The sequence below is a fragment of the Borostomias antarcticus genome (genome assembly GCF_949987555.1).
Source record: "Borostomias antarcticus genome assembly, chromosome: 15".
Taxonomy (NCBI): Eukaryota; Metazoa; Chordata; class Actinopteri; order Stomiiformes; family Stomiidae; genus Borostomias; species Borostomias antarcticus.
This window is the reverse complement of record NC_140248.1, coordinates 12,071,643-12,215,821: the sequence shown is the minus strand read 5'-3', so window position 1 is coordinate 12,215,821 and position 144,179 is coordinate 12,071,643. Positions and strand designations below refer to the sequence as shown.

Here is a 144,179-nt window from a genome sequence, read left to right as displayed (position 1 = left end):
GCCAGGGCGTGGAGTCGACGTGAGAGGCCTGATGGTCGACTGCGGGGCAACCTCGCATATCATTACAGACCATGCAAGATTCAAGAGGTTTGATGATGAGTTCCAGGCCGAGACCCACTGCGTGGAGCTGGCAGACGGCACGAGGTCCAAGGGAGTGGCAGAGCGTCGAGGCGATGCTGAGGTCTGCCTAATCGACAGCAGAGGCAGACATCTCACCACAACACTGAGGCAGGCGCTCTACATTCCATCCTACCCACAGGACATTTTTTCTGTGAAAGCCGCCACTTCCAGCGGAGCCACCGTCGTCTTCAAGAGAGGGAAAGACATTCTGATCCACAGAGACGGTACAGAATTCCACATTCACGTACATGACAGGCTATATTATTTACACACTGTACACGATGATGGATGTGATGACCAATGCAGGGGATGTTATGACATGCAAACATGGCACGAGATACTGGGGCATTGCAATTTTGATGATATTCAGAGGTTACCTGATATTGTTGATGGCATGAAAATTAAAGGTCCAACAAACAAACCTCCACATTGTGAGGTGTGCATCCAGGGGAAGTTTTCCCAAACTAGAAACAGAGATCCTGATGTGAGAGCTAAAGCACCTCTAGAGCTAGTACACACAGATTTGGCTGGACCAATCCACCCAGAGTCCAGAGATGGTTACAGATATGAACTCTCATTTACTGATGACTTTTCCAGTGCCGTGTTTGTGTATTTCTTAAAGAACAAAAGTGACACTGTTCTAGCTACAGAGAAGTTTCTGGCCGATACAGCCCCACACGGCAAGGTTAAATGTTTCAGATCTGATAATGGTACTGAATACACAGGGAAACATTTCCAGGCTTTACTCATTAAAAATGGGATTAGACATGAAACCTCTGCACCATACTCCCCTCACCAGAATGGCACTGCTGAGCGCAACTGGCGTACACTTTTTGATATGGCAAGGTGCATGTTGATTGAAAGTGGGCTGCCAAAACAATTGTGGACTTATGCAGTCCAAACTGCTACTGTAGTGAGGAACAGGTGTTTCAATAAGCGAACAGAGCAGACAGCGATCCAAATGCTGACAGGAAGACGGCCCAACTTGTCCCGAATGCAAAGTTGGGGATCGGAGTGTTTTGTTTATAAACAGGACAAGAGAAAACTTGACCCAAGGTGTGAAAGGGGTATCTTTATTGGGTACGACAAAAACAGCCCTGCATACATTGTCTACTTTCCTGACAGTAAGAAAGTGCAGAAGCACAGATTGGTCAAGTTTGTGGCTAAAACAAGTGTAGAGCAGGAGACACAGACTACTGTTCCACCTGGAGATGATGACTTTATACAGTACAGGTCCAGAAGTCCAGACCACCATGTTCCAGTAGTAGCTAAGCCTGAAGTGAGCCCCCACCAACCAAAGACCGTTAAGGTCGAGCCTGAGAGTGAGCCTAGATATCCTTCTAGAGAGAGGAGGAGGCCAGACAGATACACAGATTGTCGTGTGTCTAGATATGTGTCTGATGAGGAGACTGACCAGGTCCAGAGTAACATAGATTACTGCTATCGTGTGATGTGTAACATACCTGTTTCGTTTACAGAAGCTGTAGCCTCAGATAAATCAAAAGAGTGGATCACTGCAATGGATGAGGAAATGCACTCACTTAGAGAGAACAACACATTCACCCTAACCAACTTGCCCGAGGGTAAGAAAGCAGTGGGGGGTAGATGGGTGTTTGCTATTAAGAAAAATGTTGATGGATCTGAGAAATACAAGGCCCGATATGTAGCAAAGGGATATAGTCAAAAGAGGGGTGTAGATTATGAGGAGACATTTTCTCCCACAGCTAACTTGACAAGTATCAGTGTTGATGCAAAAAGCAGCACAGGACAATTTGATTTTGCACCAAATGGATGTAAAAACAGCCTACTTGAATGCACCTATAGACTGTGAGATTTACATGGAACAGCCAGAAGGGTACGAGATGAAATCCAACACAAATGGAAAGCTGGTCTGTAAGCTAGAAAGGTCATTATATGGGCTAAAACAATCGGGCAGGAATTGGAACAAGGTGTTACATGAGTGTCTGACCAAAAGTCTGTTTGTACAAAACCAGGCTGACTATTGTGTTTATACAAAGGAGATGGATCGGGAGAAGGTGATCATTGTCATTTGGGTTGAGGCATTGCAGCAAGTGATGAAAATGTTTTGAAGGTTGTGAAGGACATGCTTACAGCAAGGTTCAAAATGAAGGATTTAGGCAAGCTGAGACATTTTCTTGGCATTGATTTCAACCAGAGTGATAATTGTGTAACAATGTCACAAACAAAGTATGTTGAGAAAATACTGGAAAGATTTGACATGCAGAATTGTAAGCCTAGGTCAACGCCGTGTGAACAAAAGCTGAACTACACTGCTGATCCAGAATTGATGCATGATGTCACTAGGTACAGAGAGGCAGTGGGCAGCCTCATCTATTTGACTATCTGTACAAGACCTGATTTGAGTTTTGTTGTGAGCAAACTGTCGCAGTACTTTACTGAACCTACTGAACAGCAATGGAGTACAGTTAAACATGTACTGAGGTATCTCAAAGGCACAAGTAACGAGGAGTTGTGTTACAGGAAAAGTGATGAGAACCTGGGTCTACAAGCATACAGTGATGCGGATTGGGCTGCGGATGTTGATACCAGACGAAATACGACTGGTTATTGTGTAAGTCTAGCCAAGAATGGAACTTTGGTTTCATGGAAGACCAAAAAGCAGCCCACCGTAGCACTGTCGACTTGTGAAGCGGAGTACATAGCTCTAACTGTGACAATTCAGGAATGTTTGTACCTCATACAACTGTTAGAAGGTATTGACAAACAACAGTATAGTGTACCTAAGGTATATGAGGATAACCAAGGGGCAGTTGCTTTAGCCAAAAATCCTGTATCCAGACAAAGATGCAAACATGTGGACATCAAGTACCATTTCATACGGTCCATTGTAAATGATGGGAGAGTACTTTTAGAGTATTGTCCAACAGAAGAAATGGTAGCGGATGTGATGACTAAACCTGCAACAAGATTTAAGTTAATTAAGTTTGCAAAATTTATGTTTGGACATTAACTGAAGGTGTAAAGTGCATTTTTTTTTATTTTCTTTAAATAATGTGAGAGCAAGTGGGGGTGTTGAGATGTGCCCTCAAATTATTAATGTTTATTCGTTTTGGTTGTGTTATTTATGATGGGCAAACTTAATGTTCTGTTAATTGATTGCTTTAGTTTTTCCTAATGATGCACTGATTGATGCACTGATTGACTAACGACAGCCACTGTGTGTTTCTGGGCGTGGTCTCCCTCACCACAATAAAAGGTCTCCCTCACCACAGTTGACTGAACCTGGTCAGCTGTGAGTGAGGTGAGCAGTGACAAGTCTCCCTAGAGTCCTACTCTATTTTCGTATTTAGTTCCTCCGTCAGTTCGGTGCTTGTTTTATTGTTGGGTTCAGATGCAGTGCTGTAGCCTATACTGCTAACAGGGTCCATTGAGTGTGTTTGCGGAGACAGGCTATATCTCGAGAGTGCACAGTTTGATGAAACTTTGATATCGGCCGTTGTATATGATCGTAAATAACCTTTTAACATGGCTTATAATGCTAAAATCTAAACCTGTCCTTTAACACCCCACAGCCGGGATAAGAACATTTCACAAAAACAATTTAGGGAGGATTTCAGCACAGTCCTAAAGAGTGGAGATTTTTTTTTTTTTTTTTTTAAATCTCAGATTTATTCTTTAGAATCTAAAGATGAATCAGAACAGGGGATTATTGGAGGTACGGTGTGCGCTGGTTGGGATGGGCATAGAAACGGTAATGCCTTGTGAATTTTAAGGGCTTAGTCTAGCCTGTGCATAATGTAAGCAAACACTTTCAGTGAAAGCCATAAACAAAAAACATTTTTTCAGGACACAGTAAGCTGAGGATTACATGGAGGTTAACCACAAGCACCATCTAATCATTCAACAAAGCATTACAAATATCGTAGCCTTGCTTGGAAAAGCTTCAAAAGATCGGGCATAGCGAGACCTATCTCCACACTTTGTTCATGCTGTGCCAGTGCTTGGATGCGGGAGGGAAACGGTTTATTTCTTTAAACCAATCAGAACCGTCTTCGGTGGAGTGGTTGCTAAGTTGTTATTGTTGTTTCACGAAGTCTTGATTGAATCTGATTGGGCCAGGGGCGGACTGAGGAAATAATTCAGGTCGGGCAACATAGCCCCAGTCGGCCCACTGGCTTTCCGATTTGTTGAGCGGTGGGGAGGGGGGGGGCACTTGAGGACCGAACGTCCCGATGGCCAGTCCGCCATTGGATTTGGCAGACAATTTATTTCGCCACCACCAATTGTGCAATAATAAACGAATAACAAGGCGTATCCCCAAAACCTACATCCGTTGAGTAAGATATGTAGACATACAGTAGGTTTACAGCTGCACTGGTTTTGCTTTGATTGCTTTATTGCTTGCCCATGTTCATTATGTTCGTACAAGAAGGCAAGTCATTAAATTCTCATGAATGTACAGTAGTGTGTGTAAAACACTTTCCCATGTGCCACCAACCTCTCAACCTGGCGTTGCCTGTGTACCCATGTGCCACCAAAGGTGATGTAACTGTGTGACATATTGTGAGCTGCGCGTTATTGGTCACAACTAACTATGCTCTACAAATTATATATCCCATTCGACTTCCAGCTGAGATCAGGGGATGAAGCAGAAACAGTAGTGGAACACCCTGCAGTACTAGTGTGTTATTTCAGTTTTGATCTTCTTGAGAGGAAGTTCCCCTTGGGGTATTTCTTAATATTTTATTACTGCACAATGTATCTCTTGACGCTGAGATATTCTGTCAATTAAACATTAATCACTGCATAATCAAAGGGTTTTAATTTATATAGTAGGGTATACATCCCGCACTGTCCTTTAAAGAATAAAGGTGAGACTTGTGTGAATCTAACACAGGATTGGTCTACTGAATATAGAACTGTGTGTAGCGTTTCTCTTTGGAAGTCTGACCTTGTTTCATTTATTTATGGACACTTTATTTACTACAAGCCCACCACTGATCAAGACATTAGAGAGCAATACAAAGGTTTGTAGTACATAAAACATTCAGGACAGCTTCAAGGCTGCTCCCACAAATACTCCCATTGTGACAAAATTAAGATATGGAAAGCTGATACAACTTGCGACACTAAGTATGTCTGGAATGCTGACTGTCAACTCACGTTCGACAATGTTAGAGCGCTTTTGTGTGCTGCCCCAGTGCTTGCTGCCCCGAATGTGGACAAGCCGTTCAAGTTACAGACTGATGCCAGTCAGGTGGGCGCAGGGGCTGTGCTCCTGCAGTCCGACGAGTTCGGGATTGAGAGGCCTATTAGTTTTTTCTCAAGGAATTTTAATTCGTATCAACTGAATTACTCAGTCATTGAGAAAGAGGCCCTCGCGTTGGTTTGAGCTTTCCAACATTTCAATGTTTATTTGGTTTCTGGTCTGGCCCCCGTTGTGTTTTTTATGGACCATAACCCCCTAACCTTCCTCAACTCGCTACACTGCCCGAACCAGAGGCTGGTTCGCTGGTCCCTGCTCTTGCAGTCCTATGCCCTGGACATACGTCACATCAAAGGGCGGGACAACGTGGTGGCAGACACGTTGTCCCGGGCCCCTTGTTAGGTTTGTTTTTGTTGGGAGTTATTTTTGATCGGGCCACATGGGGGCAGCCTCGTGGTTCGGGGCATGTTTTTTGTTGTGCCCTGATCCTGCCTGCTGGCTTCCTCCCTCTCTTAAAATTGCTTCGTAGGTACCCGTTGCTGAGGTTGGGTTGGGGGCAGGTGGGTGGGTGTGGGTTCTTTGTTTTTTCTTGTTATTGACTTGCTTGTGATTCTTTTTTTTTAGGTTGGTGCTTTGCCTTTGTCCAGTGTCCCTTTGGGGATGCTGTCTTGTTGGGGAAGGCGTGTGATAGCCTAGGCTGTCCTGGACAGTCTGCACCTCCCCTCATCAGGGCAAGTGCGGCAAGCTGTGGGCGGATACGCCCGGGCCTTACAAAGGCTCACCGGCCCTACATTCATTCTCCCCCTCTCCTTTCAGAGAAGCACCACATAAGCTTTTTGGTTCAGTTCTGTCCTGGGTTTACACCATACAACACCCCTGCATTCATACATTTCGCTAGATCCATACACACCTACACCACTGATACTCTACCATCCACATCCCATGCATTATTATTATTCTTATTATTATCCTTATATTCTAAATAAATTATCATTATTTAGAGCTTACGTTCTGGTGTATGGTTTAGTTGAACCTCAGATCGAAGAAGAACAATGCGGATTTCGTCCTGGTCGTGAAACCACCGACCAGCTCTTCACTCTCGCAAGGATCTTAGAGGGGGCTTGGGAGTTTGCCCAACCTGTCTACATGTATTTTGTTGACTTGGAGAAGGCTTACGACCGGGTCCCTCGAGAGGTCTTGTGGAGGGTTATGCGGGAGTGTGGGGTGAGGGGATCCCTACTTAGGGCCATCCAATCCCTGTACACCCAGAGCGAGAGCTGTGTCCGTGTCCTCGGCAGTAAGTCGTCTTCCTTTCCGGTGGGGGTTGGCCTCTGCCAGGGCTGCGCTTTGTCACCAATCCTGTTTGTGATTTTAATGGACAGGATATCGAGGCGTAGTCGTGCGGAGGTGGGTTTGCAGTGCGGTGAGCTGGGGATCGCGTCGCTGCTATTTGCGGATGATGTGGTCCCGATGGTATCATCTGCCTGCGATCTCCAGCACTCTCTGGATAGGTTTGCAACTGAGTGTGAAGCGGCTGGGATGAGAGTCAGCACTTCTAAGTCTGAGGCCATAGTTCTCAGCAGGAAACCGGTGGTCTGTCCGCTCCAAGTAGGAAATGAGTCCTTACCCCAAGTTAAGGAGTTCAAGTATCTGGGGGTCTTGTTCACGAGTGAGGGAACCATGGAGAAGAAGTTTGGCTGGAGAATCGGAGCAGCTTGTGCGGTTCTGCAGTCGCTTTACCGCACTGTTGTGACGAAAAGAGAGCTGAGCCAAAAGACAAAGCTCTCGATCTGCCGGTCCATCTTCGTCCCCTCCCTCACCTATGGTCATGAAGGATGGGTCATGACTGAAAGAACGAGATCACGGATACAAGCGGCCGAAATGAGTTTTCTCCGGAGGGTGGCTGGGGTCTCCCTGAGAGATCGGGTGAGAAGTTCAGTCATCCGGGAGAGACTCGGAGTAGAGCCGCTGCTCCTTTGCGTCGAAAGGAACCAGTTGAGGTGGTTCGGGCATCTAGTGAGGATGCCTCCTGGGCTCCTCCCTAGGAGTTGTTCCAGGCGTGTCCGGCTGGGAGGAGGCCGCGTGGTAGACCCAGGACCAGTTGGTGGGATTACATTTCCGCACTGGTCTGGGAGCGCATAAAGATTCCCCGTGCAGAGCTGGTTGATGCTGCCAGGGAAAGGGATGTATGGGGCCCCCTGCTGGAACTGCTGCCTCCGCGACCCGACCCCGGATAAGCGGATGAAGATGGATGGATGGATGGGTTCTGGTGTGTGCCTCCATTTTTGCCGTGGCCAAGAGCCGGCCGTGACAGTGATGCATGCTAGCAAAATAAAATAAAAAGAAAACACACTAGCACTCAAGAGTCAACATGAGATTTGATGTGGTAAAACAAGCCATTGTGAGCAAAGTAGGTTAGCTTCCTATATTCAGGAGAATCTCCGAACTGCAATCATTGCTAAGAGCATTATTGATAAGCCATTAATAAAAATGAAATTAAAGTCCTAATGTGCTGTGGCTTTTAAGTGTGTGGTGGCTTTTTTTCAGTAACACTTTACAATGAGGTACACAAAAAATGAGTAGTTACTGAGCAACTAATGAAGAACCAATGATTAATTAGTGAGTAGTTAGCGATTAACTATGAATCCATGACTGTATAGTAGATAATGATGGGTTACTAGAGAATAGCCTGGGGGGCTACTATAGTAGATACTGATAAACCAAGGATTAGTTAATGTGTAGTTACTGATTAAAGGAGTAGTAAAGGGAAGACTCATGTTTAGCCCTGTTTTAAGGTTACTTATGATCATATACAATGGTTCAGATCAAAAAGTTGACAAAACTAGCACTTTTGAGAAAGTCTGATAATTGCTCTACCACTGTTTTGGTCATACAATCGATGTGGGTGGGCACCGTGAAAAATCATTCAAAAAACATGTTAAACTCTCAATTTCAAACACAAGAAACTCACCGAGGTGTTAGTTGTAATTCGCCATGAAGTAAGATTCTAGTTCATCTGGAAAGGCTTTTTTAAATATTTAGCATAGAACTATTTAGTCGCAGCACATACGTGTGTAAACCTCCGCAAACTAGGTAGCCTAGCAACATAAACAATAACAATAGCTACCGTAAGTAGTTCCACTTCCTGAATCCCCTCTGCGGATTGATCTACACATCTACAACGGTCGCGTCAACACAAGTCAATGGATTTCATAAAATGATCAATAAAACCCTACAGGATTCATACTTTTTGAATGATTTTTCAAGGTGCCCACCCACATCCATAGGTTTTAGTTCTAATAACGCCCCCTAGCTGTTATAAAATCACTATAACACACGGCCTCTCGTGGTTTATTGCTTAAGTCAGACATCATACAGTGTAATTACTAGGTATTCCGGTAACACTTTATAATAAGTTCACACTATAAAGCATTTATTACTCATAATTTATAAAGCGTTATTCATTCATTATTACACACTAGCAAGCACTTTATTAACATGTTTAAGGTTTTATTCTTCATTAATAAGCTAATATAAAATGTGTTTATTCACAGTTTTTTCATACTTCATAAACTTTGTATTTACCATTTGTAAATTACGTATTATATCAATTAAAAACAAGTTTTTCATGAGTTGTTAATGATTCATCAGGCTGTTTATAATGTGGAAGTTAATGATTGACAAACTATAAGTACTTTATGCATGCATTTATCCATGTAATGAATTAGACATACACTAATTGTTAGTAAGTTGGTTAATAGATGCTTTATAAACACTTCATAGTACTGTAATTAATGATGAATTCAAGTAGTTATAAAGCATTTACTAGGCCATTTTATTATGTATTATGTGGGAGTTGATCTGAAGTGTTAACTATCATATTAGATCAGATGGTAGCCAAGAAACACTTAATCTTCTCCACTGACTCCTACCAGCGTGACTCCATCAAGGAGCAGGAAAGGCTGAGGCGCGGCTTCTCTGAGAAGTTCATAGTACAGGACACTCCAGGACCAGCACCAAACTATTTCTGGGCAATGAAGAGAACAAGCGGCAGCTCTGCCAGTTGATGCTTAAGGTGTGGGGGAGTATGGAGGCAGCATCCCGGCTGATGAAGAGCAAAACAGCTACTCTCATCATAAAGGGAAGAGCTCATCAGCTGATATCATCAGGAGGAGAAGTAAGTTGATAGAAGTTGGTTCATACCTAGGAAACTTCATTGAGGTCTTGTGCCAAGCCATCATGCATTTTGTGCTATTTCAGATTGAGGTCACCGAGATCCATGCCCTCCTGTCAGACCAGGAGGAGACGGATAGCCGGGTTGTACCTGCATCATGCCGTTAAGCTGGACTTCAAGTCTGCTGTAGTGAGGACCCCGGACACTGACATCTTTTTCATCCTCTTACACCATGCTGACACCATCAACCTCACCATCTACGTTGACATTGGCACGGGCAAGCACCGTCAGCTGATCAATGTTACAGAACTGGCCATCTCTCTTGAGCAACCGTACTGTAGCACCCTGCTCAGCTATTATGTTTTCACTGGAGAGGACTGCACCAGTGCCTTCAAGGGCAAAGGCAAGGTTGCACCGCTCAAGAAGCTTCAGAAGAACCCCACATTTCAAAGGGCTTTCAGGTTGGTGGATTGATCTATTTAAAAAATAGATAATTTCTCATGTTAGGTATTGAATACAATGCAAGATTTGGAAAAAGCAAACCTATCCCAACAATCTTTTTACAGTCAGCTGGGCGATGAGTGGAGGGTTAGCCAGAGGTTCAGGAGCAGCTGGAGGCTTCACATGTGTGATGTATGGTCAGACACATCTTACATCTGTCAACCTGGCCAGGAGCAAAATGATCAGGAAGATGGTGGGAGAAGAAGAGACCCTTAGCTGCAAGCGTCCGTCCAGCTGCACTGTGGGTCGAGTCCAACGGCACGCTCCTGGCTCTACCAGCACAAGCAGTGGCTTTCGGGTTTGTAGCGTCCAAAAGCAATGACAGTTCAAGGTGTCGGCCAAAAGACTGCATGGGGAACAGGTGATTGGTCTCGGGCCGCCAATGTTCTTCTCATTATATATGAAGGTAAATACAAATTTTTGTAGGCCTTAGTGTAGGCCTCCAACTTTTTTTTCTTACTTTTTTCTGCATGCGCCTAGGAAGCTCCCTAGTATACAAACATTGGTTTCATGAATTTTAATACTGGTATGTTACATTAAGATATCAAAATGATATGCACTGGGTTACTGATTAAAATGTCTGATTTAAGTAACGTGCCAATGGTCTAAATCCAAAATTCAAGCCTGCTTCTGATATTGCGCAGCCAGTTGGATTGTATGAAGTCAGTAAAGAAAGTCAATTTGCGCCACTGTTTTCTAATGGTTTAGACAGGTGTTTGCACTGCAGTAGACCACCCCTGTGCAATTAAAAAAATACTGGTTGAAATCGATCGCAATTGCATTGCCAGCCTTGAAGCTCAATGAGATAACTTTTTTATACTGTAGTTCAATATTCACCTTTACATGCTATTAGTTTATGAATTGGGCTTAGCAATTGCTAATTGGCCTTATTTCATGTCTCGTGACAACAGTCCAAAAAAATTTGTTAACAAATAGTTTTCGTCATAGTTCTTGTCAACAAAATTAACACTGTTCTCTAGTAACCCATCATTATGCACTATATAATCATGGATTGATATTTAATCAGTAACTACTCATTAACTAATCATTGTTTCATCAGTAACTACTATACAGTAGTAGTCCCCAGTCTTTTCTCTAGTTCCTCAGTAGCTACTATAGTAGTCCCCATCATTAACTACTCATTAATCAGTAACTACTCATTAACTAATCATTGGTTCCTCATTAGGTACTCAGTGACTACTCATTTTTGAGTACCTTATTGTAAAGTGTTAGCAAGCCATTGATCTTTAGACACATACTGTAGAATGGTTTTGAGTCAAAAACAATTCCTCAAAATATGTCTAGTCTAAGCATGTCAAAACAAATGTCCTGAAAAATAATGCTTTACTCTGTGTCTGGGGAAATCTGTTTACTGTAAGACTGTCGTAACATTGTGCTTGATGTGTCTAGTCTGAAACCTCAACATGAACTCTGTCCCGGTGATGCATGAATGTTAATTTCGTTCCTGTATCCCTTTCATCCATAATTAAAATAACAAGCAACTAATTACTACACAACATGCATGTATAATTAATATGCACCCAACATTTTAAGCAGACATCCCCTGGGCCACATAGACTTTTGTACATCAATGCAAAACATGGGTGGAGGTTGTGTGTCAACCTTGTTAGCCTTGATATGCATATGCTAGGCGTGATTAGGACAGGGAATATGATGACATTTCTGGAGTTTCCTTAGGCTAAAAAAATCAGTAAAACAAATTCCATGATGAACAAATTGATTGTCTTTCCCATGGCTGTACAGTGGTGAACCTGAATTACGTAATGGGCATTATGGGAATTACTGAAATAAAGCCACATTATTTACTGAAAGATGGGACACTACAGATAGACCCTATCACATTGTTCTGGAACATCATTGCAACGGTGACCGGAGTACAATGATGTGTTTTTCTGTTCCAGTCCCTGTCTGGGACTGTATGGAGACACATGACTCTGAAGAGATTTGGATTATTTCTCTCTTTCTCTCTCTCTCTCTCTTTCTTTCTTTCAACATTACAGTGCGGAAACAGGTTACACTACTGCATTCTATACAGTACATAACCGGGTTCAGATCCTTCAGGGTTTAAAATACTCATATATATATATATATGCAGCACAATACCAGGAATGCACCACTTACAGGCATACAGTGTACTTCTCTACATACCATGATATTCACCAGGGTATCATTGAATACAACTCAACACATAGCCCTAACTTTGCTTGTCATTCTTCAGTAATGGATTGCCACATTTTTTAAATGTTTTATTTCGCACTTCCACACATACACTCAAACATAGGGTCCTGCGACAAGGGGATACCTCTGGTGTAAAACTGTCAGGTGAGGCAATTCATCAGCTAATATTACCTCGGTGAGAGAGGTGGATCCCCTTACTCCAACCTAGCTAGCAGAGAGAGAGAGAGAGAGAGAGAGATCAGGGAGGTCTCTTAACCGATCTCTGGTCAGTAACTATCAATCTTAGTGAGATCCCAAAGCTCTCTGATCGACAGAGGACTTCTGAGGAATAATGGAGGCCTCCTGCCATTTGACATGGAGGCTGCAGAATAAGGCAGCTATTTAGATTGACGGCTCCTCCTATGTATATTGGAATAAAGTAGATATGCTATGGAAGAAGAAAAGTAACATAGGCCTACTGCATACGACACTGTATAAATGCCTCTTTAGCCATGCTAATTAATGCCAGGTGACAAACTGTTGGTTAAGATGTGTTGGAGCTCCAGTGGCTGACGCTAAAACGAGATAACCAACGCATGACATCCTCTTACTGTGATGCACTGGCGCATGACTGTGGAACAGGTTATTAAAGTGACTCAGCACTAGATGTCGACTTGGTCTCACAGTCGCTGCATAATTTGTCCAATCTGTTGATGGTGGGTGTCTAATATATCTTAGTCTGGGGATATTGGACAGGTGTCTAACCTTAGACGGGGTCCTCTGCAGTCTCTTAGTTTCTGTCTTCCCCATTTTGTGTTCAGGTTTTTCACTTGAATTCTCTGAATGAGACTAATGATGAATAATGCTCTATGAGATGCTCTATGAGTGCTCTATATCTACCTGGTTTCATCCCAGAAATTTCAGAACAAAATAATTGTATCTATGACAGACCCAACACAGAGGAATTTGTTGTGAATATATGCCTTTCCTAAGCATATTTTCATTTTTTGTTTCTCGATTCAGTTTACACCTCATGCAGCATCTGACTTCTGTTTTAAAACTAAAGCTGCCAGTCAGCGATTCTCCTCAGGGAGGCTCTAACTTCAAAGCCGCACCACTAACTGAGCGTTGGAACCTCATTATGCACACGCTGAATGGTCAGAATGGAGAGGAAATGGAATAAGACCTTGTTTCCCACAGATCACATCCTCTCTTCAGTGGCCTGTCCAAGCCCATTACACCAAAGTGACATATGAAAATGAGGTCATGTATTCTCTGTATGGACATTTCTCAACTCTGGGAGTTTCTTCGGTTTGAGAGAGAGGGCAGACCAGGGAGTTGGCCAAGTCCCAGCGAGGGTCATTAAAGAAAAGAAAAGCAGACCAACTGGGCCTTTCAGCTCTTTGCGCCACTGAATGTTCTCAATAAATACTCTAGAGAACTGAGAGAGCCTTGTTCTTTCAAAAGGTGATCACTCTAAAACATAGTCCCCTGTTCATTTGCCCAATGTGCACTAAAATCCTTTGTTGTTGTTATCAACGTCACTTTGCGTAGCTCGCGCTAGCGTAGCTTGCTGCTAAACATACAACATCAACGAAAGAGAGATGACACCTTTGACTTCGGTCCTTCAGGCACTTTTCTTTTAGACAGGAGTACTGATCGTGACAGGAGGATTGATCGTGACTGGTGTCTGATGGTGTGTGGCTGTACTACAGTTGTAATGAGGAGGAAGACATAGTCTACTGTATTCCATAATGTCTGTCTGGTTCTATTATTGCACCTTCATTAAGTATAAAACTGGAATTACACCAATTAATGAAATTCAGATGGGAATACTTTCCCTTTGAAGTATATATTGTTTGTATTCAACTTTGATTAAATTGAATTGTGAAACTTTGGGTGTACCAGCAAATTTTTTTTCTGAGGAGAGAGGACAAGGTCTATGGCTCTATTAACCTCCAAGCAAGGATGGAAGGAACACATTTAAATGTAAAATAGATTATGTCCCAACAAGACATGACCAGAGTGTTAAAGGAGGCTCTGGTGCTGTTGATATATTATACTTTCAAAGCTGTCTACTCCTGGGAACACATCTATGGCTTAAGTCCCTGTAGTGTGACAGCATGAAGAACATGATTCTCTTCAAGAAAATGGAAGCAATTTGTCGAAGACATTATGGTACATCACACAGAATTCAGTTCTTGTGACCACCAGAAAAAAAGTTCTGACCACTTTGCTGTGATTAACTGTAGCTACACTATTACAGAAGCAGATAGTGGAGTGTACTGCATTTGCCCTGGGAGGCTGCTGCAATCTTGTAACTTTAACTGCCACTGATAGCTCCAACAGCATCTGATTCCCCTTCGGCAGGCTGGTTAAATTACTTTAATTAATCAGTAATGTACTTGATGCACTTGTAATGGGTGTTGAACGACGGCTAGGTCAAGCGATAAGTGGTCCAGTGAGACTGGGAGTTGCAAATAAACTGGAGGTAATGTGGGCAGTGTGGAATGTCTGCTGAATCAGGCGTAAACAAGCTGTGATAACTATGAAGCTAACCACTGCCAGTGTGAGTATCCTGTCCCAGAGGACTCCACAGCTGCTCTTAGGAGGCAGAGGAGTACCGCCTCAGCAAGAAGGTCCTGGTTTTGATTCCTGTGTGAGGCGCTGTTGGCACTGGGGGCATGTTCTCCCCAGGCTCTAGTCAGTGCTCAGGTGAGCTATCTTCCGAGCCTTTCTGTGTGGAGTTTGCATGTTCTCCCCATGCTCACATGGGTTTCCTCCACCAATAACCCCAATATAAAGACATGCAGAAGAACAGATCACTCTCTTGTCCTGTACCTGACCAGCACTTATACTTGAGCACTTGGACCTCACTGATGAGTGCTCACCGCTCCTGGCTGACCCTGGCTTAGTCGGCAACCGCTAATGCATGCATGCATGTGTGTGTGTATTCTCATGTCTGTCGGTGTGTCAATTGCTGTGTGATAATCTTTCTTCTTTCTTAACCCAAGGTGAGCTCAGGACCACATGCTGAACGAGAGAGTGATTGAGCACCCTGGTGTTAGTAGCCTGTGTTGGTTACACTGCCTAGCCAAGCCTGTCCTTCCTTCCAGCCTCACACACACGCGCACACACACACACACACACACACACACACACACACACACACACACAGGCACTAAATTATGCGCATACATACTATGCATGCATACAGATGCATAAACACATACTGTACAGATGCACATACAACACCATTGGTCTCATTTTGCCTCGGTATAAGACAATTGGAAAGTAGAAACACTGCCAAAGACTTGACAGGTCCCATTGGGAGCAGTCATTGTGAGCCTGCAGAGATTACCTGGAATTACATGTCTTTCTCAGTGACAGAGATGACTCCTCCCGTCATCAAACCTGTAGCGTGCGCACACACGCAAACACATACACACACACAAACAGACAACACACAAACAAACATACAGCACACACACACACACACACACACACACACACACACACACACACACACACAAGGCCTTCCCCTGGGAAACTACCCAATGATTTCTCTTCAACTCCTCAGACTGGGGGAGCAGCAGGGAGTCAATCCTCTCCAAAGACTGCCATGTCAACCTGGATGCTTTGTGTGGATTAATTAATAGGGGGTCTTTAGCATCCAGGGCACGCAGCAACCTCCTTTACTCCCTTCACCAGAGTTTTCCGGTAATTGGTGGCTGTAGCGTGAGAGTTCACCTCCGCTGACCTTGTCCCAGGAAGTCGTTGTTTTAGATGTCGTTTTTCCCAGGCCTTTGCACTTATGCAAGAGAGCTGTTTTTCTTCATCCGTCTTTGTCTTATTTTAATACATTTCTCAATGCCATTGGTGTCACAACAAAGGCTTCCCTGAACCAGACAACTTAAGATGTCGTCTACCGCTGTCTGATTCTGAGGCAGAGCGAAACGGTACACAGACTTATTCATTGACTCGCTGTGTATTTCTGCTGACAGGGTTTCAGAAACCTTGTCTTGGTAAAGATATTTATTTATATATTTACATGATGTGTTGTTAAGTAGGCATGGTTTGATGAATTCAGTCACAATGATGAAGAATAGAGTTGGAATACATTTGGATCACACCTTTGTAAAAAAAATTTTTTTAAAGAGTCTTGATTAGGCCTGTATATGGAATTAATTAACTTTTGAATAATGCATAATTTATGTTCAATTCATTTTTGAAGGAGTTGCAATTTAAGTCATGTAAAAGTAAAAAGTAACATAAAAAGCTCAGATTTTGGAATATGAAAGTGACTTGGATATCTGAATTTCAACCTCACTAGACCAGAGATTTAGAGCATATAATATGCAAGCAAGTTGACATTACAGTCTCTATGAAATTGGGTCAAATCAAATCAAACTTTATTCATATAGCTCATTTCATACACAGAGGCAACACAATGCGCTTTACAGAGAGCAATGGGAGGGTGGGCATAGGTCCCACCCCTACATATTCCAGAGGAAAGCAAAAAAAAAAACAGTTTCACCCGGGGGCCAGAAAAGTGAGCTGTAAGAATTCTTCCCTGACCTCTCTCAACGAGACGATCAAGTACATTCCTGGAAAATGTTTGTCTATTGGCTAAGAATATATACAGAGCAGTAAACATGGGCTAGATACTTCATAAGAGAAACATGACTAACATGAGTCATATTTATTTTTAGTTTTATAAGAGAATGCATTTACTTTGTAGGACTTCCGCTGTTGTCTTCTTCTTCCTTTAAATCCTAAAGCAATGTAAGGCCGAAGACATATGTACCACCAAACCCTATGTACCACCAAACCCTTTCAAACCCTTGAGCGGCCAGCTGGGGTCCCCAGTTCGATCCCAGTTCCCGGCAGTGTCCCCGAAGTTGTCCTTGAGCAAGACAGTGAACCCCAAAATTGCTCACGTGCGGTATGGTGGTGCAGTACCTAGTACTGTTGCATGAGTTGGCATGTTATCCCCTTTTTCAGAAGGGTTTCCTCCCAAAGAACACAATTCGAAAAACATGCAAAAGAACAGATGCTCTTTAGTCCAGTCCCTGACCAAGACCTGGACTGAGCACTTGGACTTGGTCCCCAGGTGCCATGATCGATGGCTGCCCACTGCTCCTGGCAGCCCCTGGAGGAGGACGGCTTGAATGGGAGAATGGCAGGGAAGGCTTTCCACTGGTGACACCCGAAAAATGGCATGTGTGTGTGCTGTGTCGCTGCTCACTGTGTGCAATGTACACTATGTGTCACATGTGGCCAAATAAAGACCCCAGCTCAGGTCCTGTATTTTTTAAATTTATTATTTCATCTAGAAGGGGCATTACATGTTAATGAGCTTTTTTTTTCTTTTTTTTTTACTGTGATCAGATTGGAGCTGTAAGAGCAGATTACTGCAACAGTGATGTACGGTAGAGTATTCATCACTTCTACCCCTGCCTGTGCCAAATGAAGCTCCACCTAATTGCTGATGTTGAAAGCCAATTATGTTATCACAAAGGGGGAGCTAGTTAGGATAATTATACATTATCCATTCACTTACTTACATTTATGTATACTTTAATTGTAAATATTGATTTTAACTGCAATTATGGACACTGTACACAATATGTTAATTGAACTTATATTTTATTGCACTCATAGACAAATCCATGTCCAGATTCTGTGCTGGCCCACATGAGTACCTGTGACTGTGATGTCTGTGTCTCTTAAGTATTCATTGATATAATGTTAACTCCCCCTCCACAGAGGATTATAGAGTGTTCTTTATATGGTATCCGGCATCCAATCCAATATCTTACCATGAAATAGCCCCTTATTCCTCCTTCTGCTATGTCACTTCAGAGAATACCATGCCGCCAGTTAATACAATTGATTATTCAAGCCCTCTAAAATGGGCTGGCCTAAAGGCCAATGCATGTTCAATATTGTCTCCTTTGTTGTCATTGCTTGTGGTCCCATGGTAGTAGTCAAGGACAGCTCGAGTTCTCCTCTCGCTCTTTTTAATTTATCCAGTCTTTAAACAAATCGATGAGCATTTGTGTTGTATGAAAACCCACTCAATTTTCACCATCCATTTCAATGGCATGTCCTTAGGGAAAAGACTGCAACCACTTCACTGCTAACAGAACATATTCATATTATTACTCCATATGTTGTCTAAGCTAGATCTAACAAACCGAGATCTGACTTTTTTTTACCCTCAACATTACCAATTATTTTTTCACCCACCCATAAAAGTCTGTTTTTACTATTGAAACACATGTACATAACCTTACAGTGGGGTTTATACACCACTCAGGTACATTGCATTCTCAACACTAATGACCTGGACTGGAAATAACCCTTTTTCTCTATTTTAGGGCACTTGATTGGCAATATCACCCTAGTTTTCAGCTGCAGATTTCAGGTCTCCAGCTAAGAGTTCCTCAGGATCCAACACAGCGTAACTCCATTAGCTAATTGCACACACACTGCAGCAGCAGAAGAGGACATACGTAGAAGCCAATCCTGGACTGGTGGAATAGGCGGTATGTTCTTCATGGTTGGTACGCTTTGCATGACTATCTGGGAAGGGAACTCTATGTTGGAAACTGTTTGGAAAAGGGCAGGCACTTTCAAAACTACTTGGCAGGTGATTGGATGAACCATCTGAAAAGGTCTTATCAGCACTCACTTAAACCACTCATCTCTGTCATAAACCCGCCCAGTGTAGCTGTTAGTATTTCAAATTCCTCAGCACCAAAGCTGATTGGTGAGATCGTTTTCTGATCGGGCTCAACATTTTCTCTATTGAGAGTATCCAGACTGATTTGCGAGTAACGATGTGAACTCGGAATATCAGGATGGTCTCGAGAGGCTATTACATAGGATTAGCAGCACTAAAACACAAGAAATGAAAGTGGATCTTCCGCCATATGGCCAAGTCTGTTTTGTTATACTGGATATCTGCATCCACTGTCTCTAGAAATAGACTGCAGTGTGCGTAGAGACTTAATTCAATTATGTTTTCTTCATTGAAAAATAAAAACTGCCACTGAAAATATCAATGAAAAGTGATTGGGAGAGACAGAGACATTGCTCTTAATGCAAATAATGGATCTAAAGGACATGGATTGCTTCCCTTGATTAGCTGTCAAAATCCCCTTACATTCAAATATCACTTGGTCATTAAGAATATTGCATTTATATCTTTTTATTTCAATAGAAAATAGAATATAATATAAAGTTCCTGAGAATAATTTGCTGTGAAGCAACCTGAAAACTGAGGCTTGTCTTTTGTGTTTTGCCAATGATACATGTAAATTGCTTGTGATATTGAGATGCCATAGCTGACTGCATGTTTGGCTGCGCCATTGATGTCCTGTTTGCTAACATGCCTGCCCTTTGGACCAGGATGGTCCGTCTTTAGGCAGAGGAAACTTTTCACCGGGTCAGCATGTGGAAGCAGCCGGCAGCGTGGATCGTTAATGAGGCCGATCTTTGATCTCCGGGCCGGGATTGAACTCCCCCTCTGTTCCTGACCAGCTCATATCCCCTCCTACCCACCTGTAGGGTGGCATCACTCCCGCTGAAAGCAGCCTTTGCTCCGCTCTCACCTGGCTGCTGGCCAAGACAGGTGCTGCCGTCTGCTAGTTCTCTAGTTTGGTCCTACGGCTGCTCTCCACTGATGTATCTCTCCTCCGCCCCTCACAGACCTCCTTTTCCACAATACCACTGCAAGATTTACAGTAGACCGTTGCGTTCCCTTTACAGTTCAACCAGGAACTTCAATTCAGATGTTAACAGTGATTTTGACCGCGCCCTGTCTGCCGGAGGGATGATCATCTGTAAAGACCTTTGAGGTATCATCAGTTCTGCCTTCTGTTTGCAGTTAGAGGGACTTAACCAATCAGAATATCCTGATAGTATCTGAGTGACACTGAGGTGGTGTACTATCATTCTGAAGTGGAATTGATCTTTGGCAATGGGAGGTTTCCTTTAAATTCTAATCTGAATTTTGAGGTAACACAGTAGGCCTAGATTAGTGTCTGCGTGACACTCTGAGTCTGAGGTGGGCTGCTATCATTCTGAAGTGGAATAGGTATTTGGCAAAGGGAGATTTCCTTTTAGTAGCAATAACAATACAATTTAAAGTAATACAGTTTATAATATGACATTTTCGAGGGGCTTTATTTTGAAATGGCACATCAGAATGTCACGATAGTATCTGAGTGACACTCCAAGGTGGTGTAGGCCTACTTCATTCTGAAGTGGAATTGGTCTTCGGAACTGAGAGGTTTCCTAATCAGAATCTTTGAGCTAACACACCAGACATTTGAGAAGGCTTTAATTTTGAAATGTCACATCATCTTTTCACTTTCTGAATCAAACCATAGTAGTCTTAGTTGACTCGACTATGAATATGAAAGTAACGGTGGCAACCCAGATTATTCATTTCTTCCAAGGGAAAAACCTCTTTACTGTAATAATGCAAGTGTATGCGCAAAAGGGTATGGAAGGCCCCCTGACTGTGATTTCCGAAGTGGAGGCTGGCTTAACCGCAGTGGGAAACTCCAGAGGGATTGGCAACAGTGATCCGAGCAAGACAGGCCGAGGAAACATGCTGAGAGGCAGACAAATCACCAGGCAGTCTTAAGAGGGGCATATGAACTGCATGAGGGGGCACAATTATTATTCAGTATTTTTGATATGTATTCGTCCACTGACACATTCTAACTATACAAGGTTGCATACATACCAAATCTCTCAGATACTGTAGATTTAATATCTCCAATGTATTACGCCTGAAAGTATTCAAATGCAGAAAGTTATGATTATAACGTGGAGAGCGACTACAAAACCGGCACATTCAAAATTACATTCAATGATTAGACCATTGGCACCAATCAGGCACAATTGCAAGGTTTTGTAAACAATCGGCTCTAGAAAATAAATAGATGGGATAGCCAAACTAACTGTGGGAGGGGGGGTTGTTTACATAATATGTAATAATAATATGTTTGGTACAAGGACATATTTTGGATTTGAGCTTTGGTAAGGACATTTAATGAAGATTTTTTTTAATGCACTTTCAATACTTAATCAATACGAGACGCGATTTGTTAGACAAATAACAGAACTGTAGGAGGGTTTAGGCTTTGTCGCCACGCAACCTAATTCAACCAGAAACAGCCAGCCTCTCACGCATTAAAAGAAACTGCAAGCCAATAATATTAGCGATATTGGGCTAAGGAGGCGGGACCTGTAGAGAAGGAGATCAGTTTGTGTTTTTAATTATTGCTAGGGACAATTCAGTAGTCTCTGGATATTGGTCGGGACTTGTACTGGGCATCCCCGTTTAAGTCTACGCCAGTGGTTTGGTACGTAAATCGAATCAATGTGTTTTCTGCGTACTGGCCAAGTCACTGTTTACACTGTGCTCGCATCTGCCCCTTGGTTTCATGTGTTTTACATTAACCTGTATGTCAAGGATTACAAAATAGCAGTGGTGCTCTTAGCTGCACCTACACAATAAAGCTGATTATTGTTAGAAATCCCCAGGATTCTGGAAGCTTAACCTTGTATCAGGATCCTTCAGGTTATCCAGCTATATTGTACATCAGTGTGAAATCCATCCAAATAGACATGCTCGAGTGTTCTGGCTGAGCCATTTCAAATGAATCCCTCAACCTCTTTTGTTGCACTGGCATAGAACAAGGCTTTTTTCTGGGGGATTTGTTATTCAGCACAAAACGCAAAGTGGCCAGGCTGTTCAGCAGCAAGACATTTCAACAATAATCTATCAACAAGCATGAGATGAGCCAATGAGATGTTTTGTTTCTCTCCGAATCATAATTAATACTGTAGCTGCAGCTGTCCTCATGGATCATCTGAAGCAACTGCTGACCTTGGCTAATTATCATTCTTCCTGTAGCCCAACTGCCTCTGGGTATACGACACAGGCAGAATTATGAATCACTCTGCCGCTACCTGCAGCATACTAGCGCCTGGCTGCAGCTCTGACAGTCTAGGAAAGGTAATGCTATTCAGATAGTCCGCCACCAGCAGGGTTAGCGGACAGTCCCTAATGGTGGCTAGCCATGGCTGCAGGGCTGCCATACTTTTACATCTCATACACTGCTCTCCTTCACATCTCAAACCTGAACAGCAGCCAAGGCATGAGACAATACTATGGCATCAGCTCTAATTAAAAGAAAAAGGAAAGGGCTATACTGTGGAAAGTTGATTTGCACAAAGACAGAACATACAGTATACAGTACGGTAAAGAGAAGCATAAGTGAGAATGAAATTAATGACTGACAAACAGTAAAAGAGGCAGCGATCTGGATTTACCAGTGAGATTTACATCTTTCAGTTCCACCAGGCGAAGTAGCAAACCTTTTACAAGGACATTGGACCTATTTCCTGAGCATTTTCTTAAAAGTCTTCTTAAAAGCCTTCTTACGAACTTCGTAAGACCAACCCTAAGAAAGATCCCAGCTGGATTCATGAACGCGTGGAAATGTGTTAACCGCCAGTAAGTGTTCAGCCCAAATGCTACATTCACCCCTCCTGAATTTCACCTAAATCCTAATCCATAGTCCAAGTCCAATCCATAATCCATAATGGAAGGTTAAAACAAAAAACACGGGGACAACTGACAGTCTTAACTGGCACAGGTTCACTCCTGAATTGCACCAAAACAACATCTAAAGATTCCCTTCAATAGCAAATTTCTATGAGGACACTATCCACTTTTGACCCTCTGGACCAATCAACACAAGGATTTAATCTTAATCTCAGAGTTCAGTTATGGTAAATGGACTGATCTTATATAGCGCTTTTATGCAAAGCGCTTTACAATGGCCTCTCATTTACCCATTCACACACATTCACACACCAATGGCGGCAGCTGCCATGCAAAGTGCTAGCCTGCTCATTGGGAGCAATTTGGGGTTCAGTGTCTTGCCCAAGGACACTTTGACATGTGGACAGGAGGAGGCGGAATTCGAACCGCCGATCCTATGATCATTGGATGACTTGCTCTACCACTGAGCCATTACACTCGGTCCCCTGGTACTTAACACCGTGTCTCAACTAAACACAAATACAGAATGTGTATAATGAAATGACTTTAAAGCCTTCTATGCTACATATTGAGCCTTGTGTGACGAACCCCGTGCAATGGGTATCTGCTATGAGCCTGTTGACTGACCTGACTACCCTCCCTGCTCTTGCTACTACTCTGTCACGAACTGTAGCTTGATCAGAGTCACGATTGGGTAAGTCTGAACATGAGTAGTCATGTCGGTGACCAGAGGACTGAGGTAAGTCAGAGTCGGCAGCAGGAACAGTCTTTATCTCTTCAGAGTTGGTGACAGGAACAATCTCTGTCCCTTCAGAGTCAGTGACAGGGACAGTGTGTTAGACTGTGGAGAACAGTCTGGGGAGAACTCGCCGGAGTAGGGACCGTATCAGTCTGTGAGTCAGGTAAGTCAGGAGCAACATGTACATTGTCCATCCTCTTTCTTCACAGTGGGTATTAGTTTCATCTGTGAACTACCCATGGGGGTGATAGGTAGTGGTACGAGACTTGGCAACACCAGACAACAGCAGCAACTTGGACACCAGTTCACTCTCAAAGCTGACACACCAGTCTGAGTGGATATGCTCAGGAAACCTGAAGACACAGTCCCGCAGCTTCCTGGCAATCTTTTTGGCGGTCTGGTTCTTGTAGGGGAAGGTGTAGGCCATCTTTGTGAAGTGATTGGTTGCTACTAGTACATCAACAGAGCTCTTGTTCTTGTCCTCCGCTGACCAGAAGTTGATGCAGACAAGCTCCATAGGAGCTAAGGTCTTAATGTTCTCCAAAGGAGCCTGTGCTTCAGGCTCTGGAGTCTTGCCAAGTACACATCTCTCACCAGACATACTCCATACTCCAAACATACATCTCTTTCCATGTTAGGCCAAAATAAACATCTTGCTAGATGGAGAGTTCTTGTTTGACCTTGATGTCCTGCTAAATCATTAACTCCTTCCAATGCCATGTCTCTCAAACTCCCTAGCAACACTAACTGAAGCCTCTTTGCTCTGATTATGGGATATCTTGTCCCCCTGCACATGAGTCCATCCTGGGCCTTGAGCTTTTCCCAGTGCTTCAGAATGGTCCGCGACCTGGGATCCATACCACCTCTCTCTCGTCTACAAGGACGTCTTTTGCAGATGATGAAGGGCAGGACACTGGATATGGCAGGGTCTCAGAGTTGATTATCCTCCAGCTCAGGCAGGGTAAGTGAAGGCAAGGTATCTTGGCCAGTAAGTTCCAACTGCTGGACATGGTGAACAAGATGAATAGCTCTATTCTGCGCTATATTCTCCCAGTCACTGTGATGTAGCAATGCCGCTTTGACTTCAGACAAGCTTGGGCTTGGTCAGTACAGTATATGTGTGAGTGGATTGTTGTCTGTCCACACTGTGAAGTCATGCCCTTTCAGCCAATGATTGAACTTCTCTGTGAAGCTCCACTTCAGGGCCATGAACTTGAGGCAATGGGCAGGATATCTCTGTTGGTACTTGCTGAGGGTTTTATTAACAAAGGCGATAGGTTGTGCCATATCCTCTCCAGCAGGCTGTTGGGATAAAGCTGCTCCCAGTCCATCCAAGGACGCATCCACAGACAAGATAAAGGGCCTTGAAAAGTCAGAATTAGCCAACACAGCACAGTTTAGGGTCTTTTTCGCATGCTAGGATCCAATCCATGGTGGTCAACTTCCTGAATGTGCCAGACCTCCTCCCAGCCTGACCAGTCTAGCCTTTCCTCTTCTGTCCTTCTGTCAGGGGGCAAATAGCGGCTTGCTGATAGCTGAGCATCAGGGAATGAAGCTCTGATAAAAGAAAACCATGCCCAAGAAGGACATAAGCTTCTTCACAGAGGGAGTGCAACCATCCTCCTCCATAGGGGCTTCTTTTGACATGTTGGAAATCACATCCACCTTGGATATGAGCCACGAATCAGTTGATCATGCATGTTGGGGAAATGTAATATGTTGAAAACACAACAGGGATATTTGATGATTCCAGACTCTTAAAATAATCTTGGCTCCCTGTTTTATGATCGCTCTAAGGTTTCTCTCCGTAACCAAGGATCCAAGCTTGTGCCCCGTAACCAAGGATCCAAGCTTGTGCCTGATTGATGAAAATCAATCTGTATCCCTTGAATTGCTGCTAGCTAAGATCTCTGTAGTCGACATAGGGTCTTAGGAATTTCCACAAACTCTTCAAACAATCCACCTCTGGGGAGAGCAGAGGTTTTGAATGAGACATTTGCAACTTTTAAACCCTGAACCATTTCAGTTGCTGTACACCGAGCAGCTCTGAAATCGGACTTTAACCTCTGTGAACATCAACGTTCATGCAACAGTCTACCATCTACCATTGTTTCAATGGGAGTGCAAGCATGCTACACCCTCATTGAACCGAGCGACCACCTGCCTCTTCCATTCTTCCAGCCGGCAACACCTCCTGACACCTCGCTTTCAAACACACTACCCGTAAGGTTGACATCCAGCATTCTCTCTTGATGTGGTGTGATGCCAAGTGTTGTTTAATCTTAGAGGATTTAGGATGGGCTGTGATAATCTATGACATAATTTGTTTCATTTCTGCCGTGTTTTCATATTGCCACATTTGTTTTTCCATCCATTATTAAATTGTGTTTTCATATTATTTTGATAATTGATTAATATAACTTACTATAATAATAAATATTAACCTTTGGTCACGTCCTAGCATCGTCACATGATATTTAGGTCACTTGCTTGAGTCAAGACCTCCTCCTTCAGACTGAGATTGATAAATTAGACTATTGATAAAGGTTATCTGTTTCCCTGTACAGAACAGTGGTGCTCCATACGAGTTGATTTAATGTATTAAATCCATATTCCTTCATATTTGTGATAACCACGGTATAATTATAAAGTATACCAAGTCATAGTCATATGTCCATAGGTCTAACCCTTAGACTGCTAAACTGGTGAGTCTGTCTCTTAAGTCATTCTCCGTGGCAGCTGGCTCGAAAACCTGTTCCGGCTTCCTGTTCTCCATCCTACAGGAGCCCTGCTGGATGTTGAGGTCATCCACTGCAATACAGGGTGATTCATCGGCAACCTTGGAATTTCGCTTCAGGGTGATTGGTTTCAATGAGAGATTAGTCATCTTCTTGGGCACCCACCGATCTCCCCACATTATTGTGATGCCACAACCCACAAGGATGTCTCTCGGTCTGGTTTTGGAGTCGCAAGGCTCCACGATAACTGTGCTGCCTGGGGACACTGGTACGTTGCAGGGCAGCCTACCCGACACTAGGTGCTCATGCTGAGGGAGTAGTGTGACAGCACAGGGCAGTTTCACAGTCCCGATCTTTTCAGGAACCTCTTCTCTTCTTCATCTGGTGGTGCATGACATCATATCCAGGAAATTCTCATGGTCAAGAAGCGAGTGCTTGCTCCCGCGGATATGAGCAGTATTCATCTTTGCCTTTCATGACGCTCATTAGGTGTTTGAGTACATTGTAGCCGATGATGAGCTCATCACACTGACCTACTAGAACAGGGACACAACATTCCACTCTGTAGATGGTCAGTGTCAAGTCATAGATAGATTTGAGTTGGGTCTTCTTTCCTCCACAGCCAACTAGCACAATGTGTTCTGCTGGTTGAGGTTCTCCCAAAAGAGCTCTGGCCTCTCTTAGTTTACACATTATGCCTCCTCATTCAAAGTGCAAGTCATAGATCCTGAATCAATCATGCCCTTCAGTTCAACTGTGTGTAGAACAACTCACTGAAAGCTGGCTCCTCTTCTTTGCTGGCTCATCTTCTGCAGAGGATTGTTGAGAAGCTCTGTCGGGTTCCAGTTCTTGCAGCATCTCCTCAAGGCTGGTCCACAACTCATCTCTCTCTCTCCTTTTGGTAGGCACTTCAAGTCCTTGAACCATGGGTCAAGTGCTGCAGCCAGCTTGAGCTATCTACTTTTGGTGTCAGCTCACTTTGGCTAGGTCCTTCTTGAAGGCAGTCTTGAACCTCACCATGTAGGCCGGGTCCTCATTATATGTCTCCATGATACAGTTCAGATGACAGAGTGCAGGCAGCACCACAGAGCATGATACATAGGCCTAGGAGCTAGGTCACATACCGTACCTGCAGTGGAAGATAAAACTTAACTTCAAATTAACTGCAAAAGTAAAATGCAACCTATTTCCATTTTAATTACAGAAGTGTGACAATAAACGATGGTTACGTATTGTAACCCTAGTTCTATGAGTGGAGCGGAGCCCCACAGGGCTAGCTCCTATTGGCTAGCGAAACCCAGCTAGCTACATTGACTGAAGAAAAAAACATACACGCACCTGTGTCCAACCAGGTCCGGTGCACCACTGTATAAGCGGGCTACGCCCGCACATCTGCTCCTAACCGAAATTTTCAGCGAGCAGACTGCGGGGCAGCAAGTCTGTTCCCTGTGGGGCTCCGCTCCACTCATAGAACTAGGGTTACAATACGTAACCATCGTTCTATTTCGTGGAGCTCCGCCCCACAGGGCTAGCTCCTATTGGCATAAGCGGAGCTACACGACCGCACCATACACTCTTGCTGGCCCCAGTAAGGGAACCAGTCAGGACACAAGCCAGGGCTCCAAGGCGAGACCATACTAACAGTTGATCCGACCCAAGCACTGGCCCCACCCCGCCACACTCAGTCTATCACAGCCGAGGGCAAGGAGAGGTACGTGGGGCGAGAGCTGGACCAAAGCGGTTACTCCGTAACAAGCCCGTCCCAGCCTCACACATAAACAGGAACGGAACGTCACTAGACGGGCCCGCTCCTACCTTAGCTGAACCGGTGAGACCTGAGTGAGTCACGTCTGCTTTCCTAGCAGGAAAAGACCCCGCGGCTCAAACCGGTTCTCCAGTAGCGGCGAGACCTGCCATGGTCAATTCTGACTCTTTCACAGAAGACCCGGCGACTCGAGCCGAACACCTACATGAAAAATCCTGTCTAACGCTGGCTCGCACCGGCGGCTGTGTTTAGCACAGATGACGCCACAGAGACAGAGGACATGGATAAAAGGTAATAACGGACAAAAGGAGACGGGGACGACCAAGTCGCCGCCGCACAGATGTCCTCCACTGACACACCATTGAACAGGGCAACTGACGTGGCCACACCCCTTGTGGAGTGTGCCCGAACAGCACCAGGCAGAGGACGACCCGCAGTCACGTAAGACTGGGCGATGCCCTCACAGATCCAATGGGAGAGACGCTGTTTCGACAACGGAGAACCCACCTTCCCTGGGCCGTGGCAAACCAACAACTGGGGGGTGGTGCGGACCGCAGCCGTGCGCTGGACGTAACACATCAACGCACGCACAGGACACAACAAATGCAGGCGGGCCTCTTCCTCGCTCGCATGAGGTGGAGGATAGAAGGCTCCCAGCTCCAAATCCCGTGCCCTATAGGCGCCCCGGACCACCTTCGGAACGAAAGACGGATCCGTGCGCAACACAGCTTTGCTCCCATCACCCGTGATGAGAAAAACTGTCAACGCCCTCAGATCACTGACCCGCTTGCCCGACGTCAGAGCAAGGAGCAGCGCGGTCTTAATCGACAGCCACTTGAGAGATATCCGCTCCATTGGTTCGAACGGCGCTTTACATAGCGCATCCAGAACCAAGAGCAAATCCCAAGGCGGCGCCGCAGCCTTACGCACAGGGCGAAGACGGCGCGTGCCGGCCAGGAAGCGTTTAACCAGGGGATGCCCGAAAACCGTAGTTTTGGCGAACCCCTCATGGCATGCGGAAATAGCACACGCATACACCTTGATAGTGGATGCTGCCAAACCGCCACCATGACCCATCAGGTGCTGAAGGAATTCCAAAATCGCCTCGACCGAGCATGACTCGGGAGCGAAGTCCCTTTCCTCACACCAACGCGCAAAAGCAGCCCATTTGCCAGAGTAAACCAAGGCAGTGGAAGCCGCGCGCGCGCTCTGAATTGTACAGATCACGGCCGGAGAGAGTCCCCTATCAGACAATCTCCGCCGTTCAAGAGCCAGGCCACCAGCGGCCGTCCCAAGACTGGAGGTGCGCAAATTGAGCCCTCCGCCTGGGACAGAGCGTTCGGCCAATGAGGGATGTGCCACGGTTCTACAGTAGTCATGGCCATCACTTCTGCATACCATCTCGCCCAGTGGCGGTCCGGCGCTATCAGTATCACTGATGCACCCTCCGACCGCACCCTGGCCAACAATGGTAAAATCAGCCCCATCGGCGGGAAAGCATACAGCAGCGCCCCCGGCCAGGGGGCATGCGCGAACGCATCCACGCCCAGCGGAGGCTGGTCCTGCTGTCTCAGAGAGAACCAGAGGGGACACTTCGCGTTCCCTCTCGAAGCAAAGAGATCCACCCCTGCTCTGCCGAACCGGGTCCAGAGCTGAGCCACTACCTGAGGATGTAGGCTCCACTCGTCCGGGTGAGGCCCGCCCCGAGACATCAGGTCCGCCCCGACGTTCAGACGGCCGGCAATGTGCCGCGCTGTCAGTGACCGGAGATTGACATGAGCCCATCGCCACAGCGTTACCGCCAGACGGTGAAGCGCTGGCGAGCGGACTCCCCCTTGTCGGTTGACGTAAGCTACTGTGGTCTGGTTGTCTGACCGCACCAGCACATCGCGCCCCTGTACCAGGTGTACAAAGTGGCGCAATGTCAGTAGCACCGTCTCCAACTCCAGGAGGTTGATGTGGCGCCGTTCTCCGACGGCCCACAAACCACCTACGGCCTGGGACAGACATGTACCACCCCAGCCGCTTAGAGACGCGTCTGTGAAGACAGCGACGTGAGCCGACACCCTGCCTATTGGAACACCGTGCGCTATTACGCGCCGGTCCCTCCAATAGTCGAGGTCTGCTGACAACGACCCCGGCATCCGTACAAGGCGCCGTCTGTGCCTCACAGGGTCCAGACGAAGCCGCGCGAACCATCTCTGCACGCACCTCATGTGAAGAAGGCCCAGTGACACTACCACATGGGCGGCTGCCATGAGACCCAGAAGGCGCATGACCGACAGAACCGCGATCTTTCGAGAAGGACGGCAAACACTGAGACTCTTCTCCAGTGTTTCCCTCCTTGAATCGGATAGCCGTGCTCTCATGGCGCTCGTGTCCAGATTGATACCTAGGTAAACAATCTGACGGGCCGGCCACAGAGCACTCTTCTCCCAGTTGATTGCAAACCCCAGGTCGGTGAGATGCCGCACCACCGTGGCGGTATGCATCAGAGCCAACAAAGGCGACGGAGCCAGTACCAGCAGGTCGTCCAGGTACGCCAGGATCCTGATGCCCTGCCGGCGCAGTGGCCTCAACGCCGCCTCCACACAATTGGAGAAGGTTCTGGGGGCGAGCGCATATCCAAACGGGAGTCTGGTATATTCGTACGCCACACCCAGGTAGGCGAAACGCAAAAACTTCCGATGCCGATGAGCTATCGGTATGTGGAAGTAAGCGTCCTTGAGGTCTATGCTGGTGCAAAAATCGCCGGGAAGGAATGCCTCCAGCATTTGTCGCACCGTAAGCATATGGAACTTCAGATTCGCCACCGTTTTGTTGAAAAGGCGGAGGTCCAAAATTGGCCTCACGCCCCCCGTCTTCTTTGGCACGAGGAAGTAGCGGGAATAAAATCCCTCGTCCCTCTGGCCTGACGGGACCACAGTTACCGCTCCCTTCGCCATCAGTTCTGCAATCTCTGCTGACAGAGCGGCAGCCTGAGCGGGACGCGGTATCACTGTCTCCACTACGCCCATGAAGGGCGGTGGGGGGCAACAAAACTGAATGAGATACCCTTCCCGTAGAACACGCTGCAACCAGCTGTCCAGGAGACATCTCTCCTGCCAGACTGTGAAGCGGTTGGAAAGAGGTTGTGCCGGAGATCGCGGGAACAGATCGAGGAACCTGCCATAGTTCAATTTGGCCCTGACCGCCACCGGACAGCTGAGAAACTCTGCTGTCCTGGCCCAAGGCGGGCCACCCTCGAAAGGGAGATGAAAAATCCCCATTGGGAGTTCCATGTCCCTGAACAGCGCGAGAATGAATGGCATTCCTGTCAAGAAGCACTTCATTCACAAAAAGAGGAAGTGAGCCGACACCGTCCGCATTGCTAACAAGCCGCCGTCGCTCATCCCATTGAGAGAAAACGGCGGAGTGTTGCAATGCGGGAAGCCCCGCCTTCTCATTTGCATGATCTGGCAAGGTGCCGTCTTTCGCAGACCGACTAGACGGGACATGAGAGGCGGGCAGTGTTAAATAGCCAGCCGAGGCAGTAAACACGGAAGTATTCTCACTGACCGGTGAGCGTGAAAACTCTCTACCTGTCGAACACACAGGGAGAGGCTCGAACGCTCGGCCCGAATGAACGAACGCCGTCTGGGGGTCTAGCGCATCTTTTTCGCCGCTAAACCCCGCCAGCGGTCGGTCCCGAGAAAACTTCGAACAGGGCAGTACAGCCATAGCACTTGGCCTGGGCGCACACATCCCCTCTGTTAAAAACCCAACCGGTCTGTTTAGAACAGGGGCGGCGAGACCTGCCGTGGTCAAATCTGACTTTCTCACAGAGGACCCGGCGGCTCTAGCCGAATATATTACATTCGCTGAACCGGCGAGAGCTGCGCGCGTCACGTCTGCTCTCTTTGCAGGAAAAGACTCCGCGGCTCGAGTCGGTGTACCAGCTGCGGCGAGACCTGCCATGGTCAATTCCGACTTTTTCACGGAAGACCCGGTGGCTCTAGCCGAATACATCACATCAGCTGAGCCGGCGAGCCCCGCGTGAGTCACGTCTGCTTTAGCAGGAAAAGACTCCGCGGCTCGAGCCGGTCTCCCAGCTGCGGCGAGACCTGCCGTGGTCAATTCTGACTCTTTCACAGAAGACCCAGCGGCTCTAGCCGAGAACATTACAGTAGTTGAAAAGGGAGGAGATGCGGACTGCACATTACAACCAGCTTGATAACGTTGCATCGTGTTTGTTTTATTGAACAGGGAAACTTGCTCACCGCCGCTCTTAACAGAGCGTGGTGTGGACACAACACAGTCACGCAACTCCACGCACCGTCAATAGGTGCGCCTCTTCCTACCCCAAGCCGGAGGCGGAGCGGTGGGCGCGCTTGAAGACGCCGGACCGGTCCCGGCACCCTGGGCGGGGTAGGCAGGGGGAGGTCGCGGGGGAGGAGCCGCGTGCGCAGTCCAGGAGCCCGGGCGAGCCGGTCCATGGGCCGCAGCGGGGCGGGACCCCGTGGCAGGTTGTTTAGTCTTGTGTGTCCGCCGGCGCTTGCTCCCAGTCGCGGCAGCATCAGCCGGAGCACGCGGACGTGCCGGCACACTGCGCTCCCCCGGAGCCGCGAGATGGCGAGCGAGGAGGAGCCGGTCCTGCTCCTGGCTGCGACACTGCTCCAGGATGTTAGACACAGCTGCCCCAAACAACCCCTCCCTACTGACCGGTGAGTTGAGGAGGACACTCTTGCTTTCCTCGCGCAGACGGGTCAGGGAGAGCCATAGGTGGCGCTGCTGCACCACCGACGTGGCCATCACTCCACCCAGACAGGAGGCGGAGATTCTCACAAGCTGAGCCACAGCTCCGGCGGCTTCGGCCATCTCCGCTCTCCTGTCTTCATCCATAGAGGGGGGGGTTTGCTCCGTAGCTAGCTGGCCGATGTAAATGGCCAGCATAGCAATGGAGGAGGAGGCAGCCACGGCCTGCGCGGCCAGAGAAAAACCTTTGTCGGCCAAGGACAGGGTTGTCTTGTCTTTGACGTCCGGCATGAGAGGCTTCCTGGCCGAGCCCCAGGCGGAGGAACCAGGCACCAGGACCGCTGCAATGTCGGGTTCCAGAGGAGGAGAGCCGATAGCTGCTACGTCAGTCCAGCCGGTTACCCTCGTAGCTCTGCTGAACTGGCGAAGCGGACCTCTGATGGCCAACGGCCGCTCCCATTCAGCCTCGACGAACGCCTCCAGGTCAGGCATAGCCGGCAGGAGACGAGGAGCAGGCTGAGAGGGACGCCCGTAGCAGACGGAGCTCCACAGTGGGAGCCCCGTAGTCGCAGCAGCCTCCGGGACGGAGATACCGAGGTGATGCGCGGCTCTCTCCAGCAGCCGGGGCAGGTCGCGATCGAAGGAACCCCGCCCCGGGAAGGAGGCGCCACTAGCCGTAGTGGCTTCCGACGCAGAGAGAACCTCGTCTTCCCCGGAGAGCTCATCCTCATCATCCGTAGGCGCGAGGGAGGTAATCGGGGCCGCCGGTTGTTGCGGGGGCGCGCCGATGTCCTCGCCGACCAGCTGGACCAGACCTCCAGTCTCCAGCGGCGGCGGAGCGAAGAAATGCGCCCGGAGCATCCTCTCCATGGGGTCCAGGAGGGCGCAGATCTCGCAGGCGGGGGACGGAGCCAGACCCGCTCTGGCGTGCTGCGGCCCCAGACAGCGGAAGCAGAGGTGGTGTCCCACGTCGCTGTAGCGGGAGCCGCAGACACAGAAACGATCCGGCGGATCCATCGGCACCGGCAGGGGGTCATCTAGGGACGCCGCCAGGTCCGCTTGGGTCCGCTGAGTAGACATCTTCTGATCTTCTCCAGTAGCAATGCGAGCTGAAAATTTCGAAGGAGCAGATGTGCGGGCGTAGCCCGCTTATACAGTGGTGCACCGGACCTGGTTGGACACAGGTGCGTGTATGTTTTTTTCTTCAGTCAATGTAGCTAGCTGGGTTTCGCTAGCCAATAGGAGCTAGCCCTGTGGGGCGGAGCTCCACGAAATAGAACTGATGGAGGAGTGTGTGTGTGTGTGTCTATGTGTGTGTGTGTGTGTGTGTGTGTGTGTGTGTGTGTGTGTGTGCGTGCGTGTGTGCAGGGCTTATCTACAGGGTTCAAGAATGATCTCCAGCCTCTGCAGTTTTTCACACTCCGCTTGGGTCAGCGAGCAACGAGTTCTACCTCGTTGAAACATCCTGCATCAGTGGCTCTCTCTGTTGTCCCAGTGCCTTTTGCGGCTCGTGTAGTTCCTCAGTACTGGCAGGGCCATGCTGGTATCTTGTGGCATTTGGCCAGTGCATTTTCAAATCCACTGTTTGCGAGGCAAACAATGATGGTTCACTGTAACGTGATGCAATGCAAGGCATGTGCTCAAATTACATCTTTCTCGCTGCAGCAACCATGTTTCTAGCGCTGTCGGTTCCAATGGTAGTCACACTCTCTTGAATTTCCCACTCCCCTGCCACTGTGAGAAACTGTTCAGCACAGTCACTGTGAGAAACTGCTCAGCACAGGTCAGCATAATGCCTGGTGACTGTCTTCAGTCAACGCGAACGACATAAGTTTCCAGTCAATGTCGTATGCCCAGTTTTCTGTCTTACGACCACTTAGTAAATGAGTTTCTGATGTGAGTGTGGGTTGGCGAAGCCCACTAGTACTGGGGCTTCCGCCGACAGCTGTGGACCCCTAACATGTTTAGCATTAAGATGATATGTTAGGCCAGAACAGCTTCGATGGAATGCAAATTCTTTCTTGCAGGTATTGCACATGACTACACTCTTATAAACTGTCCCATTCGGGAGTTTTTGGAACGTGAACTTTCCATTTAGAGGGCCAAGCAAAATCTGAATATCCGCCTCCAAGGGTTCCATCTTATTAGAAGGAAATGGCACTTGGATGATGCCTTTGCGTGACATACACTACGACGTAGCCTACGGGGTCATTGAGGTCCAAATTAAGTTTGTCGCTTCAACAATGTTAAAACAAGCAATGACGCAGAAACTGTGTCACCTACAGCTGGACAAAATTGATGAATGCAATTAATGTGTTTATTTTTTTATTAACATGTTACTGTTTGCATAATTACTTAATCTAATTAACGCATTAAATTGACAGCCCTATATATAAGGGCAGTCAATTTGTTGGCTGAGATATTGGGTGAGGCTGATTTGTAGTCCACATCTGAGCTGAGGGGCAAGTTACAGTATGCTTGTTTCTTTTGAGATGTGTGTGACTAAAATAGACTATAACAGCTGGCTCTCTTGAGAGTTTCACTGCGCTCCCTTGTTATTTCTTAAAACAATATTTAGTTGTATCTTTTGGTCATTGCTTTGATTAATTTTTACTTGTTTCTGCATTCTTTGTGGGTAGTTACAGTACATACAGTATATATGTTTTAAACTACTGCAAAACAATTATTCCCTCTTGTAATTGATCTGGACACATACAGGAACAACCAGTGATTGACGTATGGATTCATCGAGGAACAGGCAGTGATGGAAGTATGGATTCATCCAGGACCAACCAGTAATGGAAGTATGGATTCATTACATTACATTACATTACAGTCATTTAGCAGACGCTTTTATCCAAAGCGACTAACAATAATTGCATTTAACGTAGGAAGAGCCAATGTACTACTACTTGCCAGAACTCACAAGTGCATCTTCTTTCTAAAACAAGTGACTAAGAGCATAATCTAGTGCTGAAGGCAAAGTGCAAGAATCGCAATCTAAAGTACAGTGCAATATAATATAATACAATAAGTGCTTAGGTGGGAGGATTGTTGTAGTACTTCTTGAAGAGATGAGTTTTGAGCCTGCGACGAAAGATGGGCAGCGACTCTGCTGTCCTGACATCAGTGGGCAGTTCATTCCACCACTGCGGGGCCAGGACAGAGAAGAGCCGTGACCGTGTCGATCGACCGCAGGAGCCTCGGAGTGACGGGGCAACCAGTCACCCTGAGGTAGCAGAGCATAGCGGTCGGGAGGGGGTGTAGGGTTTGACCATGGCCTGGAGGTAGGAGGGGGCTGTTCCTTTCATTGCCTTGTAGGTTAGCGCCAGAGTTTTAAACTGGATGCGAGCCGCTACAGGGAGCCAGTGTAGGGAACGGAGGAGGGAAGTTGTGTGGGAGAATTTGGGGTGGTTGAACACCAGGCGAGCAGCAGCTTTCTGGACAAGTTCCAGAGGTTTAATGGCTGACGCCGGTGCCCCAGCGAGGAGGGAGTTGCAGTAGTCCAGGCGGGAGATGACCAGGGCCTGGATGAGTACCTGCGCCGTTTCATTAGTGAGGAAAGGGCGAATCCTCCTGATGTAGAGCATTAATCTGCAGGAACGTGTGACGGATGTGACATGTGAGGAAAATGACAGTTGGTCATTCAGGGTCACACCCAGATTCCTCGCAGTCCGAGTCGGGGTCACCACTGTGTCTTCAATGGTGATGGCCAGGTCCCGGTGCAGGGATTCATCCAGGAACAGCCAGTGATGATAGCATAGATTCATCCAGGAACAGCCAGTGATGGAAGTATGGATTCACACAGGACCAGCCCGTGATGGAAGTATAATTTAGATTCATACAGGACCAGCCAGTAATGGAAGTATAATTTAGATTAGAAAAGTATGGATTCCCTCTGTTCCCTCATACCCACTCTGCTGAGTGAGTTGCCCCATGTCTGTCTGCTGAGTCATTCCCAGGAGAACAGCTGGATATGCTGTGGACTATCTCTTATAGCGAATATTCATGAAGTGAATGAGACACTGTACCTTGGCCAAACAGGTAGTCTGAATAATGATGCGAGTAATATATAAAATAACAAACACAATCTGATCTTATAGTATTTTAGGAAGATGCAGTGGAATGTACAGTATACTGTATAATGTAAGGTATATTATTGGTGTCACATATACTCACACATGCACCCCCCCACGCCCCCCCACACTCCCCTTACACACACACACACACACACACACACACACACACACACACACACACACACACACACACATGTACATATACTTTCATATCTTTGTAGAGGCCACTTAAAAACCACAGCCCTAAACCCTAAACATAACCTTTGACTCGCAACCCTAACCATATTTGTAACAAGCCCCAAAACCCTAACCTTTGACCCTAAAATTAACCCTAAACTTGTGGGGACCATCCCCGTGTCCCCCCACACACACAGACGCACACACACATACACACACACACCCGCCTCCCTCAGAGAATATCTGGACACTCCAGAAATAACTCAGCTGTCAGCTGAGTGACTCGGGGGGCCTGGGGGAGTGGACGGGCAGTGGAGGAGACATGCAGGCACCATGGTCCATGGTCCTTACCCTCCGGGGAGAGTTCCAGCCCACCACAACCAGACAGCTGACGCTTGATTGACACGGCCTCCGGAGCCATCAGCATCATGCGGTGTGTGATAGTATCCAGGGCAGCGGCCGCAGCATGGGCACCTTGACTACCAAAGGTCTGAATGAAGAATTTGATACTAGACCTAAAACAAGTCTCTAAAACAAGACTGTCTTTCTGTTTTCAGCTTTTACATACGGTACCAGGCCCCCCATGTCAAATGATGAATTTATCTTTATGAATAGACAGAGGCGCCTCTAATAGATGTATAGTATAATGGCTTTCTAGCCTGAGCCCTTAATTGCTATGCAAGCTATTAGAGGTGCAAAAGCTGTATATATGTAACCTTTTTTTTTTACCTTGTTTATTTATGTATATTCATTCCTCAGCCATATCAATATGTATATATATTAGATGTATTTTGGCTTCTAATTGATTGTTATGTGCAACAGGTGTGTTCAATTTTTGTGCATGAGTATTTACGATGACGACTGTATCCTACAGAAGTCTGAGAAAGAGCCTTTGGGCTCAAAACACAGGAGCTATCTGGTGTGCCGAACTCTATTTTCTCCTTATCTACAAGATTTTGTGATCAAGTATCCAGCCTAATAGGTACGGTGGATTGTTTGTGTCTTTTTTATCTTTTCCTACTAGCATACAAACTTTGAGATAAGACAACCCAGTAATTTTTTTGTGGGCAGCCTCATTCTAAAAAAATTCAACAAGCTGTTCAGATTGCTCATATCACGAGCCCCCATCTTGGAAAAAAGTCTTCTTTTTTTGTAAACTAGCCAATAAGCAGCTCATTTGCATTAAAGGTACAGACACATGAAATGGCGTGTCCAGAACAGGACTGAAACAGAGGGGTATAGAGGTATTCTAGAATGCTTAATCTGAATTATATGTTGGCAAACATATTCAAAGGCCGTGTCCGAATGTCCATACTACATACTATAAAGTACATACTGCAACTCGCATACTACATACTATTTAGTACATACTACTCCACGAAACATGTTTAATATGCAAGATAAATGTAGCATACTACTCGAGTCATCCAGTGAAAGTGATGGGCTCCAGCTCGCATAAAGTTCATGTTAAACTTACAGCAATATTGAGCTAGCCAGGCATTGGAGTTGGTCATCCAACAGGCTCGATCCTCACCTTTCTGTATAATCCAAACTGTGGAATGGCTGTGATAATAATCCACACATTTTTCTTCCTTTGCCTCGTTTAGCACCAGCTGCAACACTCCAAATTCAAGCACTCAGTAGCTTGTGCTTCTTTTTATAATTGGGGTTGGTGAGAAGCTTGTGCAGTGGAGGGGTTATTTTGAGGGAGTTAGCCGTTGGATTGTTTTGCTTAAATTATGCTAGCCAGCTAGTTCCCAAGCTTGTTGAATAATGCTTTTTGATTCAGACATAACATAGGCTGCCTGGTACAGTCCACTGACCAGTTGCTGGTTAGCTATGAGAGGCAGGATCCCAGCCGACCGTTGCATCCCCCCAACCCGCAATGCAGGGTTATCAACTGGGCTGGGACTCCGCCTCTCATTGCTAACCAGCAACTGTGCCAACTGAGCTAATGGTAGTTAGCTAGCTCAATCGTAAATTACTCAAACTGAATAAATATGACACAGATAAGCTTACAGATGCTAATAGTTACTACTTAATCTTGATATAACTAGGACTAAATCTGCAAAAAATAAATAAAAAAAATGAACAAATTCTACTGACAGATTTAGCTACAATGTCCACAAACATTTAAGCTAGGTTGGTGAATTACTGTCGCCTCAACCTCCACCAATTTTGACAAACCGGAAACTGTACAGTGGCGTGCCGCGACATTTCACTCAAACTGCCATCTTGTTTCCAGAATAGCATTCTGTTGATGCCTACTACATTTTAGGGGTACATTTCTGGAATATGTAGTACCTACTATATAGTATGTACTACACACATAGCGTGGACATTCGGACACGGCCAAATACATCTTGTGGGCACCCCAGAGACCTATATTAGCTTATACTATTAATAGGGGACCTTTAAGTTTTGCTATAATGCGCTTCCCTCTGCTTTGAGGGTTAAGGAAGCCAGGCCAAATACCACTCTTTTGTGTTGGTATTCTGTGGCAGAACTGGGGTCTGAACGTCTCATCTGTCGGCCATGTGAGTCCCCCATCCCAGGTTTGGACCTAGCCACCCTGTCACTCACACTGACAGATTGGGGTGGTCTGTTGCGCAGGGTGGGGCGTGGTGTGTGTGCGTGTGTCTGTGTGTGTGTGTAGGGGTGAAATTGGTAGGAAATAATAGGAACTGAAATAAATATGATCTCCCTCTGGGCTCTGTCGCCTGTACTTAAGATGGCCGTGCCAGAAAACTGTCCTGTCATCAATGTCCTTGGGTGGATTGTACCCCTACAAGTTTACCCGTGTCTAAAAACAAAAGCAAAAACAAAACATGCAAACAACAGTAAATGCTTTTTGAGTAATATTGCTGGTTTTCCTATGTTGAATATTGTATATGTCATACCCTTCTTGCCTTACTGTATATTGGGGGGGGGGGGGGGTATTGCCTAATTTCAACATACTGTATTTGCCCTGTTTTTTGTACTGTTTCGCATTGTCATGTTTTTGCACTGTCCTCCTGTCATGTCCTGTCCTGTCCTGCATCCTGTCCTATTTCGTCTGCACAGCGTATGGGTTATTCAAATTCCTAGTATGTGTGGACCATATACAATATACAATGTATACAGAGGATTCACAGGTAGGTTTGAGGCTGCCTTTCTGTGTCTCAAGGTCCTGGCTAGTGATTGTAGGCTAGGTCGAAAAGGTACTTCTTGAGATCTCGCTTGAAGACCTCTGTTGTTTCGGCCCTTCTTAGGCACTCCGGTAGGGTGTTCCAGAGGTTGGTGGCATAGAAACTATAAGCTGCCTCTCCGTGTTTCTTGGTCCTGGCTTTTGGAACTGTTAAAAGTTCAGTACCTGAGGATCTGAGTGGTCTGTTGGGCATGTACCTAACAAGCATGTCTGAAATGTATTCTGGTGAGTGACTGTGGAGAGATTTATAGACTAGTAATAGTATTTTAAAGTCTATTCTAGAGTTGACAGGTAACCAGTGTAGTGATTTTAAGGCTGGTGTGATGTAACCCTAAAACAGGGCTAAACATGCATTTTCCCTTTAATATTCCTTTAACGGACCACCTACAGAGAACAAGTAGCAAACATTTCTGCAACCAGCTTGACTTTTGCCTTTTGTTGATGTGCTCCATAGGGTTCCATAAAGGCCACAGTATTTTTTCCACCTTATAAAAAAGCTACAGGATCCCCACTGCACACCAGAACTCTCTGACGTCATCAGGTGTTTGTAACCACCAGGCATCGACCTTCCTCTTCCCTGTTTATGGAGGTCACTTGACCTTACCTCTGCCGTATCTCGCTTCACTGCCGATTAGATTTTCATCCTCACTGCGTAGCCCATGAGCCCGGTGCGGCGTGCATCTGTGGAAGCGTTCTGTCACTCTCGGCCTCACGCACCATCAATCCTGCCAAAGCTCGTTGCCATAGTTCATAGAAGTCAAACTGAAACGGTCAGTAAGCGCTGACTTGCCATAGCAAACTTTGATTATCTGTAATAGTCACCCTACACTGAGCGTAAAATGATGTGTTGGCCCGGGCCCTGGTTCTGAGAATGTTTCATTAGTCATAAATAACAATAACACACTAGAGAAGGTGCTCACACAGACAGGACAATAATCTGTCTACCCCCTCCCTTCTGACTCTGAGGGTATACAGGCTGTATCATTGCTCACAAAGTTAGTACTGTACAAGACCGAGTGTGTGAACATGATGTCACAAGCTCTGCTCAAACCATGTGATCTAAAACTTTTAGAATTTCACAAATTTAGTCACGGTTCAGGAACACACCAGAATATATCTGAGAGATTAAAGATGAAATCATTTTGCATGACTGGGGCCAGCAGTATACAGTACTAATCAATTAGCAGATCAGATGAATCAGAGCCATTTCATGTCAGGTGCAAGCACAAGATTGGATTATCTATCCTGAGGAAGTTACAGTAGTTGGCTCCAGCAAGGTTTCAAAGTAAAACCAAATCCAATACAGTATCATTAAGCATTCAGTATGAGAACAGGCAATGTTTTAGGTTCAGGTGTCCCATAAGAAACAAATTAATGTGCCATGTGGTTTTCACACAATCACTGATTCAGATGGCGCCTGCTCAACACCTGAAGACGCTGAGGTCATTCTGTCAACTGGAATGATGTTTTTTTTTTTGTCACATTCAATTCTAGCAGTGTTTTGGAAGATACTGATTAATAACACATAAAACAAATATCGAATAAATACTCTCTCATTGCTACTGTATACTGTTCTCCTATTGCTGTACACTCAACCAAGCCACCATGACAATGTTTTCCCAGTTTGACCTTGACTTATATAATGATTAAAATATGCATGTTTGGCATTCAAACTGCAAACCAATGAGGGTTGGAGGGTGGAAAGTCTGCCTCCCTGCTTCTCTCCCCTGCCTCTCCTTAACAGGCTGCACCTGGTGCTTGGTAGGCATCGCTTCCTGTCGGTTCTGTCTAAGGACACATTCCTTATCAACAATTCCAATGGACCAAATTATGAATTTTCCTCCTCCTCAAACAGCAGTATGAACGTTTGAAAGGCATGCATGTCAACAGATGTAGATTATCTTGACAACCAGCTCAATTGAGTATGAGAAATGATACATTTTTCACAGCGCTGTGTAATGGGGTAAATTTATTTTGTGTGGCTCAAGGTGACAAAGTATGGATCGGGCACAGTGATTCAGCAGAAGGAAGGGTGCTAGACTGTTTTAACAATCACCCTAAGCATACTGATTCAAAATTCGGGACTCTGGCTGATGTAATCGATATGGATTACTTGTCCTCTGTAACAAATCGTATATTGACGTTAACAGAGAAATTAGCTGACTCACGGAAGCATTGGTTCAGGGCAGTTCTAGAGTGAAAGGCCCTCAAAATACCTATAGCAGGCTTAAAATATGCTAACAAGAACCGACAGAGAAGCCAAATATATTTACACTTACACTCTTACAAGGTCAGATAAAAAAAAAGTCATCATTACTGTATGTGCCAGGCAGCACATAGTCTTGAGGTTCATTGAACTTTTGTAGCCCACAAAGTGCTCTACTGCACAAGGTTGGAAATGGTATCTTGACAGAAGAAGAAGGCCTATAGACTCTCAAGCTGGGCCATTGGAGCATTCTGCTGTGAAGATTTGGGTCAGACTATAAATACATGAATGTTAAAAACACCACAGATGTTGACTGCTCTGACACTGTATGCAATACCCCAGGTGCTTACTGTAAGTCACCCTTCCCCTCAGTGCACCCAGTGTTATAAGTTAATGGTCCACTCACAAGGTGTTCAATGGCGATTAAAAGTATTACTTTACATTTTGATCATATTTGTTTTCAACCATGAATTGTATAATTTAGTGGCACTGTCTACCTTGAAATAACACATTTTGATCCTTTATACACTTTCATACTGTGGCAGTAGACCTTTAAGTGTGACCATAATGTGTTAATGATACATCCTCATGCCCATGGCCTCGCAGCATATGGACGGCTTGGGGATCTGGGGCATTAGCCCTGTCTCCAACATCAACACACTAGGTTCTCTTCAACCTGACAATCACCAGAGTTTCAATTAGTATGTGAAAAATGAAAGGCTCCTAGAGCACTACAATGACTCTCTTCGAACTTCCAAATGTTTTTGCTCACAGAAATGCTAAAGTAGATGGAATATAGGAAGGTGGGGGGAGATTTGTGGTCTGTGATGTAATGGCAGAATAGATCCCATGAGGTCGCCTAGTTTCTCAGTGGAGCAGAACGGTTCTAATTTTAACGTTGTTGCCAGAAGATAATTCATCCATGCAGTACTCCTTCGAGCCTGGCATCCTTAAGTGGTGATGCATCACAGAAAGTCAAAGGCATGAGTATGCACATTTATCATCATTTTGAATCTCAAGATAATACCGTAGGAATGTGCTGTACAATTCAGCTTTTTGTCAGATGGATCTTTAATCAGCCAACAGAAATGAACGTGCAATGCTATAACAGGCTGGCTATGATGGGGCTATGTTGATTGGGCAGGCACAGAGGCTGGTAACAGCCAGGATGAGTACACAGACACTGTGACGTCATGCGTCAGCTACTGTGAGGACGTATATGTTCCAACCCACACCAAGGTCAGCTACAACAATGACGAGCCCTGGTTCACAGCCAAACTCAGGAGGTTAAAGGAGTAGTAAAGGGAAAATGCTTGTTTAGCCCTGTTTTAAGGTTACTTATGATCATATACAATGGTTCAGATCAAAACGTTGACAAAACTAGCACTTTTGAGAAAGTCTGATAATTGCTCTACCACCGTTTTGGTCATACAATAGATGTGGGTGGGCACCTTGAAAAATCTTTCAAAAACATGTTAAACTCTCGATTTCAAAGACAAGAAGCTCACCGAGGGGGTAATCGGTGTCCGTTGGTGTTCTGCCATCAAATTCGCCGCAAAGTATGAATCCTGTAGGGTTTTATTGATCATTTTATGAAATCCATTGACTTGTATTGAAGCGACCGTTGTAGATGGACAGCAATCCGCAGAGGGGATTCAGGAAGCGGAACTACTTACGGTAGCTATTGTTATTGTTTATGTTGCTAGGCTACCTAGTTTGCGGACGTTTACACACGTATGTGCTGCGACTAAATAGTTCTATGCTAAATATTTTTAAAAAGCCTTTCCAGATGAACTAGAATCTTACTTCATGGTGAATTATATGTCAGAACGCCAACTAACACCTCGGTGACTTTCTTGTCTTTGAAATTGAGAGTTTAACATGTTTTTTGAATGATTGTTCACGGTTCCCACCCACATCCATTGTATAACCAAAACGGTGGTAGAGCTATTATCAGACTTTATCAAAAGTGCTAGTTTTGTCAACGTTTTGGTCTGAACCATTGTATATGATCATAAGTAACCTTAAAACAGGGCTAAACATGCATTTTCCCTTTACTACTCCTTTAAGACTGGAAAAGGAGGAAGCAAGGAAGAGTGGAGACAAGGAACGGGTTAAGCAATAAAGTGAAGGAGGCTAAATTACGCTTCTCTGAGAAACTACAACATCAGTTCTCTGAGGGGAACATGTCTTCTGTCTGGAAAGGCCAAAGACAGATCACCAACTACAAACCGAAATCCCCCCAGTCCACTGACGACCCATGCCTGGCCAATGACCTGGACGAGTTCTACTGCAGATTTGACAAATAAAGCCCCCCCTCCACCATCATCCCTGTCCCCAAGAAGGCAAAGATCACTGGCCTAAATGGCTACAGGCCCATCGCTCGGACCGCTGTAGTAATGAAGGTCTTTGAGCGCTCCCGGGACCTCAAATGGGAACTTAACACCAGTTCCCTTGCGAAGAAAGCGCAGCAGAGGATGTACTTCCTGAGGCAGCTGATGAAATTCGGTCTACCAAAGGAAATGATGGTACTCTTCTACATCTCCATCATTGAGTCCACCCTCACCTCCTCCATCACCATCTGGTACTCCGCTGCCACAGCCAAGGACAGGGCAAAACTGCAGTGCGTCATCCGATCCGCTGTGAAGGTGATTAGATGCAACCTGCCCTCCCTCCTGGTCCTGCAAAACTCCAGGACCCTGAAGCTGCTTTGATAGTCAACGCAGGTTGTGAAACTGCTTTGATAGTCAATGATATTGTCCACACGAGCCCGTGTACTTTTGCAACCGAAGTTTTTCGATCTCCGGTTTCACAAAAATCTTCGTCCCCATGAGTGGCGTGATAAAAAAATTATATCTTCCACACGAAACAGCAAAATCCGCTACCAAGTGATGTAATATACATGCCAAAGCAGTAGGTGGCGATGTAACTGCAAACGGAAAGGCCATTTTAACCAATCAGAAGCCAGAGTCATTACTGGAACAGGAACGCAGAAAGGTGGAAAATACGAAAACAATTGCGACTCGCAGGGACACCAGCCTATTTAAGATCCACAAACCAAACCATTGTTATATGCACACTGAAGAAGGCCGGATGGCCGAAAACGTTTTGTGCCAATACAAATACACAAGACATTCCTTTGAGTGCGGTCCCCGTCTATCTTTATTCTGATTCAGAATATTTTGTTTAGACAGATACAAACATACGACGTGAAGAAGACGGTAGCTATCGATGGCAAAGGCAGTTAGTTAACGTTACGATGATTCCTGTAGCTGTTTTGCTGCTAATGTGAGTTTGAGTTTTCCTCCGTTTATGCCTGAGAAACAGAAGTCGAACCAACGCAGCATCAAAATAGCTACAGGAATCATCATTGTAATGTTGGCTAACTGCTTAAACCACCGACAGCTACCGTTAATGTTATGGAAGCTGCTGTTGTGAGCCAACTAGCTATCACGGTCTTATTGTGCAAATTTACAGCTTGCTATTAGCAGACAGCACCTTACAAAACCACACTTGCACATCATTAGAATTTCAGCAATTTATTTGGGATTCAACATTCAAAACTGAATACTACCTGACTACATTTCAACCTGCTGCCAGTGCCATCAGTGCTCGGTTTGTTTACATTACGCGCGCTGCTTGTGTCCATGAATATCCGACGGAATGACATTCCATGTAGTGTCCAAAAACCGTTTAATCATTCCCTATGTATTTCAGTATATGGGGAACACTACATAGGGAATAGGGAGTGAGTGAACGATTTCGAACCGTTTCTAACACAGCTACTGTTTACTTCCGTGTTTACCTGTGTTTACCGTCGCTCTGACGTCAAACAATGGAGATGAGCAATAAAAGACTGCGGTTATCATATCCACACGCAACCGCTGAAACCGTTATTGTCCAAAAACTTCACCCTGGACTCCGGTTTCAAACAAACACGGTTTCAGGGGCCCGAAAGCGCGGTTGCATGTGGACGAACAGTCCACAGACAAATAGTCAAACAATAGTAACAGACAAATACACGGTTGCAAAAGTACACAGGCTCGTGTGGACAGGGCCTTAGTTTCTGCCTGAGATGGACTTATTGCCCTGGTGACTGCCCTGAGGGAGTGGCCTACCCAATTCGGGATTTATAACCAGCACAGGCCCAAGTTATCTCCAGATTGCTTTTAACTTCTGGAAGTGACTTGGATCTACAGACTGAACTAGAATTTACTAAGTATCATGTTCTTACTCTAATAGGTAGTGCTAAGTCATCAGTGTCATTGTGAAGCTGCTTTGATAGTCAATTCTATTGGGAGAGTTAGTTTCTGCCTGAGATAGACTAATTGCCCTGGTGACTGCCCTGAGGGAGTGGCCTACTCTCCTGGCAGACGATTAGCAATCAGCGGCAACAGGCCTTAAACACTGCTGCCTTAGATGGTGACAGCCGGAAGGCGACTGCTCCCTCTGGCGTGCGACCGAAGGCTAGGGCCACCAAAGGCACCGAGTGACTTATTCAAGAGCGACTTTGTCAAGTTAGGCTGTGTCAGGAAAGTAGTATGCCTACATTTACTTCTGTACCTGTTTTGTTATCACTGTGTGCTTGCATCCTATTCCTGTTGTGTTGCCTCTCCGGGGGTCACGCAGACATCACCCACAGATTCCGTAACCCCTCTAACCTCATCTATCCTATTGTCTCAACTCATGGCGAGAAAGTGTTGACAGGGGGACTTTGGAATTGCCAGTCAGCAGTTTCCAAAGCTGAGTTTCTCAGGCTATGCATCCTTGCTCTCCCTCAACTTTCTTGCTCTCACCGAGACATGGATCACACCAGAGAACACTGCCACACCTGCAGCCCTGTCAGAGATGTACTCTTTCTCCCACACCCCCAGAGCTGTAAGGCAAGGTGGTGGTACTGGCCTGCTCATTTCCCCAAAATGGAAATACTCTCTCTTCTCTATTCCACAGTTTTCCCCACCCTCTTTTGAATTCCATGCTGTCTCTGTCACATATCAAATCAAGCTCACCATTTCTGTTGTGTATTGCCCACCAAGCCCTCTTGGTGACTTCCTGGAGGAGCTTGATACACTAGTTTCAGGTCTGCACTCATCCTTCTCGGCGACTTCAACATCCAGAGTGAGAAATTGGAACATCTCTCTTTCCTCTCCTCCTTCGATCTTCACCTCTCTTCTTCTCCTCCTACTCACAAAGCCAGCAACCAGCTGGATTTAATCTTCACTAGACACTGTTCCACCCTCTCTGTCACTCCCCTCCATCTCTCTGACCACTTTCATGTCCTCCTCCCTCTCCCTCCCCTCTTCCCCTGAAATTCCTCCTCCTACCCACATGGTTACTACCCGTAGTCACCTCCTCTACCCTACTGACCTTTCCTCTGCCCTCGAATCCTTCTCTCTCCTACCCTCTGACACTGCCACTGATATTCTCCGCTCTACTCTTTCCTCTTCTCTGGACCTCTGGATCTCTGTCCACTCACCTCCAGGCCAGCACGCCAAACTGCCTGCCCCATGGCTGTCGGACTCGGTGCGTACTGATAGACGGAGCCTGAGAATAGCTGAGTATAAATGAAGGAAAGGCAGACTCCCAGAGGACCTTCTTAATTTCCAATCTCTTTCCACATTCTCCTCCTCCCTGTCCGCTAAAGCTTCTTTCTTCCGCTCTAAAATCCTAACCTCTGCTTCCAGTCCTAAAAAACTCTTTGAAACCTTCTCTTCACTACTCCAGCCTCCTACTCCCAACTCCTTCCTTCTTGCCAACTTCTTTGACAAGAAAGTTAACAATATCAGATCCTCTTTCCCCCTTCCCCAGTCAATGCTCCATGCACCAACCTCACCTCCCCACCCACACCCTCTCTTCCCTTCAATACTTTCCACCACTGGGATTTTGGGGGACTTTTTGATATGTTATAAAGAACATATTTATGAGACAAAAACAGTTGAAACCATTTCTGTTGCAATTTGTTCAAGGTTATGTCATAAAAAGCCTGGACTATAGATCCTGTTCCATCCACTCTCCTTCAGTCTGTTGCACCCAAACCCCTTCCCTTCCTAACCCACCTCATCAACGCATCTCTTGTATCAGGATGCCTTCCCTCCGCTTTCAAGACTGCCAGAGTCACCCCCCTCCTGAAGAACCCATGTCTCGACCCCTCTGATGCCTCTGCTTTTTTCCCTTTACCCTACATGGGCTCTGTCATTCGCTCACATGGCTTTTCCTTTCACTGTTATGCCGATGACACCCAACTGGTCCTGTCATTTCCCCCTTCTGATACACAAGTGGAGACATGCATAGCTGGGAGCTTGGCTGACATCTCGGAGTGGATGATCACCTCAAGCTCAATCTGGACAAGACTGATCTGCTGTTCCTCCCGGGGAAGGGCTGCCCACACCAGGACCTGGCCATCACCATTAAAGACACAGTGGTGACGCCGATTCAGACTGCGAGGAATCTGGGTGTGACCCTGGACGACCAACTGTTGTTCTCCGCACATATCTTGTAAATGAGACCCTGGGTCTCAACAATATGTTTTTACCTGTATAAATAAAAAAATATCACATCCGTCACATGCTCCTGCAGATTCATGCTCTACAACATCAGGAGAATAGGCCCTTTACTCACTGATGAAACGGCGCAAGTGCTCATCCAGGCCCTGGTCATCTCTCACCTGGACTACTGCAACTCCCTCCTTGCTGGGGCCCTGGCGTCAGCCATTAAACCCCTGGAACTTATCCAGAAAGCTGTTTAAAAAAGTAATGGAGCTGGGAACCTGTTCTTCGGTCCACCCATTATTGGGACATGTGAGCCTTGTCTGGTGACGGCACAGTCTCCCTGCATCACTGACAACTCAGGTAAAATCCACCCGGAAATATGTTATTGTCGGGTGAAAATCACCTACACACATGCCTGTTGAAAGATACAGGGATTGGAGCAGGGAAACACATATCTTCAATGACACCAGAGAGCAGCCTGAAGGTACCCAAGGACCCGCCCACCTCAGTCATCAGCAACACAATTAAAATTAAAATCATATGGGTGAAAATCTCCCGAGGATTATACTCTTACAGTCACTTGTTTAGAAAGGAGTTGCATGTGCGTTCTGGTGAATAGTAGTAACCTAACTTCCTCTGTTAAATGCAATTATTGTAAGTCGCTTTGGATAAAATTGTCAGCTCAATTACTAATGCAATGTGAACACCCAAAGACAACATGCCATGCTGTTGCTAACTTGCCAAATAATGAAAGTGCTGGGTATGATGGTACCTTCGTTATGTAATAATCAGGGGGATTCATCTGCCCCTCAGCAGCTGTGACTCCACCCAGGGGAAGGTGAGATACCAGGGCAGTGGTTCATATTAAGCAGCCCTCTTTCCTGGAACACATCAAACGCTGTCCTGTCCTCATCACTGACCAATTAACTCCATCCGCATGCTCTCACATGTCCCCACATTATGCTGTCATCTGTTGTTTGTTTATGTTCTTCATGTTCTTTGAAGCAACATTGAAGCAATAACTCATGAGAGGGTGTGGTATATGGCCAATATACCATGGTTTGTGCTGCAGTTATAGACCAGCACAACCCGTGGTATATTGGCCATATACCACAACCCTCGAGTGAGTTATTGCTTTTATACAACGGTTTTATACAACATCATTGGGAAACATTTACCGATAAATACAGACTACTTAATATCGATTTTACTGAACTCCGCCAAGAAAGGTAGTTCATAAAACTATCACGTTGTAATGGAGTTTCAAAGCGACGAACAATGAGTCCTAGCAACCAAACTAATAAACCTGACCAACCTAGATAGCCTGCAGTAGGCTAGATAGCAAAGTGTAGCCTGCAGTACCTTTGCTGTGCTACTGCGATTTGCAAAAGTGGTGATGATAAATCAGAGTGGTAGGCTACAGGGCGGATAGAACAACTCAAAATTCACATTGAATTTTTCTTGAGGAGAAACCGTAATGTAACCAACAGACCTTTACGCAATGGAACTAATGTTTTTACAGGCAGTAATAATTGTCGCAGTAATATTTCACATAGAACAATCAAGAGGCTTTGCCCGTGGTATATCGTGGCATATACAATGGCTCTTAACCAATCAGATTGCGAGGTTGTTTCGAAATGCAGAGGGGAAAATACCTATGGTGTTTACAGGACGACTTCAGGGCTTGGTAAGCATAAACCATGTAATTCCTGAACTTGAAATCCACGTATATCATACTTTTTAGAGTTTTCTGAGTGTGCCCATAGCTAGCAACGAGCCAGGGTGTGCGTGCCTGCGTGCGTGCGCGTAACCTGTACTAGTCAGATACATGCCAGGGAAGCCAGGAATCGGGCTTAACATGCAATTCAGTGTCCTTATCAGATTGCGAGATTGGAACTACCAATTGTATAAGACCTTGTAACCCTGGCTACAAAAGTAGAGAAACAACACACATTGATAAATGCAATAATTTTATTGTAAAATTCCACAGCTGTGTGCAATTCCCTTATGAAAAGGATTTTTTTTTCATTACATATAATATATTATGCAGACCCTATCAGTGTCCCTTTTGTACAATACTCAAGAAATATACATATATGTCAAACAACTAACATTTCAATGGAGTTAAGATTTGATGTAATTTCTCTATTCGACCCCAGTTACCCAATACTGCAATGGTGTGGTTTTATTTATTTTTTAATCTCCAGTCTGACAAAATATACAAGAAAAAATATTTACATGTGCTCTTCACATTGTAGTACTTATATATGCAGTTTCTCAAAATAAAATTATTTCATCTACAGTAACATACATTGAGTGGACAGGCTGTAAGCATGGGCCAGAGGAAATTGAGATGAATCAGACCAAATTACTGACAGTACATGTTTTATGGAGCAAATTATAAAAGTAAATAATAGTAAAATCATGCTTGACTAATGCATTTCCTGATCAGAGATGGTGGTTACCATCAACGCCCTCTCCAAGTACCATCACTCTCCATAACCTCCACCCTCTTGCAGTATCCCTTATAATGCATTTGTGTGTGTGTGTGTGTGTGTGTGTGTAAACAAGAACTAAGAAATGTGCAATGCTTGCATCATGGACACAGCAGGGTAAAATAGGAGTTCATAATGGTGATCTGATTTTGGAATCACTGACTTATGGTATATACGCTTGGATGATGGGTTATTGTTGGGGCATTATAACCCATTATGCAAACCATATGACTTAAAGCTCAAAAGCTGTTGTATTTTAGAGTGTATTCACCTCTGCATATTCTGCTCCACAAAATGCAAAAAAGACCCTGCACGCCTACTATTCTCTAGTGGTCAACGTGGAGTACCTGTGCCATATTTGTTCATTCCAGCATACTTTGAGATAATATCTGCATGATGAGTGTTTAAATAGTCAGTGATATCTCTCATCAGATAGATATTGTGTATATTATGAACAACAAAATACAACCCCCTCCCAAAAAAGTACATCAAATAAATAAAGATAATGTAATTTAATACTTACGGTTCTCTATAAGGATGAGCAGTATGAAACGTGTGTTAAGTTTGGCACTTAAAATTGTTTTCCACATTCTCCTACACTACAATACAGTAATGATGACCAATTCTAGAAGTAAACACACACACACACACACACACACACACACACACACTTAAGACAAGACCAGGTGCTGAGTGAGCGCTTCGCAACACAAGTCATAAATAGAGAAACACAACAGAATACAACAGAGAGAGATAGAGAGAGAGTGAGAGAGAGAGAGAGAGAGAGAGAGAGCTTCAGCAAAGGTACTGTAGCTCACAGAGCTAGGAGACCTGAACATGACTCACTGACCGCGGCTGGCACATTGTAGGCTGATAGCCTCAATCCTTAAACCTTTACATTACATGTGAACACATTGAGGATGGTGTAATCATTCAGATAAGCGGGCCTGTTACAGTAAGTGCCTCAGGTACAATAACATCACAGTAGGATCTCTGAAAGTAGCGTGTCATGAAAGGCTGTGCAGGTACTTCTGCTACCTACTTCTTTAGCCATTCATTGAATAGACTAGTTGAACAGGCCATAAGATACCACTGGATGTAGACCACCACATAGTAAACACAAGATCAACAAGATAAACTCTAGAAAGTAAGATAAACTCTAGAGCACTACATACTGTAGAACAAAAGTGTGTCTATTATTTTGTTCACAAAAGACATTCTCAATCTATTTTTCATTGGGTCTTTCTAAACAGGGAAATGCCGCATTCTTGAAAAATAGCCCACAAATACCACATAATATGGCAAATACAATAATAATATTTCACAATATAAAATTATCAAATTTTATTATTTGATTGATATACTTCCCCTTTAAAATGTCATGGGCTTTATACAGTTCATCTTGCTTCCATTCCTGATATATGTTCATAACATAGTGACATATATCATTTGTGGGTCATTGTTGCTGAAGTACTGAGCTCCACCATTTACTATGCCCTAAATTAAGCATTTGTGATATTTTGGTCATGGTTAAGATACATCTGCAAATATATTTCCTGCCATGGTGTATTGTCTTGAGTGGTATATTCACATTCACAAGGTTTCAAGCTATGTCTGTTATTCTTAACTGATACACTATTTATGATGTATTTATGTAGGCTATTTATTCATGAAAAATAATAATAAACAAAAACATAAAAGCAAACAATATTCCTGAACTTTTCCCTGGACTGCTCAATTATTTTTGTTGTTACATTTCTTAATTCCCACAGTGTTTCTCTATGAAAGTAAGGCTTCTGCATCTGGTCCGGTCAAAAGTGGATGCCTCCCTCACTATAGAGCTCTCAATTCATAAACATTCCTGTGGTAAATGTGTTTTTGCCAGTGATTTTAACACATGAAGATGGAAGTGTGTTGATCAGTCTCTGAGACTATTGGGGTATTGGAGACTTATGATGATGCACTGTAAGTACCTGTATGACCAAGATAGGCTTTGAACCTGGGTTACATTTCACACGCACATGGTCACAGGACCACATACAGCATGAGACATTGATATAGTAACTTCGGTATAACTTTTTCCACTGTGGATACTCAAAGGGCCAGACAAGGAACCAATGATGTCTTGTTACTCTATTTGACAAACACTCTCTTTTTTAGACAAAGGGAGAGCCAAATGTGTATAAAAAACATTTTTGTTGATGTCTTTGCTTTCATCACTAGAACCCAGAGAAACCATTGTGTTTTGTGGAGATGCCAAAAAATCAAAAAAGAATTACAGGTTAACTGTGCAGTCTATAAATTCATAATACGTCTGGTATTATTCTCTCACATATGTCTGAAAGTAGAGATGGTGCTCCACTTTATAAGACAAAAGCTGAGTACATGTATATCATCTCATTTTTAGTTTCCTAAAAAAGGTACGATTAAATCTGGAGTACTGTAATAACCAACAGTGCTATTTTTGTATCCATAGCCAACAATAGAAGACCTTAAAATGTCTGTTGATTTTTGGCCTGAAAGGTGCATGCAATAAATGTAAACCACTACATGATAATAATAAAATATATACAGTGTCTGTACAGTTGACCATTTACCACAAACCATACTTTCTACCTTTCTGACCACACGTGAAAAATCAATGTTTAACTGTTCTAACCAGCTACCTGAAGTAAACCTAGCAAAGTAAATGTCAAAATTATATTTACTGTTCAAAATGTATCTGTTAAAGTGCATTCGACTTTTATCATTTTATATGCTAGTTTTAATGTTATGGGTTAAAATAATAATAACAATAATAATAATAATAATAATAATAATAATAACAATGGTAGTAGAGACCATAAATACTATTGTAAAATATGTGAAAAAAGCAGAGGTCAAATACAAATGTCTCAAATCCTCCTCATGCAAACAACACAGGCATGGTGCTGTTTCCGAAAAAGAAAACCTGCCTACAAATCTTTTCAGACTGTTGACTTCTCTTAAAAATAAATGATGTGGAATAATGCCTAAATGGAATAAAATAAATTAAAAAAAAGCAATAAAGAGGCTAGATGTGGATAAGTTACTGTTTTGGTGAATTGAAGACATCATGAATATTATAAGGAATCTGGGAAATGTAGTCATGCAGACCAATTGAGCTCAGGTTCTTGCTTACCCCAAGCACAATCATGTTTACGTTATCAAACACGTTTTGCTACAACATTTGCTTATCCACAGGAACAGATGAATAAGAGAAAGTAGAAAAAAATGAAATCAAAAATAACTGGAAAATACTATTTCAGTGGGTCCCCCCTTTCTTATGAATTGCCTTGCTGTTGAAAAGTGTATTTATATTCTAAGGCTGGATCTAGAGATAGAGATAGGAGACCCAGTAGACCAGGTTAAAGAGACCGAACGCGGTGGGGAAGAAAATGCGTGCGTATGAGTCTATCTTGGCCACACGGATGTGCAACCGGCCATGCCGCCAGGCCCCGGAACGGCAGTCTTCAAAACAGCAGAAGAAGCTGGTACAGTCCTTGCCGTCCAGGCACTCGTAGCCGTACTCCTCGTCGCCCTCCTGCATGTGCGTGGCGTTGTTCATCTGGATGGCGGTGGCTGAGCGCGGGCGGATGTCCACCGTTGGCGTCTGATTTGGACAGAGAGATAAAGGTGAGTCATCACAGCTGAACACTGGGGGAGCTGGCTGAGCCTCTCCTTCTGGATCTTCTGCTTTGTAGTGTTAGTCGGCAGAGTGTAATTTGCACCTGAACTTGGCAATGGAATATTATCAAAGAAATGCCAGGGAAATGCAAATACTGTACTGTAGACCCATACTGTTATGTAGCACATGTGATTTTACTTTTGGGGGCTTATGACAATAGCCTGCCGTGCTCATGGTGCAAATTACACCTGTGGGTAAAGATAAAGGTGGATGCAGATTCTGAGCAGAGTTATTTTTCGCTGCGTTACTGTAATAGTGCTTTAGATGCACTATTCAGGTAGATGATGCTAGTGCTGGGCAACCTATTTTCAACACGGCTGCTTTGCATCAAGGGACAATATCATTATACTGACAGTCATTAGTCCCATAACTGAGCATAATCTCTTTTAAGAGTGACTCACATGAATAAGAGAATGTTCGCTCAGTGATTGGATACCATTATAGTGTTTGCAGGATGAAATTGGGACATTTTAAATGGCTTATGACACATCTGTAAGCTGCCGGATAAGAGGCATTTCTTGGCCCGTATATGTGCTCACTGCTCCTTGCTCCTACTCCTCCTGCCACTAAATGGGTTAAAATAAACTTCCCTTTCAAGCTAGCACACCACTGGAGGGCACAGTCTTTCATTTATGAAACCTCCTGTGAAGCACAATGACATAAGCAAGTCTTTTGCTATGCCAGTCAAAGGAGGATTAGTATTCAAATAAAGCTTTTTCATTGGCTTTTATCTCAAAATGCCATGCCACCTATGTACAAATTGGAATTATGTCGCTTTAAAAGATTCCTTGGCTAACTTTGAAAGTTGCATTTACGTTACACAGCAGATTTCAACTGCAACATTTAAAAACACATTGGCCCTCATTTATCAATCAATTAAACATAGGAACCTGCGCAGATCCAATCGCAGAAATTCAGGAAACTTTCATACCTCGCTAATCACAGCGTACGAATGATCGGGCGTTGATAAATATAGTGGCTGAACAGAATCGTCATTTAAATATCACTGCCCTACATATTCTGGCCTTACCCCTGCTGTTTACGACATGGGTATGCGTAATACGGCCAAGAAGAGATATTTATCTGACCACTCGTCCAATAGCCACTTGTCACTCTCCATGAAAAGATCTCTGCAGTTCGGAAAACCCTCTCTACAATTTCAAAGAGGCTATATGCGATGCGTGAAAGCTGGGCGGCATCCCTGTTTAATTTTTAAAAACATTGCACATGTATCGCTGTCAATTTGAGGATTTATTGTGACAATAAATAACCAACAATCTCAAATTGGAGCTAAAATCTGTGTGAATTTCATCCCAGAGCCTAAGCCTCTTTCAACTAGCATATAGGACAGGACAGGACAGGCGCGGAGACGTCTTCTTCAGATCCTGATCTGAAATTGCCCAGATTTGATAAAAGCTTGTTTAAACAAGTGACTGAATAAGCATCTAAACTATCAAAGTTACAAATCCATTAGCCTACCTATTGTTTTTAATTTGTTAATTTTTATTGTTTGTAATTCTGTCACCAGTAGCCATCTCAAAAAGAAAGCAAAATTAATCTTACACTAAAAAACGGTTTACCCCATTAATTGCAAACAATTACAAAATACCTATTTATGTTAGGGATATATGACACATAGTCAAGGCCAAAATAGAATATTTTGCTAGAGGTTACATATGTTTAAGTGATGAGTATGTGGCTGCGCTTAGATGCCAATCAGTCAGTCGCATGACAATTCTCAGACTTACATACAGTACATGAAGTGAGACTTGACGTGAGATTTGATTGTTGCCACTTTGATTGATAAATGCTGAGCTTTGCATGGAGGTGACCATATGCCCAGTTGTTTGTTGTACATTTGTTTCTTAAATGAGGGCAATTGTGCTTACAGTATATAGTGTTATTCTGCAGTACCTTGTCTTACCCACAAACTAAACACTGTCATAAGAGAAAAGAAAAGATTAAGTCATCTTAGTGTTTATCCTAATAAAAAGACAAACATAATCTGTCATGGTCAAATGGGGTACCTGCTCTGAGAATGCATTTTAGTTGTAAACAGTGATTTAACACTAATTAATTCCCTGAAGCTCAAATTTGCCCAGCACTAGTACACAAGGGTGCTTGTCATCCCTTTCAAAACGACACATGTAAAAGAGGGATTGGTCGGTTCCCACATTATTGTTTGATTTGATTGACAGCAGCCAGTGGATTAGCAAAGCAGGTCATGTGACTCAGTTCTCAAAGAGGGTTGGTTGCACTGTAAGCGCGTGGAAGCTCAAGCAGGAGCACACACACAGACTGTGCGGCGCGGCAGGGCTGTGGACAGCAGAACAACAGCGGCATGGCAGCTTAAACGGGGTGAAAGTAGACAACCTCTTAAGAACAACAAATGGACGGAAACGCAAACAATCTTACTGGATCCTGATGACTTCATCAAATCAACACTAAGCCCTATTTACATTTAAGCAGACAGAGAAGGGGTTTGATGATTTACGGTACCCTAGCACTTGGGGGTTGGCCTGTTAAAGCTCAGTTGAAATTACCTCATTATGAAATTTGGTAACTGAATGTGCTCTGTCCTCTTAACTGAAGTAGTAAATATAGTTCCTTACCACACCAATGCATTGTGGGTGTTGAAAGATTATTCCAGCTAAGTCTGCCCCGCGGAGCCATTCAGATGAAGACTAATTGGACTTAAACAGCGTAGAAAAGGGGTTGTCTATTTCAGTCTGTTAAGGCTCAGCGATAGGAAGTGTCAGGTTTAAAAGTCCCACAAACACAGAGGTTAAAGGTGAAGGTCGAGGTTAGGCGGGGGGTAGGGGGGGAGCTGCCACTGTTAATGGACTGCAATAGCAGAGAGTGAGACAAGCGAGGCCAGAATGAAACCACTGTGGGCTCGTCTGTCTCTTAGCTCTGGACATGTGTAGGGTGTTTATTAGTGTATGTTTAACTGCCTACACACTAGTTTTCTGACAGTGAGTGTTGAGATTCTGAGGTAAGAGCACATTTAGAGAAAAAAAGGGAATCCATAGCAGACAGGGAGCAGTGAGGTGTGCTAGACCACAGAGGCGAAATGCAACAGACACATGCAGTTAATAGCTGAGACTCGGACACAGGCAGTATACCTTTGAGGAAAAGAGCCGGAGGAGCTTTTGTCCAAACAGGAAACATAGAATAGGTGGAATTGAAAGAGAGTAAACAAACAGAACAGAACAAATGTAAAAGAAAAATAACACACACAAAGAGAATGTCAAAACAACAACAGTATTGCTGAGTGAAAGTGGGGAGAGAGCTCCAACTTCCCACACACACACGCACACACACACACACGCACACGCATACACACACACACACACACACACACGCACACACACACACAGGAGGAATATGCATGGTCACATTCAACAGGAGATTTATTTCAAATATGATCTAACTTTTAAGATGTACTATGTATGCACAGGATCTATGATACAAACGTCCATAAATGCCTGAATGGTGATTGTGATCCGAGTGTTTAATTTTTTGTTTGTTTTTATTCCAATGCTAAACAATTTGAATTACATAAATTAGTACAGATCATACTTTCAGTAGGTCACAAATGGCAAACAAAAGTGCTTAGGTTTCAAAGACATAGATACTATAGACACCCACATGCTATTAAAGACCAGATGTAGCGAGACATATAATCTCTAGCATTGGAATAGTCCTTTCCAAAGGTGTGTGCATGTACAATATTCACTACAGTATGAATTTGTGAAAGTATGTTTCATGAACCTTGTTTTTCAAGCAATTAGTCCTAATGGAATGCCTCATCAGTTGCAATGTGCATAAACTGAGCAGATTATGAATAAACAGTTGTGTTCATGCATAAAACAACTCTCAGAACAATTGCCATCTTCCCATTGAAATAGAATGCTACAGTTTGAATATTTACATGATCTGGAAACGCTGGACAATTTAAAAAGAAATGAAAGAAGCATTACGTCCTTTTTTTCTTTTTAATCTGAATTATTCATGACGATCAAATGAATATCCGTCAAAGGCATCTGCATCTTGCATCTTGAAAGAGCCTCTGCAATTACCTCAGAGATGGCAAACTGGCACTACAACTCTGGATCATTACTCATTCATCCAGCTAGACATTTACATCCCAAAGAAAATCTCAAAATAAGAATGTAGAAACCAGAGTTAAACTGTGGCTACCCATGACAGAGCCTTTCTAGACCTCTAGACCAAGTCAGTGTCTAGACCTGTGACTGGGGGAAACTTTACCCTTGGACATTTTTAACCATAGCCATATAATATACATTAACAATATTTTTTAACCAAAGTCTTCAACCATACTTAAGTCTTTAACGACATTTACCATATCATAGCATGGTGGTGAGGGGATTGTATGGCCCAGAAGACATAACCAGGTGTGTGGGGCGGCACGTAGCCTGGGAGGTAGAGTTGGCCGGCAGGGGATCACAACGGCTGAGATCAGCTCAATTGGTTCGATCCCAGCTCCCGGCATTGTGCCGAAGTGTCCTTGAGCAAGACACTGAACCCCAAAATTGATCACGCTTGGACTTGGTCCCCGGGCGCCATGAACGATGGCTGCCCACTGCTCCTGGCCGCCCCTGGAGGGGGATGCCGTTGGATGGGATAAATGCAGGGAGCACTTTCCACCGGTGACCCTTGATTGCATGTGTGTGTTGTGTGATGTGCTGCTGCTCACGTGTGTAATTGTGTGTCACTTGCCATGTGGTGAATTAAAGACCCCTCGAGGTCCCACCCGGGGTTCCACAGCATTATTATGTGAGAGGGGTCTTAACAACAGCTGTAACAGATGTGTGGTGGATAAAAGGCTGTTTAAGGCTAGCTGCATGGCTGAGTGTTGTTGAGTAGAATTCTCGCTGACGGGCTCAGTAGTGTACATTATGTAGGCTTATCATAGTGTTTACATTAAGTGAGAGGTGGAGCTTGTAGTACTGGAATAGATAGCCAGTGGGAGTGGTGGGGCTTGTGTGGGATTGAGATAGAGGACATGTACTGCGTCTTTGTTGCTGGAAAGTGTGGAAATCCCTGCTCTTTCACCTAGTTTATTATTACCAGGGAAAAGTCTACAGTGCATGTTGATATACAGTACACATCCACACAGGTCAGATGTAGATTATGTGCAAACTTGCTTCGCTGATATTTTATCTGGTTGTTTTGCAGGAAGATATTTTTTAAGTACAGTATATCAAACAGATATCTGAATGTGTATCCAGTGCATATCTTTCAAAAATCTAATTTTAACGTTATTATATAAGTAGGCAGGGTCTTTACTTTACTTGGAGTAAAAGGCAGACTAGCGAACTCTAGTTTGGGCCTTGTCGGTTTTAGAAAGATCACTCACCGGGTTTTTCTTCTTCTTGTCCTTGTTTTTGCTAGGCTTCCTGTTGCTCACAAAGTAGTGCAGGGTTCCGTACTCTATCAGGGCGGCGAAGACAAAGATGAAGCAGACAGAGACGAAGAGGTCCATGGCCGTCACGTAGGACACCTTGGGCAGCGACTTTCTGGCAATGGTGCTGAGGGTGGTCATGGTCAGCACGGTGGTGATGCCTGTGGATCACACAACAGGACGCCCCCCAACCCCCCCTCAAGCTCAGATCGGGCCGACAGGCATGCGAGACGTGAGTTCTGTTTATGAATCAGAGGCATCTGGAACATTTATTTCTTTTTTATATCTTGTGTTTATTTGTTTACTGTTGAGAGTACAGATGGAAATTAGTTTCCCGCTAAATCTGTTGCTGGATCTTTTTATTTTGATGAAATGATCAATGTCTATGCACGTTCTCCTTTTTAAACTAACTAAACTAAACTTAAGTAGGCGTGTGGGGGCTGTATTGTACTGTAAGATATAAATATACTGTATAAGTGTGCATGTTCCTCATTATTCTGTTTCCCTCCCCAGCTGTTCCCAGTCTTAAAAGGACGTGGGAAGGAGGTAGGGAGAAACAAAACCCTTAACGTCATTCAAAAATACTCTCCACGGACAATCACAAACTGCACAAGAGTGGTTGGATTGTTTCCATTTGAATAAGAGCTACTGTACCATTTCATACTTATCACTTTTAGGTAGAAAACATAGGAGGACATTCTCTGTGGTGGATAACATACATACTGTAGCCTACATATAATCTGTGATGTAATCCATGAGCATATTCCTCCAAAAATAGAATCGATAATGGCATCACTTAGCGATAATGATGGGAGATCTTTACATGAAGCCTCCGGGAGCATTAGAGTACTGGATTACGGACGATGACTAGGATTATTAAATAAACAGTCTGGTTAATTGCAATCACTTGATGCAGTGTGGCGAACACGTTCCCCATGAAGGAAGAGTAAACAATTGTTTTGCTTTCCAGCCCGGCTGATACAGTATGGCCTTAGACCACACCTTCCCATCAACCACCTGGTCTGCTCTCTGTTACCACGGCAGAGAAGTGAGAATCACAGGGAGGCAAATGACGAAGTAATCTTTCAATGAAATGCACGCTGGAAGTACATGTGTTGCTACAGTAGGCCTACTAACTGCAGAAGACACAGTACACACAATCAATAGGCTCAATACAGCTTATCCACCGAGCCGGTCCCTGTAGCAGATCCTGTGAGAGCCTTTCAGCGAAAACAATTTCGATCTTGCATCTATTTTTTTTCAATCATCCCCGCTGCCCAACGTCTACTTTCCCGCCGTCTTCAACTTAGAAATGAAGACATTCAAACCCATGTGCAGTTTTAGGCAGATTGTGATTCATATTAATTGCAAATATTTCTAGTTCCCATAGTAAAGGCATATCTGAAGAAGTGTTAAAACACATTAACCTCTCTTCATTTTTATGCCAAGTGCAGTCACAGTAATAATGTCATACCCTTCAGCACTACTGAGGTCACCAACATTACATGGCTGATAGAAAGTTCATGTCAGTTTGTGCAGGGTTACACTACATTCAGCAGTGCCTGTTAATGGCCTCAGGCTGAGCGTGAGGTCAAGGAGGAGAGCCTTGGCGCCTGGTGAGGTGCCGACTAAGTAACTAACCGACTGAGTAACGAGCAGCGCCGTAATTGGAGCGTCCTCTCAAAATGTCTGTGCCTTCAGAGACCAAGGGCAGGTTCAAAAGCCGACAGATTTGCTTAAATTCCTCACGCCAAGCGGGCAGCTGCATTTTTACGCTGATGAGGCACCTCTCTTGCTGTGTTGCATAATTAATTACTCATTAAAGCATGCATACAAAATAAATAAATACATAAATAAATAAATAGATAAAAACATGTGCCGTGAGGGGGCTCCTATAATCAAGACGGACTAGATTACTAAGCAGCTGCCCTTTGTTGGAGGCATGAGCCTGGCCTGGGCCGCTACAGGTCCTGTGTATGAGATAGGGATTCATTAGCGAGACTGCTAATGAACTCCACTGTGATGCCGCAATGTATGTTTGTGTTTGAACTAGGTTGGCTGATTAGGAAAATGAATGCCTTGGCAGAAGCCCCTGATTAAATACAGCAGATGATAATAATCCCCACCATCTTTTATTCTCTGTTTGTTTATTTCTGTAAAAGAATCATGTATTTGATTGCGGAGGCAAACACTTTATTTTAAACCGACAAAGACTGATCCAGTCATATTGCATTCTATTATTTTACAGTGGCCTATGTTCTGCATTAACAACATGCTGTAGTATCCTTTAAAACCTCAATTCAAGTGTCAGACTGAAGTGTCCATACCCAAGGAGGTCCTAGCGGGCACGGCGTCCTTGTTGATCCAGAAGGAGACCCAGGACAGCACCACGATGAGGGTACAGGGGATGTAGGTCTGGATAGTGAAGTAGCCCATCCTCCTACTCAGGTCAAAGAACACCGTCAGCACAACGTAGTCTCCTACCAGAGAGGAAAGACGTGGGGAGATATACAGTTAAACACAGTAGACAGCAGTAGCAGTACAATTGCAGGTGTTTCCAAAAGGAGACAATGAAAGAAGAGGAACCAATGTTGGCTCACAAGCTTACTGTACAATAAAAAATTCAATGTCACACTGTCAACAAATATATTTGCTAGGGCTGTCAATTCAATGCATTAATTAGATTAATTAATTATGCAAACATTAATGCCTTAATAAAAATTAACGCAAATTAATTGCATTCATTGATTTTGTCCAGCTGTAGGTGGCACAGTTGCCGCATCATTGCCTGATTTAACATTATTGAAGCAACAAACTTAATTTGGACCTGAATGACCCCGTAAGGTGTGTAGTTTGTCAGGCAAAAGCATCACTGCCTTCAAACAAACTCGAGGAGGCGGATAATCAGACTTTGTTTTGCCCTCTAAACGGAAAGTTTCCACAAAAAAAAACTCCCTGATGGGACAGTTAATAAGAGCGTGGTCGTGTGCAATATATGCAAGAAAGAATTTTCACTCCATCGGAAAAGTTAGCTTAGCTTATCATCTCAATGCTAAACATGTTAACAGCTGTCAACCCCAGTAGTGTACTAGTGGGCTTCGCCAACCCTCACTCCACACTCACTGAGAGCAAGCTCCGAATAAGCAAGTCTACCTCTGAAAAATTGACAAACTCCATCGCAAAGTGGATTACTGTAGACTGCAGGCCAATTTCAATGGTCGAGGACAAGGCCTTAATGGAGGCATTTTGAATTGCTTCCTCCGATTCAACTTACAAGCCACCTTCAAGAGGCACCGTAGTTACAAAAATCCATCAGCTGTATGACACGGAGAAGACGACAAGAATGGAAGTAGGCTACTGGCACGGGCCGAATACGTTGCTCTGACCGGGGATCACTGGACATCGGTCAGCAATCAAATCACAAAGCCACAATAATGTAATGTCTTTGAATGTAAATATCTTCATTTGGGGGCTTTTGCCGTCAAAAAATTGATATGCGATTAATCGCGATTAATTAATTACAGATCATGTAATGAATTCAAATTTTTTTTTGGGGGGGGGGTTTGACAGCCCTAATATTTGCACTATGAGTCTAAATTGCTCAATTTCACCTTGAAGAAAAACAAATCCAATCTCTTCTCCTCATTGCTACAGTAAATTACACCATCAACTTTCAGGGGTCAGTCCACCCCTGACCCAGACAACCTAGTCAGATGTTAAGTATTACGGTTGGTGCTACTCTGGACTGGACTGACCTGTCTGTCCGAGTCATCCTAACTGTCGTATCGCTGATACAGCGCTACAACATCTAGACCTCTACTGGTAATACAGCACCTCAAACTCCTCTCTCCCCCTCTCCCTGTCTGGCTGCTTGTCTCCCTCTATCCATGCCTGTCTGTCTGTCTTCCTCTCTCCTTGCCTGGGTGTCTGCATGTTTCTCTCCTGTTTGACTGGATAGGCACAGCACAGTACAGCGTTCAGCAATGACCCAGTGCACAGCTCTGTGTGTCGCCCACTAATTGATTAACATCACAATGTTGGCTGTGTTGAAACCCCTCTTGGTCCCAACTATGTCTCAAGGCTGGAGGGCATGGGGGGTAGTCTGTACCTGTTCTACACTGCCAGGGTAAAGACAGCTGCTCAGCTGGGAGAGGAACAGCTGGGCTGAGTTAATAAAGAACAAAGTAATTTGGCAAACCTTACGACAAAACACAAATTGTCTGCCACAAACATCTGTGTGTGTCTGTATGTGTGCATGTGTGCGTGTGTGTGTGTACCTGTGTCCGTGCATCGCACGTTATTTTGTTGTTGCCAAATGAGCAGGTGTGGGCGCACAATCCCAGGATGCATTTCAGTTCGCCTCACCACTGATAGCATCATTAAATAACGGAGTGCATGGTGTTCGTACCTCAGCGCATTTCTGCTGATGAGGCTACTAACGGGCGCGCTAATGGGAGATGCATGAAGTCGGCTCTCAGCGGCTCCCATGTCCACCATTTTGTTTTTTTAATTAACATTACATTAGCAGAGGCCTCAAACGTGCCCGGAGAGCCCCCTGGTCACTGAGAAACTGCCAGTTAATACAGTTATTTCAGCTTGGTCAGCACAGCCAAGCCATATTGCTTCAGCTCTCACTATTAATAATGATGGGCTGTTGCCATAAGGCCTCGTACAGCGCTGTAAGACACCCCAGCTGCCCCAACTGTCAGGTTGTTTGCAAGAGTCGTTAACAGCAAAGCTGCTCTCTGGATTGAGACTTGGGGAGGGAACATTGATAAACCAACCCTCGTCACCACTTCACCCCCACACATTACACGCGCACACACGCATGCACACTTTCCATTACAACTCAAGCCCTAATATATCACTAACGACTTCCTGTTGAAATATGGCAGTGTGGTTTCCCAACCTGTTCATTTAGTGTACCCACTACTATTGACCACAGCAAGTTAGCGGTCCGCTAGACATAATACAGAACATTTGCAGGAGGAAACACAATACATTAAATGCTTGTTCGGTTTTACAGGATGAAAAATAATGTCCCCCCTTTTTTTTTCTTCTGCTGATTGCTGAGGAACTAAAAGCGGCCCGACGTTGGTCTTATCTAAGAGTGAATTTAAGGTACTAAACCCAAATCAAAAACTAGGTCCTCGGAATATGCCACAGAGACCTAACCTCATACTCCTTGAATCCAAACTGGAGAGTAGAGTATACAGCTAGCTAGCAGCAGACTGATCTCTGTGCATCTCTCTCTCCTGGCTGCGGAGACATCAAAGAGCCCTGCGACTGCCGCTGGGTTCCTCCTAATGAGAGCCTGGTGCTCATAGGCCTCACAGCTGCCTGGCTCCGCTCAGCTCAGCTCTGCCAGGAGTTCTCATCTGTCAGCCCAGACAGATAATGGGACAAATGGCGTAGGTGTGAAACATGCCTGGGTTGCTTTTATCTCTCACCCTGGGAATGAGCTTCGAAGGGGGGGATGAAGATACTATATATCTTGATATTTATATATAATTTGTGTGAAAGTGAGAACTGTAAAGATGGTCGAAAATATGGACTCTCTAGCTCAGACTAAGATGTGTCATATTACCTAATGCTGTTTTCCAGTAATGGGTTAGAGGTGGGAGAGTTTCTATTCAGTCCAGATGGATCTGTGGCCTCTTTAGCTTCCCAATACACATGGTGGAGAAAAGGAAAACAACATGCCAACATGCCAACTGCAACTGGAAATCGCATGCAGGCATTGTTTATATTGAGATATTGTGTCCAGTGTTTTTATTAGAATTGCACATTTTCCTATGGTGCAAATTTTGAACACACACACCTCACAGTTGTAATTCCCTCTCTCTCTCTCTCTCTCTCTCTGAAGAGTTGTGGAATGTACAGTAATACTAACTTGGGAAGAAAGATCATTCATCAGAGCAGCACACCACTGAAGCCTTCGAGACCGCCCAACCAAATTGTACACATGACACAGACCGCTGCTTATTCCATCCCACCGCAACAAGATTACAGGGATAAATAAGGATTTCAATTTTTCCATTTTTGATGAAAAAAGCAAGGTTATTTCCTGGGAGGAAATGCTGAAACATCAGTCCCAGGAACATTGCTGCATGCATTCCGCCCGGGGGTGAGTTCCCTTCATGAGAGGAAATATGGTAATGCTACTGGGTGATGTTGCTGACCAGGAGAAAGCTCCCTTGCGCAGTTTGGTGATAAAAACCCTCACCCCCCCGGCCTGGTAAATTGGCATGCTGTGACCTGCGGCATGTGTCGGCCATCTGATCTCGGCCCGCCGGTCAGAGTAGCGTGGGGCGCTGACAGCGCTGCCCTGCTCTGCTCCGACACCTCCGGCGGTCATTTGTCACCGAGGTGACAGCGGGTACAATCACGGTGGAGGAGAGGTCAACGGCCGGGGTCACTGACTACCCACGCCAAGAGGAAGGTACTGTAGCATAATGATCTTAGCCGCAGCGGTCACGCCGCCGCCGAGATTATCAGTGTAACACCAGTCGCCGACTGCCTAAGGGACGGGAGGGCGCCTCCTTAACCCTTCACGTTACCGCCCGCCAGAACGTGATGTTGGACCGAACAATAGATTTCTGTCACACGCAAAATTACAAAGCACACCACAGATGACAACAGGGGGAACCACTCAGTCATGCATTCAGAGAGGCAGCCTCACCTCCCTCCCCATGTGGATGGTCCAGGTTGGTCTCTGTAAAAATGAGCTCATTATACTTGACTCCCCTGACTGAGCCATGTGATTCACACCGATAGCGTAACCAGACACATATGAATGTCTTCAAGCTCCGGCTCAGTTCTCCAAGTTTAATACATGTCCTTATTTTTTATTTTATCAACGCTGAAGAAAGCCTTGCGGTCTGCTGTCCTGTCGGTCTGTCCATGCCATATACAGTAAATAACAATTATCCTGAATTGGACATTCCTGTTAGTGCTGTTATCTTTGCCACCAGTAGTGTAGTGGAGGGTATACGGAGGTATACGGAGTACTGTATACCCACTTCTTTATCCATGGACCCACAGTATACCCACTTCCCTAAACACCACTAATGTAAAAAGATAACATTTCTGCTATAGTATACCCACTTCTTTAGTCAGAGTATACTATACCATTACACTTGCCCCTGTTCAGAAACCTCTTCAGACCGTGCACCCGGTAAGAGTTTTGTGAGTCGTGCTTTGTGAGTCGTGCTCGCACCTTATCTGATCAGACTATTTTTTTCCCCCCTTACCCCTGTTTTAGGGGAGACTTATCTACATTATACTGAACAATCAGGGTGCTGATGAGAGAACTCTAATCCCCAATGTGCCAGGGAAATAAATCTCAGATAATCTGCAATTCAAAAAAAGACAAGATTTAATTAGAGAAAGGCGAGTGGTAGACCTGGAGCTTTGTCGGTGAATGATTGCACCCCTTGCTCTAGTTTTGGAATGAACAACGTGACTGGTGAGAAAAAGAAAAAAAAACCTTTCAGGCAAACTCATATTGTACCGCACATGTCCACGCATAGACGGAGGTTCATTATCAAAGTTAGGCAACGGCACAGTGAATAGAACTAACTATCACAGCGGTCCCCGCAGCTTTGAGGCCCAGCTTGGCCGATATAACTGTGGGTCTGGTGTCAGACGTTCGAGCGTGACCCGGTGGTGGTCGAGAGGGCCTCGCCTAGTCTAGTCAAACCCCACCCCCGATGTGACTGCCGACTGCAGCAGCCAGCGCCGCCCGCCAGCCAGCCCTCCCCTCCCTTCCCTGTCCTCTCCTAACCCAGCTCCGATAACGACATGCCAGGACGTGTCAACGCGCTGGGTGCTCAAGCAACAGTCGCTCGGGAGCGGTCCAAACAAGCAGCCATGACAGAGAGGGCCTGTTTATATGTACGGTAGCCTTGCAGCCACCCAACACCGCTCTGCCCGCGCCTGGAACTAACAACCGACACGCTCCCTCTCCCTCAAAATGTCCGCTCCCGCAAATGGGTTGGTTTTTCATTCAGCCGCTCAATGTATTCCCGTGTCCTATTTACTTCTGACACCGTGCCATGGCAGGACTTCCACAGCGCCAGTCGTTAGGACGACCGGGAGAATCAGGGGAGGGTCGGGGATGTTTACCCATTCTAAATGTAGAGCCATGTACTCTCTACTCAAATCTGACGCCTAAGACACTCGGATGATCCAACTGTTTTCCTCTGCCTCTTTCTCTCCCTGTGTCTCTGTCTGTCGGTCTATCTCCCCCTGCCTCTCTCTCTGTCTGTCTCTCTCCCCCTGCCTCTTTCTCTGTATGTCTCTCTCCCCCTGCCTCTCTCTCTGTATGTCTCTCTCCCCCTGCCTCTTTCTCTGTATGTCTCTCTCCCCCTGCCTCTCTCTCTGTATGTCTCTCTCCCCCTGCCTCTGTCTGTCTGTCTCCCCCTGCCTCTCTCTCTGTTTTTCTCTCTCCCCCCACCTCTCTGTCTGTCTGTCTGTCCCCCTGTTTCTCTGTCTGTCTGCCTGCCTCTCTCTACCTCCTGTCTCTCTCTCCCCTGCCCCTCTCTCCCTCTGCCTCTCTCTCCCTCTGCTTCTCTCTCTCTCTCTCTGCCTCTCTCTCACTCCCTGTCTCTCTCCCCCTGTCTCTCTCTCCCTTGCCTCTCTCTCCCACAGTTTTTCTCTCCATCTGTCTCTCTGTCTTCCCCCTTTATTCCTGCTCTCCTCTTCTCTCTCTCTCTCTCACACACAGGAGGAGCTCTTAATATGCAGGTGGCAGTCAGCAGGGAGGAAAACAAGGCCTTATTTTCCCAATGCAATCTCCTCTCCACGGCTTATCAGGTCCATCAGTGTCCAGGTGTTAATTACAGCCATATTAGTGACCCAGAGGAAGGCTGGAGGAGGGGGGTGGAGAGCGAGGGACGTGTGGGGCTTCTGGTGGACTCAGAGCCCTTCCTCCCACACACGACCCATCTCTCCCGTCAGACAGCAGGAGGAGGGGAGAGCATGCTTCCTCCCACACACGACCATCTCTCCCGTCAGACAGCAGGAGGAGGGGAGGATCGGAGAGCAGCTCTGCTATTACAGCAGGAACGCAGGGTTCGGACTAATTGGCCATCTCTGTGCACCCTAACCTTGCTCACCCAATACGCGCCACATAGGAACAGACAGGGCAGCCAGCGAGTTCAACAATGCTTTAACCTCTAAATGCTTGATGTCAAGGAGCATTTGCAATAGATACTGCACAAAAGTGAAGAGTGTAGACGTCAGTCATACAGTACATATGCTTTAGAACTAGGGCAGTATTACAATACAATACTACAACTGCACTCGTCTAATTATTATTGTGAACGCTGTCTTTCTCTCTCAGTTCATTATTAAAACCGTAAGGCCTTTGTGACAGGGTGACTTTGAGTCACCCCCATCTCCGCAGTCAGCCTGTGGAACTGTCTTTAATGTGCTTTTGATTACTTCCATCCACCCTGCTCGCTAGCCCTTATCACTGTGCTACAGGGAGAATCTCCTCTTCCTCCTGCCACAATCACGATATTGCCACATGCCTGTCCCCCGCTGCCCTAAGTGGATTCTCTCTGACAAAATATCCTGTTTCACGTTACAGCAGCGAGCCAGGGACACAAGCTGATGGCGCCTGGGCTTTTCGTCCATCCGACTGAAGTGTGTCCAGTGAAGTCCATGGCCGCAACGTCCGAGAACTCATCCGGGCGTTAAAAAAAAGAAAGAAAAACGCACAGATGCCTCCCTCCATTCATTTGAGATTCACTGGAAAGGAATTTTCCGGAGGTGAACTGCGCTCTGTGTTGCGTCGCTGTCCTTTCTGGGGGCTGGGTCATCCAGTAAGAGCAGCTGTCGCTGTGGTTTTCTGGGGTCTCAGGCCTCCATGCGCAGCCCTGAAGGGGTTCAGAGGACGGGACATTTGACACGGGGATGTCAGTGCACGCCTGCGACGCTCACTGCCTTTCACCCATAATGCCCCGCAGATTGCCCCCATCAACGAGTCATCTGCACACAGTGCTTGGGAGAGGTGACGCTGAGGGGTCCCGCGGCTTCCAGAATCACACAGGCCGACGCACACACACAACAGGGCCACAGCATCTAGAAGGTCACTCTAAGAATAGCGCTCACAACAAAAAAAGACAAGATATGCGTGAGAGCGTATATGCGCATAAGTGCACACACACACACACGCGCGCACGCCGGCACGCACACACACACACACGCACACACATACACACACTAAACAGAAGCTTGACTAAAAGAGAGTGCGAGGAGAGAATCTGGCAGATAGTATGTGGCAAATGGGATTGATTCCGTTCACGCTTGAGAAGACAGCCTCTGCTCCTCTCAACGAGTCTGACTCCTGCTAACGTGCCCAGAAGGGGAGGAATGTGAGCGGGATGCTCCTCCGCGATACTGATTACTGTTATTTAAATGCTCATAACCTATTGTTGTCTTTGCCCAGGAACGAGATCGATGTGTTCGTGCCTTGACTCCTCTCCCTCACACCACAATCAATCCTATCTATCTGTCTCTCCAGTTCTACCTCCTCTCCCTCTCTCTTTCCCACCCCTCCTCCCACTCTTCCACCCTCCAGTGTCTCTTCACCTCCCTTTCTGATGTGTCTTTCTCATCCCTGCTCCCTCTCTCTCTCTCTCTCTCTCTCTCTCTCTCTCCCACCCTCTCTCTCTGATCCCCCCCTCATCTCTGAGCTACCAGATGGGAGCACCGCACGGCCAGCTTAACCCTGTTACCGAGGGGTTAACTTTGCATTAGGAGTTACCGGAGGACGGAAGACCCCCGCCACGGCCAGATCCCCTGGCCTGTCTCTCTCTCTCTCTCCTCCTCCTCCCCCGGCTCGTCCTTGTCTTGGCCCCTCGGGTGACGTCGGCAGGGGGGGGGTCAGGGCACTTGCAGGAGCACGGGGGCTCCGCAGGTAAGCTAGGGAAGAGGCTCTCCGAGGGCCCTAATGTGAAGTGACACGGTGAGGGGCCGAGTTTTTTTTTTCTTGTTACGTTTTTGACGTCGCCAGAGGAGGAATGCCGAATGAAACCAGACGCGCCCTCCATACAAAAACGTCACAGCGAAAACGTCACAGTGAAAACGTCACAGCCACACGGCAGAGGGTGCACCGCTATTTCATGCCTCTCCGCACAGTCATTCTTCATCATCGCAATTCATTCTGTTTGAAAATAAATGACACAGTGAACCAATGTTAGGACACATTCAAATGACCTGAGGCACCCCTGTCAGGTTTGGTGATGTGCTCTGTTCCCTGTGGCTTGTGACCGCACTGTCGCGGGGAGAAACCGGTGCTTGTCTCTCTGGGTCCTTCTGGTTGTATCTCTGACTTACTTCACTGAAGGTACTGAGCCTAATAAATAACCAAGAGACTCTTAAGTCTTGCTTACTGTTTGAGTCTTTGACTCAAGTAACACCAATGACCCAACACACTTAACAGTAAAACAGCAATATATCCTCTGAATAAACATACTGTAGGGGGAATGTCTTGGGAAATATTGCATGCTGCTTACACTGCACAACAAAACTGAGTCTGAATCAATACAGTATATCATGTTTACTGTGACACATTCATATCTCGCATAGTGGTCCACCACAGCATGTCAGATAAAATGACTCCTGTTCTTTAGACTGGAATGAATGTTCTAAATGGCTTGAAAGTAGAAAGAACCGTTCTCTTCTATCAATACCAGTTTAACTGAATTATCGAAATAGATTGCATATTTCTTTAAAATACCTTCTAATTTGCTCTTTCCCTCTTCGGGAGCCAAAAATAACACTTATGATAATCATAATAGATGGTGTTTTCTCTGGTAAGCTTTTATTCCTCTGAAGCTGTCACTTAGGGAAATAGATGCTTAAATGGCTTTAAATTCTCTTGATTGATAACAGTAGGATTTACGAGATGACCTTTGATTCTGCACACATTATTTTCCCTCAGCCCTGGATTTGTTTTATCACTTCTCTTGCGATGTCAGCAGCCCAGAGGAACATAAATCTTGCCCTGGCCAAAGGTAAAGCTTCCTGGCAAACAGCAGACTGCCTAAAGCATCCTTGAAATTCTGCTCAAGTCTCTTACCTCTTACTCTTGCTCACCACCAGACACATTACCCTCCCAACTCAGCGCATAAACAGTCCCTGTCTGTCCTGTACAATAATGTAAAACACTGCAAGGCAACTATTGGTCCTCAGGAGTAACATTTATTTCCTGAGTTTCCAGTGGATTGAAGCCAAAAGACAGCACATGAATAATGCATGTGTTGTCACTCTTTTCTATGTATTAGACATCAAGACATCCATTATTTTAATTCACCAGGGTGCACCCTAGCTGAATGTGAATAGAATAGAACCGAATAGAACCGATTAGAATAGAATAGAACTCCATCTAAAGATTGAAGACTGTCCCTGGATTCACCTCATAATACAGGATCACTCCACACATTACAGTATGTATGAGGTAGAAGAATAACAGCAAATAAACAAATTGTATACGCAGTGAACAGCAGGAGGAGGAGGCCCAATCTCCTGCAGACTGAACAGCAGCTGCTGCTGGAGCGAACGTAGTGTACCTGACACAGTACTGACGATCTCAGAGGTGTTCCTCAGGCCAACGAAGGAGAACTGGTAGAGCCTCCAGGAGCGGATATCCCCCACCTCCACGGAGCTCCTCTTCCACTTGTAGATGATCTCCTCCTTGGGGTAGCCGTCTGGGAGGGGACCAGGGTTGGAATGAAGGATGGGGACACAGATAGTGTTCAAGATACAGAGGTACAGAGGCTAATTCGGCCCCAGAGAGTGAGTTAGTGCTAGAGATAGAATTAGATGCTTTGAATATGTGTGTGTGTGTGTGTGTGTGTGTGTGTGTGAGAGAGAGAGAGAGAGAGAGAGAGAGAGAGAGAGAGAGAGAGAGAGAGAGAAAGAGAGAGAGAGAGAGAGAGAGAGAGAGAGAAGGAGAGTTTGCTCAGTTGGTTTTGAGGATGTTATGCTTGTACTATGGGCTGTTGGATTGCCAGTTTTTGTACATGAGAAAATTTGAAAGTCAAATGTCCTTCCTTAAGTTAAGTATCTGTTTAGCCCTACTATAAAATGAAATAAAAAACCTTTGGCCCTGCAAAATTGCAATGACGTGGATAATATTATACACCTCTGTATCACTTATATAGCAGTGGTTTAGGGAAAGATAATTATAATTGGACTTGAAAATGCTGGAACATTGTGAGTTCAGTACAGAATGCTAATAATGACTGACCTTGGGCCCAGTCTCGTTTGATTTCTGTCCAGAGATGAGCTCAGCTACTGTATATGCATGGGGGGTAAGGAGGATGGTCTGATGTGCTTGAACTTTCCCCAGCACTATCTAACTTTAATGGTCTTTTTAATTGAACAGCCCAGGCACATCGTGCATTTGAGGTTCCTCTGAGGCACATAAGATATGTCTTTAGCCTTCATTCATTGTCCACATTAGGGCATTTCTTCCTTCCAGTGGCTGTGGTCTCATAATCGTTATTGATTCAAACTTTTGTTGTCAGTGGGGGGACATTAGGCGAACCATAGTCTAGTTTGTCAAGTTTACTGTTATTATTGTTATATTATTGTCAGCCGTTCAGACATGTGTTCCATCTTGATCTTCTAATTAGAATTCTTAACAGAACCGTCAGGGAACCAATTTTGAATGTCTATTCAAAATTCAAAACAACTGACTACAATACGGTCCTGCCTGATCAGCCAGTGGAAACGGCCAAAGAAGATAAATGTTTATCCTGAGAAAGCATACTATTATGGTTACGGCATTTCATACTGCTAGAACCCTTATTGTGCCTAAACCTAACCTACAATAAACAACATCATGTGTTGTTTTCCCTGGAACAAAAATGCTAACATTCAGCGTTTTTTGAGGCTATACATTGTCAGCTGGCCTCGCCCTGCACATTTAGGTTGCATGTGTCCAGACTTACAGCAGAGACTGTAGTGATACATGAATAACCCTCACAAAATGGTGGCACTGAAACCGTGCCACGGCCCTGTACTGTATCTTGGGGTGCCTGAGAGAGCTGCTGTCTCGTGTCTCGCTGCTTCTCAGGGAAGCTCACGCACATCAACCGATTTCACGTTAGAAACATCCGTGGCTTTCATCCATTTTAAATGTGTTTTTCTGTTCTGTTTTTAGACCTACAACTCCCATTTCTCTTTCTAGTTGCTCTGGAGCTATTTAGGGAGCTCTCTCTGGAGAATATCCCATGGTGCATCTGTGAGCTCCCTGGCAGTGCTTATTAGCATAAACCCCTCCCCCATCGGTTTCTTACATGGTAGACTGATTCCTCTGGCTCAGGTTTCACCCTGGCAACAGCACAGCCTCTAGGTTCCATCTAAACTGCCACGGTTGTGAGGTAGAATTCACTAATGCTATTCTAACTAAGTCCGCCTCTTGGAATGATGAAAGTGAATGAACTTTTGGTGTGCTGTGCTGATGTCTTCATCAACATGGTAGGGTGCTTGTACTTGGCTGCAGTTACAGTTAGAAGCTGTGATGGGTGTGTGTACTGTATGTGTGTGCGTGTGTGTGTGTGTGTGTGTGTGTGTGTGTGCGTGCGTGAATGCATGTGAAAGTGTGTGTGCGTGTGAAAGTGTGAGTGTGACAGACAGGATGAGAAAGACAGTGGGGTAGAACGAGCATATGGCCAGACTTACAGCTTGAAAACTCCAGGGGACAGGAGTGCTCATCCATTGGAAAGTTGTTCAGTTTAAGCTGGCACTCAGCATCAATAGTCAACCTGCAGGAAAACACACGCTGTTTACATCCACCATGCTGATCACATTGATCAAAGAGCCATTGACAACTTCCTGCAACACTACGGTCCAATTTTAACCGTTCTTCATCATGGAAAAAGTCATTAAACATCCTTACTTTCTGGCAAACTGAGTATTAATAACAATACCCATCCCCACACACATTCTTCCAATTGTCATGTATCATTCAATTCATCATGACAACAGTGCCATAAGCCCTTGGTTTGGTCAGAGTTTCATAATTAATTAATTAAGTGTATAGCAGCATTCTTGGAAAAACATCAATCATTGTTTATTATAGACCTCGGCAGAGTTTATCAACTCATTAGACTTGACGGTAGAGTGCTAGCTAACTGGATCGTACCGTGACTGAGTCGACTGCATCACACTGCCAGTCTCAAACCGTTAACCAGAGGCCACTGAATGAAGATAGGCTGATGAATGAGCTGCCACGCTCATTTAATGCTGATAGGATGTCAATCTGCCTGACGCCGTCAACTAGACACAACCCTGTTTCCTAACCGAAGTCAAATCACCCAGGAACCTCTTCAAATTGACAGTGTATATCAGCACTTCTATCAATCATTGAAGAATGTAGAGCAATCAGCAACTCACAATCGAAACACAGAGGGGCGTTAAGTGTCGGGGCGGTGTTGCTGGATGTGTCATTAACGTCCATCGTCTCACCTCAGCGTGTAGAGTATCCGTCCATCATTCCAGATGCGCAGCATGCGATTGGGCGTGGTGATCCAGTGGGCATCGGCCTTCTTGGAGTTGCGGAAGAAGGTGTCCGGGATCCAGATCTTTCCCACCATGTTGCTATTGAGACGCAGCACCTTCATGGTGCTGTTGAACTTCAACCTCCGGTCGTACCACGTCTGGGCGAAGAAGATATCAATGGTGTACTCCTGCGGGGGAAAGAATTCACCTTTATGTTGTAGACAGACACAGACGCATGTGCAAGTGTTCAAAAAATGCCTCTTCCATTGCTGCCACAGCTGGGCCCGATATCTGATCTTGCGTCACCAAGCACAGCCTATACCGCCAGACCCAGAATAGCGAAGGAGAGCGGACTTTCTCAGGACACCGACATCTGCATGCCACACTATCTGCTTCATGTTACACATTGAACCATGGGTAACACTCCTACACAGTATCCTGAGGAACTTAATCAAAACGGAGTGCCCTGAGACCATTAAAACAGAAACGACCGTGCTTCAGAGCCCGTGAATACAAATCACGCTGGAGGCTTTATAGAAACTTTTTCTTCTGATGGCAGTTTCGTAGCTGGAACTGAAATAGAATGCTACATATGTTGACAGGGCACTTTGTCTGAGTAAAATGGATGAATCCTTTGTACTCAATATTGCAGTTCAACTGGACCATCTTGAGGCTTTCAACCTGAAAATTAAATGCTTAGTGAGGCAATTAATAGCACCTCTTGTTTGGCAGAAGCAATATCTAACCGCATAACCTCCATGAGTTGGGTGTTGTCCCAGCTCTGACAAAAGCCTGCTGTCTGCTACTCACCCCAGAGACATCCTAACAAAGCTTAGCTGTACAGTCCAGATCCGTACCAGCCAGAGTCATGAAATATATTTTTTTAAACACTGACCCAGCACATGTATGCTTATACATCAGACACTTCATCCTGGGAAGAAACATTTACATGGCACCCCGACCGTATTGTAACCTTGCCAAATGTGATACGATGCAATTTACTTTTACTTTACTTACGTTTACCTTTCTTTTTCAGACTGAACTGAATGAACTGAGGGTAATGCTTTACCTTCAGTTGACAATAATTACTTTACAACTATATAGTAATAACACATTTCCTATGTATTTTAAATACATAGGAACAACTGCACTGTATGTAATTACATGGTACAACGGTATCGTGGCATAGGTTATGTGGTTCAAGGTAAAGTATGGGGGGACGGGAGCTGAGTTTTTTAGGGGCAAGTTAATGTGGTGTGAAGGCAACTTTAAGTGTTGTTACCAAACCAAGATAATACTTACATCTACTTACATTTTTAAAGACACCCCCACCCCCCCCCAAAAAAAATTGTGTAATTACATGCCAGTCATGAACTCAGTAAGAATAAATAACAGGTATCAGATCTTTATCTGACATAACGTCTTGACCACCTAAACTGTAGTACTGTGTTGTAGAATGTCTATCCAATCGCAGACTGCTGAGCCATCTTAAACCAAACTGCTGAAGCTATCATGAAAATGCATACTTAGTATTCACAACGGTGTCTATGCTTGGCTGCACAGACTTCTGTTATCAGACCATCCCCATAATCCTGTTGCCACCAGAACAACAGCAACATGATTAGTGTGAACACAGTGCACATACTACCCACGACACAGATGACATCTGAATGCAAACCACTAGAGATGGATTCACACACACGCACACCTGCGCACACACACACACACACACACGCACACACACACACACGCACGCACGCGCACACACACACACACACACACACTATGGGGTGTGATTCGTGCCAGCGTAACAAACACTCAGTGCTTTCGTCGCCTGCATTGCGTGTATAAAGGTACTTTGGCGAGCTGATTAATAGGCGTGCATATACGCAAGCGTTACGAGTCGCTCGCATTCTCAGAGGGTGACGTGTCAAAAGTGCCGTGTCACTTTTGCGCACATGCATGTAACGTTTGCACGCTCGTGTTAAGTCAGCGGGCACTAGAAGCTGCGAGCGGGGCTCATTTGTCCATATTGAATAAAAATTAAGAATATTTATTTGCACTCAATCAAATTCCAGGACCCTCCTTGCATAACTTTTCCTAGATATGTGTCGTTTTATCTCCACTATCGCTACATTTTCAAATAGGTTGTGGCTGTTCGAACTGGTGCTGACGGTGCTGCAGCGCCCTCTATTGACAAGAAACACGTGTATCTGAACATTTGTTTTAAATTGCGAAGAAAGAGTCATTCAGATATTAGGCTTTATTAAAAACAAGTTGCTTAACATGTGCGAATTCCATTTATTGAGAATGCATTACCAATTGGAAAGGACGAGATTAGAACCAGCTATGATTTAAAGACAACTGACCTACACGTGCGGCCGCTAACACGTCTGCTGCGCAAGCAAGGCACTGGCACGTTTGACACGTCGCTATGCAATTTCTGCACACATTACAAGACGTACGTACGTACGTTCATTTATGATTTTACCAAACTGTCATGTGTAGTGTTGGTGTCGCATATGTGAGGCGCATCTAACCTGTAGTGTTGCCGTCACGCACACGATGCGCAATACGTGTAAACAACATGTGCACAGCGTCTGCGTTACAGGTACATTACAGCTATGAGACGTCTGTCTCTCCATTGTTTGTCAATGGAAATTATACACGTGCGTTTAGACGTTTGATGTCATCGCGTCTTCTTAAGTAGGCGCAAGTCAAGCGTTTCAGTATGGTGTGCTGGCACTAATCACACCCCATACACACACGCACGCACGCACACACACACACACACACACACACACACACACACACAAACACACGGTCTGAGCTAGTTGCCATGGAAGCCCAGGGTGATTAAAAATATGCACATCAAAACATTAACAGTCCCTTTACCCTGCTATAACAGAACTGATACTTTGGTTCAGACTCTCTCGGTGCTTTGGCGTTGGTCTTTGATGGAGACGAGAGATTGTTGTGCTGAATTACAATGGAATTGAAACGTCTGCTGGGATTTCAGCTGGAACACAATGGAACAAACTGGCTGCTGACTCTCTCAGCGTTGCAGTCCCCTAATCTCACTCTACCCATCCTGCCCTATTTCTAGCGCCTTTACAGCTTAACTCAGTCTACTAATAGAAACAACCATCTTGGAGTGGCTTGGTCAGTCTGTACAGGACGCCATTGCATCACAAGACAATCCGGAAGCCTGTCCAGCAGTAAAAGCCGTGGTGGGGGTGGGTGGCTGGGACAGGATCTAGCCTTGAGGAAATATGAGTCTCTGCTCCAATACAGATAGTTAGATCCATGCAATCTATTCTGTGGAAGCTAATATGATTATGCCAGGAATTGCCTAATGCCATTTGTCAATAATGCAATTTCAATGCCAGTCTAATGTAATTTGAAATACAGTAGTGACAAATCAGAACAGTTAAAATGTTTGGATGGAAACTTGCCATCGGCTAGACTGATTTCAAAGGAGGAAATGTAGCAGGACAAAAACAAACAAAACATTTCAACCTAACTGTGGTGAAATAGAAAACATTAACATTAAATGCTGAGGTTTAGCTTGGATGTACCTACCATGTTGATGGCATTTACTGGTCCAATACTGTTGACAAACATGTCCGTGTGGATCACTGTTGGTTTGACTGTAAGACGAAAACAACATAGTGTCATGATACTGTGCCTGTTAGATGCTGGATGATCAATGGAACCTTGAATGAAGGACGCATCATGACGTAACAGATACACATTCATTTATTATTACCGATGCTGGACTTACTTGGCTCATAGCAATACAAAACAAAGGGTCTCTCTGAGCTGGGAACACTTGATCCCAGCTGAGTAAGAAGAAATAAACGTCACCAGACTAAAGAGAATTGAACAACTGAACAAAGAAGCTCAAGGGAAACGTACAGTAGTCCAGCTACTTATTCATCTCTACTCCCCACACTATGTTGAAGTAAGTGTAAGTGTGTCTGAAGATGGGTCAGGACCTTCCTGGGGTGACCCCATCTCTGCCCAGGACGTGAAGGGTGAAGGAGCCTCCAGCACATCGTCTAGACACACGCTTATCACACCCACACATGCGACAATCCAAATGACTTATGCTTGATCTCTTATCTTGAAACTCTCTCACAGTAAAAGCTGTGAGTGAGTGGACATACTGTACAGTACAGTACTCAAATATATTGCTAGCAGTTTGTCATTCATGAAGAATCTGCTTTAAAGATAATAAATGGTACATGTGCTGCACCATCAATCAATCAATCAAAGCTTTATTTGTATAGCGCATTTCATACCCAGAGGCAACACAATGCGCTTTACAGAGAACAAGGGAGGTGGGCATACAACCCACCTCTACATATTCCAGAGTGAAGCAAAAAAACAGTAATCACCTGGGGGCCAGATAAGTCCACCATCCACATTTTTAAAAATCATTTAAATGATCAAACATGACATGACACCAACAAGTACCTGGAGCTGGAGTATTTCCATATGACTAATATTAAATGAATTTCTTATGCTCAATAGGTTGGGGCTCAATATCTGGGGGCGCGTGCAGTAGCGTCTCTAGCTTATATGCCACCCTGGGCGAACCCCCGCTATGGCGCCCCCCCCCCCCCCCCCCCCGGCCCAGAGCCGATGCGGTGAGATGGAACACTTTCAGTTTCGTTTTGTAAACGCGGAATTAACGGGCTTTCCGATTGATAATGACAAACTGTCGGCAAGCTGTTGAGCGGGGTGGAGGTGCTGACAGGCAATTCTGATTGACGTGCGATTTGTTGACCGGGGGGGGGGGGTTTACTTCACTGAGATTCGCTGAGTTTTTTTTCTGCTCCTTTTGCCGCCCCCCCCCCCCCCCCCCCTGAGATGCCTAAATGCGCCACTGGGCGCGTACCATGTCAAGGCTAGTCCCCACCGCAGCGGTGCGGGTTTGAATCCGGCCCACACCCTTCCCCCCTCTCTCTCTCTATCCCACCTTTCCTGTCTGTCCTCGCACTGTTCTATCCCAATAAAGCAGAAATGCCCTAAAATTGATATATTTTAAATCCCATAACTTTAATGATGAGCATTTTATAATGTGATTATATCAACCCAGTCACCCGCCCCACCCCACCGCAAAAAAAACACTATTTTTTGTGAGAATACTCATTACAGCTAAAGTGATTTATAAACCTTAAAATTTCATGTCACTGTAGCTTTCTATTACATCTTATTTGCACCTGCTATGAAACACCATTTTTTTCCACGCGATGCAGCCTTGGTTCCAGGGATATCATAAACTGAGGAAAGCGAATGTCTTTCTCAGCCTGTGTCTCCTGCTCATTAAAGTTGAATGGGCTGTACAGTGGGCTTCAAAGGAACTGTGGAACCATCTGTGATGAATCCAAATCCCACCTTCCACCCGTTAGGAGGAAAACTTGCCGCCACTATTGGCTGGTAGATGGCTGGCTAATAATAGACACTCTGTATCTGTGTAAATTGCCAGCCTCTGGAAGGATAGGGTTGCAACACCATGTTTGATAGCAAAGATGGTGGCAGCCGGCTTGGTGGAGCATTGATGTGAATTCCTAAATCCTAGCCCAAACTGTATGAAGGAAAAACACCAAGCTGACCTTGGTGATCAGAGTAAGATAAGAGAAGTTGGCCCTCCTTGCCTCAGTAGATCTACCAGCTCCACCATCTACTGTCATCGGGACCCGGGGAGCCCAGCCAAGCTGCCACTCAAACTGAAGAGAGAAGTCTACTCTGCTGGCTGTTTATTTGGCCCACAGCAGCACGCTGATGGACAGGGCTAATAGGCTGGTGATGGCCAGTCCAGGATGCACTTCTGCTGCTGCTGCTGCTGCCTGCCAAATAATGACTTGCATGCTGCTTCTGTCGCTTCTGCATCTATAAGTCACACTGGTGGGGGCCTCCTAGTCTGAGCAGTCTCATTGAAATGACAGAGATGTCTGCGTGATGCTATCAGGTCTGCTCCACCTTACGACTGCAGATGCGGACGGCAGATAGCGACGATGGCGTCGCCGATACTGCGGGCTCGGGGGAGCGTGAGTGGCAGGAGGCCAATCGATGAGCACAGAGATGACACCTACCTCCTATATCTGGTCGCAGTTTGTTATCATAGCCGTCTAGAAGGCTGTTTAGGATGTGGGTGACGTCGCTCTCGTACACTTTGGGAGTCAGCACCCACGTTTTGTTCGACACCTCGTCGTCATCGCTTTCAGTCTGAAAAGAGCTGTCGGGAAAAAAAAGCAACAGAGGACTTTTGAATCATCCAAACTTTGATACTTTGAAGATCACAAAAAAAAACTAAAATATGACATAAAATACATAGGAAACAAGGATGTAGAGCATGGCAATATGTACTCCTCCACCATGATGGAGAAGAGACATTGAGCCCTACTAGGCTAGCCATGCTAACGTGTCTTGCCCGCTGGTAGAAATCAAAGGGAAAGGCAGCAAGTAGATAGGAGGAAAGGCTTCCTGCTGGCGGCTACTGATCTTTATGCTACTGATCTTTATGTGATGCCCTGCACAGATATGACATTTCAGACACTGTCAGCTCAACACCAGTGCTGAAAGTGACATTCAGGACTATAACTACTAAGACTGCCACAACTCACATAGTATGTGAGAATGTTGGTATGGGGGCTAGACCATGGGTCTAAAGACCATTAGGCTATTGAGTAAAAGGACATGGATCTGATAAATTAATTAGTAATGGGATTTTGGGGTTTCTGTGCTCATCTGTGCAAATCCCCATGAGTTGTCTCACCTCAGTTAAATGTCTAAAAGCATTATGAGGTCTCAGGAGCATCTTACAGCAATATGCCCCTCTCTCCAAGCCACAGCAATCTTAGTAAATTATATTCCACTGAATAAACTTTTTATTTTATTTCTTTGTTCAGTTTATTATTTGCAATTGGGCTGGGACAGAGGGGGGGTTATGGAGGCGCTCAAACCCTAATAATGGTGGATTTGTGTTCATAGGAGGTTGATCTAGATGTTGCTGACAGGACGTCCAGTATGTGAGGAGACTACAGGAGAGTATGTGCTGTGTGAGGGAGGGTGCTAGTGACAATGGACAGGAGAAATGGAATACGGCATGATGGACTCGGGTTGGGTCAGAACTCCGAAGTCACAGTTTCGAAGCCAGCAGAGCTCAGCAACCATGGAAGCCAGACCTCCTTGCAAAATAAAAATTTGGACCTCTAGCTACCCAGAACGATTACAGTGGGCAATAGTAACGTTACTTGCCTTGATAGACAAACAGCTTCAGCCAATCAGCATAACAACACGTTTGGTAAACATTTTGTTTCCTCTGAGAAACTACGCTAGTGCATTCTCATTGTTTAATTGTTATTGAGTCTATTTCTGCAATAACTGCACTTATGGCTGTGTTTATTGTACTAACGTTACCATTACTGCTGGTTGCTTCGGGAAACTTAGCCAACTATTTTGCCAAAGGCATGTACTGTATTTCACATCCTCAACTACGGGACCCCACTGGGGGGCAGAACAGCACTTAGGATGCAGTCTCTGATTGGCCCAGTTACATTATAATTTCTGGAAATAGATGGGTTGGGATGGGATGGGAAGAGGTCCAGACTGTATCACAAAAAGGGGTGATTTTTTCAGAGGAAGTCTGGATTCCAGGCTAGGTCAGTTGGCCCTCTCACTTGGTTCCTATGTGTGGCAAATGCCCAACCTGGCTTGCCCAAACAGAAAATTCAGCAACACACATTGTGAGAGAGAGAGAGAGAGAGAGAGAGAGAGAGAGAGAGAGAGAGAGACAAAGATAGAGACACAGAGAGAGAGAGGAAGAAGGAGAGACAGGGAAAGAGATAGACAGAGAGACAAAGAGAGAGAGACACAGAGAGAGAGAGAGAGAGAGAGAGAGAGAGAGAGAGAGAGAGAGAGAGATAAACATGTCCAGACCCCCTGGGGTAAAAACAAAAGCACGTCTCTCTAATGGCTTTTCCGTGCACTTAGATAGGGAGCAGGACCCTGTGTCTTGAGCCTCCCTCAGTCTTCCTCAGCCTACATTAAGTGCTCCAGGCCATTATGCTTCACACCACCAGCAACCCCACACATTAAAACTGGATTATACTGTTCAGGATCTTTTTAAGCTGTCTTGGATGTTGGTGGTGGGGCTTTTATGACACGTCTGTTCCTGATTGTAGATCCGCTGGCATTTTCAGGTGCTACCTCCTTTAGTTCAGGGTTTCTCTGTGTAGCAAACTTCTCTGGAGACCTTTAGATAAAAGAGAAGTTGTGCTGGGGAGACAGATCAGAGGTTTGTGTTGCTAATTTGGTGTGTGAGAGAGAACCGTAGAGAAAGCCTGTGCTAGTGATGCCAGGGAACGTCGTAGAACAGTAACATCATCCAATATTCACTGAGAACCTGCTGCAGTTGAAGGCCTAGTGATGCCAGGGAGAGCAGTAACATCACCACTTGTCCTTTGAGGACCTGCTACAGATGGAAGGCCTAATCACAGGAACACAAGAGAATCCGTTCACAGTCTGAAACGTTTGTTGTGGTTGAAAAATTAATGTTCATGATCTCTTTACAGCTTTCTCACATGTCCTTGTTGTGCCGTGCAGTTAGGAGACGACTGAAAGGCAGTGAACAGTAGAATAGGGTGAATACTGTGTTCAGTTAGCCAATGTACAGTATGGGGATACAGTATTCTTTGAAAACCACCACATATTCTTTTAGAAATGCTCCATTTATCAGTGTTATCAATGGCAATTGAACTCTATGCAGTCACTAAGTATCTTCAATCTGCTTCTACAGTCCCAAGGATGACTTTTCAGAGCTCTGCCTTGAGAATAATAATACTAATACTACTACTACTACTACTACTACTACTACTAATAATAATAATAATAATAATAATAATAATAATAATAATAATAAGAAGAAGAAGAAGAAGAAGAAGAATACCAGTAATCAGGCACTGCATGGAAATCACTGTTTTTCTGATTCAGTAAACACAACATTCCCATGGGCGATCATATCTCTGTTTGTAATAATTACACTTGCAAATGAAAGCGTAACCCTTCCCAATGCTCCCTTTTATTCTTGCATAAGCAACAAGGCTTGTGCCATTATAGTACACAATGCAAACAACCACCACATCCAATGAATGCTCATTACTCTGGGGCAATTATACCTTTCACCTGTTACCACAGAAATGTGAGCAGAGTGAGGCCAGTGGAAATTACCTCAGTTTGTCCACGTCTCAGATAGAGAAAGTGATAATGCAGTTTAGCTGACATTTTGTAAAATGGCCGCCCCCTTCTGCACTGCCCTGAGGACAAAAGCTGGTCTATTAGTGACAAATCACATGACCTGTGGTGGCCTGTGAGTCCCTAATTAGCCCATCTCTAGCAGCAGCTAGGTTCACAGACAGTGTTGGTCCTAAGTGGTTTAGGAGAACTCATATGAGACACATTGGCATGATTTAACTAGACCAAAACACATTTTTTCTTCCAATGGTTTATCAAACAAAAACAAAGAATAAAGTGGAAGACTGTAGAATTGTACAATGGTTAAGGAAGAGGAAGGGGCTGATATAAACAGGGTTTATGAATTAATAGAGCAGGGAAAAGCTCCCCAGTAAAAAAAAAAGAAGAAAAAAAAAGGTAAGATTTAAACTTGGTCTTATTCAGAAGGGCAAGGCAACTGGAGTTATTCTGGTGAGAAGCTAATATTGAAGAGCAAGATTTTCTAAACTCTCCTCTGGCCTTTAGAAAAGTAACTTGCTGTGTCTGGATTAAAGTAAGTGTCAAGGCCCACATAATATGGCAGCCAGAGAGTCTCTCAAGATATAAAGATAAGATATTATTACCTGCAGGCTAAAACAGTAGCTGCCATACTGTACCTAGAGACCTGGTAGTCAGCACAGCAGTATCTTATGCCACATGGAGGGGATATGATGATGTATGGTACACCAACCCCTGAGGCCCTACTTGGGATGGTAAATCTGACTGGGGGGCGTCTTGGAAATATGCCTTATCAGTTCTGTCCTGATACTCCAGTCCCATTGGTACTCCTCCAGAATCAGAAATGGTTTTGACGTTCCTCCCCCATGGGTCATGAATATGACACACCCTGTGTCACAAGGGAGGAGAACCTCCAGGCTTCACCACAGTACCACTGACACGTTCTTTATCAAGCTTCTCTACCAAGCTTTATCTCTGATTTGCAACTGCAATATTCCTTGCCCTACAATAAGTAAATCAAACAGATATTGCACGTCATTAGGCATACTGACGTAGCCTCATGAGACCATCCTGATCTAGCGAGCTCACATTCTGTTTCTCTCCACAGCTCAGTCTGGCATTTTATCTCAAACGATTATTGTGGGTGGGAGTACTTGACAGACAGACTCCTTCAGCCAATCAGCACAACAAAACTTTTGCCAAATCCAGTCGGAAGAACGGCAAACACATATTTTTCTCCAATAAATTCAGTGCATACTCTTGTTCTTGTTTAATTGTTATTATTGAGTCTTTTTCTGCAATAACTGTTGTGGCTTTGTTTATTCTCAGTGGCCTGTATGTCATTTTAACACATCAACTACGGGACCCCAGGGGCTACGTTCTACTGGGGGGTACGTTCTACTCCCAAACACAGTATTATTTTCCTAATCCCCTTCAATTAGGAAAAAAACAGCACATGATACACAATAAGCCACTCAAATAATTGCTTGAGACCAGCAAACACACCCTTGGAGCATAAACGTGTCCTCTTGGTGAACATTATGATCAATGATCAACACTATTCACTTTCTTACACTACACTTATATCAGTCATATATTTCTGAATGCGTAAGGAAAAATGAATGCACTCATTCATCAGCACGTTCACGTGACACTACTTTCTGGTGTCGGAGATTTGGCATGAGAACTGAGGTATATGTCTGCTTTTGGCGCAGTTGTCTGTGATTTCCATACAGTACTGTAAGTGATCTGGTGAGGTACCATGAACCTGGGTGTATCTTATCATCAGTTACAAATACACCTTGTATATGTCAACGACATATTTGTAATGGACATGGCCAACTCTCTTCCATTTGTTCACGTGTTATGCTCATTTTGGCACAGTATACTTTCAGAATAATGAACAATTTAGACAGGCTGGCATACTGTATGGACTGCATTCAGGGCATAGGGAACACATAGGCCTGCTGTATGCACAACACACGAATGAACATTTTCAATACATAAGAAGAACTCAAAAAAGGTGTGAGTAGCTAGACTGACACTTGTGTGAATGCAGCTGCATGCACTGTGAAGATATTTCAACGTAGGCCAGAGCACTCCTCGGTCGTATTCTATGGGATGCTGATTGAATGAAGTCTGATTTATCAGCCTCCATTTTTCACCCTCAGGCAACACAGGACGGAAACAATGCAAGCCCTTAAACCAACCGCTTCCTTCCCAAGTATTCATATTTTATTGGTGCAATGGCTGCCTTTTCGTGACAAGCCTATTGCATTTTCCCCTCCACAGATTAGAGTTGGCTACAAGAGAATCCGTTTCACCAAGTCAAACGTTATTTAGTCCCTTGTTATAGAGAGATGTACAGTATGTCTACTATGTGTATTACCTTAATGTTTTACTATTGCACTGTATTAAGGCTAGCCTGCTGTAAATATCGTTGTCTGCCATTTTGAAATAGGCTATACAGGGAAGAAAATATCTTAACACTAGTCTAATACGTTTGCTCATAGCTTATTCAACATACAGCTTTGTCGTTTCTACAGGATGCATCCTTAAACAATCCAACACCTTAAACACGCTAGGTAGCCTAAGAGGCTTTGGATCTAAGAAAAGCCGACGCCAATAGGATAACGCACATTGCATACCTTCACAAAACCCGTATGAGCTTCAACAATCATAGACGTAGGCCTATATCGTTGTAACTGGACTATTTATCTATACTTTCCACACTTACTGCAGACACTCTCTGTTACCATTATCAGAAATGTAGCCTAATAATATAACTAGAAGCCATCCAATCCTGTTGGCATCCATAGCCGCCAGGACTCATACTGTGGCATCTGGTATACATGTGGCATCTTTACCAAAAATACATGGCCAGATAAATGTAGAGTCATAATTAACATATGTGAATTTACACCTTAAGGCAGCATCGCCTGTCAAAAGATACCCTAATTAAATGTGTGAAATACATTCATTGAAATGTAGCGAGCCTCGGTTCTGTTACCACCGTGCACCGCAACAAGGAAAATTTGCATCCCCTCTTAAAGCCAATGCGGGACGATTCTTTTAGAGAAAGCCTTGCAATGCAGTTTATGTGAAAATTGCCTCGTGTCTTGTTAGATATAACATGTCCATTGACTACATGTTGACTATGTTGGTGTGACAGGCATTAAATAAATCTTGAATGTTTTCGCTTACCTTGTAGGCAGATTAGCGAGTAAAAACACCCAAAGAAACATCTTAACAGGGAGGGAAGGCTTCGCCATCGCCGTCGAGCATTTAGATAGTAAATTTGGTGAAGCAATGATCACCATCTTCTTTTCTTCTTTATTGCAGACGGACGTGTCTCTTTATTTACTGTGTATCCTCCCTATGACACGCACATAGCATAGCGGGTCCCGTTAGCTTTCGCTTCAGAAATTTTAGACGCGCGGCGTTGCTGATGGCCACGAAATCGTTCTTAATTAACAAAAAATAATTTCTGATTTAATGAAAATGTGTTAGGATATAACTACATAGATTCCGAAGCCACGGGATACTATAAAATCCAGCAGCTGAGAAATACATTGGAGCCCAGTCTGAATGCAGATTAACTCCTAGGGTCAAAGAGGAACTGATGCACGTTGCTGCAGCACGGATCAACACATGCGTGGTTCCATCAAGCGGAAGCATAGCTAAGAAGAGAATAAAATACACCTTATTTGATGTTTTGCCTAAAATGCACAGTAAAACACATGCCGTTTGATATCCTGATCTGAACTAGCGAGTGACTGTGTGACCAACGCTGTGTGACATGTTAAGAGGTTTGCGTAACGCTTGTTGCGGTAGGCTAGTGATTTGGTTGCATATAAACAGTGCCGATCTGATTTATATCATATTGTTTCACATGGTAGACAAAACCAAAGCCATTTTAACTAGTAAATGATGCGATAGAGCGTAGGCTTGTCGTCAGTAGGCTACCACGGACAGCACCCTGAGGGTTGCATTCAGTTCAGCACCTTGGACAACTCCCACAGATTTTCTGTCGCAATCACAATGCTTTTGTCAGGAACTGCGTCGGAGGCTGTAGTATGACGAAAATACAATGTCTTTCTTTTAAAAATGGACGCCAGCCAGAATAGGTTCCGCTACAAGCCATGCACTGAGTCAGTCAAAATATATAAAATCAGAGAGTAACATAGGCTACACACAAGTTGCACAGCCTCTACCGGCATGCACTGTAAATATGGGATAATGTGTTGTGTCATAATGTAGCCTATTTAAAATCATCGCCTATGGATAATTGTCTTTATTTATGTTCTTGCTTGTTGTAATGAATGCCATTGGGCAGTTTACAAACGTCAGCATACTATCAGATTGCATTTATGATGGCCATTAATTTCACTACACTGTTGGGCAAAAGCGAAAAACATAAAAAAAAGAAAAACGAAAGGCGGCTATGAAGCTGTGTGAATGAGTGTGACGTAATTGTGACGCCCACATGTGCTTAGCAGCGGCGCTCTTCTCCCTGTGATTTAAGTCTCTGTGTTTTAAAGGGATGTGCATGTGGCTTGAGGTTTCCTGTTCAAGCTCGGATGCACTTGCCTGGGTGCTGATGCACTGCAGTGGTCTATAAAGGTAGCCCTCCACCGTAAAGCTATGGGCCGGGGTGGATTTGTCCCCCAGTTCGAGTTGTAGCACACTAAAGTTGGCTGCATATAATGTCACGAAATAGTACCCCAACAATACAACATTTACAATTCGATCAACCAATGCTTATGCCTTGAAATCTATATTAAGTGGTTTGCCCAGCCATTCAAACACAAGATGCCCAGAGCAGAATGAGAGCTAAAAATGAAAATATGCTGTGTCAGGAACCCTTACCCACAAACCGTTAACAGGGCCAGAATCACCTAGTCTCTACATCTCTTGATGTTTGCCAACATCCCTTATAAACACATCATGCATACACATCAACAGACACACATTGTCTGCCGGAAGGTCCCCTTAGGAGAACTGGAGCCATAACAGTTCTGATGCACATTTAATGTTCAACAATAGCTTATGAACAATAGCTTATGAACTTGAAGTCCCCTGAAGAGAATCGTACCTGCAGTGAACTCAAATGTTCATGTAACATTCACAATAGTTTATGAACTTGAATGGTATTGTTTATTTACTGCATTTTCGTACTCTGCTACTGTAGTGTATACATTGTGTGTACGTTTGCATATTGTCATTGATGTCTGCATGCTGTCACTATTCTTGTATTTTTCTGTACTACAGAATTACTGCATTACTGTATATGTTGTTTGTAAGCAGGGCACATCTGTAAAAGAGACGTCTCAGTATGTTCTTCCCTGTCTAAATAAAGGCTTACCAATTAAACCCTCTGTCACTCCACTGCTTTTTTACACAGTATACATTTTGAGGCAAAATAGTTGGATTGTTCTTGCTTTTACCCTTCTGCATATAAGCCATGTCAGCTCATCTTCACTGTTGAGTTCTGAGTAGATAAGATGGGATGGACTATCCTTACCAGCTGGGAGTTCCAGCCAGGCGTGGAAGATGAGGCACTTACTGCATGTTTGTAAACAACATTAGGCCAAGTGATGCTCAAATTTATATAATCATCCCAAGTGGAAGATGCTCTTCAAGTTATGACGAAACCCTTGTATCTGTATGTGTCCCATTCGACAAGCACCTAAGATGAAATCAGAGAAAGTCTGTTAACGTGTGTTGCCGCCCAATACATGTACATCGTCTGGGATGTAATTTCCCCGATTTGCCTGCAGCGCTCTCCCAAATGCCAGTTCCACAAACAATGTACGGAAAATGGGAAATTAATTCTAGGCTTCACCACATTCATATCTACACTGATAAGTACATTTAGAGTGAACAAAACACAAACATCACACTTCATGTTTACAGTATTTTACAGAAACCCTCACTGACCTGGAAAATCATTGCAATTTGAGTATGATTAAATTAAAGAAAGGAAACAAGTAGTGTGCTTTGTTGCCATGCCACTCAGTTGAGACAATATTGATTTTGTTTTGACCCAGCTACTCTATGTATTGGATCGGGTGGCTTGAAAGGTTATCTTATATGCCACAGGGTACTATGTCGGTACAGGCCACATCTCTTGAGGTGGTGACAGATAGCAAATCCTTCTAGGTTAAATCCATTTCTGTGTAGGATAGATATGAAAATCAACATTCAACTTTCCATAAATGACACCGGACTGCTCATTCTCCCCTAGCAGATTTACATGAGAAACAAAGGGCTTCATCACATTTGACTATTTTGGCTGCATATTCTTATTATCCAGACTTTGGGTGACGTGTGTCAAATAAACTATATGGGGCGGTTTCCTTGTACATTTCCAGTGGACATACAACCAGTGACCCAATAACATTTTATGTTACACCTGTGACCCTGTAGCATTTTTCATCACTCGATCTCCTCTCTCCCTCTCTCTCTCTCTCTCTCTCTCTCTCTCTGTCTCTCTCTCTCCCTGTTGTTGTCATCATCAACCTAAGCACAACCAGCCTCCAGCATGCTTAAGTGATGCTGCCTGACTGCTCCCATGGACTCACCATAATGGAGTCTCTATGGCCTGCTGCTGGCCTGCTTGGCTTCGCTGCCGCCTGCAGACTCCCCCCAGGGAGCGATGCATCTCTCCGTCTGACAGCCATGTCATTGTTACCGTCACAGAGCCTGCTCGGGTCGGGCCTAATCCCACAGATAGCTGCAGATGCTTATTGATTCGAATCGGTGCTGATTGTCCATAGGTGGGTGTCATTAGGTTTTTTAATTGGGCATTTTTGTGCCTTTTTGATGACACATGCGATGTGGCACTTGAATATCTCTAGAATAGAGGAACTCAGTCAAGCCAAGCATTCAGAGGGTTTTAGAATGTGTGTTGGATGCTGGAAGAGTTAATTAACCGGACACAGCAGGAACTTGAGCACTAAAACGTTTCCTTAGGTGGAGTGCTCGCACACACGCACCTGTCCCGCTGCCCCTGTGCACTGCACGCAAGTTTTCAACAGCTAACAGTAGGCTACATGTCCCCGCCATTTATCTTCAGACTCTACCAGTGCGCTGTACAGCTGTACAAATTAAGTTATTCTGATTTAGAGACCCTTTTCAAAGTCGGTTCCATTACACATTTGATTTGCCGAAAGAAGAAACAGAGGGTTATATAATTGGCATGTGAAAGCAATGGTAGTGGGAGGAGGATAGACTTGGGGGTGGGGGTGGGGAGGGGTGTATGCCATGCTACAACATGAATAAAGTCCAGATCATAATGGATTTACAACTAATATATACAGTATTGTTGCAACTGTATGCAGAATCAGGCCCTCCTGGCTGATCAGCACCATGGACAGCATTGCAGTCAACACCATGGACAGCGCCAGGTGCTGAAATTTGGCCAAGTGGTGGGCGGGAGGTACTGTAGCCTACATTCCCCTCCTCCCACTCACCTTGACAGAGAGACTGTGCACCTGTGGACAATTCTCTGATTACAAAAGAGCCACCAAACAGAGGTTACAGAAAGTCGGTGGGAGAAGACAGCCACGCCAGGCCAGACGAGCGCCGGACTCCGGCAAATGCAATAACACTGTGACAAATACAACACAAATACATACAATATGCAATAATGTACCAACTAATACAATAAAAATACAAAAAACAATAACATATGTTAGTGACAAATTAACTATATTTGACAAGATATGAAAAAGTGTTATAAGAATAAATACGATATCTGTTTGGGTCAGGATACCAGTTGTTGTCAGTGGGGGTCCGGGGCCTTGTTGATCAGGCCAGCTGCTGTCGGGAAGAAACTATTCTGGTGCCTTGAGGTTTTTGTCCTGATGGACTGCTGCCTCTTGCCGGAGGAGAGTGGCTCAAAGAGTTTGGGACCAGGGTGGGAGGGGTCAGCCGCAATCTTTCCTGCCACCTCAGGGCCCTGCTGGCATGCAAGTCTGTGGCCTCTGTTGACTCTTCTACAAATCAGCGAAATACTTTTTTTTTTCAGACTAGCCTTTGCCTACCCTCCTGTGTTTTTTATGTTTCTTTATCCTTGTTTTTGTGTTTTGTGCTTTTTGTTTTTATTCATGTGACCCCTGTCTCTGAAAGGTATAAACATAAAATGCTATAAACATAAAATGTACTTATTTACTTAAGTCCTGGAGGGATGGCAGGTTCCAGCCAATCATCCTCTCAGCAGAGTGAATGACATGCTGCCTTTGTACTTGGCAGTGGCAGCAGTGAACCAGACCAGATATCAGGGTCGAGTGTCCTTGCGCAAGAAACTGAACCCCAAATTGCTCCCAATGAGCAGGCTAGCACCTTGCATGGCAGCTGCTGCCATTGGTGTGTGAATGTGTGTGTGAATGAGTGAATGAGAGGCCATTGTAAAGCGCTTTGGATAAAAGCGCTATGTAAGTGCAGTCCATTTACCATGTTGATAGAGGTGGTGAGGATGGACTCAATAAAGGTGGTGTAATAGTGTACCATCATTGGCTATGGCAGGTTGGACTTCTTCAGCTGCTAGAACTTGAACACTAGTTTCCTTAGCTGGAGTGCAAATGTGCTCGCACACACACACACACACCAGTCCTGCTGCCCCTCTGCAATGCTCCCCTATGCTGCTTTCAACAGCTAACAGTAAGCTACATGTCTCTGCCATTTATCTCAGTACAGTACATCACCTACCGATTTTCATTTTCTAATATAGGGTTCTCTTTTCATGTCAGTTGGGATTGTAAACTTTCCTTCTGGAAACCCTCCAACCTGGGGAATGTCAGCAGGCTGATTCCAGTGCTTCTCTCATACAGTATTTGGGCTAATCTCGCTAGATCATGGGGAGGGATATCCTTTCAGCTTACAGTAGATACCCTCCCATGCCTTATGCCCACTGCAGGAATTGTGCTATTTAAATGCAGACCAACTGGCCAGGTGTTCTTTTGTAACTAGAAGGATGTTATGGTGAATTAATGCAATCAATAGTGCCTACACAATTGCGGAAGCCTGGAATGTTAAAGAACTCCTGCTTTGTCACCACAATTCCTGTTTTGGGGAAATTTGATGTACCTTGCCACTCTGCTAAGAATCCCATACGGCCCTGCTGATGAATGGTTATGATAGTCCAGAGGCTCCTGCAATAGGAGTCTGGAAGGAGCTGGATGCAAGAGTGTTGACAGCAGTTTGACAATGCGGGGTAGGCTGTGATCTATGGGTGGCAGGCTCAATATCATCCTTGATTTCATCAAATAGAGCAGGAATTGCTTTAGCTGGCAACTTGTATCTCCGGATGATTTCGGTATCGCTTAAATCAAAAAAGTGATATTCTCCTCACTCATTATATTCTCTCATGAACACGCCTGGCATTACGATGCCTTTGGCTGGCTACTGCTGTGATCTTCAGAAACATTGGCTATCCCACAAATGCGATTCAACTACCACCAACTCTCTGAAGACGCAAATAATTTCACTATAACTGCGTGTGGCAATTAGCGCCGATCTTTATGAATTGGACTGTTTTTGCTCTGAGGTTCATTTGCATAAAAATGGGCACTATTCCGCCCATATTACCTAATTTAAATATCCGCTAACAGCACAAGCGCACAGAAACGCTATGATGATGGCAACGCAGTTAGCACAGCATTTCACCCTTTGCGAGTGCTTTGTGAATAGCAAGGTTTATTTTGGGGTTATTTGCACAGGTATAGCGGAAGAAAAAGCCGCACAATCCCTTTGTGAATTCGCCTCATACTGTATGTTTCCATATAGTTTGTCCAAGTGCTTAGACATTTAGACCATGGTGGTTATGATTCAAGATGGATAGTTGTGGACCAGGGGATACATCTGACAGTCTGGGCTTCTCAAAGAAAACATGACTCTGCCAACTTATGGTGAATTATTTAGTTTGTTTGCCTCTTTTCCGCCACTAACCTCTTGGTGCCCTCTGACAGAGAGAAGGGGTGAGACTGGTATTGAAGCATCTATAACAATTTCTTCTCTTATCTGGAAATTGTTATAGCTTTATTTCTCCTCTTCTGGGGCTGAGGTCAGTGTCACGTCATACAGTATTCTAGTGTTGACAATCTTCTCCAATGTTCCCCATCTTCAAGTTTGTGAATTCCCTGTCTCAGTTCTGTAGGAGACTGATCATCACAGTTACATGCACAGAATCATCCCCATGCCGCCAAACAGTGATGTCAACGTGTGGATGAATCATGAATCATCACCATGACACTTAGCCAGGAGACATCCTGTCACCACGTCTGTTATCATCTGTACCAACGTCAGAAGAAGGACAATGTCTGAAGGCATTCATGCATGAGGGTGAATCAAAAGGCCATTTACCTCTGAAATGTGACCAGATACACATCTGACTAAAGACTGCAGGCATCGTTTACTAATACAACACGTCCTCACCCAAGGGTTCGCTGAAGCGACATGATGGTCGTCTCGTCCCTCCTCTCCGTAACCATCTGTTGTTTTCATCTCGTATATTGTAAGAATATCCCCTACCGTCATTTTGTCCATGTGAGACAGATAGGGACTGCAAGAATGATATCAGAAATAGTTACAGTATGTTAGGTTAGCTTTGTATCACAAGGGTCTGCACGGAATCCTTCTGGTACTTTAATTACATAATCTCACTTCAGGTATCTCACACCATTCGCCTTATTCACCTCAGCTGCCATATTGGCCAGTCTGACGTAATTAGGGGTGCGGATGCGAAAGTTCGCGTTTGGAAATACATCGGAGTGAATGCAGCTGACGGCTAACTATGGCTCATTCACCTCCATGTATTTCCAAACACGAAAACAACGGCAGTGAAAAATAATCAGAGTCTGGTAATGATGAGTTTGTATCCCCGATAGTGTATTCAGCCTGTTATTTTGACTATTTTGGTTCTTGAAGTGGTGTTTTTACAGGGAACTTTTAACATTGAAGTCAAAGGGCACTTCCGCATCCGCACCCCAGACTGACCAATATGGCTGCCAGGTGAATAAGGCGAATTGTATTGTTGTGGACCCGGTGGCTCTGAATGTTGATGAAATACACATTTCTTGCCCAAGTGTTGCACATTGTTAAAACATTGTTGTTTTTGTATTTTAAACAGGTAGCTATGTAATTCTTGTTCAATCAAATCAAGGTCAATTCCCAATGTGAATACAGACAGCCTTGTTTATTCAGACAACTATTGTTCATTCGGGGAGCTTTGTTGAAAGTGTCCACCATTTTCGCTCCAATTAAGGGAGAGTTATAGATGTTCTGGGAATGTGCTATGGCCAGGGAACATTGCGGTCGAACACTTCTCTGATACCCATAAAGCTGTATCTTCTAGTTAAATGGTGCTGCCAAAATACAATCCATGGCAAACTAATAGTTGGTATGCGGTCAACTCAAACTCTGAAATGGGTTCCTTGGGATCTTCTTGCATGTTGAGGAAAGCAGTTGTAAATACATATTGTCAATTATACAAATTGTATGCAGGCTTTATCACTGCATAACAGAGGACCATAAGAGTTTCGCACATAAGCCATTTCACAAAACAGTGAGAAGGAACAATATTAACTGTTCAACAGGACCAGTCGGTGTCAAAGCCCGAGTGGTAGCATCAGCATGCGTCATGCTCTGGTGAATATGCACTGCCGCTCTCTGGCTGCTGACTCTGTTTATCCAGAGCTCTTCATCCCTCTGGCTGGGACAGCGGGGGTGGGGGGGAAGGTCAGGCTTCTCTCCCGCGCTCAGCGGCCTTCAAAGACCCCTGTGAGAGTTACAGCAGCACGCTTGTCGAGGGTCTGATCCCCCTGGGCTCTACATTCGCCTGCTCCGCTGCGGCTGTGTAGGGCCGGGGTTCAAGAAAGGAGAAGACTGCAGAGGCCGTCTTCGACAGCTCTCCATAGAGATACGTGCTCCCCACCTACGGGAAGAGTCCAGGCAAAAGTGGTGGATATACCCTTTTACACTACAAGACAGGCAACACTTTATTGTTTGACAAGCAAAGACAGGCAGCTCTTTGCTGTTTGAAAGGCAAAGACAGGCAGCTCTTTGCTGTTTGACAAGCGGAACATTATTGTTTTGCCGTGACATTGTAAAGTTGACCATGTTGTGTTAGTGGGAGATATGCATTTTTTTTCTCCCTAGTGAAACCTGCTTGTTTAAACATTTTACACATTCACTCTCACCTGGCGAGCTGGGAGAATGTACAGTCTAATTCAGTACCCAGGGACCGCATGATACACGTGTGCAGATTTAGCCTTCCTACCAGACCCAACATGGGGAGAGTTCACTCAGGTTCATCATACAGCAGGAGAACACCTTTAATCCAGTTAAAGATGCCACTGCGGCGTCTCTTTTTCGGGAGCTATATGTCAGTCACATTCACTGTTCCACCAACTACAGTGCTAGAGAGAACATGGCAGATCCATTCCATATTCACACCAGCATGTAAAGGTCAATTTCAGCATAGTGTGTCGAAGGCTTGAGTAATAAGTTTGGAATTGCACAGTCATTTTTCTTACTCTAGCAGATTGAATGAGAAGTAATGCACCCCGAATGCAATGTGTATTATCTTGTGATTTGTGTGTTGGAATTGATCAAATATGCATTAAGCCCAATTTACAATGCCTGTGCCTGGCTGAGAAGACTGTCTGTCTGTGGAAGATGCAGCTTGCCCCCTGTAATTGATCCACCTCTCCACCATTTTCCATCTTAGTAGTGGGGTAGGGTGGCAGTTTTTCTTACGTGAGATCAATTACCCATCTGCGTAGGTCAAATTGGGCCGGAAAGGTAATGTAATAGATTTCAGAAGGAAGTTTCCTGTCTTTTCTGGACAGCGTTCAAACCTGTATCGGATTTCTCCACCTCCCACCTCCTTGGCCCCCTGGTGCTGCCGTGCACAAGCGGGAATGCGAGCGTCTCGACGGGCCGGATGGGGCCAGGCCGCGTGTCAGCGTCGACAGAGAGGGGGTCCGTGAGATAGCAGCGCCCTCGCCGTCGCTGTCAGCTACCTATCTGATCTGCTGTCAATCACGGGTCAACCTGCCATAGCCTCGGCCTCAATGGACCCACAGTCTGGGAGCAAACGCATATTATCTCGCAGTAAACACAAGGGAATCCAATGTAGAATATAATAAAATAGAATATCATATATTCTTTCGTCTGGACTGTCTAGCCTCAAACTATTTTAGAGATCATTATCTCTCTGTCACATCATTCCGCTCTTCCCCCATAACTCTCTATCAGCTCTCAGAGCGCTAATGAAGTACAGAGATCAATGTTATCATAAAAACAACTACTTAAAACTACTTGATTTAATTGTGCTTTGCATTACAGCATCCAAATGAAAGCATCAAGTTATGACAAAATGGACAAACTTTGTGAAGTACACATGAAAGAAGTTTGGATGTAGCCCCGAGACATAATTGAGGCCAGAGCAGGAGTCCAGCTGAAAGCTTTGCCCAATGGTCACCCCGGATTTGAGATACAGCATGATTTATTCAGTGCTGAAAAAATCTAGTTTTCACACTGCAAAGCCAATGAGTAATAGTTGACTCTCTGGGTGCATGATGACTGTGTTAATAATGTAATAGAAAATACAACATTATATCACCTCACAATTACTAGCCCCTGGGCATACAAAGTTTTTCATTAATTGGAAAAAATCAGCACTAACATATTTTATCATTACTGAATAAATGTTTGTGTGGCTCTTCACATTTCCAGTATAGAGCAAGAAAAGCTATGATAGGCTACATTATATACATCCTTAGGATCTCAAAAGGAAAACCTCTGCACTCATGTAACCTAAAAACAAAAGGAAGAAAACTTTGTAGCACTCAATCCAACACATATCAGTGGATGACCATCAGCTGGTTCTCTTGTCACCCCCAAGAGACCAGGGGCTGCAGGAGAACGAGGGGAGACAAATGTCAGGTGGTCCCAGAGAGGAAAGGAGACATTTCATGGTGCATCTCATCGGTGTTCCTCTCCATACAGTGATCCGAGAGCGCAGGCAGAGAGAGGCTGAGGCAGAGAGAGACACAGAGAAAGAGACAGAGAAAGAGACAGAGAAAGACAGACAGAGACAGACAGAGACAGAGAAAGACAGACAGAGACAGAGAAAGACAGACAGAGAAAGAGAAAGAGAAAAGACATTGAAAGGCAGATAGAGACAGAAAAAGACAGAGAGAGAGAAAGAGACAGAGAAAGACAGAGACAAAAATAGAGAGAAAGGTGGAAGAAGAGACAGAAAAAGAGACAAAGGGACAGACAGAGAAAGAGACAAAGAGGTAGAAAGAGACAGAGACAGACAGAGGCAGAGAAAGAGGCGGAGAAAGAGACAGAGACAGAGAAAGAGAAAAAGACAGTCAGAGACAGAGAAAGAGAGAAAGAGGCAGAGAAAGAGACAGATATAGATAGAGACGAAGACAGAGGCAGATGTAGAGAGATACATAGACAGAACCAGAGGCAGAGACAGGCTAAAGGTGGAGACAGAGATAAAGACAGAGACAGAGGCCCGGATCATCCGCACCTCGACAGGTCCCCCAGTCTGCTGTCTCCTGCCGTCCATCGCCGCTCTGGCTGAGAGGACGACATGGAGCGACGGAGCTCTGCAGCACGCCGCCAAACATTGCAACATCTCCCCCTACTGGATTTACTGCAGTGAGATGATCTGATGAATTATGGAGTGTGTGTTAACATTCTCTGCCTCTCCCTTTGCCATCTGCCTCTCTCTCTCTCTCTCTCTCTCTCTCTCTCCGCTTAAGTTTTTTCCTCTATCCCTATTTCTCATTTTCTCTCTCATTTTCTCATTTTTCTTTCCTTCTTCCTTTTTGTCTCCATGTACTTTCCTCCCCGCTTGACTGTTTTTCCAGTCTGCCTTTCCCCTTTGGTCTCCCTACTGTATATCTTGTAGCAAGTGACATAGTGCCCAATGTCATTTGCTAATGGAACACATATAACACTGGGTATTTTGTATTTTCCCTCATATACCCTGAGAGTGGTTTTCTCTGAGGGAGTGCTGGGTAGAGGAGCCAGACAGACAGACAGGCAAACAGGGCTGAGGCTCATACTGTACATGTCTATGATAAGAGAGTTGACGTAACCCAGCCGTCCTGGTATGAATCAATGTGGACTGGTTGCTCTCTCAATGTCACCCATCAGTATTCAGAGAACGTCTGCGGCGTCACACACAGAGTCAAAGGACATCCAAACTCAATTCGATTTTTACCTCATGATAAAGACTTATAGATTCCAATTCTGCCTCGACCTCTCTCCGTTGCTGTCAACACGACAGGGGAGGGAGCGAGCTCCGAGCCTGCTGAAACACTGAATCAACAACACGAAGAGTGGAACACAGCTGCCTGGAGGGGGACAACCAACAACAACAACAACATTGAACACCAAAATAAATAGACTATGTGCAGAAAGAGTAGTCCACAGACAGTGCGCACAGGTCAATGGTATGTGTTGGCAGATATCCTGATCTCCAAGGTCACCTTGGATGTGTGTAGGGGGCTTCATGTCTGTTTGTATGTGTGTGTGTGTGTGTGTGTGGGGGGGGGGGTGTTCCTGCTTACTTTCCAAATCAACTGCAGCGTAAGTGCTTTGGAAAATGAACAAGGCTTTTGTCCCAGAGTTTCTGGGTGAAATGGCATGTTGAGATGAACTTGTCCAAGACAGCGTTAAAGGAGCCTCTTGGCTGGAAAAGAGAGAAATAAATAAAAAAAGAACATGTGCTCCTCCCACATAAAGTATTTTTCTTGTCTGATCCATCATGGCCTCATAACCTCCAGAACGACTTTCAGTAGACTTAAGTGAAACAATAATGTGTAGCACTGCTCTGGAAATATTGCATGTGAAGAACCCATTTGAACCCCATTGGATCTTCAAGGTCAGATTATAATATAGTAATCAAGAACCATATTTGCACTATAATGCACCCTTGATCCCTTGATTCAAAGAACAGTGAACGTGAGAATCCATAAACCCTGATTTTGGGTATTATTTTTCTTCCTCAGTTCCATGTACCCGTCTGGGTGAGATTGGCAGTGGTAGTGCTGTGTGTGTGTGTGTGTGTGTGTGTGTGTGTGTGTGTGTGTGTGTGTGTGTGTGTGGAGTGGACTGGACTGGAGGGAGTTCAGTGAAACAGGGGAAGTGATTTCATCTGCATGCAGATAAGCTAATCAGCTGATCTCATGCTGAGAGAGACTGATGTCTGAGCTCCCTCTCCTCTTGCCAGGTAATCGTTCCGTGTTCTTCTGGACTCGGCCGGGTTCTGACGCGGTTTCTGTATATCTTGCCCGTTTTCTCCGATTTGGTTCATAGAGGTTGGACCCTTTCATTACCGTTCTCTGCGCTGACAAACTGAGGAGCTTTTTGAGACGTGACAGACATACAGTACGGGATTTGAGAATTGCTCAAAATGTGACACTGTAGAGACCACGTCGTTTTACGGTTGTAACGTCATAACGACGTCACCAACAACATCATGCTATGGTTGTAGAGATGTGATGGATTTTCCAAACAATTTCAAAGACCATGGTTTTCAGGTCACGGGATTGACTCCAGCATCAGAGTAGTACTTCTTTGTACTGATAATGGGCTGTGTTGCTTGGCCAATATGCTACGGTACGCTTGCACTGCCGCTAGTGTGGTCTGTGTGATGGTAAACTGAAGAGATCAGCTCAAGACAGGACTGAGATGGCAACGTGATGCAGGTTGCATGACCTTCAGCTTGAAACCCCTGTGCCTTGTCATTTGGGCCTTCAAATCTATCTGGCTATAGAGGATGATTGATGTCATCACTTCTCTGTTCTTCTGTCTCCTGGTTACGGAACCATGAAAAAACACATATTCTTCCATCATGTGTCGGCTACCGGTTTAAATATCTGGGGCGTTGTCATTTTCACACCTCTCAGACCTACTGGAGTGAAAAGAGGAATTATGTTCAGTCCAACCCCGCACAGTTGGCATGTTGTGATGATCGCTGACGTTTCCCACCAGTCTCATCACCATGTGAATGGTTCATGACATGGCCGCTTGGTCATAGGACATGTTCTTGGGACCTGCTCTGTTCCTCATCATTCCCTTATTTTGCTTATGATATGCCTGCTCAAGAGTAAAATACTGTTACTGTTCAAGGCTACAATCGCAAAAATAGCAAAGGGAATTACTGTACGTGAGAATGTAGCTTCTACCTCAGGATTATCCCTGTACAAAGACGGCCGCCAGAAATGCAACTGTCAGTGCAATTACCTACAATATGGAATTGAGGAGGGATGTTATGCTCGGATAATTGAATTGCAGCTCGTGCCTTATGAGCAGCTTTTTTCCCCCTGAAATGGAGTTCAAAGAGAAGGCCTTCATAATAGGATATTATTGAATGGAAAAGTGTGGCTGAGAAGAAGTGAGCTTTATAGCCTTTTGAACCGCAGCACTTGTTAGAGATGCACACGGCAACCCCTAGCTCTGACAAGAAACATCCGGGAAAGCTGAAGAAGATCTAACGCAAACGACCCTGCTGAATCCCCCGGGGGCAGTAATGTATTGTTTGTTTGCTAGAACAGTGTGAGAGGGAATTAGACCAGGTGATGGTCGGGGGTTGAGCACCATGCTTGTAGCTTAACACAGTGATTCATTGCAGAGAGATAGATACACAGCCCTAAGCTGAGTCGGTGGGTGCCGGCCAAGGTGAAGCTATGCCAGCCTCTCAGCTGGAACGCTGCCCAGGACAGATGACCTTGTCTGCTGTTGAACTACCTCTGAAGCTGGGGCAGTTCATGGTGTATTTAGCCCTAAAGGCTAAAATGACCCCAGGGGATAAGACACAGTGACCACATATGTACTGTACCACATTAAGCCAGTCGCTACAGATGCATTTTAATGGTTTATTATTATTTAATGGTTTATTTATATTATTTGCATTTTTGCACTTGTATTGCATTTTATTGTATTTTATAGCATAATTTATAGTATAATTGCTCAAAGCACTTTAAGCTGATGCGTGTCTCCACTTGGACTGTGATGGAAATAAGTCCTAAACTTTTCGCTTTTATCCCTGACATATATATACTGATTGTAATTGCTTTTGTCAAATAAATCAAATCAAAATGGTGTATGTAAGTGTTATACTGTCTGCCAGACTGGAAATTGAAATGACAGCCCTACCCCTATTCTAATCTGTATGGAAAGTGCTCCAATTACAGGTGGGAAACGAATTGTTATTGTGAGCAGGCAGAACTTTCTTCCTCATGAAAGCCATTGTGCAATTTAAAGGAAGATTATGTTTTTTGTGATGTAGACCCTCATTATTTCCTCTGCCATCCTAAAACATGCTCATGCATTGGACAGGGCTTAAGATGTCTGAATGGAAAAGCAGAGCTGGCAAAAGAAAAGTAAATACATGTAATGCAACGATCGAAAAATATAAACTTAATTATTTTACATGAGGTATGTTATATAATCCGGCAAGTAAGTAAACAGTGTGTAGATGTTTCTCATAAAAATAAAAATAACTCTTCCAACACAAGGGCTTTTGATTAATTAGATGGATATTTATATGCACATGTCATATACTCGTGTGTATATATATATATATATATATATATATATATATATATATATATATATATAAAAAGAGAGACACGCACGCACACACACACACACAGTGGCGGCTGGTGACTCAAAAAACTGAGGACAGGAGGAAGAGAGGCGAACTGCCCACGGGCGCCGGGGGGCACTTTCCCTTAGTCAGTTATTCATTCATCAATTTTAGCATATGAAAAACTGAATAACACTTTCTTTAACTACATGCAGCATTTATGTATCATATTCATGATAAAATATTACAAAACAACAATAAAACATTGTAAGCAATAGTTGTTGTACTGGATTGTAGTCTTCTCTAAAGAGAGAAAATAATTGATATTGGTGAGGTGCTGGAGAGGTTAGGTGATATATGAAAAATGTTTGTGATTAGGGGACACTGAGGTGTGCTGGCTCTCAAACAGTTTGTTGGAAAATAGATTTGACAACTGGACAATGGAATACGTTGCACAGCAAATAGCAGTATCCAACAGTTCGCTCATGGCTAGCTAGCAATGGTACAGCTATGGGATTAGCTCATTTGGTTTGCTGTCAAAGCTGCCACTCTTATGTTGCTATAGCCTACAATTATCAGAACAATATGAACATTCAATTGAAAATTTTCCATCCACCCATCCATCACTGGATGAGGAATAAGGTGTTGTTAAGGTGGAAGGCCACCGACATCGTCTTTGCCTCGCTGAGCTTCAATCTCCATTTCCAGAGGTATGCTGCTAGTGTCTGCATGTCCTGGCTCAGTGTCTCCTCCACGGCCTGTCAGTCTCCAGCTGAGTACACCAGCACAAGGTCGTCTGCGTAGGCATACTTCCTGGAGACTGTAGTCAGCAGGTCGTAGGTGTAGATGTTATAAAGGAGGGGGGGGCAGGACAGATCCCTGGGAGACGCTGTTCTTAAGGCGTCGCAACCTGCTTCGCTGTCCGCTACCGGTGGTGAGGGTGAAGCTGTGGTTTTGGCCAAGCTTCATGATCATGCTGACCATGTGCTCATCTGGCAGCAGGCGGAGCAGCTTGCAGGTTAGGCCACAGTGCCATATGGTGTCCTAGGCAGCCGTCAGGTCTATAAAGATGCCTCTGGCCTTCTTTTTAGCCGAAAATGCCAATGTCTTGAGTCATCAAAGTGACTTGATCTACGGTCGATCTCCCGCGTCAGAACCCAGCCTGCTCCTGTGGGAGCAGCGGGTTGATTATTGGTTCGACGCGGGCGTAGATGAGACGCTTGAAGGGGATACATAACAGAGAGATGGGGCGGTAACTCTCGGGGTCCCCTTCAGGCTTGTTTGGCTTAGGGATCACGACAACTAGGACTCTTCTCCAGATTTTGGGGATCTTGAGTTGATGCAAGCAGGAAGAGACGAACGCTCTTAACCAGGACTTCAAGACAGGCACGGTATGGAGTATAAGCTCTGGACAGAAAGAATCAGGCCTGGAGCTTTCCCTGGCTTCACATGCTGGAGGGCAGCAGCGTACTCCTCCGGTGTGAATTCACCCGAGATGTTACCGCCGCTAGGAGTTGTGGCCTTCCAGAGGTCAGACACTTCTTTTGCCACGAGACATGACAATTTGCGGTCTTTGCCCTCGTATGTCCCACTTTTGTTTGCAGAGATGGGGCAGTGACGGGGGGAGTGTCTAGACCTACCAGTGAGGTTGTTAAGGATGCTCCATGCCTTGCGGCTGGAGTGTGAGAAGTCGATGGAGTTAATGGCCTCTTCCCAGCACTCTCCTTAGGCTGAGTCTAGACAGCAGGACTGGAATGATATTTGTCCCTAAACAGACAGTACAGAGTGACTGAATATCTGACCACTGTGACTGATCTAAAATTAAGAAAATCCTCTGTACAGATCCAGTGAGGATAGTCTTGCTATCCAGAAGGGCCACTATAGACAGGCCTGCTGTGTAGCTAGTTAGTTTAGTGTAACTTTTGCTACTTGCAACAATTACTGCCACAATGGGCATGAAAAAACACACAAAACAAAACTATTATTGGCATATCTACAAAGAAATAATGTGTCCTACCTGCTCTCAATCTAGCGTTTGCTCCTCCTCACGGTTAACCTGGCTTCGCAAGACTCAATTCGCAAAAATGCGAAGGGTCTGGAAACTCACTTCTTTCTATACCCAAGGGGCGTTACCAATGGGCTTAGATCAAAATCCCTCTGGATGCAATTGGATAGACCTACAACCAATGTATGGTGCTCCTCTGTTCCGTTATCTTATTAAACCCACCCCATATTAGATAAATGGTTGTGATTGGCATGAACAAATTTATGTTCCAGCGGATTCCGCTTGAACGGTCGGATATCCAGACTGATCTACGGAGTAAAATCGAATGTGAGCTCGCGAGATCAGGCTGGTGACGCCAGGCTACCTCATGGCTGGAAAGTTACCCATAAATGTTCATGGCAAGCATATAAGCATATGGAGGATTCTGTTTCCAATCTAGTTGTAGAGCCCCTACTTATGTCCAGAACCTACAGTAGACCTTATCACTTTTGGATGTGCACGCTTTTTAAAACTTTTTGTATCTCCTCACAGTCCTCACCAATGCTAGCAACGACAGCAGTTGGGTTTGTGGACGTTGCAAGGCTGAATAAACATGTGATCGCATTAAGCGGAATACATTTCCAAAGCTTACATTTTTTAACTCGCAGCTTTTCCATCCCTCATTTCGTGTGTCTGTGCCGAGACTGTAGCCTGGGTCCAGGCGTTCGAATCCCCTTAGAAGTTTTCAATGAATTGTAATGAGTTGACAGTTCTGTCTGATATCAGGCTACCGAGACTGGGAAAGTTGATGCTGTTCACTCTCAGGACAGAAACTGTTGTGATTGGTTTCCGTGGATAATAATAATAATAATAATAATAATAATAATAATAATAATATTCCTATGGTGCGTCGGGCTGGCCGAAGGATAACATAGTGCAAACATTTTCTATTTGGCAAGTCCCATGTGAATGATAGCTTGGTTTGGCTAGCGTTAGCAGGCTAGCTAGCTACTATTTTTCAGGGTTGACAATATAACGCACTAAGGTTGGGCAAAGTTGGAATGCTAGCGTGAGTCAGAGAGCAGCGAGGGTAGGGTTTTATTCAGAGCAGTATTTCTATTGACTGGCTTGACTTGGGTGCAGTAGATATGTATGCCGGAGCAGCGCACTGTGAAAGGACAGGCAGATCCGGAGAAATATTTTGTTACAATTGGCCCAAACATTAAATCATTAAAAATAGGGCCCGTCGCCATTTGCCTGCACCGTCCGCTGATACCTGTGCTAAATATGAATGCTGTCAGGTATATGGTGTCCAAGGAAAATGCGAACAGGACCAGATATCCAGATATGGAGAATTGATCATTTATATGTTCGATTTTTATTTAATTTCATGTAAACGTGTCCATGTTCACTGCCAATAAAACCAGTTAAATTGAATAGAATTAAGAGACAGAGAGACACAGATTAATAAATGGCGAAAGAGAGAAAATATATATAATAGAGAAAGAGAAGGAAAGAGAAAAGACAGACAGAAATCACACACATGAAGAGAGAGATAAAGAGAGAGAGAGAGAGAGAGAGAGATACGAGCAGGAGAGAGTGACAGTACATAGAAGAGGAGGAGTAGTTGAGCTGTAGAAAGTGATTTCCTCCATCTTTAATCACGTAAGCGCCGCCGTGTTCCACCTACGCTAAGATGTGTCATATCGCCCCCCGAGGACAGATGTCTGTGAGATCAGCCAGAGTCACAAAAGAGACAGAGGCGGTGCCAATCCAAGGTCCTTGGCCAATCGTCCCCGCTCACTGTGTTCTTGCGCTCATGACAGCCAATGGCCATTATTCTCGCCCTAGCTCTTCACCAAAGCAGTTATGTAAATGTAATACCACTGCCAGAATGATCCCACACATAAAGAAAAACAAATAGCTGAGCATTATTAGCAACACATGCAAGCAAACTGCACGCTCATCCACACTCTGGAGCACGCACATACATGCACACACAGGCATGCGCATGCACCCGCACGCACACACACACACACACACACACACACACACACACACACACACACACACACACAAACGCACACACGCACGCATTGGAACACACACAACCTATGCAAAAAAAAGAAAATAAATACACTCTCTCTCTACTATACTATACTATACTATGCATAAACTAAAAAACAAATACACTCCCTTTCTCTCTCTCTCTCTCTCTCTCTCTCTCTTTCTCTCACTCTCTCTCTCTCTCTCTCTCTCTCTCTCTCTCAATGTTACCTACCAAGACCTACAGGTACCAAGATGGCGCTGTGCTAGTGGTAGCCAGTTGCAGCAGCTCAATAAAGTACTGCTACAGTATTTCTATTATGACTACTTACACACACAAAAGTTCTCTCAACTTATTTCTTCCCACAAGAAGGTTTAACTAGAGGTCACGCAAAAGTACTCTTTAGACATTAGGTAAGAGTCACCTGCTGGGTGCTGTACTGCCCAAGGGACCTGTACATGTTTCTCAGCCCGTTTCTCTCTCTAAGCCGTTCTTGGTTCTATCTTTCTGGCCCTTTCTCCTCTGACCAGACCCCGGGGAGGCAATAGTCCAGAGCAGAAGTCGAAACAGAGGAACTGTTTGAGCAAGGGATCAATGGCTCTATGGTCAGACTGACCTGACTGACAACAAATTTGATCAAAGAGAGAGAGAGAGAGAGAGAGAGAGCTGAGGGCCAGAGAGAGAGAGAGAGAGAGCTGAGGGCCAGAGAGAGAGGGGGTAGAGAGAGAGACAGATAGGTAGAGAGACAACAAAGAGGTAGAGAGACTGAGACAGAGATGTAGAGAGAGAAAGAGACAGAGGAGTCCTTTGAATTGAATTGAGCTGAGAGAAAATGAGAGAGAGAGAAAAAAGAGAGAGGCAGAGAGGGCAGCCTGTAGTAATGAGAAGCACATCAAGAAAAAACAATATGCTGATGATATCATTATGGCCTTACGGCTTAATCCTCAGTGTTGGCGAGACTCGCTTTTGGCAGCTTTCACCCTCATTAACCCATTTCTATGCAATGGAAAGTTCAAGCAAATAATGGGAAGTCCATTCAGATGAACATGTCTGACCAGCACTGCGTTGTATGACTAATAATGTATATCTCTAATGCTTTACCGGCAGAGCAGTCCACAGGCTAATGTCTCTCTCTGCCCTATGCTAGCCTGTTTGTGTCCAGTATGTAAATCTTTGCGGCAGCTACTCAGCATAGTTATGTCCTTTGGGCTTGTCTCGCTTATTGATGCTCAGACACATTTAAACTGCATTCCAACAACATCATGTCACTGTACGCGCACGTGTGCGTGCGTGTGTGTGTGTGTGTGTGTGTGCACGCCTTATTCTACCCCTGATGACGTACATTGCCTTCACATGGTACTCTGTGGTGCCAAGTAACGGAATCCCTGAGGCTTTCTTTTCTCAGCATTTGAGTCTTTGAGATAAAATGGGAAACACAAAAATCATGAACCCCTGGAGCTCCAGACTTGGATAAAATGCATAATCTACTCCATTTTAGGGTAATGGTACCTTCTTTAATATTTTTGAATTAGCTGAGGCCATTCTGTATCCCAATAAGACATTCAACTTTGGATTGATTTCCATTAAGCTCTTGGCAGTGCTCTGATGTAGATCTACGATGGCAGATGAGCTCTCATCCTCCAACAGAAACGCACTGTGGTTATTTTCTACATGGGAGAAAAATATTTTATTGGTGATTAATACACACACACATACAAACACACACAAACGTGCACACACGCACGCACACATTTGTGATGTTTCGCCAAGCTCTTTAAACAGACACAATATCCAAAGGCATTTGTAAGCTATGTAATTATCTTTTTTTTCAATCACTTTTTCTGTTATGTATTCATTTATTCATTTCAATTGAGGGGAAAACAATCACAGATCCCAAGACCTGAAAGAATAATCTGTGATGTGTTCAAGAGAAAGAGAGGGAGAGAGAGAGAGAGAGAGAGAGAGAGAAAGAGAAAGAGGGAGAGAGAGAGAAAGATACGAGCAGGAGAGAGTGACAGAGAGAGAGAGCGGGAGGGAGGTGGATAGAGTGTGAGGGAGAGAGGGAGAGAGGGAGGTGGAGAGAGAGGGCGAGAGAGAGAGATACAGAAACACATAGAAGGAGGGCTGGAGGAGCGTGAGAGCACTGAGGACAATCTCAGAAGATCACAGGCCTTAAAGCCCCTATCGTGGATGAAGAACCCGGAGGATTGAATGTGGCACGAGGCGGCCTGGATGTGACAGAGAGATGTTTCATTCCTGAAACATGTCCCATGTTTCATTGCTGCTGGTGCGTCTTACAGTCCAGCCAGTATAGCAGAGTACAGAAGGAGAGGGGAGACAAGCGAGACAGAGAGAGAGAGGGAGGGAGAGGGAGGGAGAGAAGAGAAGAGAAGAGAAGAGAAGAGAAGAGAAGAGAAGAGAAGAGAAGAGAAGAGAAGAGAAGAGAAGAGAAGAGAAGAGAAGAGAAGAGAAGAGAAGAGAAGAGAAGAGCCCACAGAGGTGTTTTTGCCCACAGAGCTGCCGCTCACTGGATGTTTTGGGGGTTTATTTCACCATTCTCTGTAGCCTCTAGAGACCGTAGTGTGTGAAAACCCCTGGAGGGCGTTCTGAAGTCTAATGTTTGGCCGAACAACAACTAAGTCTCTTCACCATGTCTACATGATTTACATATTGAGTTGCAGCCACATGATTCGCTGTTTGCAGGAGCAGGCTTTTTGAGTGCAGGTCTACATAAAGAAGTGGAGTGCACACACACACACACACACACACACACTTTGGACTGAATAGAAAAATTGAGAAAGAGAGAGAGAGAGAGAGAGAGAGAGAGAGAGAGAGAGAGAGAGAGAGAGAGAGAGAGAGAGAGATACTGTACCACTCTGTGAGTATAAAGGGGCAAGTGTGGAGAGAGAATGAAATAGACCTACTGTATGAAGAGTTTGTACTGTTTGTACCAGGTTGTGTCATTCATATGAGCTCTCACCAAACAAGCCTGCATAATGTAACATATCAAACAAGATTATGAACAAATTGATACAATTTTCAAGAAGAATCGTTTTCCTCTCTTTTATTTAAAGACGTAAGCAGAGAATCAGATTCTACAGCCATGTTATAACAAAAAACATTTACAGCTCCACCTTTTCCCCTATTCCGACCTACACCATACAGTATTTCATGCATGGCACTGACATTTTTCAGGTGTGTGTGTGTGTGTGTGTGTGTGTGTGTGTGTGTGTGTGTGTGTGTGTGTGGTGTGTGTGTGTTTGTGTGTGTGTGTCTGTGTGTGTGTGTTAGCATCTGTGTAAGTACAGTATGTCACCTTCATTCCTTTTACTCTAGACAACATTTGTGCTTTAGAAAATGTTGATTTGCCTATTTTACAAGATAACCCAATCAAAAGATAATAGAACACAAGAATGCAAACAAAAACTCCCACAGGTACTGTACCTACAGTAGCAATAATCAAAGAGACAACTTTGACAACTGAAAAGCAAGTACTGTCCAGAAATACCGTTCCTAATGGGGGCTCTGGAAGCTCGTGTTTTGTAGTGTCTCACTTAATTAGCATTCTCTGGAAGGTATACTGTACAATGTGTTTCCAATGTTTTGTTTGACACAAAAGATCTCCCTTTCTTCAGGAGATGTGTTATAGGAGTGGTTCTGATTTAGCGTTCTACTGTATATGGGAGCCCTTTAGGTATTTTGTCATTTCTAAAGAGCCATTTTAAAATAAAAAACACAATTAAATAAACATGCATTTCTATCCAATTTACATCCAATTTCATGGTCCAACTTTGTATTGTATTATATATATTGTATTCTGAAATAGAAATACAGAGATAATTATAGTAATATGAACATACCCTTTTCAATGGAATTACTTTATTGCCATGTCTTGAAAATTGTGCAATCAACATTCAAAGCTATTTTCCCTTCACCCATAAATAAATCAGATTCTGTACATCAAAACAAACCGATAATTTACTGTCTCCTTCACGATCACCCAGCAGAAAGATGGTTAAAAGGCTAATTAGCTGCATGGTTGCATAAAGCTTTTCACAACACCTTAATTTGAAAACACAATGATTAGGGTGAAAAGTGAATTAATGTGGTTGAAAAGCTGTCCTTGCATAGCACAAAGCTGACTACATGAATGTAAATTATGCCTCTAATGTCCAAAATGCATAACAATAGGTTGGTACAAACAATATTTATCATCTTCGCTAGTATCTTTATTAAATAGTCACATACTGTATGCATTATCTCTATTACATATATAATTTTTCTTTTTTTCCCTCATGATAATAGACACCATACAAGGTTTGAATTGAAATATCTATCTATTAATATTTATACAATGGTTCACAATGACTTTGCAGATTGAAACAGACTGTTCATTTGCATGCCAAGACCAGCTAAGAACAGAACTTGATTTGGCCAAAATGTGACCAAACTCTCTTGATTCCTTCTGGGTGTCCCAGTGCACAAACACATGGTTTACAAAGTTCTGACCTCTTCAGCTCTGAACAAGGTTCAGTCAAAACCATTAGAAGTCATCCAAGCCCACGCCAAGCCATGACCCGCCCTCAACTTGGATCAGAGATTTCTAAACGGAAGTTGGATGCTGGATCCAAAATAAAAGAGAGATAAAATTTGTCAATGAGCTTTGATCCAAAATTATTGTGGACACAAACACTCCGGATGGAAGCGACGGTTACCGAGGTCAACATTTATCTACCCTAGATATCACCTTAGACAATGAGGGTTTCAGATTCAGAGTTTCAACAAAGCCCTTGCTAATCAATATTGCTACATAAACACAATTGGCAATGGACAATTTTAGACTCTCCCTTCTTATGTTTGAATATGAAAAAGAGAAAAGAACGATACTTTACATGTTTGGTTTAGATTCAGTTGGTTCTCTCTGAGAAGGGATTGACATCATGCTACAAAAATAGAGATTCATTACTATCAAAGTACTACAAGACATATCCAAAAGCCAAAAAGGTTGCAATACATCACCTCTCTCTCTACCTCTCTCTCTCTCCCTCTCTCGCTTCCTCTCCCTCTCTCCCTCTCTCTCTCTGTCCATCCCTTCTGTTGCCTATGCACTTTATATGTATTGAACGTTCTTGCAAATAAAATCAATCAATCAACTCCGTCCCTCCCTTCCTTCCTCCAACAAGTAGCAACACAGGTGTTCAAAAGTAGCTGTCCTTGATGGGCAGGTGAGAGTGAAGGCAGTGTAGCTGGTACTTTCTGAGTATTCTCTGGAACATCAACAGAACATGGAAACTAGTGCACGGCGTCACACAATACCAAACAATGGGATGGAAAACCACGCTGCATCATCAGTGGAGTAGTAGCCTTTCATTAGTTTAACCTTGAAAATGCAAAAGGCACTGCCCCTCACTCTCAATGCAATCACCATGCTGCAACACATAGCTGGCTGTTAGAAGCGGCAAGAAAACTAAAATCCTCTATGTTCTATCCAATAAACATCCCATGCCTCTGCGATAGAAACCAGAAACCAAAAAGTAAAGAATAAGAGTGTTTTAATTCTAAATATAAAATGCATTCCAACATTTAGATTTGACAGTTTTACATTCTGACTCATGACTTGGCCATCATCCTTAACACATGTTAGTGTGTGAACACACACACGCGCACACACACACACATAGTCATAGTTGCAAATAAATATATGTAACTGTAACTTATACTTTAGTAGTACACACTGTTTTGACCAGCGATCAGTGGAACACGAACTTGGTAAGAAACAGTCACTTCAGAGTGAATTAGTAATTAGGCCTACTCTCTTCATACTGTACAAACTATTCAAGGTTTCATAAACAGTTGAAAAAAAAAAGAAACTTCCTCTGCCATGTGGTGAATATTGATACCCTTTAGTTACACGTTGCAAAGCTTAAATATAATATTGACATCTCTAACACTTGATCATATTTACAATAAAACTAAATTTATAGTATCCATAAGGTAGAGCACATACATGATTGAGTTGTTCTATTTCTTTTTAAATCCATGAATGAATGTCTTTTTTTTCCACTGAGACATGTTTTATTGCTATTGCAGAAACCCTATTGTGATTCTTAAAAAGAAAAGAAAAAAGAATACCCCAAAAGCATCAACTACGGAGAATGGAAGATTATTTCCAAGTGATTGAAGGTAGCATTTTGTCAGTGATATCAAACAAACTAGGCCATCAGTCATATGTTGATCAGACTTCGATATTAAAATCGTTCCGTCCATGCAAGGACACAATTTTCTTTTACAGTGTCAATGAAGTAATGCTTAACATCAACTGAACATATAATAGAAGAAAACAAACAAACATAGAAAGAATAGATCCTTAACAATTACCGGGCTATGTGCATTTGTAGAATAGCATTCTCTTGCGTATATATTTATTATAGCATATTTTCATAGTAGCATAAATCCCACACCCAAACAATTCCCGTTCAAAAGTCACCACATTGCTCAGACTTTTTTTTTCTTTTCGTGTTATATCTTAGAAGTTATATGACATTGAAGCAATGTGGCAACTGGGAGTTTGACCAGTATGGACACCATGTTTTCTGAAAATAAACATTTGGGAAGAAGAAAAAGACCAGGATGGGGATTAGTGGGGGTTCATCCCCTGCAATTTGGGCTTTTTATTCAAGTAGGTTGCCCAGTAGACCAGGTTAAAGGTTCCGAAGAGCAGAGGGAAGGCTATTCTGGCGATCCTGTCGATCTTGCTGACGCTGTTGAAGGTCTTCTTGGCCTCTGGCGGTTTTGGCTTTGGCTCCTCCTTTGGCTCGGTGGGGGGAGGAGGGGCGCTTTTGGCAATGGTGGCCAAACCAGGGTCTCTGGCAATGTTTGGGGCAAAGGCTGTAGCAGTGGCGGCAGGGTAAGCTGTGGTGTTGTTCTTTTTCAGGAGAGACTCCTTCTTCTTCTTTTGCTGTGTGGAGGACAGAGTGCTGTGAGGTTAGCGGATGACCACAAATAAACATAGAAAATGGTAAATGGACTGTACCTATATAGCATCTTTCTATTTAACTAACAAAGCACTTTGCAATGGCCTGTCATACACATACACTGGCGGCAAGCTGCCATGCAAGGTGCTAGCCTGCTCATTGGGAGCCATTTGGGGTTCAGTGTCTTGCCCAAGGACACTTCGACATCTGGACAGGAGGAGCCAAGAATTGAAACACCTCCGAATCTACCTCCGAATCTAATCGAATCTACCTCCTGAGCTATAGTCGCCCCTAATTAACTGGTTTCCTAGCAGTTGACTATTGGTAGGTAACAGAAACGGTAAATAACAGTAAAGGACAAATACAGTTCTTCCTTTAAATACAGTTCATACAGTAGCTAAAATACAGACATGGGCCCATCAAGGAGTATTACAGTATATTATTAGTCTCTATGTTTTAGAGAAGAGTGTGAGGCAACAAGGTGATACAGTATGCTGCTAACTGCACCGTGCAATGAGACGGCCCAGACCAGAAAGCTCTGGAGGAACACTAAACTATTAATGTTCATGTCATGTCCCATGAATCTCATTTGCTCTGAGATGAGCTGGAGACATCGGATGAACCCTCTCAGTTTTGCCTCAAATAGAGCTTACTGTCCTGGTGTCAGGGAGAATACTCTGCTTCCTAATGACTACATTCATATGTATTCAAGGGGTAGTATTAGCCATATTTAATGGGAGAGAGGACATACCTTCTCTGGCACCACACTTTTGCCATCCCAGGCATAGCCCCTCTTGGTGAAGTAGTTGACTGTAGCGAACTCGATGAGGGCGGAGAACACAAAGGCATAGCAAACTGCAATGAACCAGTCCATGGCTGTGGCATAGGCCACCTTGGGCAGCGAGTTCCTAGCGCTGATACTGAGGGTGGTCATGGTCAGCACAGTGGTCACTCCTGTGGGGATAAAGGAAGACAGAAAAGGTAAGCATTCCTGATAATAATAATTACATCCTAAAATGGTCACCCAAGCACACAATAATAGGAGTTTCCCATGTGTCACTTGTGGTAGTGATTAACTAGACACAAGCACCCAATAGCTTTGTAATTGGTAGTAACCAGTGTTGAATTACTTACAATTTCCACTTCATTTCCCCAAACGCTCAGTGGAAATAAAGTACTGGAAGTGCTAATAGGAAAAACGATATCTGGACTGGATAATCTATTTGCTGTGTTTGAGCTTTAACACAGCATATGAACACGTACTACAACTCTCCACTCTGTCCAGTCTAATCTATGCATTCTGGACATTTCCAAAATGGGGATGTTCCACAAAGAGTTGAGCACAGTCCAGTTGTGTACCACGGAATCACTACCAGCACAGTTGGTGACTGGGTAAAATTGCTTAAATGGAAGAAGCATAAGCTACATTGGGCATTCAATTTTGATTATAGCTACAGCAAAGCTTGCCAGCTTCTCCAATGTGTCCCGGATTCCAACTTCATACACTACATGAACGAGGCACAATCCCACAGAGAAATACAAAGTCCCACATGTGCAGGTGAAGACACATAATTCATGTTGGCTAATAGCTTTGAAACATGTCAGTTACCTTTATTACCGCTGTGCCTGAACACTCAATTTTGTATGTCTAATGAAATGGTTATGGAAGTGGTCTCAGAGAATAATACATGGGGACATTTAAAAACCATTGATGTACAATTCATAAAGTATTCATACATATTATTAACATGTATATTTATAAACAGAGTGCTCAATAGTCAGTCAGTCCTGGCTACAACTGAATATTGATATTAATTGGGCTGGCTTAGTATGGGTGTACAGTGTACAGTAGGCTATGCCAAGGACAAGGGGACACAGATGGCGGCATGCACACATTTTATATTTACATTTATTAATTTAGCAGACACTTTTATCCAAAGCGACTTATAATGGGTACATACTGTATGTCCAGTGTAAGTGAACTGACTGTGCCTCCCAGTCATCATCAGTAAAGCCTTCTAAGAACAAGAAGGATGACAAGCAGTGGTGGGTCCTCCCCTACACCAGGGTAAGCCTGGCTTACCCCAGAAAATACCAAGAAAATGTTTAATGAATTCCTTAGTTTCAGACTGTGTTTTCTGACCTAACTGCATGATATTATGTCAATAGTCTTCTATTCTTCTCACAATCTACAGCCATCTCTGTTTGGCCTCGTGAAAATAAGCTACGCCATGTTAAGTCTGTGGAAAAGCCAGGGTAAGCCTGGAGCCATTGGCTTACCTTGATGAAAAGATCAGAAACAGAATTAGTGTATCGCCATGCAGTTTTTCAACGTACTAGGAATTTGCTTTCGGTCGTAGTGCATACAGTAACATGGAGGCAACATTGGATAGGGTGCAGTGCAGAGACAGGACAGTGCAAAGAGCAGGTACAAAATGCTAGTGCAAAAAAAAAGAGGATAAGCTAAGAAAAAGAACAATATACAAAAAATAGTGCAGTCAGTGTATATACAGTTAGTTTATAGAAAATGTTTTATTATTAGCCAGTCAGATGAGGCTACATTTACGAAACCATGATCTCACCCTCTACCAAAACTATAATTAGTCAACATGTATCAAAAAAAGAAAAAAAAGGCTAGATTAAGCCATTTGAATCAGGTGTCTCCCCCATCAAATGTGCGCTCGGTTTTGAGTGCAACAAAGTAGTTTTATCATGTTTTTATTAGGCCTACATGTATATACTTTATCTATACACATTTTCAGGGCTCAGTTTCAGGTGATCCAAAATGGCGTTGTGCTGAGATGCTGGAGCTGAGAGGGCTGGGTGTGCTCTGGGAGAGGAAACAGGAGGTCTGACGGTGAATTGCCCATCCAGGCGGACTGCTGCAGATGTTTACAAGACTAAACAAAAACAGCCTGGCGGCTTACACAGGAAAGCTCTACCGAGAAGTTCCAAGGGACAGATCTGAGAAGCAGCTCCTGAATGAAGCATGAGCAAGCAATGCAACTTGCAACCCAACTCCCACTCTCACTTGTATCTCTGAAACTCATTTACATCGATCTCAGGAATGACTTATTAGGAATCCATTTGATGGACATACCTCACGTGATGGAAAGTTTGAAACCAGTCCTTTTTGCTAGTCAATACCCGTCCGTATCAGCTCATACTCAGTGTCCACTATACATTATGCTGACATTCAACCGGTAAATATTGACTCATTAAAAGGGCAATTGAGCATCGGTTATTTTAGTATATTTATAATGAATTGTTTGTGCTGTTGATGTCTCTGGTGTGTGCTAAAATCTCATTACCTTTTACTATCCAAATCAATCAATCAATGTAGGGAAATTATGATCGATATCAAATGACACGCACACATCATGTAATAGCTGCGAAATTGTCTGGCAGTGAGCCAGTCTAAGTTTGATCTCTGAGCACTGGAAGTTATTACTCTAGTGATGTGTGGTGAATCACTCCCCTTATCTCCCTTAGGCTGCTCCCTTCACTCTCCACCAAGGCAGACACAGACAGGATACGTTCCTAGTGTTGCCTAAAAGGAAATAGTAGATAAGCCCCATAATGTTGCTTTAAACATGCAGCGACATCAGCCTGATCGCTAGTGGAACTGGCAGAATTTCCATACTATGTGATTTGCCCAGGGTGATCAGGGGCTGAGGTCCCCTACGCACCACCATTTTGTTAGGAGCTCGGCTTGAGTTCCTAGCCTGAGGGGGAGACACACGCCAACCACAGCTCCTGCTCCAGAGAAGATCCATGGCGCGGTGGGAAGGAAAGAGGAGGAGGGAGGAGCGGGTTTGGGAGGGAGCGGGGGAGGGTTGGGTCCGTTGTGAACGGGGGCCGGTCAGGGGCAGCTGCTTCCTCACACTCTCTCCTCTGAAGTATCCTGAAGGAACTACTGTGTAACTGAGGACACTGAGCTGGATTGCCATGGAAACTATTCTGCTATAGAATTGATTCTTATTGTCTACTGAGATTAGATAAATAAGGAAATATGATTTGGTGTTAAATAGTCCAGTAGTTATGCTCCAAAAAGAAAAAGAAAGGTTTTTCATATGTGTACAGCCATTTCGGCTATGCTTGCATACGCTTGCATGCTGGATATTTCACAAAGAGCTAAACCTGCTATAGTATGTTTTTTTTAATGTTTTTTTTACTTTTGTATAAATTTCAGTCTACATAGCTTTCAGTATCTACAAATCCAAATTTGTGTAACGTTGATTTGAACTCAACATTCTAAGCATCCCCATTGTCGAGTTACCTGTAGCTGGGATCTTTTTTCTCCATTGAAACAAATGCTACCCAACTAAACATTAAGAGCCACAGGCTTCAAAAAAGAAAATCAAAAATATCCCTAAAGCAGTTTTAAGCAATTGATGTGTCTCTACTCAAAAGGATTATCAAACTCTTCGATTAAGCTTTTCTTTTGTGCTAAAAAGTCAGGATGGCTTGTGAATAAAAATTTGAAAGGAAGGAACAATTTCAGACTGTTTACTTTTAGAACTGTTACGCTGTTACTGAGTCTATTTAGAATCATCTGGAACAGTAGGGATTCATTAATAGGCTTACATGGTTCTGGCACTGGTCTTAAATGACTCAGTCTGACAAGTTGGACTAATAGACTCCCAGGAGTTTGAAGCCTGTTAATGAACAGAGTCACCCAACTGGAAAGTTATAAATGGAATAATATTGGTATAACTCAGTTGTTGGGAACCCCTCCACTCAATTAAGCGATGTGTGCACTAGCACTGACAGTAGATTTAGATGATACATATCTTTTAACAAGGTTTGCCTCTGCACACAGAAGCAACAGAAGTGAAAACATGTCGGGATAAAGAGAGATGGTGTGAGAAGCACAAGGCAAAAATTAAATTAGAGATGTGGGGTGATGAATGACAAGGTGGGGTGAAGGCACTATACCACATAGGTTGACGCAGACAAAGAGACAGATTTGTTTCACAGGAATACTAAAGATCAGTCACAAGATGATACTACAGTAGCACTCAGTCATAGTTACAGGAAGATAGATTCTACTGTAGATATATCAATGCGCTGTTCAACTGTGAACTACAGTAACATTTTTACTTGAAACACAGCACGTTGCCACATGATGTACTGTACATGGAGTGGGCTTATTTCCATGCCATCTATTGGGTTTGCACAAATAAATGAAGGCCAGTCGACCTGTCCCATTCATCTATCTACTGTAGTTCTCCCAGGGGTGGAGTGGTCCTTGTCATTCCCCTATCAGAGAAAGCCACTGTGCTTTATCAACCTTAAGGCTACTGCTTTATTCTGGGTCCTGTCAATCGCTAGAGCCCCATCTGGACAGCCAGTGCCGCGCATCAGACCAGATGAGTTCCAGTGCCTCCACTCACGCACACATTCACGTGCACACACACGCATGCACACATGCACACACACCCACACACACACACACACACACACACACACACACACACACACACACACACACACACACACACAAAGACAAGCACACACCGCTCACATGGACCTACACCAGTGTTGGGCAGTAACGCGTTACTAGTAACGCGCTACAGTAATAATATTACTTTTTCCAGTAACGAGGGGTGTAGCGAGTTACTAATCACATTTCAGTAATAATATTACAGTTACTTGCCCCCAGAAAGCTCGCTACTGCATTACTTTTGTCATAGGCCTGCTCTGTTTATTTATTTTCGTTTTACAAAGGGTGAAATAAAGTTTTGATTTCAGATTGAAGAACGTTCCGCTCATATCACGTCCCGTCACATTACCAGGCAAGCAGCGAGCGAGCGTAGCTATTTGAACATGACGACGTTAACATTCCATGGCTGGAAATACGCACACTATTTCGATTTCCTGGAACTGAAAGACAACAAGAATGTTGTCAAGTGTAAACTGTGTGTAAGTTCTACTAAGACTCTTTCTTGTGCCAGAAACACCACCTCAAATCTCCTGAAACATTTGCTACGCCAACACAGCAACATGAAGTTGGTGGAAAGAGAACCGGACCGTGATGAGCACGCTGCAAAAGGTAGTCAATATGGAAAGTAATATATTACATAAGTAACTAGTTACTTTTGGCTGGGAGTAATAAGTAAAGTAACGATATTACTTTTAAAAAGGGTAATGAGTAATAAGTAATATATTACATTTTTTGAGTAACGAGCCCAACACTGACCTACACGCACACATACACACACACACACACTGACACTGACTCAAACAGGCTATAGGGGCGGGACATAACGTTTAGAGGAGACTGGAACGTTGACAAGTTGGTGGGTTATAACAACTTTAGACAGATTTGATAGACAGCGTTGACTGATGGGTGGATGTTGTGGGATTATTGGTTGACCTTGCTCTTGCATTGCTGACGTAAGCATTTAACATTTTGTTTAACAGGAAGAAAAAAATCAGGAGGATTTGATATAAGACTACAAAGAAATGGAAATTTAGAAGAAAAATTGGCATATATTGTTAGATAGGTACACAATATGACCAAGGATGTGATCTATAATTGAAAAAAGTACATTTTCGATTTCATTGCGTCTTTAATCAGCAGATACATCAAAGAGCAGCTTGGTGCAGCCAGCATATACCCTGTGAATCTTTTTAAGAGCAGTGAAGAAAGAGATCATCTCCTGATGGCTGATAGGGACATTAGAAAGAGAAAACACCAGGGCATTAACTACAAAATGAAATATAATAGAAAATGTGAATTCACACATCACCTTAATCTACATCATTATCTCTTTTATTTGGCCAATACATAAATAAATTGCAAATAGCTTTCCACTACAATGATCTGCCTCAAAATGTATCACTTCTTTAATATCTCTATGACAAATAGATAACTGCACTCACTACCGCATTTTTAAATTGGCTATTTATCTGGGGGCGTGGGGGCTGTGTTGGGTTTGGCCAGTGTTTGCTTGCTTTAATAAGACACCAACCTCAGATTTGGACCATTGCACCAGAGATTACCTTCTGTTGTTGGAATCGTTCTCGCTCACACAGTATGTATCAATGGGTACAAGAGCAGATTGAATTGAATGTCAAATGTTCTGAATACTGTATCTGGCAAAATGGATGCAAATAAACACCAGGACTGACATGCAGAATGAACAACTGGGAAACTGTATACTATTTTTAAAGAGACACAATCCTTTAGAATGGCATGGCACTATAAAAACACCTGCCTCTGCCCATCCGCCAAAGATTGATCTCACCATAAAACATCCAGCATGGCGCTCTCTGCTGTCGCATCACATGGTCTACTCTCAATCATATCGACCTGGCGTCTTACTAGAGCACACACGATCAGCCCCTCTCGGAAATGGTGCGCACCACCCGGTGAGTAAGAGTAATGTTTGTGATGCGCACTGCGTGCCTGTACATGCAGGGGCGGGATTACGCCACAGTAAATGAGAAGTGGGCCAGGCGCGCCCCAGACTGGCGTGTGCATCTAGGTCATCCTCCTATCCCTGCTGCACGTGATGCGAGGCGCAGGTACGAGACTACGGCACTGCAGAAGAACCTGCTGAAGGATGTCACCGGAAAACCTGCTGCCCCCCCCCCCCCCCCCCCCTCCCCGAGTGCCGTCGCTGTGCTAGTGTGTGTGGGGAAGCACCCTTTAGACACCCGGCCAAGGGAGCAACTGACACGATGCAGAGAGAGAGAGAGACAGAGAGAGAGACAGAGAGGTAGAAAGAGAGGTAGAGAGAGAGAGAGAGATAGGGAGAGATACTGGAGGAGAGGTAAACCAAGGACAGCCAAGCAAAGGTTTTGCTAAAAAGCATGCTGCAGATGAGCAAAAGCTTTCCCTTTGGGACATCGTTGAACGAGAGATCTCAAGGTGTACGCACGCGCACACACACACACACACATACACACGCACAATCATCTAACATTATGCAAAATGACTCTCATAATAACCAGCCCGGAACTCTCAATTCCACTGCAGCCTCAGCTGATTAAATAACTCATGTGCAGTAGTAGCTACCCCGAGCTAACTACAGCATTCACACTCTAAATGGAAGCTAAGGGCGCGCTACTGTTTTTGTGAACCGCCGTTCAGCTGTAAAAGTTGGCGAATGTTATATTGTTGGTGTGTAAAGTCCAGTAGCTGGCAGCAGGTTAGGAGTGTGGAGAGCAGGGGAGGGGAACTCACCAAACACGGTCCTGGCAGGAACAGACTCTCTGTTGAGCCAGAAAGACACCTGGGACAGGATGACAGTCATGATACAGGGCAGGTACGTCTGGATCACAAAGTAACCGATCTTCCTCTTCAGGTGGAAGTGTGTCGTCATGACGACGTATTCGCCTGTGGCCGGTAGAGGGGAAGGGGGGGGGGGGGGGGGAGCAGAGATTTGAAGAGGGGGGGGGGTCATGACCTTTGACATTTACAAACTAGTTTTTTTTGCAATATTGATGTTATGCTCCCAGAAGACCGTAGAACAATAAAGCAAAGCATTTTATTGTATATATGTCAAGATATTACAAAAGGTGCATTAGATGAGGCTGGGTGCAGTCAGGAGAAAGCCTTTTCCACCAGCATAAAGACTTAATATCACATCTTATCTTCCTTTGAAATAGCTGACAGATCAACTCGTTGTGATAGAGAAAATATATTTTCATTCTCCAAACTGAAATAAACATCCTATTCACCTTATTCACCTGCCAGCCATATTGGTCAGTCTGACGTAATTGGGGGTGCGGATGCGGAAGTGCCCGTTGACTTCAATGTTAAAAGTTCACTGTAAAAACACCACTTCAATTCTGCCGTTGTTTTCGCGTTTGGAAAAACATGGAGGCGAATGAGCCATAGTTGCATTCACTCACATGTATTTCCAAACGCAAAAACAACGGCAGTGAAAAACAATCAGAGTCTGGTAATGATGAGTTTGTATCCCCGATAGTGTATTCAGCCTGTTATGTTGACTATTTTGGTTCTTGAAGTGGTGTTTTTACAGTGAACTTTTAACATTGAAGTCAACGGGCACTTCCGCATCCGCACCACCAATTACGTCAGACTGACCTGAGGTGAATAAGGCGAATTGGGATAGAAACAGTTATTGTTTGGGATATGATAATATTGGATATTAAAAGTGCTCAGTCTCTTTCAGTGCATTGCTGGTATTGTGATATTCAGTGTGTATTGTATTGGGCGGCTGTAGCTCAGTTGGTAGAGAGTTGGTCAGTGGTTCGAATCCCAGCTCTAACTGTCCACATGTCGAAGTGTCCTTGAGCAAGATACCTAACCCCAAATTGCTCCCAATGAGCAGGTTAGCACCTTGCATGGCAGCTACCGCCATTGGTGTGTGAGTGTGTGTGTGAATGGGCGAATGAGAGGCCATTGTAAAGCGCTTTGAGTGCCGCTAAGGTGGAAAAGTGCAGTTCATTTAACATTTGTATAGTAAAGTGATACCCAGCAATGGCATCAGGTAGCTATTGTACGGGAAGAGAGCATCTGTCTCTGTTTGCTCTCATGTAGTTTACACATTAGTTAAGAACCTAGTGTTTATTATTGAGATTCATTAGTACAATATGGCTATGGCCTATCATGTATCAACTAACTCAATAACCCAAAATAACCCAATTGATTAAGGCATTCAGTGCAATAACACAGGGAGGTAGATGAGACTGTGAGGGAAATTAATTACGTTGTAATAAATAGCATATTTTATTTTTTAAACAGAGACATTCAAGAGGAATCAATCGGTGCTTATTCGATAGCCATAGAAAATGAATAGGGTTTGTTCTAATAAATCAATTTCAATTTCATTTACATATGGAATTGAACGAGGTGGATATCGACATTCAGAATGACCCATACGTATGGAATCGGCCGTCTCATGCATTATTGAGCTTCCGCTGGGAGCAACCTTAAAAGGGTCACCCATTTCATGCTGTCACTAATTTTGCCCATCAATGGACCAAAAGGTAGGAAGAAAAAGAGATGCCCACAAGGGAAATTACAAATCTGGGACATGTTCTCCAAGCAAACCTACAAACTGCTACTGTACTGCTGAGGTGTGGAGCTGTGATGCAGCCAGGGAGCCGGCTTACCAACGAAAACATGAGCCGGAGACACCCCGAGCACACCGGCTTTGCCTAATGCGTCGACTGAAGCGCACTGCATTTCAAACGGTCAAAAGGGGCCACTGCTGTTAGTGTAATGTGCGAAGGGTTCGTTTAGGATTGCAAGCCCACCTGTGCTGGACTGGACGACTCCGGAGTCCACGCTCTGGCCCATTAGGTCGTACTGGTTGAGCCGGGAGCCGTCGTCGGCCACAACCACGGAATGGGCCGCCCCTCGCGTCCACACGTACACCACCTCTGCCCGTGTGTAAGCGTCTGGAGGGGGCGGACGGGGACAGAGAGAAACAAACCGCACAGTGACTTCTTAATCCCACCTCTCACAGACCGCCGGCCCGGGGGCGGCCTGACGGAATGGAGCTGCGCAGCAGCTCAGCACTCTCCCTCAGCGCTGCGGCAGATCAACACTGCACCGCGCGGAGAGAGAGAGAGAGAGAGAGAGAGAAGAGAGAGAGAGAGAGGAGAGAGAGAGAGAGAGAGAGGAGAGAGAGAGAGAGAGAGGAGCCTCATCAGCACTGAATTATGAAGAAGCCATGTTTGGATTAAAGGGACGAGGCATTGGTCTCTTGTTCACGGTGCGCTGCCCTCTCTCTCTCTCTCTCTCTCTCTCTTTCTCTCTCTCCCTCTCTCTTTCTCTCTATTGCTACCTTCTCAAGGATAAGTCGGGGTCAGCCGAGGCCCTGGCAGAAGAGAGCAGCTGGCACGCCGCGTTGGAAGTATGACAGGGAGTGTTGCCTCTGACAACCACGGGTCTGTGAGCCTGGCGTGGAGCTGGCAGGCCCAGAGGGACCCAGAGGGGGTGGGGGTGGGTGGGGTGATGGTGCTAGAGGGGACCCGAGAGGGCCGGTCCTCCCTGAGAACATCTGTTACTAGGTGTCAGCTCCGATCAGGTGACTGGTGCCAGGGTGCCGGATGGAAGAGGTGGGAAGGAGTGTGTGTGTGTGTGTGTTTGTGTATGTGTGTGTGTTGTGTGTGTGTGTGTGTGTGTGTGTGTGTGTGTGTGTGTAACAGAGAGACAGAGAGGGGGGTGGAGGGGGTAGTGTATGTGTAAGGTAGCAGTACTCACAGCTGCCGTACTTCAGTGGGCAAGCATGGGCGTCCATAGGAAAGTCCTCCAGGTGCATGGGGCACTCAGCCCTCACCGTCAGTCTGGGAGGAGAGACAGAGAGAGAGAGCGAGAGAGAGAGACAGAGAGAGAGAGGGATGGGGGATGAGAGGGATGAGGTGCGGTACGCAAGCGACTGATCTCGTCCCAGCTTCTCCTCGCCAAAGTGAACAGCGTGGGGCGTCCGTGGGGGAGCGTCGGGTTCCTCCCGGCAGCTTGGTGAAATACAAAGCGTCGGCTCACCCCCGACGCACCGCCCATTCGTCATCTCTCGTGACGGCGTTATGGACTCCTGCACGCCTTATCTCCTGGTAAACATGCTACGGATGCTTTACAGCCGTCCCCTTTAACCCCCCCCCCCCCCCACCCCCACGTTAGGGCGGCTGGGGTGGGCTGCCAGGGTTAATGTTTGTGTCCGACGTTATTTACAACGTTTCTTCCCCGGTAAAAATAAATAAATAAGTAAATAAACGCAACAAAAAAAGGCTCCAGTCCTCTCCACCTACCAGAGCTGGGGCCTTGCACTGCAGCTCCACACCTTATCTAAGTTCTCCCAAATGCCATATCCAATCCCTTCACTGATAAATCACTCTGTAGAATCCAACAGTATTTTCTAGTGCAGGGCGGTAGAAAAACTACACAATAGATGGGCGAATTGCCGAGTGGGACAGGTCGGTCGGATCGTCGGATCCTAATCACTGCCAGAGAATAATTCAGATTGTAAAATGAGAGAAAATGAATTAGTGTGCTGCATTGGAAAGTGAGGTACACTCTTCTGTGAAGTGCACCCTTCGGTGTTTCCTGCTGGTCTCTCGTGGACAGTACCTCATGGTGTAGAGCAGCGTGCCCTCCTCGGTGATGCGCAGCAGCTTGTTGGGCATGGTCATGTTGTGGGCCACGGACTTCTTGCCGTTGTGAAAGAACGTGTCTGGCGTCCAGATCTTACTAGCCATCAGGTTGTTCAAGCGGAGGACCGCCATGGGCCCTTTGAACTTCAGCCTCTCGTCTACCCAGCTCTGCCGGAAGAACACGTCAATGGTGTACTCCTGTGAGAGAGAGAGCAAGGGAGAGAGAGAGAGAGAGAGAGAGAGGGAGAGAGACAGAGAGTGAGTGAGGGAGGGCGGGAGAGAGAGAGGGAGGGAGGGAGGGAAAGAGAGAGAGAGGGAAGGAGGGAGAGGGAAGGAGGGAGAGAGAGAGAGAGAGAGAGAGAGAGAGAGAGGGAGGTCAAGGCAGACGTCAGGCGCCAAGGGAGGTTTTCTACGCCTCTTTGTGATGCTGCTGAGTACTGCTCTCTCCATCTTTTCACCCCTCTTGTGTTTTCCCTCCCTTCTCATCCTCACTTTGCTTTAGCTTTCATCTGCTAGCCACTGCCTGGTGTTCATGCTAGTCGCTGTCTTTTCACGGCAGTGACTCTGACTATGCTAACGTTAGTTCTGCTGAATTGAACCAAAGTGAATTGGAGTCGTCTCCATCTCAACTTTTCTCCCCAAAAAGATATGTCTGCACCAGTCGTCGGTTAAATGATTCACGGTTTCAGCCGTAAATTACCCATGGGACTGAACAAGCTCTATAGTCTAGATGGAAATAGGAGTCCATGTGCACCCCCCGGATTTTTTTATGCCACCTGATTTTTCTTTATCCTTAAAGTGTCTATTTTCAGAATCTGCCAGGTAACAAGCTGAAATAATGTCCCACTCCACCCATCTCACTACCATCACACCACCCTCCACCCATCTCACTACCATCAAACCACTCCACCCATGTCACTAAGATCACACCACCCTCCACCCATCTCACTACCATCAAATCACTCCACCCATCTCACTACCATCACACCACCCTCCACCCATCTCACTACCATCACACCACCCTCCACCCATCTCACTACCATCACACCACCCTCCACCCATCTCACTAACATCACACCACCCTCCACCCATCTCACTACCATCAAACCACTCCACCCATCTCACTACCATCAAACCACTCCACCCATCTCACTAACATCACACCACCCTCCACCCATCTCACTACCATCAAACCACTCCACCCATCTCACTAACATCACACCACCCTCCACCCATCTCACTACCATCAAACCACTCCATCCATGTCACTAACATCACACCACCCTCCACCCATGTCACTACCATCAAACCACCCTCCACCCATCTCACTACCATCACACCACCCTCCACCCATCTCACTACCATCAAACCACTCCACCCATCTCACTAACATCACACCACCCTCCACCCATCTCACTACCATCACACCACCCTCCACCCATCTCACTACCATCAAACCACTCCATCCATGTCACTACCATCACACCACCCTCCACCCCTCTCACTACCATCACACCACCCTCCACCCATCTCACTACCATCAAACCACTCCACCCATCTCACTAACATCACACCACCCTCCACCCATCTCACTACCATCACACCACCCTCCACCCATCTCACTACCATCACACCACCCTCCACCCATCTCACTACCATCAAACCACTCCACCCATCTCACTAAGATCACACCACCCTCCACCCATCTCACTACCATCACACCACCCTCCACCCATCTCACTACCATCACACCACCCTCCACCCATCTCACTAACATCACACCACCCTCCACCCATCTCACTACCATCAAACCACTCCACCCATCTCACTACCATCAAACCACTCCACCCATCTCACTAACATCACACCACCCTCCACCCATCTCACTACCATCAAACCACTCCACCCATCTCACTAACATCACACCACCCTCCACCCATCTCACTACCATCAAATCACTCCACCCATCTCACTAACATCACACCACCCTCCACCCATCTCACTACCATCAAACCACCCTCCACCCATCTCACTACCATCAAACCACTCCACCCATGTCACTAAGATCACACCACCCTCCACCCATCTCACTACCATCAAATCACTCCACCCATCTCACTACCATCACACCACCCTCCACCCATCTCACTACCATCACACCACCCTCCACCCATCTCACTACCATCACACCACCCTCCACCCATCTCACTAACATCACACCACCCTCCACCCATCTCACTACCATCAAACCACTCCACCCATCTCACTACCATCAAACCACTCCACCCATCTCACTAACATCACACCACCCTCCACCCATCTCACTACCATCAAACCACTCCACCCATCTCACTAACATCACACCACCCTCCACCCATCTCACTACCATCAAACCACTCCATCCATGTCACTAACATCACACCACCCTCCACCCATGTCACTACCATCAAACCACCCTCCACCCATCTCACTACCATCACACCACCCTCCACCCATCTCACTACCATCAAACCACTCCACCCATCTCACTAACATCACACCACCCTCCACCCATCTCACTACCATCACACCACCCTCCACCCATCTCACTACCATCACACCACCCTCCACCCATCTCACTACCATCACACCACCCTCCACCCATCTCACTACCATCAAACCACTCCATCCATGTCACTACCATCACACCACCCTCCACCCCTCTCACTACCATCACACCACCCTCCACCCATCTCACTACCATCAAACCACTCCACCCATCTCACTAACATCACACCACCCTCCACCCATCTCACTACCATCACACCACCCTCCACCCATCTCACTACCATCACACCACCCTCCACCCATCTCACTACCATCAAACCACTCCACCCATCTCACTAAGATCACACCACCCTCCACCCATCTCACTACCATCACACCACCCTCCACCCATCTCACTACCATCACACCACCCTCCACCCATCTCACTAACATCACACCACCCTCCACCCATCTCACTACCATCAAACCACTCCACCCATCTCACTACCATCAAACCACTCCACCCATCTCACTAACATCACACCACCCTCCACCCATCTCACTACCATCAAACCACTCCACCCATCTCACTAACATCACACCACCCTCCACCCATCTCACTACCATCAAATCACTCCACCCATCTCACTAACATCACACCACCCTCCACCCATCTCACTACCATCAAACCACCCTCCACCCATCTCACTACCATCAAACCACTCCATCCATGTCACTAACATCACACCACCCTCCACCCATGTCACTACCATCAAACCACCCTCCACCCATCTCACTACCATCACACCACCCTCCACCCATCTCACTACCATCAAACCACTCCACCCATCTCACTAACATCACACCACCCTCCACCCATCTCACTACCATCACACCACCCTCCACCCATCTCACTACCATCACACCACCCTCCACCCATCTCACTAACATCACACCACCCTCCACCCATGTCACTACCATCAAACCACTCCATCCATGTCACTACCATCAAACCACCCTCCACCCATCTCACTACCATCACACCACCCTCCACCCATCTCACTACCATCACACCACCCTCCACCCATCTCACTACCATCACACCACCCTCCACCCATCTCACTAACATCACACCACCCTCCACACATCTCACTACCATCAAACCACTCCACCCATCTCACTAACATCACACCACCCTCCACCCATCTCACTACCATCACACCACCCTCCACCCATCTCACTACCATCACACCACCCTCCACCCATCTCACTAACATCACACCACCCTCCACCCATGTCACTACCATCAAACCACTCCATCCATGTCACTACCATCAAACCACCCTCCACCCATCTCACTACCATCACACCACCCTCCACCCATCTCACTACCATCACACCACCCTCCACCCATCTCACTACCATCACACCACCCTCCACCCATCTCACTAACATCACACCACCCTCCACACATCTCACTACCATCACACCACCCTCCACCCATCTCACTACCATCAAACCACTCCATCCATGTCACTACCATCAAACCACCCTCCACCCATGTCACTACCATCAAACCACTCCATCCATGTCACTACCATCAAACCACCCTCCACCCATCTCACTACCATCACACCACCCTCCACCCATCTCACTACCATCAAACCACCCTCCACCCATCTCACTACCATCACACCACCCTCCACCCATGTCACTACCATCAAACCACCCTCCACCCATCTCACTACCATCACACCATTTAACCATTTAGATGACTAAATGGTTAAAAATAAAACATTTTGGACATTATTTCAGCTTGGTACCCAATATAATCTTAAAATAGACACTCGAATGATAAAGAAATAACAGGTGGTGAAAAAATGCACCCTATGCGCTTTAGAAAATTAAAAGATAGTTGGTCATACACACATTTTTGGCTTTTTTTTTTGCTGTTTTGGTCGAGAAATAGAGCCAATATGTTGTCAAATGTCGAAAATAACCATTCCATTAAACTCCTGGGGTCAGAATTGTATGGGGAAATATTATTATTTTGTCTCTGTATGTTGTCTCTGTATGTTGTATGATATTAAAAAGTAATGACACTTTCTATATCATATTTAGATTTTTCGGGTTTGGGTTAGGTGCAATAAAGGGTTAAAAATGAAGCCTTTGGGACATTATTTCAGCTTGTTATCTGGCAGATTCTGAAAATAGACACTTTAAGGATAAAGAACAATCAGGTGGCATAAACAAATCTGGGGGGTGCGCGTGGACCCCTATTTCCATCTAGACTACTATAATTGGGCAAAATACTAGAGAATTAGGAATATATATCTTCCTACTACACACTCATCCCCATGGCTGTGAGCAGCTTTTAATGATTGTCAAATGCCTGAGAGTTAGCCACTGGAACGTGGTTCCTGTTTTTCCCTCAGTGAGGTAATTAGTGTTAGCAGTAACAGAGTTGGGAGGTAATGCAAGTGGACTGGACGTGGAAACATTGAAGCATTTCCTTTTTGGCCCATTTCCGTGACTTAGCTGAAAGCAACGCAGAAAAGTGCAGGCCCATATGTCAAGGAAAGTGATTAACTCCTGCTTACTGTATAGTATGTCAAATACACAGAGGCCAATTATAGACAAGAGCTTGAGTAGAGATTTGGAGATAATAGTGGGTCATTTCATATATATAATGTCCTATAATATCTATTGTCTATGTGTACGAAGCCAGGTGGACCATTCATCTCTAGTACAGTTCTGAATAGCCTATAACATAGCTGTTCAAGAGGGCAAACACTTATAAACCCATTTCACCAGTTATTGCCAATCTGCTATTCGAAACCACAGCCTCTCCAGCCTATTCTATTTTCGTTTGTTATATGTCTTTAGTGCAAATTTGCTTTCTTCTCATTTAATGTAGATGTATAGCCAATCTCCTGCGGTACTTTTGCAAACATAAAACATAATGTGTTAGTCGATTGCTACCTGAACCGAATCCTTTTTTATTTGGCCTCTGACCAAGGCCTTCACATCTGCTCATAGTTTGAAATAGTCTAATGCTTATTATTTGGATCCTAACACTGCATATCATGTTTGTGTATTGTGTTGATGTGAAATCACTATCTATAAAATATCAGATATGATTAGAACCACAGCCCGGTGGCTTGAGTCAAGATGCAGTAAACATTGACAAAGCCATTATGTATTCATCAACACATGGCGTTTATCTAGGAACCAAACCATGGAACCAAACTCTGACCATATCTCATCATGGACATCACATTTTATTCACAATATGTAGAACATTAATGTGGTATATCAAATGAATATGCAGTTTACCTTTTAGAGCACATGGAAGTAGGTTATGGAGAGAACAAGGAGGAATAATCGGTGACATTTAGAGAGAGGAGGAGAGAGGCATACCATGTCGTGGTCCGAGACGGGGCCAATACTCGTCACGAAAATGTCAGTCTTGACTTCAGTTACACGCTCTGTTGATCCAAGAAATGAGGAGAGTTAGTGTTGATCAGTGGTCCTCGTTAACTACCTCTTAATCCCAGCCAACATAGCTGGCCTTTGATCTAATCATTCCACCGTTTCCATAAAACCCACACCGAAATGGCACCCTTCTCAATATTCATTTCAGCATCAATAAATGCTTCTTCAGTTATCGGTTTAAGTGTATGCACCTTTAATCCTGAGACTCTTAAAATATCCATATCCTGAAACGTAAAATGTAAGTCTTCAATTCGGTTTCATTAAAATGGATCTAAAGAGATCTTGGAGCTTTCTACTTTGAGGTGGAAAATTACTGCAATAAAATATCTCTATCGTAAACAGTCTTTCACTCCCCTCCTTTGTCTACTGGGCTGATGCTGCCGTCTGATCCTCGGCCTGGTTGATGTTTGTCCCTCCACACAGCGAGATTACCCTCACACTCCAATACAAACAGTATCTAATTGACGTTTGGTTCAGTCCACAATGGAGCAGCCTACAGGCATTTCGAGGTCCAAGCAAACATAACCCTCATTGCTCAGAAGGATCAGATGAAACGTCGGAATCCCAGCGACTCGCTTTCATTTGACGGAGGACGCAACCTGCTCTAATGATGAATCGCTCGCTTGAAGGTTCATCTCATTTGCGTGCAGGGGTAGCCTATGGAAAACAAGATGTGAGAACGCTCGAGACTATCTGAAAATTAAAACTCTGAATTATTTCACTGAGCAGGGCGGGGGAGGGGGGGGGGGGAGGGGATACAACCCATCGACTCTGACTGTGTTGTGGAAGCTCTCATCATGGAGTAATGATGCACAGCGAACCCTCTCCCCGCTTAGCGAGCTCTTTTTGGATGAGGAGCTCCTCAGACTGCGGCTCCCCAGCGTCTAACCCAGCTTATGCTGCACTTCTACTTCCCTTTCCCGGGAGTTTTTCTACTTCCCTTTCCCGGGAGTTTGCGGGGAGCCAGCCGGCAGCACACATACCTCCCAACCCTGGTCTGAGGCGATTGTCGTAACCATCCAGAAGGCTGTCTAGGATCTTGGTGAACACCGTGGTGTTGTCTTTCTGCTCGTCGGAGATGCCATTCTGTCCAGAGCTGACGAAGGAAGAGCAACACGAGAAGCACAATCAACGTCATTGTCAGCACAGCGGCGCACGTCAGGCCTCTGCTCATGTGTTCTAAGCACCCTGTCTATGTGACAGAGAAGGTGAAGCCCACTACAATACAGTGTGTACAGTAGCCTACCAACACTGGGACTGGCACTGTACACAGCTAGCAAAAAAACAACAAAGTAGCTGGGCCACATTGTAGATGAATATTCAGAGAATGGATGCCATTCAGGAAGCTCGGGAAGAGGCAGCATTTACAAAGGCATGTAAACATGTGAAACACACTTCTTCCTCGGGGCGTAGAAATGTACACACATCATAATGCATTATGTATACCTTAATATGGCCTTTTAACAGCAGAGGCCTCATTGAAGGTGCGCTTTGAGCAACATGAAACGAAACGCTTGAAGTAAAGCCGTAACACTCCCAACCAGTGATTATAAGGAGCAGCAAATCTCTACTCATTAATATTTCAACACAGTGATCATCATCAGTAAAACTGATTTAATCATGTTGTTTAAATGTGGATCTTACCAACAGAAGGTGTTGACGGTGAGGAGTATGTGTGTGTGGAGGGGGTGGGTGCGGTGCGTGGGGGGGGATTTTCGCAATAATCAAAAGAAAATCTCATGAAAGATTGTACGCCTGTGTGCAATCATCTTCCTTCTACAGCCCCATAGCAGACGGAGCTGGTTTGATTGCGGTCTAAATAAACAGTCAGGAGTGTTTGGAAACAAGTTCCGCTCACAGAGCCGCTCCAAGGAGAGGGAAAGGTCATAGAGATTAGTGATCATGGACCTACGAAGGAGGGGGGGGGGGGGGTGGAGGACATAGAGGTAATCACTAATGAGGGAAAACAATAGTTAGTGAGAGAGATGGGCGGGAGGGGGGGGGGGTACAGAGGGAGTGACAGAGACAGAGAGAAATGAGATTTATAAGAGTGAAAGAGAGGGGGGAGAGACCGGGGAAGCAAGGCAAGCAAGGGAGGCACCGACAGATACACAGAGAGATAGAGAGTGAGAGAAAGAGATGGAGGGGGGCGAGGGGGGGGGGGGGGGGGAGATCACATGGCTTTAAATGTGAGCAGCTAAACGGTTCTCTAAATAATAGCATTCTTCACACATCTCTTGGACAATTCAAGGGGGTCAAGAAGGCATGGTGTCCCTGCTATCGTACCCGCACGTCCACCAGAATACCTCTGCCTTGCCAGACTGCCCTGACAATATGAACAGGCTAAGCCAGGGGAAATGTCCCAAACATGGTAATGAGCAATTACAATAAGAATTCTGATATCTCACAAATGGTCATAATGCCGCTTGTTCCATAATCTCCGTCTGCGAGGATCTCGCTTAGCATTAGACCAAGGCCACGTACATGTGCGCACACAGGGTAATGCAAGTCTGGAAAAACACACACACACACACACACACACACACATTTGTGTTCTGCTTGGTTGGAAACAAACATAGTAAACCTAAAATACCGAAAGATTTTGATCCAGCCTTGAGTCACAACACAGCTGATAAATTTGCTCTATCGTTCTCTCCAACAGAAAAGAAGCAGAGATAGCCCTTCAAGTGACTGATAATTAAAATGCACTTGACAGAGGGTATATTTGGTAACCGGCGGGGGAGTTGGTGTGGTGGTGGTTAGGGGGGGGCGCGTGGAGGGAGAGCAGGATGCAGATGCACATGTTTATGAGCTGGATCCACTTCCTCATAAAACATAATACACCATCACCATCTACAGGTCATCTGAACAGCAACAGTGCTCTCTGTGCTGCAAGACCATAGGGGCTGAAGCTCTCTCTCTCTCTCCCACTCTCTCTCTCCCTCCCACTCTCTCTCCCCCTCTCTCTCTCTCTCTCTCTCTCTCAACACTGCACTTACTGCATCTCATTATTATGAGACCTCTTTAAAACAACATATGCAGCTGCATCTACGGTATGAATGTCCTCTCGAAGATTATTATTTAACTGCAAAAACACAAATGGAGCACATTTGACTCATGGTGGTAAATAGATACTATAAATCCTTCATTGATAATTGCCCTGCAGTTTAAATTGTCACTTCCGCAGTTAGCAATCAGGTGGATTTATACTACTGGTGACAGGGGACATGCCTTCAGAAGTACAGTGGAGTCATATATTAGTCCCTCTACTGATTTAGCGAAGAGGATAGCCTAGCTCGAAATAAACCTTTGATGGCAAATTCTTAAATTGGCTGGATGTGCGTTGAATGCGGCGGCGTCATGAATACTGCATCTGAAATGATAAACACTTGATCAGCATGCTGGTCGGAGGCATAGGCTGGGCATACGGTGGGACTGCCTGACAGTTACCACAGGAGACCAATCCCAATGGAGGGACATAACCATTGTCAACTCAACAGTCATGTGGCTCTAACAGTACGCCTAGTTAAATAATTTAGCTTTGAAGAAAAGCGAGACCAATCTGCATTCCTTCCAGAGCGCTGTGTCTGTAGGGTATTAGGGGAATCCATACTATTTGACACATATTTATGTACACTGTGCACAGTAGTTTGGGCATATTGCGGCTTCATCTGAGCCCTGATTGTTGTTCATATAATCGGTCTGTGTCAAACTTCCTGAAGATAATCTGAGGAGTGGATTATGGTTGAGATGTACGAGCGGATGTCTGTCCGTTCGAATCTTCGGGATTAAAAAATGTTCACCGTCGCATCTCAGTGCATGGGTTCATATTGCTGTCAGCTCTCATTCCGTCTTCCTATCTCTGTGTGAGTGTGTGTGTGTGTGTGTGTGTGTGTGTGTGTGTGTGTGTGTGTGTGTGTGTGTGTGTGTGTGTGTGTGTGTGTGTGTGTGTGTGTCTGTGGTGGTGGTGGTCAGGAGCCAGGAGCCTTACTGACACACGGAAGTGTGGCTTTCTACAATAGGACTACCCTCAGGCCATTGTCACCTGTCAACCATGCCTCCTCTAGATGAGTGACAGGAAGCCTGTGACAACGTGCACACGTCTCCTCCACTCGCCGTTTTGAATATGCAATGTTGTCCCACTACACCAATGAAGCAGAACAAGGCGCGGCACAGTAATTGCTATTTTGGTTCAAAACCGCCTAAGCTCCCCTGCACTCCTTATTACCTCACTGCAATTACAGCATGGCGTCCTGAAGTGTGCCCCAATTACTGTAGGCCCAGAGCAGAGCATGGCGCACCAGAGGCAAAAAAATAAAATAAAAATATCACGGTCATCTGGCCAAACGTGATCATTACAATCATACCTCCCACAGCTGGATAATCAGCTGTTCGCTGAGGATGGACCCCTGGGGGCAGCGTCAGCGTGACAAGACAGCGCAGCTCCACATCTAAGACTCTTTTCTGGTTCAGCTCTTGACTGAGAACCGAGAAGAGGCTCCGCTAGACGGATGTGTGTGATCTCTCCTCTGTAACTAGGTCCATGGAACCACATGGTTTTCTAATCCTCGCCATGGACAGGACCTGAAGCTAGCGCAAGACCAAGCAGGGCCTCACTGTGTGTCTTTGGATGTAGTGTGTGTGTGTGTGTGTGTGTGTGTGTGTGTGTGTGTGTGTGTGTGTAGCCCATGATTCCTACCTTTTGCCAGCCCCAAGCACGTTGGCAAACAGTAAGCAGGCCCACAAACACAGCAAGGCTGTCACTCCTCTCCGTCCACACATGGCTGTAGAGGGAGGATCTGTCAATGGGGAAGAGTGGAAAAGACGACAGAAACATCAGACAACACAATGGTGGCCAGAGAAAAACTGAGCACTTTATTACATGATGTAATGGTAGCTATGGATAAAAACTATCATCACACTGAAGAATCTTGGAGCATGGAGGCAAGACAACTCTACAACCAACCTCCTTGAACCAAGATACTGCTGTATCAACTAATTATTATCGCATACTCGTTTTCATATAGGCCCACAATATAGCTACATATCAGGCTGAAAGCTTTTTTGATGATGAGGTGGGACTTGATCCCAGAGCCGGGTGGTGTTTGGCATTCCACACCACAAACTTAACAAGATCGGCCAACACAAACGTGATGAATCAAACTAAGTGGTCCTGTCACAACACTATCAGATGACAGCTCCCACATAATCACAGTCGTTTAAAGGCATCAGCTACCCACTATTTCTCAGTTCAGTGGGCTCTATCGTGTGTCATGCAAATTCCTTAAAACCATGATATAAAAACCATAATAGCGAGCATGAGTTAAATGCATTGGAGGCTGGCGTGTCTGTCCGCTGAAAAAGAGATTTCGGATATGGCCCGATGGCTCACGGTGTGCACGCGTAGAAATAATTGCGTAGTAAAAGCACATCACACATTAGGCTACTGTAGGCTACCAGTTTTCCGAAATCTGTAGCCTTCATATCTCACCCATAACCCTATACCTCCATTAAGGGACTCCAATACCGCAATAAAACAAATAATATTTAAGGAACAAAAAAAACTACACACATTTGGAATGATCCGCTTTGCATCATTACGCATTCAATCCATTGTCTTAGCGGAATGTTATTGCGTTATGCAGAACGTTTGTTTGCCAGATTGAATATATTAGGCTAGTCCATTTATGCAGCGATATTTCGCGACTAGAGCAATTCATTACTAAGAAAAAGACGCTCTAATCAATACCTGAGCAATTATACCACAAACACCACAGAAACCTGTCAATAAAACATGCATTTTAGAAACCGCGTTTACTTGCTTGAGTTCGTTTAATGTGCACTGTATATATGCACTGAGAAAAAGAAACATGTTCTCTTCAAATTCCGTTCCTTTACAAGGATTTGATAAAGCAGGGATAATGCAGATTAACAGAAACATCCCGCACATCCACACTTTCTAAATTAGTCCGGGAAAATACATCTGCGACGTGAATTACTTGAGTCCTTCGAGATATTTTGCATGCAACTGGCATTTCTATAAGGCAGTTCTAAAAACATGCCCGGTAATTCAATTCATGCGTGATGGTACCAACTGTATGATGCTTTCGGAGCACTGTCCAGTGCTAAAATCTTCACGAGACATACATCCAAAGCCAACCTTCTTTATCGAATCCCCCTCAAATGGTTGCAATTTCGACTGCTAACTCCCACACCCTATACTAGCTATGAAACTCCTTAACCGTACGTCTGACTGGTTCTACCCCTGCTCGTCTTAACATAACTCAATGCAGTTCCGAATGCAACTGTTATTCCCCCACCCACCGTCTTTGCCACCGGGACAAGCTAAAGGAAAAAACATGAATTTACACTTACTGCGATGTGCCAGAGATATTCGATGGCGTTGTATCTTCAAACTTTTATATATATCGTATCTGCTCGGATTCGATAAGAAAAATCCTCAAAGATCTCAGATCTGCCGAATTTAAGCTTGAGGCTCGAGAAGCGGCTGCTGACGATGCTGAGTATGCGCAGCTCTCGCGCACTATTCATTGGTGATGGGAGTCAAACTCTTCTCTGTCCTCGGCATATTGGTGATCTAACTACAAATTTCCACTAGACACAACCCAAATAAAGCTTTACTTTAACAGCACAATAGTGAGGTGTCCCTGGGTAAACCGGATGTGAAATAGGTTGTGACTTCATGCCAGGAATGGAAGGTGGTAGGACCAATCTCTAATCTAAAGACCAATCCGCCCATTTTTTATATGCAGCACAATTTAACTTCCACTGCTGTCGACTTAATCTCTTTTCAGTGGCTGCAAAATCAAATCCTCTTACATTTTCAACCAGATCCCCTGTTCTCTCTCTCTCTCGCTCTCTCTCCCCCTCTCTCTCTGTCTGACTGATGTTTGATGTAAGGTAGGCTACAGAAACAACATTTTACATCTTAAAAATAAACACTATCAATTGTCATGAGAGATCTCATCTTTACTTCAAAAGGAAATCGAATGGTAACATGTTAAAGCCCATGCAATCGAGAATTACAACCCGCACACTCATGCATGCATGAAGCTATTCTTCTCAATCTTAAGAAAGTCATATTACCTCACCGATGTGTCCGATGAGATGCGCCTCTCCGAACAATCACCTTGAACCACTCACCGTTCCCTAAAAGCCCACGATTCGCATCTAGACAACAGGACCGCCTATGTTTAGGCTATGGCCAAATGTTATGCCGCTATTGCTTGCACTCCACGACTGAGCTCAAAGCTGAGAGGAGCAGAGCTGTGCTCTGCATCTGCAAAAACCGCCTGATGATACAAACCGTGTATTTTTGTAGTTATCTACATATTTCAAGTTAAACTACAAATCAGAAGACATTTTAATCATGGCCAGCGACGATACCAGATCAATTTATTCCATAGAGAGTATTATAGCCTCGGTACCGAACAGATTTTTAGGACAAACATGTCATTTTTCATAAATGCTATTACATCTGAGACTGGGGTTGTCGTCTTGTTCACTTGACGTGCCACATGGTTTTACTGGTCTGTGTTGCGTTATGCCAAGTTAAAATAGTGCATGTAGGCTACTCTTATGATTAGTTATGAAATACATTATGAGATAGCCTGCATCGGCATGCAGCGACGATTCTGCTAATACCCCCCCGCCCCCCCGCGCTCTCTCTCTGTCCGTCTGTTTTGTGATCAAGCATTGAGCAGAGGAAGGTGCGTGTATATTTCAATGCTGCAAGTGCATTGACCGTTAATCAAAACGTGCACTGACCTAGAACTAAATGTAAAGCCATTATAATGAATGTGAGGCTCTCCAAGACATGTTTCTCCACTGTTCAATGCCGTAGATGCGGGCGCCTCGAGTCGATTTGAGTCCGTGAATTGTATAATGTGCGTGTGTGTGCGTGCGTGTCTGTCTGTCTGTGTCTGATAGGGAGAGAGAGAGAGAGAGAGAGAGAGAGAGAGAGAGAGAGAAAGAGAGAAAGAGAGAGATAGAGAGAGAGAGTTCTGTGTAGTGTGTTCACCGCTATGGACAAATTCAGAACCATGGACAGTCCCAAGTAACCCAAAATATCATTTGGATGGACAGCGTTTCTTTGAAACAAAAAAAGAAGAAAACATGAAAGTCAGACATTCTCAGAGCGCCTACATGGCAGATATTTGATGTGGGGCTAAATGTGAACGTGATGGATTAGAGGTAATGTATGAGTGCCGTGTTTGATATGCAGGATTTAGGAATTTAACCATTGATTCTTAAGCGAGGTATTGAATTCAGAAGAGCCTTCCTGGCTTTGTGGGTCACCCCTACAATGGCCCCTTTGTCTGTCATACATATGAGGTCCTGTGATGAAGTCACCAGTAGGCTCAAACGCTCAGACACACCAGTACACTGAGCCCTCACTAAGCCCGCCGAGCTGAAGCCAAAACATTGCATTTTGCCTCCTGCTGGTGTCAGGTAAGGCTACCTATTCCAGCCAACCACCTCTTTTACCACTGAGCAGGAGCCGGTGCATCAATCAGCTATTTTCTGGGAAGAAATCATGCTCCTCCAGACTGTGATGGGGTCTCTCCCCTGTGCCATCCATTCTCAGCAATCAGCCTCTAATGCACATCCTGTCATGGAATCGCTGCAAAAGGCTCATGCTTTTGTGAAACACATACACGCATGCGCGCACACACACACACACACATGCGCGCGCACACACACACACACACACACACACACACACACACACACTCACACACACACACACACACACACACACACACACACATACAGTACAGTAACAGGATGAAGCCTATGTTATACTGTAGCTGACAGTATTGACAAAGGGTCATTACGAAGGAATCATTGATTCACTGTTCCACAATACAAGGCATTTTCTCATGGCCTACTTTGCTGTGGGAAGATGGTTTAACAGCTTCTTCAAGTGGGTTTATCTTAAATCACTTTCATGCTTTGCCGTTTTGTTTTCATGGACGGATTGGTCCTTGTTACAACTTCCAGCAAAGTACCTTTATATCAGTGATGTATCGCCTATCTCGCGTCATATTCTTCTGGAAGGGGAAGAAACAAGAAAACATCTTTACCACGCAAGCTGGAGATAAATTAATTTCCCCAAACACATATGTAGTGCATTTGAGAAATCAGCGATGGATAATGTCTCAATGGCAGATTGTTTGGAGTGGGCGATTTAGGAAAACTGATCTCTCTCTCTCTCTCTCTGTCTGTCTGTCTGTCTCCCTCTCTCTCTGTCTCCCTCTCTCTCTCACACACACACACACACACACACACACACACACACACACACACACACACACACACACACACACACACACACACACACACACACACACATGCACACACACTCCGCAGAGCTGGGCGGTGTGCTTATGAAGCGGAGGCCGACAGCGCAGCGTATTTCAGTCCTCAGTTTACATAACAGTGATTATGGCCCTGAGATTTACATGTACCAACGCGCCACACTCTGGCCCCAGCATTAAAACCTCACTGACCATCTGTTCAACCCACATGTGCTTTCTCTCTATCATTTCCCTGCCACGCTCAATACCGTGATGATCTCTATTTGAGATCTGCATTTGAAATACAACTAAAATGACAAGCAAAACAATGACAGTAAATGCATTAAAGTGCAGCAAAACCAGAGTGGCACTGCATCAGTGGTGAGATACTTTTATATATATATATATTGTTTTGTTTTTTTCTTCCTGTAGATGTTTCATAACCGAAGGAATGATTGAGAACAGAAAGTAACAAGACATTAGCCTCCATCACACTTGTCACTATATCATTAGACCAATAGGACTCATGTGACTTGTGAGATGACACACACACACACACACACACACACACACACACACACACACACACACACACACACACACACACTCACCCACACACATCGCTGCTATTGGGTAAAAACCTTGTATGTCCATTTTGGTGAATTTTTTTCTCCCCTCAATTGAAAGCTACGAATAATCTTTACTGTACTGCCTCTGTATGCCTCCAAGCCCTGGGATCAATTAAATGAATTCTAAACAGCTCATCGTGATGTTAATGTTCAAAAACATACACAATTATAATGTTCTTTTCAACATCCTGAAATCTTGCCACTTTGGAGATACAAGATTTTGACCCAACCGCGATATGACGAGTACTGTATTTATACGATCATTATTTATTGGGTGTGACAGAACCAGTAGGTTGATGAAAGTCAGCAGTGAGTCAGTGCTCATACTCTATGGCTCTAACCATAATATACAGTGTGTGCTGCATACCAGCACGGTCTTGGTTGTCCTGCTAAAGGACAAAGTGCTGGCTAATGTATTCATGTATGTGGTGGTTAATGTCATAGTTCATGATTTACATGCGTGGGCTGACTAAGCATCGTCTTTGCCCTGTTAAGCTGTGTGCAGTATTATTTCTGTTAGAGTGATGTGGGATATACTGTAGGATCGCTGTCTCTGTCTCTGAGTGTGAGTGTGAGTGTGTGTGTGTGTGTGTGTGTGTGTGTGTGTGTGTGTGTGTGTGTGCATGCAGGTGACAATGTGTGTGTGTGTGTGTGTGGATCTCCAGGATGCTGAAGCCTGTCAGATTCCAGGTTCCAGGTTCTTCAAGGTGTGTGTCTGGCTGTCTGGCTATGTTTGTGTGTGTGTGTGTGTGTGTGTGTGTGTGTGTGTGTGTGTGTGTGTGTGTGTGCGTGTTGCTGAAGCCAGATTCCAGGCTCTGTATTCTCAGACGTTCAAGGTTTGACTCCATTATTGTCATTATGTCAGGCAAGCTGAATTCAGCACACCGCCGGCGTATTTGAAAGTACTGGACTTGAGACCACATCTCTCCTCCAGGTGAGAGAGAGAGAGAGAGAGAGAGAGAGAGAGAGCGAGAGAGCGAGAGAGAGAGAGAGAGAGAGAGAGAGAGAGAGAGAGTGAGAGAGAGAGAGCAGGGCAGGTGTTGGTGTCGACGTGGCCAAGTCTGTGTACCTCCTCGCCGGACACAAAACTCCATCAAGCCCCCCGTAGCGGCTCTGAGTGAGCTGACAGACATGCAATTACCCCATCTGATCTGGGTCGGCAAGACCATTTGGAGGCTATTTCAAATGTTTTTTCTTCTTTAAATTCGCCTTTAAAAGTCCCTCTTTTAGAGAACAGGACACAGTGTTCTGATGCTGAGG

At 44.8% G+C, this 144,179-nt stretch overlaps 2 protein-coding genes across 6 annotated transcripts; both read right to left on the bottom strand.

Annotated features, from left to right (window-relative positions):
* Positions 1–54,712: 54,712 nt before the first annotated feature.
* gabrg2 (gamma-aminobutyric acid type A receptor subunit gamma2) lies at positions 54,713–88,570 on the bottom strand (the record flags this gene model as incomplete). Of its 5 annotated transcripts, XM_084449367.1 has the most annotated exons (10): positions 54,713–54,991; positions 58,192–58,215; positions 60,450–60,655; positions 62,822–62,974; positions 73,076–73,213; positions 75,195–75,277; positions 75,981–76,201; positions 79,596–79,663; positions 82,115–82,257; positions 88,455–88,570. In XM_084449367.1, the coding sequence occupies 10 exons, from the start codon at positions 88,568–88,570 to the stop codon at positions 54,713–54,715; spliced, it is 1,431 nt and encodes a 476-aa protein (XP_084305493.1). The 5 variants fall into 5 exon arrangements, with proteins under 5 accessions (XP_084305493.1, XP_084305494.1, XP_084305495.1 ...); XM_084449368.1 differs by lacking the exon at positions 88,455–88,570 and having other exon boundaries at positions 73,040–73,213; positions 82,115–82,217; XM_084449369.1 differs by lacking the exon at positions 88,455–88,570 and having other exon boundaries at positions 62,822–62,971; positions 82,115–82,217.
* A 25,967-nt stretch (positions 88,571–114,537) lies between these two features.
* On the bottom strand, positions 114,538–137,752 carry gabra1 (gamma-aminobutyric acid type A receptor subunit alpha1; the record flags this gene model as incomplete). Its single annotated transcript, XM_084449950.1, has 9 exons — positions 114,538–114,858; positions 115,626–115,828; positions 123,069–123,221; positions 125,111–125,254; positions 126,063–126,145; positions 126,927–127,147; positions 132,896–132,963; positions 133,954–134,066; positions 137,670–137,752. 9 exons carry the CDS (start codon positions 137,750–137,752, stop codon positions 114,538–114,540), a joined length of 1,389 nt encoding a protein of 462 aa, XP_084306076.1.
* Positions 137,753–144,179: the final 6,427 nt, after the last annotated feature.